Raw genomic sequence first — 144,179 nt, 5'->3', positions numbered from 1 at the left:
ACATTTGAGAGTCACCTCAGTTTGTCGGAGGAGCTCTGTTGGATCTGAAGTTCTTATAGAGACTCAATTGTAGAGAATTACTTTCTCTCCCGCCTGCCAGCTACCTCATGGATTGTCACATCCACCTACTATCTGATGCCTGAACTATAATGCTAGCCAAGCTTGCTCACTGAGGTGGAATTTTGAGGAGTTTTTCATAGCTTTTGATGTTTTTCTGAATATTTTCAATCAAGAATGTGCATTGTTTTGAGAATATTTACTTTTAATGTTCATCGTGTGTATTCTCCAAGCATGGTGCTTTGCTTCACAAGGAAGTTTTCATTTAGCGTATTCTGTGTGTTTGTGCATATTAATGTGGGGGCAGATGTGTATACAGATGTGTATCACATGTGGGCACATGCATGCCAAAGGCCAGAGGTCAACAACAGGCATCTTCCTCCACTGTTCTCCACCTTTCCGGAACCTGGAACTCACTGACCAGCTGATTGGCCAGTGAGCTTTAGGGATTGGTTCATCTCTGCACCCTTGGAGCTAGTGTTACGCATGCCAGCCTTGAGCCTTGGGTTTTGAACTCAGGTTCTTATGATTGTGTGGCAGATGCTTTACCAAGTGAGCCATCTCCCCCATCCATATAATATCCTTAAGAAATAGAATAAACTTCATAATGATTTCTTTAAAAGGAGCTATGTCAAAGAAAGAACACACACAGATATATCAGTTAAATTTCTGATCCTTTTCCTGTGAGATTATACAACCACTTCAGCAAGACTTTTTACTTAATAGAAACAGAGAGATCGCCTTTTTTCCACCCAGATTAAAAAGCCATGCACATTCTCACCCTGAATTCTATTGTAATTTAGAAAGTGGGGTTTCAAAATGTGCAAAAGAGAAGTCAAGCTGATGTCTGCAGTGCATCATGGGAGGCCCACATATGTGTTCCGTTTGGGGACCATGTGAGTGGAGTGAAAACTGAATGTTTCTCTAGTGAACTCAGTTCCCTGTGGGTTCATCATATGTAGGCCATCTCTAGGCCACTGGAGGCATCTCACTCTGACACCCTCGTGAAGACTTTGATGAAGATGTAAGTTGAGACAATGTCATGGAGACATGTTTAGTGAAGCAACACTATGCTGACACCACCCTCTGCCCTTGACCTTGCATAAGCAGACAACCAGCTAGGACACCCTCGTCTCTTTTGGGTTGTCTGTCTAAGGTCAAATGTAGGAGTAAGGAATTCCAGTAAATTCAGAGGCCACACCCACATACCTCATGCATAACCTAATAATTTCTCTCACATAATTCCCTTCTCAGTTCATTCTTGCAATGACTACTTCCTAGCTAACATGGCTAGAGTCTGACTTTAATCGTGTTTAATTTTTACCCATTCTTTCTTTCTTTACTGTGTCTAGTCACTCTGCTCAAAAAGCAAATGTATCTGGGCTCAGGGTTCATACCCAGCCCCTAGAAGAGATCAGATGTGTGACTTAATAATAATAGGATTTGGCAGTTGGTAAAGAATAAATTGTGTGGAAACATAGAGAATGGAAATTGGGGCTGTGCGTGGCATAAAAGTTTCCATGGGTGACAAATAAGCTGACTCTTGGCCCTAAGATTTAACTTTATTTTTATTTATGTGTAAGTGTGCATGCCTCTCTGTGTGTGTGTGTGTGTGTGTGTGTGCATGTGAGTGTGAGTGCCTGTGGAGCCTAGAGTATCAGATCCCCTGGGGGTGGAGTCACACATAATGTGAGCCACCTGACATGAGGGCTGGTACCAAACTTGAGCCTCCTGCGAGAGCAGCAGGCTCTCTAAATCACTGAGCAACATCTCCAGCCCGAGGCTGACCCAAGAGTAGGCGCAGAGCTGATGAACCGTCAAACAAACATCTCAGGTCCAAGAACGAGAGACACAACACATGGCTTCTAAAGCATCTTAGGACATTCAGGGCCCTGGAAGTTGTTTGGTTTGCCTGGCACAGCAGAGACGAAGGAATCGGAAGAAAGACTACTTTCACACACTCAATGGTTCTTTCCGTAAGCTGTCTGGATGACTGGAAGTGGCCGCATTCAGTGTTCGTCAACCGTTGATGAGGCTGCAATATTTGCTGCACAATGTTGAGTCTAATGAGGATTACAGAGGAATAGGAGATAGTAAAGTGTCGTGGGTGAATGGTGGTACATGCTTGTAATCCCAGTCCTTGGGAGACTGAGGCAGGCGTATAGCCACACGTTTGAGGTCAGCCTGGGCGGCACCAGTTCCAGTAGGACCTTGGATACATAGCAAAACCTTGTTTCAAAAAAAATTTTTTTAATTAAATAAAGTATAAACTAAAGTGTCATTTTTAACTTCTGCACTGTAGATTTAACCTCCTGCTATTTCAGCCAGCAATTGCCACTCCGCAGTTACAGACCGCTTCTCACGCAGCAGCCTGGCGGCTCAGGCCACAGCCTAGCGGGAATTCGGTTCCCACAGGCACTAGCTCTGTCGCTGTTGCTAAAGGTAGCTTTAACTAAATCTCTGCCATTCTATTTAAAAATAAAACTCGGATTCAAAGGTTGGGGTGAAAATATGCTAGTTCAGAGAGGCTGAGTAGCACCTCGCTAACCTTCTCTTCCGCAAGCAAGCAAGCAAGCAAGCAAACAAAAAGCCTCACTACTCCAAATCCCTCCCTACTACTTCCGGTACATCTCTACCTCTTCCAGATGCCCTCTGATTCTCTGTGATAACTTTCTGTTAACTAGTTGCGAACTCAGCCTCCCGACCCAAGGTTAATTTTATTTAATTAACGCAAACGCAAACTCGGAGTTCACAGTGTGATTGGATATCCCCCAACATTAAAGCGTGCTGAGCCCTGTGATGAAATAACGGCAGAAGCTTCAGGAAACACAAAGGGTATGCATACGCTGGAGGTTGGTGAGTAGGGGTCTTCCGAGGTGCTGCCCCGTTTTCTGAAGTGAAGGACTCTTTTTTTTTTTTTCAGCTTCTGGGCGTGGTCCTAGAAGATGCTTGCAGAGCGTAGTGTCGCCATGATCTTTATTTCTTCTTTCAGACAAATGCTCCATGTAGTCCAACTTGTATTGTGGCTCCAGAGCGTTCCCTGGGAGGCTCAGAGCCTTTGTCAGGGCTACAGTGTGGCTTTTCTCCCTGCCCACCGATGCTTCATCTATCCACTCCTGCTACTGACCACAGGGAACACTCTTAACAAATACTGCAGTTTAGGGAGTTGTTTTCTGAAGTGTCCTTAAGCAAGTGCTGGTCCATGTAACTTCGAGTTTGTGCTCAAGCCAGGGATGGCTTTTAGCAGGGAAGTAACCTGATGATGTGTGTAAGGGTACAAAATGGAAGACAGGGAGATCAATTAGGGGATTGTTATTATAATCTGACCAAGAAATGTTTCGGGCAGGTGAGGTGACTCAGTGGTTAAGGATGCTTGCTATCAAGTCTTACAGCCTGGGTTCAATCTCCAGCATCGGCATGGTGGTGGGAGGAACAAACCACCTGCCTCAAATTGTCTCTTGCCCTTCTTGTGGTGGCATGCTGATAATAAATGGGGAAAAAAAGCTGTACTCTAGGAACCTAAGAAGGTGGCTCAGCCAGTACGGTACTTGCCTAGAAGTATGAGAATTGAGAACTAGTTTGACCCCTGGATCCCACGTGAAAATGTCCTATGTACTGACACATACCTGTAATCTTAGTGCTGGGAAGGTAGAGGCAGGATGGTTCTTAAGGTTTATTGCAGCCAGACTAGCCAACTTAGGCCAGTCAAAGACCCTGGCAAAAATAAAAAATAAAATGGGAATAGCATCTTGGGCAGTGGTGGTGCATACCTTACACCTTTAATCCCAGCACTTGCGAAGCAGAGGCAGGTGGATCTCTGTGCGTTCAGGACAGCCTGGCCTACACAGCTAGTTCTAGGACAGCCAGGGAAATACAGAGAATTCTGTCTTGAAAAAAACAAAACAAAACAAAAAACCAAAAAAAAAAAAAAAAGAAAGAATAGTACTCCTGAAGAACAACCCTGAGTCTGGCTTCTGGCCTCCACAGACCCGTGGATTTATGCGTACCTACACACATGTAAACACACACACAAATAAGTGCAGGGATGTTTGGAATCTAAGTGAATAAGATGACAGGAAGTAGGGAAAGACAGATGAATTAATGAATGAATTTATAGGCAATATTGGTTAAGTGGATAGTTGGTTGGCATGGTAGAAATCATCTTAGAATGTCTCCCAAGTCTATGTTGACACAGAGAATAAATTTTGGGGTCACTAGTCAAGACAGTGAACTGGAGGAGAAGCAGGGTCATCAGTGACTAGAGTGAGTTCTCATCTGGAGTCAACTCAGTTTAGGTAATGCTTGGCAGATGGACAAACTCACACATGAATAGCAAGAAGACGATCAATGCTACAGGTGTGTGAATCATCGGTAAGCATGTGGTAGTTTATCACATTGGTGGTAATGCGATTGGTGGGTCACTGCTCTGGCCAACAAAGGCCAGATCTCCAAGCCACTAACCCAATCAATTTCCTGACTCCCCATCAGAGTGAAACAAGAAACCACCTTCAATACTATGGACAGTGTTGCTTGTAGCTTCTGTCCTAGGTACCTAATGTTAGCTCTGTTAGAAAGAAAATAAAAGACCTTATTATCCCCCATGTAGCTTTTTTTCCCGTCCACTCTACCTCTTTTTATGCCCATACCTCATCAAGATTTCCTACTTTCTTTTTAATTAGCTGAGGAACTTGGGGCTCAGAGAGACTAATTTGCCCAAAGCCCATACCTGGTGAGGGAATCCAGACTTCCTAGATTATGGCTTATGTTCTCCTTTAATAAACCATGAAACAAAGAGACCCCACAATCTTCTTAGCAAAAAATCTCAAGTGAGCATGAAGGCATGCTTATTAGGAGTGGAGGCATATTCTTGTAGGTTGAAAGGAAAAAGAAAAAAAAACCTGAAAGCACACAATCAATGAATAATCTCAAGTCATGAAGAAATGCTCACATCTCTAGTTGTGGGGGAAGTACAAATGCAAACACAGGAGCTATCATCTTACACCTGTTAGATGACTCATAGTATGACAAATGATGTCAAAGGCAACCCTGAATGCCATTGGTGGGACCGTAAACTAGTACAGCAAACACGGAAAGTAGTCTGAAAGTTACTCAAAACAGAATTTCTATATGATAGAAGCAATTTTCCTTCTGAGTATTTAGCCATGGGATTTGAAATGTGTCTGTTCGTAGCAAAGATGCATACGCAGTGTTAGTGTGAATGAATTACTGAATTAAAAATATGGGTCTATGTATACAATGAAATACTGTATGGCTGGCCTAGTTCAGTTATCATTGTTATGATGAAACATCGTGAACAAAATCAAGCTGGGGAGAAAAGGGTTTGTTTGGCTTAAACGTCCACCTCACAGTCCATCACTGAAGGCAGCCAGGACAGGAACTCAGACAGGGCAGGATCTCAGAGGCAGGAGCTGATGGACAGGCCAGGGATGAGTGCTGCTTACTGACTTGTTCCCATGGCTTGCTCATCCAGCTTTCTTACAGAACCCAAGACCTGCCCAGGGATGGCCCCACTCACAATGGGATGGCTCCCCCCCATCAATCAATCACCAAGAAAATGCCCTACAGGCTTACCCACAGCCAGATCTTTTGGAGGCATTTTCTCAACTGAGGCTCTTTCCTCTTGGATGACTCTAGCTTGTGACAAGTTGACAAAAAACCAAAAACTAACTAGCCAGTATGTCAGCTTTTGAAACAAGAGAAACTCCATCATTAACTACTACACTGATTGCCTTCTCATTTTCCTGATGAAATACCTTGCAGGAAGCAGTTGACGGAAGGAGGGGTTCATTCTGGCTTATAGTTTGAAGGATAAATTCTTTCATGGGCAAGGAAGGCCTGGCGACAGGAGCATCACAGCAATGGTCACACTGTGCCCCCAGACGGGAATCAGAGAGAGAGAGAACAGGAAGTGGGGCCAGGCTGTAACATCACAAGACCCACCCTGAATGACCCTCTTCCTCTTAGCAAGACTCCACCACCTAAAAGTTCCACAGGCTTTCAAAACAGTGCCATCATCCGGAGACCAAGTTTTCAAACATATGAACCTCTGGGGGACATTTTCCCATCAAATCACAACAGCTATAATGCAGAGGGACAGGGGAACATCAGGCTTTACTTGCGAGCTTTCTTCCCAGTCCCAGACTATGCTCTGCCTCCCATTCATTGCCCCACCTTCCCTTATTCTCAGTAAATCTCAATGACAACTTCTATAACCAAGTCTTTCATAATTGAGACTCTCCTAACACACACAGGAGCTCCTTGAACATTACAAAATACCCTACCTCTCATTTGTATCTTGTCCATTGCGACTTATAATAGCATAGACAAGCACCTAGTAATACTCTTTAAAATAATAATATTTAAAACAATAAATCTTCTTTAAAAACTTCACTTGAATAATTAAAAGAAAAATGTATCTAGATTTGGTAACGAAAAAGTTTTAATTTTTTGCTGTTGTTTATTTTTTTTTGAGACAGGATCTCACTATATAGTTCTGGCTGCCATGGAACTCACTATGTAGACCAGGCTGGTCTACAAACTCAGAGATTTGCCTGCCTCTGTCTCCCACATGCTGAGATTAAAGGCATGTGTCACCACTTTTAGGAAATTTACTTTTCAAACAGTATGAAGAAACACAGCCTTCATCCTTACATATTTTTTGATTAGGAGTGGGCGTACGAGCTGTGAAATTGTACTTTTGTCTTCATTATATTAATTGAAATGGGATTTTTTTTCTTTTTTTACCAAGCAGATTTTTTTGTAGTCTTAAGTCTGTTGTTGGAAAGATTGAAGTGAATACTTATATTATAATAATAATTTTATGAACTAAGTACGGTGGTTCATGCCTGAAATCCCCATGCTTGGGATGCTGAGGCAGGAGGATTGGCCCCAAACTTGAGCCTAGTCTGGCATACATAGTGATTTCCAGGCCAGCTTGGGCTGCAGAATGAGAACCTGTCTCAATTTTCCCCACCCCATCCCACAAAGACAACAGTAGAAACAAAACAGAAGGAAAATAGGGAAAGACAAAATGAATATAGACAAATGAAGCTGGGAAAATTTTGTAAATAAAATGCAACTTGCAAGGTAACCTGAATGTGATTGCTTGTTAGCATCGAATACTTAACTCTGGTTTTTAAAGTCCTTTTTAGAGGCTCACCCCAGTTAAACAGTGTTAAGAAGATTGAACCACTCAGTTGCTCTGGACAAAAATACCCCCACTCCCCAGATTACCGAACCCAGTGGGAAATATTTCTAATAGGCAGATACAAAGACCTCACAGGAAAATACAACAGCAACTGTCTTTACAGCCAGTGCGGTACAATTTCATGAGTTGTTGCTCAATGCACGCTACAGGCACATGGCTCTTTTCATAAGAAAGTTTACCAATTCCTGGTTGTGTGGCATCCTCAGCACCAGCAATAGTCCAGCGGGTGGTGCCAAGTGAGAACATTCTTCCTATCAATTAGTTTATTTCCACAGACCACCTAAACCATTTAGATAATTCCAACACGGCCCAATAACCTTGAGAAACGTTGAGGTCAGCATACTATTGGATAGAATGCAAGCAAAAGGGGAGGGTGGGGAGTTCATTGTCCCACCCAGTTTCTGTTGTGACCGCACCAAGTAACAAGCCTGCCCCCATTTTAGAAGCGTAACAGTGTCAATAAGTTTATTTTAAGGTTTTGCTCAGCTCTCTGTTTTCTCTCCTCATCTTTGAATCAGGCTAGTCAGTAGATTACTAAAGCAGAAGCCTCTTCTGCAGGGCATGGTAGCCCACAACTGTAATCCCAGCAACCAGAAGGATGAAGCACAAGAATCTCTGTGAGTTTGAGGCCAGCCTGGGCTACACACTGAGTTCCAGGGCAACCCAGACTACAGAGTGAACTCTTGCCTAAAGACATAAAAACAAACAACCCCTCTGCTTGCATCACATATGACTTCAATTTTCTAAAAGCAAGCCAGGTGGTCAAGTCCAACAAGCCATAGGTGGGGAGATGCTTTCTGTCTACTTGGATGGAAGGCATCGCCAAGCCTCCTGACAGATGTGTGGCTCTACAGTAGAGGGGACAAGGGACGGCAAAGTGTCCGATGGCTGTATCCACGGTTCCATTGCTCTTCTCTTTCCCTTTAATTTTCCACTTAGTCCAGCTATGTGTGGCTTAGTGAGTAACAAAGGCTACATTCTAAGAATTTCCCAATAGGCCCTTTTATCACATGTGAACCCTATGGCATGCACAAGCCTACACAGACCCTGAGGAGACAGGCATGTCACTCAAGGTAGCATCTTGATGCAATGAAGGGACTTGTGAGACAAGATATCTGAGGCTGCTGGTGGGGGAACATGCATATGGTTTAAGTGAACTTTGAATTTTTTATTTTTTTTTGAAATTAAAATACAATCACACCATTTCCTCCTTGCCCTTTTCTACCTTCAACCCCTCCCATATATTCAATGCTTTTCTGTACACACTCACATACAAGTAACATTAAGCAAACTTAAAAAATATATGTAAGTAGGAGGCACATGTTCCGAGACAACGATAAAACATTTGATACGGTAGTGAGATGAGCTAGAGAACAGTTGTTAATTATCAGGTATGATGCGCCATGCATAACTGTTTATGTTAGGCTTTTCCAGTCATCAGTGTCGTGGTTTTGCGTATACCAATGTCACCACGAACATGAGTGACGTGATGGCTATGGTACTGTGACAAGCACAATGTCATCAGCCCTAAAAATTGTTCTATCCATTCTCATCCTGCAGGACCACCGTTACAAGTTTCAGGTACTACACCAGCTGAAACACTATTAGAGCACCCATGGCTGTATTTCTAATGTGAGTGAAGTTGGAGGTGTCAGGAAACTTTATGGTCCTTGCATAATTTTTTCATTTTTATGGATGAGAACTGGGTGTGGCCCAGAGGGATGAGGGGCCTGGGCTGAGGTTACGCCTTGCACAGCTTATTGCATTGAAACAAATGATGTAACTATAATGTTCTTCCCTGCAGTCTCTTGCCAAACCTCAACTCTACGTGGAATTTGAGTTTGGTTTTGGTGGTGAGTACGGTCTGCCTCCAAAAGTCAAGGCGTGGGTCAGTTGCAGGCATAAAGTCCTTTGGTAATTCCCCATCAGGAGACTTGAAATTCTGATTTGGAAAAATATTTTTTTTTTCATAGTGACTGCTACTGAGCCGGGGGAGGGATTTCTAATGAAAATATTTATAGATCCTGAGTTATTATTTTAAAATAGGTAATAGTTTTGGAAGGAGACATTGGGTTTCTTTCCCAGATTGCTCTCCATTGTCCCCAGGTTTCACCTAACAAAGAATCAAATGTAAGGAAGGGCTGGGGGTTGCGAGGTGGACCGCGAGTGCATGATTGCCATGGACGGAAAGCAGGTCTCGAGCAGGGCCGGTTGGAGTTGATTCTGTGTTTGAAGTCACTGTAATCACCAGCGGCTGTGTGTCTGGCTTACTCCTCAAAAGCAGATCTGAGCTGGTTAGCAGGCGGGAAGCTGAGACGTGCTGGGCATGGTTTGCTTTGAGAGACGGGAACAGCTGTTCCTTTGGGGCCGACAGAGAGGCTGTCCTCACCTCTGTTCCTAGATGATGATATTGCTCACAGCTTTTCTCTATGTCACTGTTTCAATTCCCAAGGTCGGTTTGACCGGATATTATATTTTTAAGAGACACTTCGTAGCTGAGGTTATCTGTTACTCATACGCTGTGTAAACTGGAATGTCTCTTTAACATTTCATGGTTTTCCTTCGAGTTTATTTACTTCAGTAAATCAGCTCCCTCTGGCTAGAAACTTGACTCCTGGGAATGACATCATCCTGGAGGGCTGCAGGGCTATGTGACAGCCACAGGATAGTTTTTCTGAGAACCGATGATCTGGCTACACATCAGAAGCCAGATAATTAGTGACCAACCAACATGAGAAACAAAAGGCATTGATTAGATATACAGCTTTAACATAGAAAAACAGGGACTGGTGTAAACTAGGTGTTAAAATAATTATTTCCTATCCTTGTATTGCTGAGTTCTCTTTATTTTAGCCTCAAACAGATGGTCCCCAATTTCCAACTGTGATCTAGTTTTTAACAACAAAAATTCACAGGTCTCTACATACTAAAACTGTGGTAGGAGTTTACTGAGGAAATACATATGGCAAAACACATACTCATGACTCAGAAATGCTTGTAAAGCCAGACTGTACTGAACAACAAAAAAATTACAATCATTTTAAGACTGTGTATACAAACCAGTGCAACACCCCTAATTCAGGGTACAGATAAGTGTGCTTGTAGGTCCCCTTGTAATAATTTTAAAGCTTCCCAGAGATTTCAGGCCTAAGGTTGGCATCTAAATGGTTTCTTATGTCTGTTAATTTGAGGAGCTGTTCTATTTAGGGGCATTGCTAGTTTCCTCTCTCCACAGCCCTTATGTATTTCTTACTAAACAGCTCAGATAAGACATGAAATAATCAACAGAGCTCAGTTTCTTAAAAGGGAGAAGATTAAATTATTTACTTATTTATTTCTTACCTACCCATATAATTTCCTTGAGGAATGCAATATTGTTGAAAATTTTGCCTTCTGGAAAAGTTATTTAAGCTGGGGCTTGTAGGATGCTTATTTCAACAAATTCAGCTGTTTATTTTGGGGGTCAAATTAGAAAAGGCAGCATTTAATACGTGGTGGCGGGCCAATCACTGTTTTTTCTGCCTCTTCCTCTCTCCAAGCGACTGCTGTGTCTCCCAGACTCACAGCAGGTTGAGGGCAGGGCTGGAGAAGTAACCTAGGTTGAAGATTCCCCTTTACCATGTCTGTACAGAGCTCTCTGCACCTCTACCCTTTGTCAATAGTGAAACAGACCCAAGTTGCAGAAGTGTTCATGATCTTGTACTTGAGCTCTTTCTCTCATTCCCAAATGAAATTGGTTGGCTGAAGTTCAATATATAAATAAGATAGCCCCAATACACAGCTTTCACATGCAGCTAAAACTGTTCATTTTCAAAAAAATAAGATAAAACAAACATAAATCAGACAAAAAAATGTTCAACTGGCACAAATGATGCTCTAAGATAGTTTGTAAGCCACCAACACAGTTCCTGTTAGAGACCTAACTCTATATAAAGACTCAGTTCTGCACAAAAATGTCCAGGCATTTGTTCTCAGTGAGGTGTAGTCCTGCCTAAACATTGCTAATTGCCACTTACCAAGGACAGCTGGCCCTGACGGTCATGGGCACTTACAAAATCAAATTGGAAGTCAGAGTCGTGAATGGAGAGGGGTTATGGCAGGTTTTATATTGTTAAGGAATCTTGCCGCCAGGCAAGGGTGACTCAGTGCCACGCTCTGCCTCACGCTCATAATGTTTTTCTCAAAGACCTTGGCCTGAGTCAGAAATGGGGCCATGCATCAGTGTTAACCAGGAAACCTCGAGGTTCCCTTTTTGGGTTCTTAATCTTGTTTATAAAATAATTTAAAAATAGACACAGAAGGATGCCGAGGGACAGTTTTACTAGTGTTGCAGAGGACAATAACAAGATAGCCAGGCTGTAAGTTTCGGCATCTGGTGGGAAAAGAGGAAGGTTTAAGTGGAAGAGGAGAAAGTCATGCTTTCAAGAAAGCAGGCAGGTTCAACAGTGGAGGTTAGCTCTGTCGCGGAAGGAGATGGGGGCAAGGAGAGCTTCAGAGACTACGTGAGAAGACCCAGAATGTCCAAACAAACATGCTTAGGCATTTGGCCCACATCCAAAGAAAATGATAGAAAGAATAAAAAAAGAAGAATATTATATTTCCTGAGTTAGTAAAGCAGGCACTAGCTGTGAAAAGGTAGATAAGGTTAACAATGCTGCCAGGATGTTCTGTAGGCTACTGTCCTGATAGAGGGGCTTCTGGGGGGGGGTATATTATTTCATTGAAGGGATAATTAGTCCTCCCCTTGCCTGGATATGCTTTTAGGTGAACCAGATGGAAATGGAGTTCTGACTAGTTGATAGACAGGATGGGTTAAATTAAGTGGAGGAGACAGTAAGACAGTGCTTTGTGTTTAAAAATATTAGATCTCCATCAAGGGTCAGGAGTTGAACTTTTTTTTCCCACAAGGAAGCAACTTTCTCTTAATGGCCTCAACAAAGTCTTGATATCTCTTCCTTTTCATATGGTATTTTAAATCTTAAAGAGAGTCTTCCTTTTCTAGTCTTCCGAGGGAAACAAAAGGTGTGGTCCGAAGTCAACTGTGAGGGAAGTGTTCCATCCTCAGTGGTTACACCAGCACCCAGAAGGGTCAGGTCAGGAGGATGCCACCGTTCCAGAACAGACAATGTTACGTAGTAAGTTCCACCACAGCCTAGGATACAGTGTCAGTCCCCTTCACAAACAAGCATAGAGAACATCACACATTCCCTGCTGCAAGTCTCCTCCGATCAGTCAGAGCAGGTCAGAGACCCTCAGGTGGGACTGTTTGGGCTCATTAGACGTGCGCATGCGCTTTAGGAATCCTGGCCCACCTGCCTTTCACCCAGGCTTAGATAACCCACTTCTCAGATCAGAATTTTGCTACTGCTGGATATATAACTGTTTGTTCTCTCAAAAAAATAATTCTCATTCCTTCACCCCAAACAACGATGTAAACCATGACTCTCCATAGCTTCAAATAGCCAGCGAACAACTGATTAGTGCGTCTGATTGCGCATGCTCTGCACTGTCAAGTTCCTACAAACTTCAGAGCTATGCACGATCAGCCCGTTCTAGATTCGTCTTTGCTCAGGTCCTAACAGTACCCGACACCCAGAAGACAAGCTGACGAATGACTGACAGAACAAATGAAGCAAATGATTTTCTGGTAACTCATTAAACAAGGGAAGACCGAATTTCACGATTGCTTTTGAAAGCAGCCATTACCGCCTTTGTAATTCAGTTTGTCAACAGAATGAAGCCAGCATTCGGAGAGCTGTTAGAAAAACAGGAGTTTCCAAAACTAGGGCTGTTTTCAGGATGCAGGCTGCACTGTCACCAAGCAGCTGTCCTCACTTCTAACCCAGAAAGGACTCTAGGGTGCCATGGCTAGAGGCTGGCAGAGGACCATTCCTGATGAGAACCTGAGAGACCGCCCACTTGGACTCTCATCCTGACCTTCCCCGGTTTGCTCTGCAGTTCTGAGCAAGCTGCTACATCAGTGTCTAGAAAATGGATACTTCCCCGTGTGAAGATTTAAAGAATTCAGGCTAAATCTCTCAGAGACCAGCATGCTGCGGTCAATAAATACCGGCTCTCATGTGCTCATCTGGGTGTAGCGGAAAGAACCTACGTTTTTGAGTTAAGCAAAACAGGTTTTTAATTCAAGCTCAGCCCTTCATCTCTAATTTCACTGAACTTGTTTGGTCTTGTGTAAAATAAAGATAATGACGCGGCAGAGAAACTAGATGGTATTTAAGCTATTGCAGACGGTAGTCTTCTGATGTCTCCACATCTTAAATGTAGGGAAATGCCTTGATGAGTTCACTTATGAAGGGGAAGCGCTAGGTAGAGGATACAGTGTTTTGTATAATAAATAAGAGTCTTGAAGGCAGTGCCCTCCAGTGAGCCTGTCACCCTGCTACTTAGGGAGGCTAAGGCAGGAGGGAGGATCCCTGAGCCTGGGGATTTCAGAACAGCCTGGGCAAGGCAGGGACAACACCTTCACTTCAAAAACTGATTATGGGCCTAGGAGTGTGGTGGGGTGGAGTGTGTGCTTAGCATGTGTGAAGTCCTGGGTTTTATTCATCCTCAGTATGCAAGGGAAGGGGGGAGGAAGGAAGGGAGGAGGAAGAAAGGGAGGAGGAAGGAAGGGGGTGGGTTTGACCACCCTAGAGCTGGAGATGCCTAATATTAAGTTGTTTGTTACTTGGCACAAGAATAAGCTATCCTTATCTTCTCTAAAATTAAATAGGTGTTCCCCAGTGTAGCCAATGTGAACGGCACTTGGACATCTGTATGAGCAGTAGGCGCTGTGATGCATGTAAAGAGAAAGTAGACACAGGGCTGGGAAAGGGATTACTGTGCCCTTGCATGCGCTGAATCCCAGGACCCTACTAGGGACCACAGAGGAATGAAGAGATGACAGATGCATGGACGCAGTGCAAAGGACCCGAGGTCAGGTGAGTTATGTTCACTTTGATGGAGGAGAAGCCGCAGCGCCACCGGAGTTTAGCATGGTTATGATCGAAAGCTGAACAAGTAAAAAGACTTTCGTTGCTTTTATTGGAATTTTTATTGCTTCGTTTTAATTTTTACAGGTTCTTTATTTTAATTTTACAAGTAAAATTGCTTTTATTGCATATTGAGCAAGGAGATGAGGTTACTACAACAGATCAACAATGAGGCAGTGTTATTATAGACAGCTGAAGGAGGAGGGAAGTTTAGCCAATTGTATTAGGACACTCTCTGTAGGGGAGCAGTTTCCAGGCACTGAAGGTTCAGAGGGAGGAAGCTATGGTGGATATTTTCTGCACATACTGTCAATATTCACACACAGTGCCAAGGAACACTTTATCATCCCCTTGAGCCTCACTCAGGGAAGGTATTGCCACTCTCATGGGACTGGGCATTGGGATCCTTGACATGAAATATTAACAGCATACATTCACTCAGGACTTTGCTAGCTCCCGACAAGGGACACGCAGGGAATTTGGCTTGCACAGGAAAATGGGATGTAAAACAAAGGCGAGAACCGTGGAGATGTAGGTGAACCACTGATTCCTTGCCAGTGTTCAAGACGGCAATCAAGAAGTTATATTTTGCACCAGTATCAAAGGCTGAAGAACGAGAGTCGGCTGAAGAACCTGAGCACCCTGCCATTTGAGTTACAGACTTGGCAGGATTCTCATGACAATTAAAGTTAATGGATGTGAACCCCAGCACAAAGCAATCATTTGATAAATGGCAGCTATCATCATTCATCCTGTTGAGTCATGTATTATTCAAGAAATATTTATCTAGCCCAAGGAAGCTGGGAAAGGGCAGCTGGTCCACGTGGGGACAGTGGAGCATCCCACGGCCCAATCTGCCTCCTCACATCTCACCATAGGCCTATCTGTCCTTTATGCAAACATACAGAACCACACTCCTTACAGAAGAACAGTGTGGGCGTCTAGGAGTGCCTTCTCTGTATGTATTGGTAGGTGCATGTGAGAGTAAAGAGTTTTTCAGAATCATGTTCAGGCCCTGCAGACTTAAAATGTTGATTTATTCATCATATGGTAAGAGTGATAAGCAGGTGTTCTGAAAACAGTTACTTAACTAGCGAGCCGCGTTCCAGTAAGTGACCTACCAATATAGCCAGAGCACAAAATAGGTTATGGCTTTGTCTACCCAACAAGCAGTCATTGCGATTATTTTTAGACAAAAGATTTGGAGCCTGAAACACAACTCATAATTATGTTGCTATGAATCTTCAAGCAGTTGTTTTGTGGGATTAATTTAACTGTGGAAACCTTGAAGTCATCACAGTTTCTGAAAAACTCAGAGATTAAAAACTGAAAACAAGCCATTCCTTGTCACGGAGTATGCGCTCCTGAGCATGTCCAATGTCTTCCCACTGTGTAGTGTGCCTGCCTGCTTTCCCAGGCCCTATTCTAGATCTAGCTCTTGCTGTGCCCTCTGCTCTCTGGACGAAGCCACTGATGGCTTCTATTCAGGAAGCATTCCTCATGACGCCGTCCTGATGGATGACCCTTTCCACTGGCCTCTACACTCTTTCTTAGAAGCCCCACCCTCCATGTCCCTGACATTCCTGTCTATTTTGAGCAGTGTCTTGCTATTTCTAACCTAGGAATATATTGTGCAATACATTTATATCATAAAAATAATATAACAGATCAATATGGCCAAAGGTCTGGGAGAAAGGAGGAAAATATTGATCTTATTGCTTTAGTATAAAGTGTGTACTTATCATTCTGCAGTGTTTTTTCCATAGCCTTTCTTACACTCAATTTTTTCATTGAGTTAATTGTAGCAGTCATTTGATTTCATATGCTGATCTTTCCAACTAATGCTATTTCATTATCTTTACTCAAATTGCTGTAAAACCTAAAGGCTGCAAAACATTGATGATTCATCTATAGCTAAACACGTTCTGTTGCTGCTTTAGTTTTCTGTGTGAATTCCTTGCCCCTTGTTCTTGTTAGGAAGATGGAACCAACCATGGTAATATTTGGTCCTCCTGGTGGCTGTTAGCGTGAAGAAGAGCTGACCGCAATCTTCAGCCTTTGCTCTCATATGTTGAAGCTCAACCAACTGGGAGCTTTACCAGTCCTACCATGGCCCATCAAATGAGGCAGTTTTGTAATTTTCTTTAACAAAATTATTATAGACCCTAATATCATCTCATCTGTAATTCCTTTTTTTTCTGAATAAAATTCTTTAAAAATTATGTATATACGTGTGTGTCTGTGTGGTATGAAAAGGCAGTTGCTCAAGGAAGCCAGAAGAGGGTGTTGGACACTCTGGAATTGGAGTTACAAGCACTTGTGAGCCACACAATGTGGTGCTGGGAACTGAACTCAGGTCCTCTGCAAGAGCAGCAAGTGTTCTTAATTGCTTAGAAACCGCTTCTTTCCCTTACCTGTAATTCTTTTCCTTCTTTGTTCTATATTAAAAGATTTTATTTCCTGTATAACACTAATAGTCTTGCCATTAATAATGTATATTTCTATTGTCACATTTAGAATCTCATAGCGCTGGTATTACTTTTTTCCTGAATATTTTTAATAAAAACGTAAAGATCTTAAGCAATTTCTGTATCCTTGTTTCAGTTTGCTAAAGTATTTTATCTAAAACTACTTCATAATAATTCTTGATATTTATTAATAGTTTGTGTAGTAGGATTAAAATTTTGTGATTTAAAAAGGTTTAATTTTTAAAGAAAAGTTAGAATAGGCTTTGTCAGAATGTGTTTATAAAATATAGTCTAAGACATTTTTTAAATTGCTTTTCAAGGTATGAAAAAGTACTCTGGAAATAAAATAAAGATGACGCTATATGTTAATTTTACTCAATTTATCAATATTCATTTTACTTGAATATTTTGTCACCTGTAACACTCAATGTCCTTTCCTTATTATATTTATAAAAGTCAGATATAAAGGAATAAGGTGTGAGGTAAGCGACGGTTGCAGCATGACCCAGGAAAAAGGGTCCTCTGACGTGACTGGACAAGTCAAGAGCGTCGCAGGAGTCAGGGAAAGGCTGAGCTAAAGATGCATGATTAGGTAAAGGCCATACTGAAGTGAATAGAAAAGTGTTTTAAATGACTACTCACATTCACACGCTCATGTCCGCACAGAGACATGGGGAGAGAGAAAGAGAGAGAGAGAGAGAGAGAGAGAACTTGAGCTTGGTTAGGTATGGAGATCTTGGAGGAATTGGGGGGAAACCATAATCAAAATACATTTTACAAAAAAGATTAAATTAAAAAATTAAAATGACACTCAGTATAAATCCCACAAACTCCAAGTGTTAGTTTTCTGCAGCAAGAGAGTAATCTGACTTCCTGGAAACCCCACCCCTGGGGTTTCCCTATATGGCAGGCTTAGCTATGGGTGCTATGCAAACATTATAGATGATACCTCTGGCCCCTCACTTGGCAGTCTGCCAGTTCACTCAGTCACTCCCTGGAGCGTTACTGCAGGCCTGGCCTTTTGCCAGCATCGGATCTGGAATCAAGGCATCTGAACTCCATGCCGTCTCCTCTAGCTGACACCTCTTCTGGAGGGTGTGGTAGCAGTTGCCCCAGCCAAGCCATTGATAACGTTTACCTCCTGACAGTGAGTGCACTTGCAGACGAATGTCCATACACTCTGCAACCACTGTAAGAAGGCCTAGAAGCCCTGGATAAAAAGGTGCCAGCAGGGCACAGTGCTTGCTGCCGGTGTCCCATTAGCAGGTAGAAACTTAGTGGGAAGCACAGCCTCTGTCAGACACCTATGATTATAAACCGCTCATCTGCTGAATACAGCTCATTTCCTAGGAGACATTTTAAGCCATCTGCTCTAAGAGTTGGTATGTGGGAAGACGAAAAGTCTTTAAAAAAAAAAAATAATGTGATAAAGCCCCAAATCAAAACTGAGGCAAATGTAGCATTGCTCTTCTATGCTTTAATTTTCTGGAAAACAGCCTTAGGGAGTGAGGATTGCAGCAGACTTGTGAGCCAAGCAAATTCAGGGCCTTTTTAGGGCAGGCCAGGGTGGGATTAGATGTTCCAGGCTACACTGTCCTCATAAGCCTGCCATGATCTGAAACTTAGATCTCGGTTCTGGGCCAGATCAGGCTGACCTTTAGAGGTCGGCAGAGAAAGCAGTAACATCTAGACAACTGTTAGACAAATCCCCGTCTGCCTTTCCAGCCCCTCCTCCTCCTTGCCGATCAAACACGCCAGCTTCTGTCGCCTCTATAACCTGACCCTCAGTGAGTCTATAGCTGCTTCCTGACGGGATTTTAGGAGATTGTCTACCTTTGTAACATTAGGGAATTAAATGTTAAGCACCATGGCTTTGGTGCTCAGTTAAAGACAGTATCGTTCAGGTATCATTACAGCAAAAATCACCTGTCCAACTTTCTTAAGGTGCATGTGTGCTATTTATTATTTGAAAACCTTTCCTAATTATCCATACAGGATAGACCAATGCAAAGATTTTAAGAATGTACAAATTAGGGAACTATTTGATAAATTAATATATACTTTATATACAGATTTGTAATTTTTGTGTTATCATCCACAGTGTAAGCGTGAATTAGTTTTTCATGCTTTGTTCTTTGTTAATTTACTTCAACTGATTTCTGTGAACATTATGATGAGGATTATGTTTGATATCCAGGGGTTATTCTCATTTCCGTGATGCAGTTTTATATGATGAGTCAAGCCTGCTCTTGGTTTGTGACAGTCATCTATAGATCAGTTCTACTAGGTTAAAAAATACACCCTGCTAAACTGGGTAACATGGCACCTTTAATCCTAACACTCTAGAGGGTGAGATAAAAGGATTTGAATTTAAAACAAGTCCGTGCTATGTAGTAGAACTTTGTCTCAATAATCTGAAAGCCCAACTGTACATTTACGATCATCATTATTATGTGATAATTATTTTGGAGAAAATATTTATGTGTATTTGTATATATGTGGGTGTATGCATGCCAGAGGAAAATTGTTGGGAGTCAGTTCTCTCCACCACGTGGGTTCCAGGGATGAAATCAGGCCATCAGGCCTGGTGGCAAATGCCTTTACCACTAACTATCTTTTTGGTCACATAATTATTATGCTTTAAATTGTTTGTTTGGGATGTTTGAAATAAAATCCACTCCACAGTCCAGGCTAGTCTTGAATTTCCTGGATGAAGCAAAGGGCCTACCACAGCCTCCTAAGAGCTAGGGCTACAGGCATGTTCTGCCATGTTTGTCTTTAAAATGATCTTTAAAAGTTTGCTTATTTTTAAACCTAGACACTAGACTTCATGGATTGAGTTGATGTCAGGTTAAATGACTTCCCCAGCGAATACCTTGCTGATCAATAATAAGTAATTAAGACCATTACCCATAGTATAAGAGACCATAAGAACTGTAATACAAAGTGGACTGCCTTCTGGGGTATATCTTCAGTTAAACAAGTTACAGAGCTGAAAACGGTGATAGTAAGTAGCCATCTTTTATACTTGTTTCTAGTTTTAATTTTTTCTCCATTTATAGTCTCTTTAAGAATTGCCAGATGTCTTAGTTAGGTTTACTATTGCTGTGAAGGGACACCATGGCCATAGCAGCTCTTCTAAAGGGAACATTTAATTGTGGTGGCTTACAGTTTCAGAGGTCCATCATGGCAGGGAGTATGGTGGCATGCAGGCAGGCATGGTCCTGAAGAAACAGCAGGAAGTTGACTGACTGTCACACTGAGTGAAGCTTGAGAAAAAGACCTCAAAGCCCACCCCACAGTGATGCACTTCCAGCAGAAGGTGTGGCCCAGATTAAAGGTGTACCCTCCAGCCTCAAAGTCTGGATTAAAGACTTTTGTCAGCCAGCCTTCTCCAACAAGAGCACACTTCCTCCAAAAAGGCCACACCTCTTAATTGTGCCAGTCTCTATGAGTTTTGGGGGTCAAATACATTCAAACTACCACACCAGATGAATAATTATCAGTGTTTTCTTTATAATCATTATGCTTTTATCTATCTATCTATCTATCTATCTATCTATCTATCTATCTATCTATCTATCTACCTACCTACCTATCTACCTACCTACCTATCTAGGAAAATAGAATTTATTTTTCTCATAACCTGAACATTGTATCTGTACTTGCTTTTCTGAGTCTGTTATTATACTTGTAAAAATTCCAGATCCTCTAATAGCTCAGGATAAGGATCTAGTTTTTGAGTTACTCCATGCCCTCTAGGGTTTGTTCTAGTGATATCAACTCTCTTTACAATTCCAGAGATTCCCACACTCTTGCATTGTACAGAAAATGATCTGAAAATTCTTTGAAAACTTGTTAAAGTTTGTGTGTGTGTGTGTGTGTGTGTGTGTGTGCATGTATGCAAGTGTATAATGTTGTTTTAAGAGAGGGTTTCATTCTGTAACTTATCCATGGCTGGAACTCACTATGAAGCCCAGGGTTGCCTCAAACTCGTGGAAATCCTCTGGTCTCAAGATCTGAAGTATAGGGATCTCTGGGGTGGGCCAACATGCCTGGCTTTCAAACTTAACAAAATATATTAAATTAAACCCTCTTGCTATCTGGAAGTAATTTTTCTTTTATCATGAAAGCTGTCTTAATGATTTTTCTATTTGAGTAATAACATCATAACCAATTAATTACTCTTAATTAACTGATTAAAATTTGCTGGCATCAATGAGCTCAATACATTTACAAGCCTATAATACACTCTTTGGATAGCAGTAACTTTTTAAAACTGGGTTAGTGTCTGCCAGGCCCCTCTCAGTCAGAAGCAGGGAGAACCTTCTTCCCAGGGGTTCACCTCCACCCAGGTGGAGTTTGGAAGTCTCTTAATCTTGCTTTTCCCCTAATCCTGTTGGAAATTCCAGGAACTCTTTTTGCTTCCACTGTCTCCACCTGTGTTTCACTTGCTGCCTGCTGTATCTCTTGTAGCCCTTCTTGGTGTATCAGGCTATGACCAAATACCCCCAAAAGAAGCCACCTAAGCGGGCATCTTAGTATATATTTCTGTTGGCGTGATAAAACATAACAGGAACAATGTATGGAGTAAGGGATTTCTTCCGGCTCATAGTTCCGGGTTCCAAAGCCCTCATGGTGAGGAACTGAGGGCCTCAGGAGCTTGGAGCAGATGCTTGCACTATGTCTGCAGTCACGAGAAGAGGCCGTAAGTAGATGCAGGCTAGTGCTCGGCTTGCGTTTTTTGCACTCTTAAAATACAGCCCAGGATTCCACGCCTAAGGAATATGTGTCCTCCACGCGGGACAGGCCTTCCCACACCGATTGGATAATCCCCTCCAGGCATGTTCCAGGTCTATCTCACATCTCTATAACTAGATTTTGTCAAGGTAACAACACGAACAGCCACACGGAGGTAAGGCTTATCTGGCTTACAGTTCTTGCAGGGATGTAATCTATTTTGGTGGGGAAGGCACTGGAGCCTGCTGCAGCAGAGTCACAGGAAGTAGAACTTGAGCCGGCAGTGAGGCAGAGCTGTGAACACTAAGGCCCGCCCTCAGTGACCCATTTCCTTCAACAAGGTTCCACCTCCTGACTGATCTGTCACTTCCAAAACTTCACCACCAGTGAGAGACAATGTGTTCAAATACACAAGCCTATCAGAGCAAGTTTACACTCAAACCACAGTACTTGGTATATATTTTGCTCCCTTAGAAACATTTTTGTCACATTCTCTAGAAGCCGTACTTATATATTTCAAACAAAGACAAAGTTCCAATTCCTTTCAATCTTTATCTTCTTCACAGACTGTCTACATTGGGTACTCCAGGAAGCAGATGCTGAAAGGAGTGGAAAGGCTAAAGGGGTTATGGGTTACGACCTGTGGATGATGTCAGGACCAGGAAGCAGGACTGAGAAAAGAAGGCTCATATTGCATAGGATTGGAAAGGGTTTGGGCCACCCAATAGAGGGAGTGCAAAGACTTTGGAAAGAGTGGGGCCCTTCACTATGCTCCATGGTCAGTCAGGCTAGACATTTCCCCAAATTTCATAGCTTTCCTTCAGAAGCTGAGGCACGTCCTGTGGGTGGCAGGAGTGGCAGGCTGTCTTTCAATTTCTCTGCCAACACTGGGCCATCAAGGTCTTTGCTGAAGGAAATCAGAGACACACCTTCAGTGGAATTATTAAGGTATTAATTTTTCCACCTCTGAAAGGTTGGAATTCTCTGCTCTTTTGCCTTTGTTCAAGTCTTTACAGTGTGTATTCCTTTACTTTCACTTTGTCTGTTCTTTGATTGTAAAACTTCCACTCCCTAACCCCTCCAAAACCTCAGCAACCCATTACCTTGTCTCCAGCCAATATTCTTGGCTATGTTTCCTAAGTGCCCATCTTGCTAAACTCAGCTTGTCTTCTCGTCTGCCCCCTCCGCCACTATCCTCACAACAGTACCACAGACTAATGTCCCTGCTGGGGATCTTAGCACAACGGTACACAATACACAGGGATCCTATAATTAGGTCCTTCCTTCTCACATGGCACCTGAAGACTAGTTTTCTAATTTCTGTTTACATGTTAAGGAACACGGTGGGAGAGCATGGTCCCCGGAGTCACGTAGATCAGATCTAAAAGCTAACTCTTTGATTCTATTTGGCCATGTCTAGCATCTCTGGGTCTTTCCCCTAATCTCTTAAATGGGGTTTATACTAGCTCCTCACAGCATATTATTTTGAAGACTGTATAAAGTCTGTAGCTGCATTATTGAGATGTCTCAGATCACTGAAATTCATAAATAGAGATTTTCTTTTTCCTTCAGTAGATGCTGCTAACTATACTCAGGAGAGAACCCCATTTGTTACTCAGAACATTTTGACCTAATTCTATAAGGTTTTGAACATTTTGAGTTGTTAAATAATTCCCTTGTGAACTAGTGCAGGTCAGCTCAGAGGATGTGTGTGCATGTGTTATGTGTATGTGTATAGTGTGAGTATAGTGTATGTGGTGTGTGTGTATGTGTAAGTGTATATTATGTGCATATGTTATGTAATGTGTGTGTATAAAGTTTGTAATGTGTGTATGTATACATAGTGTGTGTGTGTGTAGCATGTGCATGTCCAGCATGTGTATAATGTATGCTATGTGTGTATGTTTAGTGTATGTATGTGTTTAACATGTGCATATATATGTAGTGTGTGTCCAGTGTGTGTATAATGTATGCAATGCTTGTATGTATTTGTGTATAATGTGTGTGTACATAGTGTATGTGTGTGTGTAGTATGTGTGGGAGAGAGAGGGAGAGAGAGTGTATAGTGAACGTATGATTTGTTTTCTTGACCCCCCACAATTTTATCCACTCTGTGTGTCCTCTATTATCTGAAAAAGAAGACGGGAAGAGAGGGTTGGACTCCTTAGAAACCATCAAGGCTGATGTTTCTTTTTGCTGTAAGTGATCTCTCTGCTTTTCATAAGCTCAGTAACACGAGTTGGTGACTACAAGTTCCTGAGACCAAGACACCAGGACAAACAGTTCCAGTAAACATTGATGTCCCTTGACTCTCTGTTGGCTGAAGCATGCCTCTTCTCCCCTTCAGTAGCCCGAGCCTGGTGCCAGCGTTCTGCAGCTTACCTGCTGTCTCAGTGAACACCGAAATTCAGCTTCAATGCAAAAGCTGAGGAAGAATTCATTTTCTATACTTCCTCATTCCCCAAATGAGGCAATCTGTCTCTCTTGGTGGCCGTACTATACAGTCACCTCTTCTGTCTTTCCTTCCTCTATTTTGGTAGTGCAGGTAGGCGATATCCTCATGGGGAGCTCAGGGAATCACAGCTTAGACGAAAGCTACCATTAACCGGGCCCTGGAGAGTTTGCTAAGTATTTCTCAATAGTACTTCACCATAATTCCTGAGCTAATTAGTAACCGCAAATGGGCAGGAAGAGACTGCAAGCAGTACTTTTCTCCACTTGGACACGTGTTCACAGAACAGGATCCACAGCCTACCTGGCCTAAAAGAACTCATGTTACCATTTATCTAGTGAGACGTAACAGTTCTATGCCTATGCTGTATGTGTGTATCACAAATGTGGGTCCACACATGCAGCACTCAAAATATTAAGCAATTAATCTCTACAACAAATCTTCATGGTAGTCACTGTTATAATCCCAAATTATAATATGCAGTACTCAAACATATTAAGCAATTAATCTCCGCAACAAATCTTCACAGTAGTCACTGCTACAATCCCAAATTATAATAGGTGAGGAAATTGAGGCACATATGGGTAAGCGACCCACTTGTCTTCTAGTCACTAGTGGATTGATGAAGTCTGTGTATCAGGAACCAAATTAGATTTTCAAATTCAGCTTGGAAAGTGTTCTTAACTGTTGTTATAACCGTTTAATTGTTATGAAGGATCATTTGAATCATTACAATACATACAAAATCGAATAACTTGTCATTTCTCTTATGTGGGAAAGGTTACACATTATAGTCATTGATACGCCCTTCATACACCAGGATTTTCTAGTTATACTGACTTTTAGATTGCATCCGTACATCTTTTCCTATTGGTAATCTTTCTGAGGAACTCTTTCAATTATTTTTTGTTGGGAGTTTTTCTTATATATTATTTCTCTTGTTTTGATAGACTATATAATAAATAATATATATTGTAAATAAAAAACGATATTTTCTACATGATGAGATTTTATTCTAATATTAAAAACCACATTTATCCGCTATTATAATTTTTCTTTAGTTTTCTTGTTGCTTGTGCAAGCTGATAAGTTAGAATCAGGAAAAAAAATTAAGAAAATTCAATCGACTCAACCCAGAAATCCATATCAAATTTATGACGTAACATTTATTTCTCATTTAAAAGAATTTTTATTATTTGATATGTGTGTGTGTTGGAGTGTATGTATGTGTGCCCCCTGTGTGCAGAGTCAGGAAGAAGACATTAGAACTAGAGTTATAAGTGATTATGAGCTGCCCCAGGTAAGTGTTGGGAATTGAACCCAGGTCCCCTTGAAAAACCATTAAGTGCTCTTAACTGCTGAGCCATTTGTACAAGCCCTAATAATGTCTTTATAAAATATTTTTATTAATTCTTTGAGAATTTCATATAACGTGTTTTGATTATATTTATCCCCCTCTTCCTCTAACTCCTACCAGATCCTCCCAATAATGTTTTTTTTAAATTTTTTTTAAAACCAAGAGTTTTAGTTTTGTATTTAATATATTTTCAGTATCTACCTACATCTTCTTTTCCTTCCTTCTTAGTTTCCTTCCTTTCTTCCCTCCCTCCTTCCTTCCGTCTTTCTTTTCTTTTTTTCTTTCCTAGATAGGACTTCTTTATATAATTCAGGCTAGCCTTAAACTCTTTTATGTTGTAATCCAGGAGCTCTTGATCCATTGATTTCCATCAAATACTGGGTTTACGTGTATGAACTACTATGCTTGGCCAAGATTTAATAATTTATATAAAAATAAACAATTGCATCTATCTCATTAGCATACAAACTTGTTTTCATCTTTAATAAATGGTAAAATTGAATGTGTACCAAAAAATTAAAATTAGTTTATGATATAAACAAACATTTGACTCGAGTATCTATTTTGTATACCTATACATCCAGGGTTGTGTAAAAATTTTTTGAACAATAACTGGGCAGTAGTGGTGCATTTCATTAATCCCAGCACTCAGGAGGCAGAGGCAGACAGATCTCTGAGTTCAAGGGCAGCCTCTTCTACAGAGTGAGTTCCAGGACAGACTCCAAAGCTACAGAGAAACCCTGTCTCAAAAAAACAAAAAAAAAACAACCAAAGAAACAAAAAAAACCCCACTTTGTTGCTGGGTGGTGGTGGCACAGGCATTTAATCCTAGCCCTTGGGAGGCAGAGGCAGGTGGATCTCAGTGAGTTCAAGGCCAGCCTGGTCTACAGAGTAAATTCCAGGACAGTAGGGACTGTCCCACAGAGAAACCCTACTCATAAAAATAAAAAAAAAATTTTTTTTGGACCAAAGGGGTTGGGAGTTTAAGAATTCCTGAATCAGGCACGTGGTCATGGTACATGCCTTTAATTCCTACCCTCTCTCTTTTCTTTTCCCTTTCTCCCTTCTTTTGCCTCTCTCCTCTTTCTTTCTTTCCTTCCTTCCTTCCTTTCTTTCTTAGAAAGCACAAAAGAGGCTGAAATAGGAGAATCAAGAGTTTGGGGACAACCTGATCTGCACATCCAGTTTCCAGAATTTGGGTTTTTTGTTAAACTACAAATCATGAAAAGAGGATTATGTGGATATAGAAATATATAGTATTTATAGCATTTTTATTTCGGTTGTTTTTCTTTTTTGGGGGAGGGTTCAAGACAGGGTTTCTCTTTGTACTATCCCTAGCTGTGCTGGAACTCACTTTGTAGACCAGGCTGGCCTAGAACTCACAGAGATCTTGCCTGCCTCTGTTTCCCGGAGCGCTGAAAGTGCTGGGATTAAAGGCCTATGCCACCACACATGGCTTTGATGGTCTTCTTTGTGAAACTTTTATAGTAAATATTTTTAAACCCATCCTTTTCAAGGGTTATAAATAATGTGCTACTTATTTAAATCAGAAAAAGAGCCATCTCATTACCTTTTCATATTTCTGTCACATTCTAGCATCAAAATCAATTGACTCTTGATGGACACCTCAGGATTTAAAGAACCAACTGCCAGTCTACAGGAAGGAGACCTAGATGTACAACCAGTCTGATGCCTTTCAACAAATGTGGTGAGTGATGGAATATCCTTCCAAACTTAAACCTCACAAGTTTCAAATAGTAGGTTTTTGAGAAAAATATGTAAATATTTAAATAAATATGAAGCTTTTGTTAGCAACTTCCACAATATGAAAAAGCAGCTCTGGACTCAAAGCCTAAGGCACTTGGGCTCTGGTTTACTTTATAGATATGCTAAACGTAGAGCCTGCCTCCTGCCACAGCGGTTAACCAGTATTTATTTTGTATCTACATATTGGAGAGATCGTCTTGCCAACAAGAAGAATTTAAAGTGAATGCTGCATCCCTCTGTCTTTTTTTTCAGGATGTCCGCTCCTATGTAGGGTAGGAACTAAAGTGGAGCCGAGCTCCAAGGTGTGGGAGGCAGGAACGACCTCTTTTCTAGTCCCACCGTGATCCATAGTTGGTGCCCTTGGAATGCATGGTGACAATTTAAAATCTGATCTCCATTCTGAGTCAGATAGAGAGCCCCCCCCCCCCACCCAATCTGGCCTCTTAATTTCAACTAGTGGTGATGAGTTGAGGGGACTATTCACACCTTTTATATTCGTACCCCAGAAAGCGTATATAGGAAGATAGGGCTTGGGGTCAATTTATGGCCCCTCTCTCTGCTTGTAGGAAACAGGATGCAGAAGTCGGGAGGTACCAGAACGGCCTCAGAGATGACCACCCGCGAGCTGTGGGCGAAAGGTCTCTGGCTCACCAAGCCCGCCCCGGGCCCCGCCTTCAGGCTCCGCCCCCGGGCCCTCTGGCCCCGCCCCTCCCGGCCCGGCCCGCCTGGCTAGGGTTCTTGCGGGGCGGAGAGTGCTGAGAGGAGCCGCAGCTGCAGATCCGCTCGGAGCGTCGGAGCCTGGGCGCAGCCGGGGATCGCGCCGCCGTCACCGGGGAGCCGCTCGCTTCCCTGGCCCGGGCCTCAGCGCCAGTCGGCTGGGCCATGGCAGCCGCCGCGCTCCTGGGCAGTCGCTGAGCAGCCGTTAAGCCGGCCGCCCGGGTCCGGCCCGCGCCGCCGCGGCCCAGGCTCCGCTCAAGTTTCCGCCCAGAAGCCGAGGCGACCGCGGGCCCCGAGCTCCCGGCTCGCCCGCTCGCCCGCTATGTGGGGCCGTTTCCTGGCCCCGGAGGCTGGCGGCCGGGACAGCCCCGGCGGGTCCCGCAGCTTCCCTGCGGGTAAGGAGGACGGCGGGCGGGTAGGGTGGCAGCCGCTGGGGTGCTTCGGGAGCCCTCGCCCTTGGGCCTGCGACCCCCTCAGGGTGACAACTCGACCCTTCTGGGCCGCTCGGCCGGGCTTTGTTGTCTCTCGTGTGGTGCGTGGCTGCCCCACGCGGGACGCGGGCGGGAAGGTCGCTGCGGTGTCGCCCTCAGTCGCTGGACCAGGGACGTTGCTGGGGACGTGGTCGCCGGCGGCAACTCCGGGGGTTCCGCAGCTTAGAAAGCGGGGTCGCGCGGCTGTCGGTCGCCTCCTGGGTCCCATCAGAACCCAACCACCTTTGAGCTGCAGGGTCAGGAAAACTAGGGGGTTGCAGCTTTGCGTGGGTGGAGGGGACTGTTAGAATCGGACAAGCATTTCATGCCTGCATCACCCAGAAGTTGTGTGGGAGTCATCAGATGAGACTAAATCTTCTAACCTGGAATAGGAAAAGAAGGCTTAGCTTGACCGTGACAAGTTATCTAACCATGACAGTCCTTCAGGGCACTTTAATCTTAACTGAGTTTGGATCTCTTTGAAAAGCTGAAAGGGACGTAGACTCCCCCCACCTCCAAACCCCCAAGAGAAAGGGCCACATACCTGTATGCAAAATTTCTCTTAGAAATTTAGATATTTTTGGGTACCCCTCTTTAGTAACTCTGCTCTAGAAGTGTTTGAACTTGACTTGTGTAACTTAGAGACATTTGTTTACCCTTTTCAAAGCTCTCTAGACCCATTTGGTAGGGGTCCTTTTGTGATGGTCTCTGCTTTTTAGGAGATACCAGGCAGGCATATTGCTATTGAAGTTTCAAACAATGGAATTCTATGGTAGTTGAGATACAAAACGATCTGTTGTGGTCATTCCCACGAAATTATTTTCGTTGCCACTTCATAACTATAATTTTGCTACTGTCACGAATCATAATGTAAATATTTGATATGGAGGCTGATACACGAGCTCCTGGAGGGGTCGCGGCCCACAGGTTGAGAACCACTGGTTTAGACACGTGTGACATACATACATACGTACATACATACCAGGTTTGATTTTATTCTTTTACATTTTAGACCCACACTAGTTTTAGAAGTAATGGAGATTGGGCTAGTTGTGAAATTGGTAAAAATATATGCAGGGACTTACTTTCTAAAATGTTTGCTGTTTGTCATCAAGAGAGCAGTTCAGAGGTTTCTGGATGCTTACCCAGTTGTCGGAGGTTCTGGCATCTAAGTGGCTTTAGTGATGGAGAAGATACTCATTTTCCCTGGGGGCCAGAAAGAGTGGTTTCCATTTATTCATATGTGTCAGAAACCATCTGTGGTGCCTTTGTAACCTAATCTCTAAAACCTTCCTGGTGGTAATGGCCAGTGTTGGAAGTGTACCACAGAAGCATCAACCTCCATATTCATTGTTTTCTTCTGAGAAAGCATCTTAGAATTAGAAGTTAAGTAACTGGAAGACTTTGATGCTACACTGCAGGTTTTAGACTTTATGATTTGTAGAATACAGAGAAAGGAAATACTTTAAAATTTTCCTCAGATTTAAGGGATTTGGACAGTGTGTATCCTTGTAAACAGAGTTCCTTCTTGTGTTGACAGCAATAAGCCATAAATTGCGACTTTTTTTTCAGTGAGATAATGACAACTTTCAGATTATATACTGACAGTGGATTACTTTTATAGTAGTGGTGATGTAATTATCTTCTCCTGGAGCCAATATACATAGTTAATTATTTCTGTAGATAAACAAGTGTGGTATCTCTAGCAGATGATCCCCGTGAAAGTCAGGATAACTTATGGACTGGTTCAGGTGTCATGTGGTGAAGCTTTTGCCCTAAGAATATGAAGAAAATGTGTGTCTTGTAGGTACTGGATGACAAATACACCTTGGGATTAATTTGAACATTTTTGGGGTTTATATGAAGATAACAAACAAAATTTCTCTCACACTCTCTCTCTCTCTCCTTCTGAGAGAAGCTCTCTTGTAGCCCAGGCTGGCCTTTGACATGAAATTGCAGTGAAGCCAAGACTGGCTTTGAGCTGCTGATCCTGCCAACAACTAAAGTGCTGGGGGATCACTGGCTTATGACATCTGCCAACCCAATCTTCTGATGGAGTTTATTGGCAGTCTGATGGGTTCTGAGACAGTAAATAGTTTTTTTTTTGATATTAAAAGACTGTTTGCATGGAAGAAGTGATTTCTGGGTGTTCTGAGCAACTAGGTAACTGATGAAGGGAAAGCAAAGGTAATGAAATGTCAGCTTTCCGCAGTGGAGAGGACGCTGCTGCTGCATGGGATGGAATAACACATGGAGCAGTAGGCACACTTGAGAAAACACATGCGTTTGTTTTTCCTTCAGGATTTCATTGTGTCTTTTCCTTATTCAGTTTCCCAGGTTTATGGCTAACCATGTTCTAAAAAAGCTAAAATGAAAATTTTCTTACATTTCCACACAAGATTACATACAGTCCCCCCACCACATCAATACAGCTAGAAGGCTACTTTAAAATGGGATAAGTTGTGTGTCTTTTTGCACTTGAAAGTGTTCGAAATCCCCCTTTTTCAGGATGTATACTATCAGAGTTGGTTGAAAGATGATCTATTTTCCTTAGGCTTTTGCAATCTAGAATCATGCAGTGATATTTGGAGTACTAGTTACAGTGGCTATGTTCTTTGAAATAGGTCACACATACACACACAGTTTTATTTTGTTTGAGACAGGGTCTAAATATGTAACCCAGGTTGGTGTCAAATTTACAACGATCCTCCTGCTTCAGCCTCCATGTTCTGAAATTACAGATATGGATCACTGTTGCTAGTTTTAGAAGTCATATTTTAAAACTCAATATATCCAATCCTTAAAATCTTTTGGGTAGAGGTTGGGTGGTGGTGGCACACACCTTTAATCCCAGAACTAGGGAGGCAGAGACAGGTGGATCTTGTGAATTTAAAACCAGCCTGGTCTACGAGACCTGATTCCAGAACAGGCACCAAAGCTACACAGAGAAACTCTCAAAAAACAAACAAATAAACAAAAAAACATTCGGGGTAGAATATTATCCTTTTAAAACATGCTAAAAACATTACAGTTAACACTTGCACAGTATCACTTGCTCATTGTTTTGAGCTTTAAGTTTGCGTCTTCATAGTCGGTGTATCACTTACAAGCTGCTTAGTGATGTCATAATGTAGTGGTCATATCTAGTAAGTAAACAAATGGTCTTTTCTGCCATGGTTCTGAGTTAGCTGGCCCTAAGAGCACTCTGGTAACAATGAAAGGTAACAGCTCTGCCAACTAAGCTCAACTGGACATGTTCCTTCGTAGTAGTAGTCATTGCGGGGAGGGGTGAATCAACTCACCACGCGAGTGATCGCTTTTATGAAAGGAGCTTAATTGGTAATTGGAATTTGATCACTGCTTGACTTGACTGAACTGGTATATTAATCTGAAGCCAGGAAATAAATGGTGAGTTGAGCTGATGACACTTATTGTTGTAAAGTTTTATATTTATTATGAACAGGAAGATATTAGTTACAGTTTCTCTGTCTATAAGAAATATGTGTCTTGAGAAGATAATGAAGACTAGCAGTCCCTTAGAGACTGCTTTATTGAGTTATAGCCTAATTAGTTCCCACAAACTGTTCATTAAATAAGGATGTGATCACCCAGGTAACATGTGAGCCCCAACATATTAACTGCTTTATGGATTTTAATATTTTATGCTTTAATCTTTAAAAATATTCAGAGGAGAGCAGTTTATTATGGAAGGTCACTAATTAAGAATAGAAGTACTGGATATGGTGCTGCCTGTCTATAATCTCAACACGGGAGGGGTAGAGGTAGTAGGATTGTAGCCAGATTTACATAGCGAGTTCAGACTGGCCAGGACTACATAGTGAGACCCTGTCTCAAGAAATCGAAAAACCAAAACAAAAAAAATCCATGCTCAGCCACTACCCCATACAAGAAGAATAGGAATGACTAGCATAATAGTAACAACATCAAATTGCTTTTTTTAAACTTATATTTTATTTTGCCTATTTTTATTTAATCGATGTAGTGAATTGTTGCTATCTAGTATGGTACTTTCCACCTAAGTACATGTTTTTGTTATTAAACGTTACCCATGTGCCAAACTTTGTACTAGACATGGTGCTATACTGTGTAAGTGTTAGGAAATTAGGTCGGTAAGATAAATAACCAGACTAGCTCAAGAATCACTGTTATATTTTACCACTATACTGTTGCAGAACATGAAGGTCCTTGTTATAAAGGAGCTTACATTCTCCTGTGGAGGAGATGGGCAGTAAGTAATACATAAGAAGCTAGTTCAGCTGGTATTGCTGACAAGGAAGGAAACCAGCAGAATGACTTTGGGTAGCCTGGTCAGGCAAGGCCTCTCCCAGAAGGCTGTGCTGAGACCTGAAGGTGCTTCACATGAAGAGAGGTGTGTGGGCTCCAGGATGGGGCTTGGATGGTTTCAGGACTGTCAGAACCCAAGCAGTCCTGAGTTTAGTGAGCAGAGATGAGGTGTAATGGGGAAGGCCTGATAGTAATGTAAGACTTCTTAAGGAGTGGGGTTTATTTTATTTTGTTTTTCTGGTCTTTTGAGACAATGTCTCATTATGTATCCTTGGCTGGCCTACCTGCTATGTGAACAGGCTAACCTTAGATATCTGCCTGCTTCTCCTTCCCCAGGATTCAAAGACACTCACCACCACTCTGGGCTGGATTTCATGTGAAAGGAAGTAAAGGTGAAGGATTTCATGCTTTTATTTAGCACTTGAAGCAGACGTTGTTTTGTGTACCAGGGACACATAATGAACATCTTTTGACTGAGTTTTCTGTTTGCTGACAGAGGTTTCTACCCTGCTGGGTTCCTGTAGTCATTAAGTCCCAAAGAAATTATGCAGAGGTCTACATTAATTATAAATTGATTGGCCTAGTAACTCAGGCTTCTTATTAGCTATTATAACTTATATTAGCCCAAAAGGCTTGTCTGTGTTAGCCACATGGCTTGGTACCTTTTCAGGCGAGGCAGTCACATCTTCTTTCCTCTGCAGCTGGGTCACGACTACAGACTGAAACTTCCCTTTTTCCAGAATTCTTGATGCCCCGCCTCTGCTTCCTGCCTGGTTGCCCCACCTCTACTTCCTGCCTGATTACTGGCCAATCAGTGTTTATTAAACAAGTATGAGAAACAAATCTTTGTCCCACAGCAAACATCCACTGTTGTTGTCTATGAATCACTTGTTGATTGTGTAGGGGAAGAAATTGTAAAGAGGTAGAGGCAAGAATAGCAGTAGAAAGCCAGTTTTTATACATTGCTGTTATCTGGTGAGAGATGATTTAGAATAGGGCAGTTAGGTGGGGTTGTGAGAGAAGAGAAAGGCTTAGAATATTTGTGTGAAATAAAGTTAATAGGTTTTGTAGATAGTTTGGAGGTGGCAAACATGGGGCAGAAATCAAAGGTAATTATAATGGCATGTGGTCCCCCTTTTCTGCCATGGGAACTGTTGGAGGTGGGAGGAGTATAGGGAATGTCACATGTGACATTTAGAGTTTTGGTGAGATGTTGAGTGGAAATATATAGGCCAATGTGGAGATCACTGGATCTGGGGAGACAGAAGTTTCCTGCTTGTAAATGGTATTGGTTATGGGAGCTGGATGGGTCCCATGGAAAGATTGTGGGTGCATATAGAGGAGACAGCAGAGGACTGGACTCTGGGACACCAGTTTTCCTGATCTAGTAGGGAAAGGGAGTGTCCAAAGCAATGAAACAGGAGCAACCAGGGAAGTATAGGAGTAAAACCAGAAAAATGTGGTGCTTGATCATTAAAGTCTCATACATCTAAGAGGTCATATCTGACAGTCAGAAGAAAATGGCTGAATGCTACTAATCACTGTTAGTGAGGGATTTAAAAAATACCTAAAGTGGCAGATATTGGATAATTCATTTCACTGCATAAGATTGATACATAAGTGTTCAAATAATGTTGGAGTACTTAAGGTAGAGCCCCTGCCTCTTTGGGCTTGCCTGTGCTCTCCAGTTATCAGAGGAGTATCCTGGATTTTCCTAGGACAAAAGCGTTTCTTGGGATGGATGCTTTGACTGATTGCTGTTTCTTAGATCACCTGCCTGGTGTTAATAGTGTTCTCTTCCATCAGAATAGGAGGTCCTCCCTCCCTCCCTCCCTCCCTCCCTCCCTCCCTGTCTCTTCCTTCCTCCTTCCCTCCTTTCCTTTTTCCCTCCCTCCCTCCCCTTTTTTTTCTTTGAATAAGGTTTTGCTATGTAGCTTTTGCTGGCATAGAACTTACTATATTGACTGAACTAGCCTGGAACTCAGTGATCTGCTTGCCTGCCAAGTGCTGGGTTTAAATGTGTGCACCATCACACAGACTTTGATGTTACTTTTATCACATGCTTTTTTATTAACCGTTGTCTGGACAGATACTCTCTTTTGATTTTTCCCTGTGACTTGTTATAAATTTATTAGGCAGTGCTAACATTCAAATCACTGCTTGGCCAATCACTTACGTGTATTGCTAGCTAGCCCTTACTCCTAGAATTAACCCATCTTCATTATTTTATATTTTATTATGAGGCTTGTGACCTACTGGCAAGGTTTCAACATGTCTGTCTCTTGCGGGGGCTCCATGGCTTCACTCTGACTCCACCTCAGTTTAGTTTTCCCCACCTAGCTCAGTTCTGCCCTGCTGTACGTCCAAAGCAGTTTCTTTATTCATTAATGGTAATCACAGCATACAGAGGGGAACCCCACATCAGTTGTAGGCTCTCAAATGAACTGCAGCTTTTACTTATCCTTAGAAGTGGACTATGTGTCCTGTTAAAGTTTCTACCAGTTGGATGTTTTGTAAAAGTAAAGATCACATGCCTGTCTGCCTTAAGAATCACACCTGTGGCAGCGCTGCACTGGCTCTGAAGAATCACACCTGTGGCAGCGCTGCACTGGCTCTGAAGAATCACACCTGTGGCAGCGCTGCACTGGCTCTAACGCCCTTCTAAAGTTTTCTTGTCACTGCAGAAACTCAATAGTTGAATAACATCAAAGCTTCACTGAAAGTGAATGCTTAAATTTGGGGAACTGAAAAATTATAGATATTTATGTTTTCTCCGAATTTATGTTTTGATTGATTTCTGCATTTAGATTTATTATCCGTAGTAATTATGTTACTAAGTATTAGAAAATTAAGAATTATTGAGGAATAACTTGCCTACACTTTCAGTGTAGACTACATATAATAAAGGTAGCCTTCATAGCATTTTTGTTTGAGCAGTTGTTTAGGAAAGTTGATTTTGATTTTGGTGTTTATTTTCTTCTGTAGACAGACATAACTCGCTGTCATAAGAGTGCTTTCTGTGTGCGGTGGTGCTGTGAAATGCTGTCTAAGACAGGGGCAAGCCAGTGGAGCCCCACTGCTGTGATCTCTTACATGTGGGTGGTTTCATTGGCAGCCTCTCAGGGATTTCCAGTTCCTGACAGAGCAGAGGCTATGAGAAAATGTACATGGTTCTGATTCTACATAACTGCCAAAATACCTGTTGGAATATGTGTTTTCACATAACCAGATAGTAGTGGCCTTCCTGTCCGTACACTGATACCAACTGCAGCTAGTGTCTTCATAGCAGAGTTAGTCACATCTGTATTGGTTGGTACCCTAACCTTTTGTTTGCTTCTTGTAAGGAAACTTGATGAGGACTTGTTTGAATTCATAATTTTTTTTTTGTGAAAGACAGACTATTTACTTGTTATCTGATTATTTTTAAATAGAGATATTTTAACAGTCTAGACAAACTTTAAGACTCTAATAATAGAATTGAAAATAAGGAAATTCATAATCGTATACAAAGCATCTGCTTTAGTAGTACCTTTTGTGGTCATGTTTTAAAAATTATTTGCACTATTTAGTTATAAGAAACTTTTAGCCTTTTCATATTTATATTTTATTAATTGTGGTGGTTTGAATGACAATACTCCCTTCCCATAGACTCATAAGGAGCGGCATTATTGGAGGAATAGGTGTGGCCTTGTTGGAGGAAGTATGTCACTGAGGGTGGGCTTTGAGGCTTCAGATGCTCATGCCAGGCTCAGTGTGTCTCTTCCTGTGTCTGTGGATGCAGATGTAGAACTCAGGATTCTCCTTCTCCAGTACCATGTCTGCCTGGTACCTCCATACTTCCTACCATGACAACAATGAACTAAACCTCTGAAACTGTAAGCCAGTCCCAACTAAGTGATTTCCTTTACAAGTGTTGTCATGGCCATGGCAATAAAAACCCTAAGACATTCATACAAACTTTATTTTAATCAGTTAAACAATGGATTATTATTATTATTTTTTTTGTTTTATGAGATAGGTTTTTTGTGGAGCTCACTCTGTCACAAACCTCACGATGTAGCTAAGGCTGCTCTGCTGCTCTTGAAGTCCTGATGGTCCCATCTCCGTCTTCTAAGTAGATTACAGGAGTCTGTCACCCACCGTTCTTGACTTTTAATTGGGAAAATGCATACATGTATCAGCATATTTTGACCTAATAGATTCTGCAGTAAAATTTAATCATCCTAATTAACATTCTCATATTTTGTAATGATACTGTCAAAAATCAACACTAGCATATTTTGATATATACATTATTATTAACTTATCACTGTGAAGAACAAAAATTCTCCAATGCTAACTTTCACAGTTTAAATGAAACTTTTGACTTTGATCAGTATTAACCTTTCTCTATCCTCTTACCCCTTCATATTTAGAAAGCCACATCTACTAGTTACTGATTACTTAGACATTGATCTAAATTTTACATGCAAGAAAGCCAGTTAGCTCCCAGATAATTATTTTTTAATGTACTATCTGACTAGCTAATGTGTTTATATGAACAGACCACTTACTAATTGGATGCTGCTCCTTTATCTTAACTGAGTAAAGACCCATCTTCAAAGACTATTGTGATTCCCATTTTGAAACTGATCTTGTTTCATAGTTCTTTTCTTTGACCTAGAATTTGACCTCCAGTCACAGTTCCTGTCTGTACTGATCTTTTGATCTCTTGGTGATTGGAGGAACACAGCCTCTTAATGACCCTCCCCTCTTTGCCCGTTTTTTTCTTTTTGTTTTTGTTTTTGTTTTGTTTTGTTTTTGGACAGTTTTAAAGATACTTGTTTTTTATGTATATGTATGCAGGTACAAGCATATGAGTTCATATTTTGGGGAAGGTCAGAGGCATGGGGTTCTCTGGAGTTAGAGAAGACTCTGAGCTGCCTGATACAGGTGCTGGGAAATGAACTTGGATCTTTTGCAAGAACAGCAAGTGCCCTCATAAATATTTTAAAAAATATATTTTTGCATTAATTCTCTGACTATATCATATGTGCATATGATATATTTTGATCATATTTCCTCATTTCCTTAACTCCTCCCAGATCCAGTGACTAGCTCCCCTACCACCGTTCCATACTTCCCTTCTAACTTTGTTTCTCTTCTTTTTTAAAGTAGTTCACTGAGTCCTATTTGTGCTGCTTGTTTGGCTGTGGGGTTCTTCACTGGGACAGGGTTGACCTGTGAGTATCCACACCCTAAGGAAAACTTACTTCCCCCCATATTAAGAATATTTTTCTATATCATTTAGTGCTTTTTTTGTGTGCGTGAGAGACGTCTTATGTCTTTTGACATATTTGAGACTGCTTTCTTATAATTCTTAAGAATTTTGACCATCAACTTGCTAATTTTTTTAAAGTACTTTTTCAAAACTGCTTTGACAAATACTTACTGGTTTTTAAATAGATATATAAATTCATACTAGGTCAAGGAATAGTCAAAAATATCTTGAATTTTAAAATAAACAGAACTTCCTAACAAAGTTCTTGTTTTAATCCTTCTTCTAAAGAGAAGGATATTTTTGTAGGTCTAATTGTAAGGCTTCCAAAATTCTAATTTTATTCAGTGAACATTTATTGGATATCCAGCTCACAATGACTTCATTTGTTGACATTCTGCCTGAGTGCACAACTCCCAGGCTAGTTGGGGACACTGAGATAAAAAGTTTGTTCTTCACTTTCCAGTTTGAAGTAGAAGAAAGTCATGTGTGAGTTAATACTCGCCAGTTAATGCTGTGAGAGAATTGAAGTGCAGTTTGGAATGAACAAGGCAGTAGTCATTCAACGCTAGTGGAAGAACCCGGAGGAAAGAGCAAGTAAGTCCTTTAGAAAGTTAGAAGAGAGAAGGGAAAAGCTGTTAGAATTAGAGATTAGGTCCGTCTGTGTGGGGAAGAGGTAAGGTGTCTGGCTTTTGTGCTTGATTGGGGAGCTTGATGGTGAGGAGGGCTGGAGCTGCGGCGTGTGCATGAGATTTCCAGCTGGCGAAGAATTCCCAATCAGAGTTTGGGTTTTCTTGCTGTGCCATCAGGAACCCATAGGTTGTGTCAGCAGGAGCATGACACAGACGCTCCTGGCTCTGAAGCTCATTTTGATAGATGTGGAGTGGCTGCTTTGACAGTTACTCCAGTAGGAGTGGAGCTTCTGGGATTGATTACTGCTCTCAAGCTGCGAAGTGGGATCTGTGACAGCAGTGGAGGTGCCATGCAGAAACCATGGAGCATTTGGGGTGGGGTGGTTGGCTCTATGGGTTGTTCTGGGGCCTTGTTCTTCGACCTGTGCATACCTGAATTTCTGTCACATCAACTGAAGATTTAAGGGAGCTGTCTGAAGCCTGGGACAGAGTACTTTTGTTTTTTAATTTTTAAAAAAACAATTCAGAGTTTTTAAAATGTAAGGTATTTATGCTTTTGTGGTGTAAGGATTAATACACTTTGATATTTTCTGTTTTGCTCTATTTTTTTAAAAAAATATTGTTGTCTAAATTGATTTTAAGACCCATTAATGGCTAGGAACTTATATTTTGAAAAGTACTGCTGGGTGGTGGTGGTGGTGCACGCTTTTAATCCCAGCACTCGGGAGGCAGAGGCAGGCGGACCTCTGTGAGTTCGAGGCCAGCCTGGTCTACAAGAGCTAGTTCCAGTACAGACTCTAAAACTATAAACCCTGTCTCGAAAAAAAAAATACTGTGGTGGAGGTAGAATCACGAGGATTAAGAATTCAAAGAGCTCAAGGCCATTTCTCAGCTGCATAGAAAGTTCCAACCCAGCCTGGGCTAGTGAGACATCCATCCCCCCCCCCCCTCCAAAGATTGTAATTTATTTTTATGATTTGTGCTGAATATCCAGATTTTAATGAAAACTTGTCTGCTTGCTTTATCATGTGGTGCGTTTGTTTTCTATTGCTTAGTGTTGTCATCAGTTGAGGAGTAATGTCTCTGTCACCCTAAGTGCAGTTATAGGTGTGCTTATACTTAATGGAAGACTTGGTGCAAACACAGCTGTGCTTCACACACTCAGAAAATCACACACAGCAAGAGGCTCTTCTGCTGCCCAGCGTCTTGTGTTTCCTTGGGAGAAATGCTAGTGTTTTGTCTTATCCCCAGGCCTTCCCAGGAGGTGAAACTAGTATTGGAAAATGAATCATAAAGTCTTCTATTCCAGTGTGTGGGGTCATTAGTTTTTTATATCCTTAGAGCAGTGTTTGTGAGAGAGGAGTCAGAATGCCCCAGAGAGCCTCTAGTCTCTGCCTAGCCACTGCTGCGCCCTCAGGTGTGGGTTATATCAGGTTTTGTGTGACTGCTGGGAACTGAATTAAGGCCCACATGCTATGGAGCAAGTACTTTACTGACTGAACCATCTCCTCAGTCCCTAATTTTTTCCATTTTTTGTTTCCAGGTTATTTTGTGTGTATTCATGCACAGTTTGTATTTTTAACAATTTAATGGTATATAAAATGTGTCTTGATCATGTCCCCCTTCAGCTCTCTCTCCCACTTGTCCCCAGTACTCCCCTAACACGCGCCTCTCTCCCCTTCATGTCATCTTCCATTTTGTTTCATAACCCAATGACTTCAGTTTGTGCTACTAGTCTGCAAATGGACAACCAACCAGTGGCCACATCCCAGAGAGAAATGTCTTCTCATCTCTCAGTAGCCATCAACTGCCAATAGCTCCTCAGCTCTCAACTAGGGGTGGGGTCTCATGATCCTCCCCCAACCCCCACCCATTGCCCATATATAGAATTATTGGTTGGTCTTCTGGTCTTCTGCAGGTAACTCTAGCTTCTGTGAGCTTGAGACTGCAGTGATGATGCTGTGGCTGGAAACAAGCCTTTCACCAATCCTGTATTTCTAAACACTTGAATTTCAGTAGTTTATGTTATGATCTAATCCATTTATTTCAGAAGAGTCCCATATTTTATTCCCTTTCTAGGAGAGAATATCCTAAGACATTAGTTAAGTAGCCTTTAAATGACTAAGTTATTAGTTTTATTAGTGGTAAGCATTTTAAGAAATAAGACTTTTTTTTTTTAAATAATCAAAGTTAAACTGTAGTAATTCAAAATAAAATAAAAGCGTGGAAGTCAGAGCAGTCACCGGCAGTCTTGGTATCTAGAGAAAATTCCCAGCAGTGTTTGGGTGAGTTTCTTCCTAGTCCCCTGTGTTTTCTTCATTTGATGCCACCGTCAGACTGAAGTGAGGACTGGGACCAGTGGCCTTTGCGCACAGTTTTCCTGCCTCGGGGAAGAGGCACAGAGATTGGTGACTGTGATGTGATGTGGGTTCTGAGTTCAGAGAATTCCCAGACAGGGTGAAACCTGAGGTTGTGAGTTTCCTTTGTGTCAAGTTCATCCTATTTAAATTGACGACGTAAGGACGTAAGCATTTTAGATCCTTAGTACCAGTATTTTTTTTTTTTACATTTATTTCCCTATTTATTGTGTGTGCATTTGTATGTGTGTGAGTACTCCCAAACCAGGCAAGCGTGGAAGTCAGAGGACGACCTGTGAGAGTTGGTTCTCCTTCTACCTATGGGCTCTGGGATCTGGGGACCAAACTCGGGGTCAGGGGTCCTGGCAAGCACCTTTCCTTGCTAAACTGTCTGGTCCACGGCATAGACATTATTTTAATAGTTAAAGTTCTGTTTCTTTTGTCCTTTCTTTAATTGGAAATAGTTTTTAAGGAATTGTTTTCTGTCTCTAGGTCCACTTTTCCAGATTTTAGAATTTACACATTCCTATTTACTCTTTCAAAGTGCTTTTTGTTTGTTTTTTGATACAGTTTCTTTGTATACCCCAGGCTGACCTGGAATTTACTAACTTGTCTTCCGATCCCCCTGCTAGGATTATACTATGCCCATGTCGTCGTCGTCTTCCTCTTCCTCTTCCTCCTTCTCCTCTTCCTCCTCCTTCTTCCTTCTTCTTCTTTCTTTTTCTTTTTCTTTTCCGATACTTTTTTTTTTCCCTCTGTATAACAGAGAAATAACCCTGTCTGTCCTGGAACTGCTTTTGTAGACCAGACTGACCTCTAACTCACAGAGATCCACCTGCCTCCACTGCCTGGCTTTTTTTTTTTTTTTTTAATGCACACATTAACACTATCTTTAGGATATATTGTTCTTTGTTCCAATATTTTGACTAAATTGCCTTTTGGATTTCACATTAAGTATCAGTGAGCCTGAATTTTTCAATAATTTCTCTTTAATCTGTGTATTTCTTAGATTTATACCTCCCTTTTATCCATTTTTTTTTATTTTTTGTGGGGGTGTTGAAGTTTATTTACACTCTTTACAATGACTTTTTGTTAACAGTTGATGACTTCATCCACTTCATAGTGGCCTGTTTTTGTGTTTGAATAAAAGTCAGAAGTAGAGCTTAGAAGGTTGGAAATTATGAAGGCGTTTCACTGAGCAACTAATGCAGCAGAGGCTCTTCTACACTGCACACCCCTAATATGTGATGGCTGGACCTAACATTAGAGTGGTGCACATGTAGGAGAGACTGCCTTCAAAGTTGGCCTTTCTCTCTTCTGGTGACAGGCTGCTTGTGGCTGGAGCTCAGGCAGCTGTCTTCTCACAGGGACACATAGTGATACTGTGCAGTGTATGGTGTCACTGAGCATGCTTATTTGGCAGGAGTACTGAAATTCCTTCATGATTTGTGACATTTAAAATTTATAATGGGCTTATCAGGATATAGCCCATTTAAGTCAAGGAACACCTGTATTCTTTTGTGATTGAAAGACAGAAGTTAGAGTTTCTAGAAATGAGGGTGGAATGTTTTAGACCATTTGTTTTTTTTTCTAATTTTAAATGCATTTCCTTTGGTATATGCTAGGTTCTAGGTATTGAGGTTTGCACTCATTTGCTTTGGAAGTCTGTTGAACATGTTATATTGAAGTTCAGTGAGGGAAATTGTAGTTTCTGGTCATTATTCTAATAGTTTTCCTAGTTCTCCCAATACTGCATTAGTGTTTCCCAAAGAAGTAGATTCAGTAGGTTATGATTCTAGGAACTATCATAGAAGCATACTGACAAAGACCCCAGATCTGGTGGGTTGGTAAATTGCTGAGGAAATTGTACTAGCCTTGGCCAGCAAGCTCAACGCCAGGAACCTATGATCCATTTTGAATCCAAACAGAAAAAGCCTATGTTTTAGTTCAGAGGTCATCATGGCTAAAAAACAAAAAAACAAAAAAACCCTCTAATTAAGCTTTTTATCTATTCAGGCCTTCAGTGGATTAGATAAAGTCTGCCCACCATGAGGACAGCAGAGTCATTCACTAAGTCTACCAATGTAAATGTTACCTCAGACCAAAAATACCCTTACAGAAAGGTCTGTCCAGGGCCAGTGAGGTGGCTCAACTGGGAGACGCACTCCAGCTCAGCCTGGAGACTAGTGTGACTCCCCAGGGCCCATATGGTAGGCGAAAGCCACCCTTGCAAATTGTCTTCTGTCCTCCACACTGTAGAGTGTACACACAAGTCTTTTCTAAATTGTCTTCTGTCCTCCACACTGCAGAGTGCACACACACGAGTCTTTTTCTCATGTGCACACACATGAGTCTTTCTCCCTTTTTCTAAATAAATAAATGGGATAAAATTTCTTTTTAAAGAAATGTTTGTCCAAATATATAAGCACCCTATGGCCCAGTGGCACACTCAAGATCACATACAAAATTAATCATGACTCATATTTGACATTGTTCAAGGTGTATTTGCCATATAGTTAAACTGAGATTGCTTTTCTGTGGAAAAAGAAATCTGAAAGACTTTTGTGTCTTTCTAATCCTCAAAAAAAGATCCCCTTAGTAAGTCTTTTAGGAATTACTGTTTTGTAAACATCTTGGCTTGCTGTTATGTGCTCTAGACTGGGCAAGCCTTTCTTCCAAATAGAGGAACGAGCAGACTGAATCATTTATTATGAGTCAGTTGAATTTTTGAGACTATTTTACTGTGCTGTTAAAATTTTAGCAAAAGCTAATTGTTTTCTTGCTCTAATTCTGTCATGGGTTTTTTGTTTTGGGAAAGTACATGAAAATATATTCCGCAATGAGACTGTACAATCCAGTGCGAAGTCCCACACTTTAGTATAGCTATTCTAACTGTATAGATGTTCATTGAGATATCAGATAGACTTTGGTTGGGCTAATTTTGGTGTGTGATGCTTTTTATTTGAAACTTTTTCTTGGTTTTGTTTTTTTCGAGACAGGATTTCTCTGTATAGCAGCTCTGGCTGACTTGGAACTCATTCTATAGACCAGGCTGGCCTCGAACTCACAGAGATCCTCCTGACTCTGCCTCCCAAATGCTGGAATTAAAGGCGTGCACCACTGCTGCTTGGCTGTATTTGAAACTTTTAAATGAAGTTTTAGTAAACAATTTAGCAAAAGATAATTAAAGAAACAAAAATTCTGTTAAGAGATGTTATATTAAGTGGCTCAGTTACAATAGAAACTTTTTAAAGATAATCTTCCATGACTAACCTATTCAATATCTCTTGATCATTCATAGGATTCATCTAGACACTCCCTGAAGTCAGCTCACAGCTAAGGCCTGTATGTGGAATCAGAGGTCTTGGACTGAAATATTGTAGGACAGGCTATTGACATTTGAAGATTTAGCTTTCTGGGTTGTTTTTGAGAACCTGTCTTAGTGGTCTAGGTGGACCTCCTCATTGTGTGGTTGAAGCTATCCTTGAACTCTGGGTCTCCCTCCCTGCCTGCACTTCCTGAGAGCTGGGATCACAGGTGTGCCCTAGCACATTGGGCCAGATAGGAGTTGTTTCTTTTTACTTTTTACTTATTTGACATAGGGTCTCACTAGGTATTCCTGGTTGTCCGGGAACTCCCCATGTAGATTAAACTGGCTTTGAACCCAAAGAGATCTGTAAAATCTACCTACCTCTGCCTCTTGAGTACTAGGATTCAAGTCATGTGCTGTCATGATTATGATTTTAATCAGTTAGCAATCCATCTTCAAAGTTCAGTAAGTAGAGGCAGAAACAGCTCAGTGGTCAGAAGGTACAGAATCAGCAACATTCAGTCGTCATCCTGTGATATGTAGTTTATTTGATGAATTTTCATCTTGTTGGATATTTTTATTTTGGGTAAAAAATAACCTCTTAAATACTATGTGTTTTTTTTTATAAGGTTAAAAAAATCCTACCTTTGTCTTCTCACAAATACTGCACATGTGCTAATTTTGTATTTTTTCCTTTTATAGGCTCAGATTATTCATCAGCATGGTTACCTGGTAATGAGTCATTGTGGCAGGCCACAATTGTTCCATCTAGCCATCGGAATAACCATATCAGGAGACACAGTATAACTTCTGACAGTGGGGACACTGGCATTGGCACTTCCTGTTCTGACAGTGTGGAAGGTAAGTTAATGGAGAGGAAGGTAAGATAGTGGAGAATGGTGTGAACTGAGATTATTCAGAAGATGATTCTAAAGATTATAAAGTAGTGTTTGTGTTGTTAGTACTCAGTGTTGCTACATATAAAATATTAAATTCTCTGTTTATATTACATTTTTCCCTGCAAAAAAAGATTTTTATTTTTATTTAGGTGTATTTTCAGAGCTGCAGTAAAGTTGATTGAAGACGAAACTGTTTTTCCATAGATTCCCTGTCCCCACTCATGTACACTCTACCCTATTAATGCTGTCTGACCAGAGTAGTACATTCATCATTATGGATGAGCCTGTATTGCCACTTCTTGATGTCTTAGTCACTTTCTGTTGCTGTGATAAGACACCGTGACCAAGGCAGCTTCTGAGAGAGAGAGCTAATTTTGGGCTTACAGTTCCAGAGGGTGAGTGTCTGTGAAGAGGGGAAGAGGGAGTGGGTGGTAAATGGCTGGAGCAGTAGCTGAGAGTTCACATCTTGAGCCTTAAATAGGAGCCAGAAAGTGTACTGGAAAAGGCGTGAATCTTTCGAAACCCTCATTCCACTCCCAGTGACTCTTCTCCTGTAACAAACGCGTACCTCCTAATCCTTTCCAAACATTTCTACCAAGTATGAACCAAGCATACAAACCTGTGGGGCTGTTCTCACTTTAATGTGTCGAAATCCCAGGCTGACAAGACATCTTTACTGTTAGCTTGAGAGTATTGTATTACATAGGGCACTCTTCTGAGGGGGCAGATCTTTGAGGGCATTTTCAGTACAGTTTAACTGAGGAAGGAAGACCTGGGTCCTGGACTCAACAAACAAAAGAAAATGGAAGACAGGTGAGGACTGGCATTCCTCTTTTTCTGCTTTCTCATCTGCCCAGGATACCCTCCACAACCACAGCTGTGAGCCACGTATACCATGCCTTCTCTACTGTTATGCTTAGTTTTTTTTTTTTTTTTTTTTTTTTTCCCCCCCCTGAGACAGGGTTTCTCTGTAGCTTTGGAGCCTGTCCTGGAACTAGCTCTTGTAGACCAGGATGGCCTTGAATTTACTGAGATCCCCACCTGCCTCTGCCTCCTGAGTGCTGGTGTTATGGTTAGTTTTAAATGTCTACTTGTCTCAACTTAGAATCTCCTGTAAAGACAGTCTCAGTTGAGCTAATTGTCTTTATCAGGTTGGTGTATGGATATGTTTGTGAGGGACCAATTTGGTTGTTAATTGCTGTAGGAAGGCCTAGCTCACTGTGGGTGGAACCTCCCCCAGGCTGGGCCTTCAATTGTGAAAGAGTAAAGAGAGCTATCCGGGTGTAAGCATAGCCAAGCAATCAGGCAGCCTGAGAATATCTGTTTAACTCTGCTCTTGACTGTAGATGTGATATAACCAATTGTTTCAAGCTCCTGCCTCACTGATTTCCCTCAATCATGGACTATAAGCCAAATGAGTGCTTTCTCCCCTGAAGTGTTTTCTTTTAGGCTATTTTTTTTTATGGTAACAAAAAAGAAGGTAGGACACCTGCCATTTTGGTGTGATCCTTCCCAATGCATTCTTCCTGTCTTGTTTCTTGTCAGGCATTTGATCATGGCAATGAGAACAGTAACTAAGACACACCAAATCTATAGTTTAGATTAATGTTTGCTCAGAATTGTATGCCCTTGGAACTTGGAAGAATTTATAAAAACATGTTTGTGCTGTAATGTATCATTCAGAGTAGCTTTAGGGCCTTATGAACCTCCTGCCTACTTGTCTCTTCCTATGCGTAGCTTTGTGCTGAATTTATGAGTGTAAGAGCCTTGTTATGACTAAAAGATTTTATTTTTATATCAGGAATGACTATTGGATTTTATCAAATGGTTTATCTATGTGTACATTATCATGACTTTGTTAATATGGTGGCAGATTTTACTGCCTGGTTTTCATTATGCTACCAGAGAGCATACATCACTTGACTTCCCAATACCAGAAAACACCCTGTATCATCATGTACTTTTAAAAGTATTTATTGTTGAATTCTGTTTGCTTTTACTTTGTTAAGGATATGTGTATATGTGTGGATAAATGTTTTTCTTTCTTTTTCTCTATTTTTACTATCAGTCTTAATACTGCCTTTAAAAAATGAATTGGTTAGGTATTTCTATTTTCTGAAGGACATGGAAAACATGTATTTTGAAATTATTTTCTTGAGTCTGGAGCTATAGATTACTCTTGGAAATTTTTGAATTAGTTACAAAGTTAGTAAAATTTCTCACATTAGATGAGTTGTGATAATTTTTTTAGAGGAAATTGCCCCCTGGCTTATTTTGCATGTCAAGTGTGTATGTGTTTTAGCATTCTCTTAACGATCAGTTTGATATCTGTAGGTTTTATGGTGATAGTCCCTACTCTATTTATTTTTAAGTTTTAGTTTAGTTTGCCAATTTTACTGATCATAGAAAATAACCATATCTTTATTTTTCATTTCAGTGTCGATACTTTCTGATTTTTCTTAATTCCTTTCTGTATATGTTTGGTTTATTTTGTTAGTTTCTTATGCTAGGAAGTTAGATTTTGAGACTTTAAATGTTCCCTTCCTCTCTCCTTCCTTGCTCTCTCCTCCCTTCCTCCCTCCTCCCTTCCTCCCTCTCCCCTCCCTTCCCCCCTTTCTCTCTCTCTCTTTCTCTCCAGCACCACAACAAATAGATGAGAAATCAGCCTATTCAGAGCAAGGGTTTATTTCAGCTCACTGTTTGCGAAGCTGTTGTCCATGATCAAGTGCCTGTGCCCACTGGGCTTCTAGTGGGGGTCACAATGACAGATGACATGTGTAGAGCAAACTGTTCACCTCATGCCCAGGAACTGAAAGATAATTGAGGGAGACCGGGTCTTAGAAGCCTCCTGGAGGGCAGGCATAAAGCTGTCTCTTAGGAACATCCCCTTCCCCAAATTAAAGTTTCGACCGCTTTTCAGTAGTACCAAGCTGGGCATCTTGCACACCTTTACCCATGGGACTTTGGTATGTTTGAGATGCAAAGTACATTCTTTTTCTCTGGTCTCAAAAGTTATATGTATCTCACACTGTTAAAAATATTTAGTTAAACTGTAAAAAGAATCCCCTAGATTTTAACCGTTTTTCATTGCTCAAAGGTATAAATTCAAAGCTTTCTTCTGTAACCTATTTGTGAACCCTTAGAAAAAAACAAAAAATAAAGGTTCAGCGTCTATGATATAATGATATAAGAGGCACAAAGCAAATATTTCTATATCAAAAGGAGAATAGAGGAATGGGAAGAAAGAATTGGACCAGAACAAGACTGGAAGCCAGTGTGGCAAACCTTGAATCTTAAACTTCCATGTCTGGTCTTTAGGGCAGATATTAGGGTGTGGGCTTACAAGGCTAGAGTACCTGCAGACTTACAGCTATATCCGCATGGCCACTCTTGCTCTGACTTTGCACACTGCCTGCCGCTTCTGCAGCAGACTTTCTCCATTGCTCTCATCGATTGTCCTAAGATTTCCATCCTTCTAAGCCTTAGCGATTGCTTTTAGGGATTCTGTCTATACCACACACCCCATATACTGTTCTTTACTTCAGATTCTCGTGTCTGTTTGGCTAAAAACATCTAGTTGTATGCGCGCAGTGCCCAAGTACATAGCTACGTTGACATTTTTACACTTAAGCTGCGTCATCGGTTTTAAATTTGGACACTTAAAAAGAGTCAGGACAAAATGAATCTGATTTCTTGCTGTGGATAACAGAGTTGCCTATAATCTAGATCCCAGCCTTGTCCTCATTGCTACCTGAAACCTCCAAAACATAGGCTTTGCTGACACATTGTTGCCAGCATTATGATTGGAGCCCTTTTCTATAATTGCTTATTAAACACTTTTATGACTTGAAGCTTTCTCTAACCTGATTATTTTCCTGTGAGCTGAGCATGGTGGCACACACCTATAATCTCAGCACTCAGAGGTTGAAGCAGGAAAATTGCCATGAATTTGAGGTCAGCCTGGGCTATGCTAAGATCTTGTTTAAAAAAAAAAATCCAAGCAAATAAATAGATAAATGGAAACTGTTAACGTAGGATAGTGCCGTAGCCTTTCTAAGGTGTGGAACATGCAGCAGAGACAGAGGTAAGTACCTGCAGAGGAAAGCCACCTGTCTTTATGGGTGACGGTTTCTGCTACTGTAACAAATACTGAAACTAATAGCTTCACCCCAAGACCTCTTGGGCTCATCGTTTTAATTAAAGCAGCACAGCATGGGAGGAGTGTGCAGAGCAGAGCTGGTCACCTCATTGCTGTGAAGTCTGGGAGTGGGTCGGAGGAGGAGGAGGGAGGGGAAGAGGAGCTGGAAAGGCAGGGCAAAGAGGACTCCATAGAGGACTCCATGTCCCCAGTAACACTTAAGTTTACAGAACCTCTCAATACTGTCCTCGGGGGATCAAGGCTCTAAAATATGAGAGTTGGACACTGGTGAGACTCCAAATGCTGATAGAGGCATTTGCCACTAAGCCCAACCTTAGTTCAGGCCTTGGAACACATATGGGGAAGAGAACCGACACCCGTAAGTTGTCCATTGACCTCTACACACTGAGGCATATACCCTTCCCTTAGACAAACAGCTAAAACTGTGATACTTGTGGGGACATTTAAGATCTCCCTCTCAGAAACTGCTTTACCTGTGTTCCACAGAGTTTGAAGTTTGTATTTTGATCTTTATTCAGCTGAGTGTATGTGCATGTGTAATAGTTTAAATTTTTATTATTTTACATGTGTGTTTTGACGGCACAAATGTAAGTGTATCACATGCCCTTGAATTCAGAAGAGGGTGCCAGATCCCCTGCGACTGGAGTTAGAATGCTTATGAGCTGACATGTAATGGCTGCGAACTGAACCGTGGGTCAGCTGCAAGACCAACGTGCTCAGTATGTTTCATACTTTGTGACTTCCTCTGTGCCATAGGATTATGTAGAGCGTGTTGATTTATTTGCCTACTTTTTGCTACCTGACTTAATTAGATATTGTTCTTGCCATAGAAAGGAATGGGATACTGGTCCCTTACTTTCAATTGGATGCTCTCTTTTGATACTCAAAGGAGAGAGGGGAGCACTTTCTTTCTGCTGGTTGGATAGGTGTGGAATAAAATCTAGGTTTTCATGGGTAAGTTCACTGACCCTAGTGTGGATTGCTTCTTACCATCTGGAGGTGATGGATGTCCAGAGTCTCTATGAGGGTAGTTCTCCTCTGCCATTGTGTGTGTCCGTTCCCGCGTGTGTGTCCGTCCCCGCGTGTGTGTGCACTCAAGGGGCATTCATCCACACACGGATGGGGATGAGGCTCCTGTCTCCGTGTATGGCCTTCTTTGATGTCACTGTTGTAAGGCTCTTGGATGCTTTAATTACAACTTGGAAAGATTGGAAACTTAGGTTTCTCACTTGGCATTAGTTGGTAAGGGCACGGGTTAGACTACACTGTTTTCTGTGCTGTTGGTTAGTGAAAAGGGAGTTATCACGTAGACTGTCTCCTTGGTGTATTCTTCTTTGTTCTTGGGCTGATAGGAATGAGCTTTTATGCTTTTTTTTTTTTTTTTTTTTTTTTTTTTTTTGGACAGTTCCTCTTTGTCATTTTAGAATTCTGGCTTTGCTGTTCCTAAGTCTTAGAGCTGTGAGAAAAAAAAAGAAAAATTAAAGAATGACCTATTTCCTTGTCCCCTGTTTCCAAGGTTCCTGGATGTTCTACCTTCTTTTGCTAAGCTTTCTTGTCTTGTGTTTGTTTTATGTGTAATATTCAGTGCTTTTAGTTGTATCTAGACAGCAGTATTGGGAAAGTATTTTTTCTCTCCTTTCGCTTTTTCTGGTAAATCATGTTTAAATATTACTAGCTCTCATAACTTGACTATCTGTCCATAGGATATTGATTTCATTGTCAGTTTGCATAAAAATATTTCTAACTTTAAACTTTGTAATACTTCTAAAGTTAGAAAATGAAAGATATACAGAGTAAAATTTTAAAATAAAATTGATTATATCGATAACACTTAAAGAGCTCCTACAAATATAGGTAATGCCTACAGGTTGGCATTGATATATAAAATTTTATATATTTAATACTTTAACACAGGTAAAAATATAAGAAATCTATTTAATGAATTGAAGATGATCAATAGCATTGAAAAGGTGATCAGATTTAGTCATAGTGAAATGAATGTCAGATAAGATGTTGATTCTCACCAATGAAACTGCCCCTCCTTTCTCTAAAATGCACAGTGATACCAGATCTGAGCAAAGTTGAAAACTGTTAGTCTTTAGAGAGGAAGGTTGGCAGTGATGACATCTGTATTGCTGTTGCTGTATTCTAGGCACAATAGTCATTGTTCTTCCCATCTTTCAGACAAAGAAAATGAGATGCAAAGCGGTTAGGTAACTTACCCAAAAATAAGTGAGGCTGGGGATGTAGTAGTAAAGTACTTAGGGATTATATACATGGCCCTGAATTTGATCTTCAACACTAGGAAGCCAACCAAACTACCAACGAGAAAATCAAAAACAAAACAACCCACTAGAAAACAAATCGTAGGTAATATGTCCATATTCTCACTCAGCATAGGCTTGTGTAGGTGGAACCGTATACTATTTGCAAGAGTAGTTACTGTAAGTCGGGCAGTGGTGGGTGCACGCCTTTAATCCCAGCACTTGGGTGGCAGAGACAGGTGGATCTCTGTGAGTTCAAGGCCAACTTGGTCTACAAGCTAGTTCCAGGACAGCTAGGGCTGTTACACAGAGAAATCCTGTCTCAAAAAAAAAGAATAGTTACTATAACACTGAAAAGTATGAAAAAAAACTTTAGGAGTCTATACAAAAAGGAAAATGGTTAAGTATTTCTCTAAATACCCAGTTTCACTAATTATGTGTGTATGAACACACATATTCCTATGTATTTCTATACTTTACAGGAAGAAATTCAAGCAAGTTTTCAGGTGAAGATGACACATTAAGACACTTCTTTATTGCCCTGTGAAACTCTGCTAAAGCTTAGGTAAAAGAACAAAAAGCTATATGAAGATAATAACAAGAAAAGTTACATTAAAATTACAGGAACTATCAGATTAATAACTTCAGCAATTGTTAGCATCTGGGCGTGGTGGCCCATACCTTTAATGCCAGTACTTGGGAGGAAGAGGCTGGCAGACATCTGTGAGTTCGGGGCTATCCAGGGCTACATAGTGATTCCTTGTCCCCCCTCCCCCATTGTTAAAATTGTTAGCAGGCCCCAAGTAGCTAGACCCAAATTAGCATCACAAGAATTTAGATGACCCTAAGGGTCTGCAGGAGGGCATGAGTGTGTTGTTGCAGATTTGCTCGGCTTCTGTAGTGAACTCCTCATCTAGAGTCTGTTCACCTTTATCTCCTTGAAGATTTTGAGACAGTCTGAAACCAGGATGTTGGAAAACCCTTTCCTCTGAAGGCCTTAGGCAAAAGGCATGGCTTTTTCTGGCAACCCATTGCACCCTTTCCTGATATTTGTCTCCTTTTCATGTCCCCTTTGTCTTCAGAAAATTGTTTCTTTCTTTGCCTTATAAGGAAAATGATGTTTGAAAATACCAGTCAATGGTGTTTGCTCCTGCCTAATTCTATGTGACTGTTATCTTAATTTTGATTCTATCTGCAAGGTAATTTTCAAATGAACTCATATCATATTTACTGGTGTGTGTGTGTTAGAAAGAGAGAGAGAGAGAGAGAGAGAGAGAGAGAGAGAGATTTTAGTTTATTACTTAAGTATGATATGACACATTAACAGACACAGTTCTGTCTTTAATACTGCATACTGTTTGTGAGGTTAAATGGAAAGGCATAGAAAGTGCTGGAGAGTAGCCTGAACTAAACCGAATTTAAAAATGAATCTGGGGAGCTGTGCTCAAAGCTTTGAACAATGTTTTTGGTTATTTCCATGAACAAACTTTAAAAGTTATTAATAAACATAATAATGTGGCAAAGATAACGGATGGGGAATTTAAAAGTTGCAGACTGTATGCTCTGTTTTCTTAGGGTTGTTTTAAAGTTTTGCTTGAAGAAGCTTATTCTCTTCCTTGACCTTAGAGTTACTGTATAATTCCTTCTCAAATACTTACCTGATCTGGGGAAAAATTCTGTAGCTTTTGAAGTTTTGACTTAAAAGCTCAATAATTCTATAGTGAATCACTTAAGCTCAAAAGATTATTACATTAATGAGGAAACTCTAGAGCTCCCCACTGGGAGCCTTTTCTCAGTTTACCCAAGAAGACTTTAAAAATATCTCCTGTGTATCTGTCCTAGGACCTGTGGAGACTCGGTGCTGTCCTCTTTATGACAGTGACCAGCATCCTTCACTGAGAAGATTGTAGTTTCATAATTCCCCAAAGCTCTTGGATTTGTCTTCCTATTATATAATAATTTTTCTAAAGCTTTTTAAAGTTTTTTATTTTTGTTCTGTGAATTAATTTGAAGCAAATTTGTATTAGTAGTAGCAAATCATATTTTTTCTCATCAAATAATCACATGGAACAAAAGCTCCTGTGATCTTTGAGGAACAGACAAATGGAATATTCTACAAAATATTTTAATAAGCTGTCTTCAGGCCTTTTGTTGATGTTATATCCATATAATACTATACCATGTTTTATAATTCAGACAGAAAACCTATACATTTTTGCAGTATAGCATAATTCATATAAACTGTGAAATACTAAGGCAAAATTCAGCCATCTTACTTTCGAGCAGTTTAGTATTGTGCCTAGAGTTTTCCAGGTGGTGGATCTGACATTGCCCACTTCTCCCTCCAAAGCCTTCCTTAATGCTGACATGCTTATTAGAAAGGGACCTTGGCAGGTGATGGGTCATAACTTGTGGCCTCATGTCAGGCAAGTGCAAATACACCTTGCGGGCAAAACTTGAGTGATGAATTAATTGAAGGAAGGGGAAAGAATTAGGACAGAGAGAGAGAGAGAGAGAGAGAGAGAGAGAGAGAGAGAGCGAGAGAGAGCGAGCGCGAGCGCGAGAGAGCAGGGGGAGCTGGGGGGGGGAGGGGAAGACCTTGCCTTTTCAGGAGAACAGCAGGAAAAGAGTGAGGATGGGGCAGAGCTTGTCTCTTAAAGGGACCTTTTGCACCTGTGTACAGACTATGTAGTGATTTAGCCTGGGCTGGCCAGGGTACTGACTGAGTGCATCCTGCCAGGTGACAGGGGCCAGCATAATGCCTGACTCCTAACAAGTGAGCTTGGAAGCATCAGAGCTGCAGTCACATCTAGGTGATGGGTGTTTTCATGAATTGAGCAGTAGAGTGCTTGTGGTATTTCTGAGGAGCCTTTCTACCAGGGCTGGTCATATTCTACTGGTGTAGAGTAGCTTATTCCAGGTAACTTTTTTGTATGCTAAGTTTTGAGAATTTCTCGTAAGAAACTTCTAGGAGTAACTTCTGTCCTTAAGATCATATTCTGGAAACACTATCTGTTGATTATATTCAAATTTATACTAGTAAATACACCTGTGAACCCAGCACTTGAGAGATAAAGGTAGGAGGATCAGAAGTTTAAGATCATTCTTGTTTACATAGCTACATCAGTGCTATCCTGGGCTCCATGAGACACTGTCTTAAACAGACAAAAGACATTAAAAAAAGTCATCTGATGAAGTGACTTTTATCACCAATTATTGATCTTTTATGCAATTGAAAAATCCCTGGCAACTGAAGGCAAATAGGAAAGTAGCACATTCTTAGCCCCCAGACAGCAGCCAAGCCTGGTGATTATTGATAAATTTTGAATCCCCAGTTATTGAATATCTGCTGCCACTGATGTAATAAGCCAATCAAACCCTCTTAGGAGGGTGGGAGAGATATTACGTGACAAGTATGGCTACCAGGTCTTAAGTAGCCTATAGGTATGATCTTTAGCAGCCCCAAGAAGGGGCTAACTTTTGGCAGACTTTCTCAGGGGCAGAGTTTGAAGAGGGCTACTCCAGGATAGGGGCTGTTGCTTGGCATGCTGAGGGTAGGGTTTGGGAGAAGTGAGACCTGAGTGTGGAATGGGACCTCAAACAAGAGATTAATATGAGTATGTTTACAAAAAACTTTCATCCTTTCATACACTTAATAATTTAAGTATATATAGACAGTCATGTTTGACAAATAGCAGGTGACTGTAATATTTCACTGTCACCAAAGCAGGTCATCCAGACCAAAAATAGAGGAGCATTGTAGTTGTATGAATACCAGATACAGTAGGATACAATGAAGGCAGTGCTAAGTGGGAAATTTGTAGCTCTGAGTGCCTGCACTCCAAAATCAGAGAGCTCAAAAAAGTAACTTAAAGATGTAGCTTAAAGCCTTGGAAATACAAAACCAAAAGCAGAATAGGGAAAGAAGTATAGAAATTAATGAGATAGACTAAAAATATTAAAAAGAATCTATTAATTGACCAGCTCCTAGCGAAATTAACCACAAGAATACAAAGCCTATATGCAAACCTCCCATAACATGGTAAATCGCTAAAACTTGAAGCATTACCACTAAGATTAGGGCAAGACAGGAGTGCTCACTCTACTCACTCTTTCTCAGTGTCGTGCTTGGGCAACAAGACAAGCAAAGGAAATTAAAGGGGTACAGACAGGAAAGGACCATATATGTCTCTATACATACAAAAGCTTAAAATTCAGGAAAAGTAGAGCTGAGAACCCACCCAGTGAACTAGCAAGATACAAAATTAACATACCCAATGAATACCCTTTCTGTTTATCAGTGATAAACATATCAAGAAATCAGGAAAACAGTCTTATTCACAGTAGCCTTAGAACCATCTAATCAATCAATCCCCAAATCTTGGAGTAAACCTACCCAAGGAAGTGGAGACCTCTCCATCAGATGAATGGAGAGTGAAAATGTGCACATACATGACAGGATTTTATGCAACTGTAGAGAAAGGTAAATGGTGCAATTTGCAGGAAAATGGGTGGAGCTGAAAAGTATATTAGATGAAGTAACGAAAGTAATAAAGAGAAATAGTGCATATTCTGTCATATATATCTCAGCTACTAATTCACATACATGTGTACATCTGTCGGTCTGTCTGTCTGTAATTACATGAGAGTGTGTAGCATCCAGGAAGGTGACATTTACGAGGCAAGGAAAAGATGGGTGTGATATTAAGGGGATGGTAGTGGATAGTAGAATACATGCCATATGAAAATGGAAGGGAAAATGAATACTGGGGAAGGGGAAAGGTGTAATCAGAAGAACATGAAGATGGGGGAAGAAGAGGAGGTGATGATGTTAGGTCAACTACTGGGTTTATGCACAAGCAGAAAAAAAACCTGACAACAGATAATGGTACCCATGAAAACCATAAGCTCTTCAATAAGTCTTATTACTGGGGTGGGCTCAAATGGTTGATCTAGAAGGCTACTTAGGTCCCCAGAAAGATTATTTACTCGCTGTTGTTAACTTCTCCATGCTGACGAAACTGTTCCTAAAGAGACTTTGTGTGCTTTGCTCTGAGGATGTGGAGAAAGGAGCTGGAACGGGGGGCTGGAAGCCCCTTCCACTTAGCTCACTGCTGCTAGAGGGAGCTAGGCAGACTGTGGGGGAAAGGTGTCATCAAAGGCCCCTTTGTTACAGACCTCCAAGTGATATATTGTAGTTGGCTTTTATTACTTTTTGGGGGCCTGCCACCCAACTCCCAAATGAATACATGGAGACTTATTCTTTCTTATGAATTCCCAAAAATTAGCTTGACTCATTTCTAGCCTGCTTTTCTGAGTTAAATTATCCCATTTCTCTTTAACTTCACTTTGCCTCTGGGTTTTTACTTTTCTTTATTCTATAGAATATATCTTTCTCTCTTTCTTACTCTGTGGCTGGCTGTGTGGCAGGGTGACTGGCCCAGGCGTCCTCTCCTCTTTTTCCTTTTCTCACCTCTTCTTTTTCTCCTGAGCTTAGATTTCTCCTCCTATTTATTTGCTCTGCCTGGCAGGCCTGTCTATCCTCACCTGCCTAGTTATTGACTATTCAGTGCTTTTTTTTTTTTTTTTTTTTTTTTGCCAGTCAGGTGTTTTAGGCAGTCAAGGTAACACAGCTTTAGAGGTGCAACATCAAAGAATACAACACATCTTTGCATCATTACACAAATAGTTTATAGCATAAATGAATGTAGCACACCTTAAACTAATATTCCACAATACTACACTACTAGCTGGCCAGGCAAAATGTGCCCATGGATCCAATAGTGGCAAGTAAGTAATGGGGGAACCACAGATTAGACCTTTCCCATTCCACATTTACTACCACCAACTTGGTCAAATGCCTTTGGCTAGGGAGCGTCATAGGCCCTAGAGAGGACGTTACTGCTATTTTCCTGCCAAGTGGACATGAGGTGTTCATCAAATTTCTAAGTGTTGTGTTTGTACCTACAGGAAAGTACTACTGTCAGCTTTGGTCAGAGAAGTTTCCCTTTGTTTGCAGTGGGTAGCAATAACTGCAGAGACATAGACCTGGTCAAATTGCTGTGAATCAGGATCTGCTGAATGCTCAGCCAATAATGGAAGTTCTAAATCACCCTCTTCAAGGCTCAGGGAATATTGTAGGAGATGGGTGGAAAGAATGTAAGAGCCAGAGAAAGGAGTGGAATGAATTGGAACACTCCTCGGAATGACATTCCCATTGTACTCTTGATCTCATAGCAATTGCAATTCCTAGTACAAGACCTGAGCAAGAATGGGCCTGCCAACATTGTGTCATGTGGGGATAGGATAGGGCAAAGACGAAGGACCCATGGACATCCCATGCCCTGTCCCTATAGGCAGATAATGGTAGCTAAGGGACGAGGTCTCATGAGACCCCACTACTTTCTGAGGATCTGTGGCCAGTTAGTGGTCCATTGGGGAGGGAGAAGCATTTTCTTCAATGGGTAGCACTGGTGAGGAGTGTGTGCTCTGTAAATTCTCTCTCTCCCGGGACCCTGTAGCAACCCTAAGGAGACTGTGCTTATGAAGAGTAAACAAATACAGGCACAGCAGTAGAATGTAGATGGAAGTTTCTGTCCCGCCTGGTGCCACAGCTGTTCAGTCCCAAAGAAACACACAGAGGCTTATATTAATTATAAACTGATTGGCCTATTAGCTTAGGCTTTTTATTAACTAGATCTTACAACTTAAATTAACGCATAATTCTTATCTGTGTTTAGCCACGTGGCTTGGTACCTTTTATCAGTGCAGCATTTTCATCTTGCTTCCTCTGCATCTGAGTGGCGATTGCAGACTGAGCCTTTCCTCTTCCCAGAATTCTAGTCTGGTCACCTCGCCTATATTTTCTGCCTGGCTACTGGCCAATCAGCACTTTATTAAACCAATATAAGTAACAAATCTTTCCAGGGTACAAGACCATTATCCCACAGCGGTAGAAGATGACTATGGGGGGAATCCCTGGGAGCAGATGGGGAACAGAGGAGAGAAATGGATGGAGGGATGGTGTTTAAAAATATGTTGATTTATTTCTGATAACCTTAGAGGGATAACAGTTCTAGCAATTGCCTCATCTTGAGGAAACTGAGAAATAAATACCGGGAAGCCACATTCAGATTTTTACTTTGACATCTTGCATTTTACGTTATATCTTGTGTTTTTAACCTGTTAGTTGAAACTGACTTGGCAATCTTTTCTCATTCCAGATCACTCAACGTCAAGTGGCACACTATCTTTTAAACCTAGTCGATCATTGGTTACTCTTCCCACTGCCCATGTGATGCCATCTAACTCCAGTGCTTCAATTTCCAAACACAGGGAATCTCTAGCATCAGATGGCTCTAAATGGAGTACAAGCCTCATGCACACATTGGGAGACCACAGAAGACAGGAGCAGGACTCTTCACTAGACATGAAGGACTTCAGGCCACTACGGAAATGGTCATCTTTGTCCAAACTTACTGTCCCGGATAGCTGCAACCAGAGTGGCATTGTATACACAGACGAGTTGAGGAATGAGCTGCAAAAGACAGGGAAGGGCAAGACTTTCCCATCCCACGTAAGGACCTTTGGGCCTAGTTGCTTACATGACAGTATGGAGATGCTTAAGCTGGAAGACAAGGAAATAAGTAAAACGCGGTCATCAACTCTGGATTGCAAGTATAAATTTGAGAGCTACAACAAAGAGGACATCAGAACCTCCTCCTCTGCTCTCAGGAGACAGACCTTAGACATGACTTACAGTGCCTTACCTGAGAGCAAGCCCATTGTGACAGGTTCAGAGGCTTTTGAGTCTCCAAAGTATTTAATGCTTGGCCAGCAGGCAGTAGGTGGAGTTCCCATTCAACCTTCTGTGAGGACTCAGATGTGGCTTACAGAACAGTTACGGACAAATCCATTGGAAGGCAGAACTACAGAGGATTCTTACAGCTTAGCTCCTTGGCAACAGCCACCAATAGAAGAGCTTCATCAAGGAAGTGAAACACCAATGCAGGTAAGGCTAAAAACCTAGTGTTTGCTTCCCTCCAGTGGATCTTTTGTTTACTGCAGTAAGTATATGACTGCCTACACCACACGTTCCTTTCTCCATCTCTCACAAGTTAATAAACATAAGTGCTATAAGTTTTATATACTGTGTTGATAAGAAAAACAAATTTACTTGAGATAAATTAACATAAGAACATTGTTCTTAAGTTGGCCTTGATTTTCTCATTTGTTAAGTATGCATAAAATAAAATGCTTTTTGTCTAAAGAAATGTGAAACAAAAACAGAAGCTGACATGATATAGCAGAAAACTGATTTGGAAAAATAAGTCTTCGGTTTTTTTCTGATTATATCATATTTAGGACCTGAATTTTTTCTTTTTCTTTATAAGTTATTTTTCTTTAACTTGCATACAAAATGTTGATTTTATTATGGGGTTTTCATACATTGTTTTTCTTGATTCTGTGCTTCCCTGGCCCTTGGCCCAGTACCCTCCTATTGGTTGCCTGCCTCTTCCCACGAGACCCTTTTTGCTCTCATGTCTCGTATATTTTACTACCCTCTATTTTATTCTTTCTCCATCTTAGCCCTTTGTAGTTTCATAGCGCCCTCACAGCTATAAAACTGAGACCGAGGTTACAATATGAGAGAAAGCATGTGGTATTTGGCTTTCTGGATCTGGGGTACTTTGCTTAATGTAGTAATTTCAAGTTTCATTTATTTTTTGCAGATGTCATGGTTTCAATTTTCTTTATGGCCAAGTAAAATTGCATTGTCTATATATGTACCACATCTTCTTACCCATTCATGTATTGAAGGACTTGTAGGCTGAGCTCATTTCTAGCTGCTATGCTGTCAGTAAACAGAACTCAGTGCCTTGTGACCTGACAATTTATTTGGGCCTTAATTTCTTCTATAAAATGAGAAGGTGGAACCCAGTTATTTGTACCATTTTTGGTAATGGTTTCTTTGTATTTAAGTTTGTAAGTCAGCTGCAATTGTTAAAGGAATTGACCATCAAGATGTGTTGAATCAGTTTAAAGGAAACACTTTATGATAATACAGCATATAGAGAAACATTATGTATTAATCCCTTTTGAGTCTGTGGAATAACAGGCTAATGAGTAAATTTCTTGATTTGGAAAAAAGTGTTGATATGATGCACATGTTGTACATATGAGAAAAAAACTCAGTTTTGAATCTTCCTAGAACACAGTAGAGGGAGAGAGAGCACAACTAATGGGAAGCATTCCTGTATGCTTTAGAGCAGTGGTTCTCAACTCCTGGGACATGACTCCTTTGGGGGTTTGAACAACCCTTTCACAGGGGTAGCATAAGACCATCAGAAAACACGTATTTACATTATGATTCATGGCAGTAGCAAAATTACTTGCTATTTCATTGAGGTAGCAATGAAAATAATTTTAATGACTGGGGGTTACCACAATATGAGAAACTATATTATAGGGTCACAGCATTAGGAAGGTTGAGAACCACTGTGCTAAACCATCCAGAGACAGTAGGTAGTGTAATTCTGAAGAATTCTCCTTTGTGGTGAAGAAACACCATCTTCCTTCATTTGGTTTAGGATATAGAACTCTGTGCACTCTGTGCACCACTAGTCTTGACTCCTTCCTCTGTGTTTCATACCCCACCCGTAATACTCCAGACTGATTCTGTAGGATTGTGAGAAGGTCTTGACTGTGGTCAGGGGAGAATACATAATTTACAAGTGCCCCCTGCATTCCTTGTTTTCAAGTGGGATGTGGAGAATGTGGCCGTCTACACGCAGTGACCATTAGATTCTCTTATGCTCACAGTGGATCTGCTCCATGGTGGCTAAGTAGTGAATTCGGTTTCTTACGTTACATTTTTCATGTTCCCTGGTCTACAGTTGTTTAAAAAGGAAGATGAAATTTTGTTTCTATATGAGCCATAAAGTGGTTTATTAGTCACGGTATTGACAACTAATATTTTTAACATATTAGTGGAGGCTTTCCTGTTGCTTAAATGAAGATTTTGATTAAATAACATAAAACTTTTTTCTTCAAAGTGAATTGTAAATATATTCTGGCTTCTAGCTTGGAAGGATTTTATTATGTTCTTTGAGATTTTTCTTATTTTCTCTATTTTTACATGCTGTTATGTTTTTGACTTTTTGACTGAGAGAAGCAACATACTGAGAGATGTGATTATGTCACAGTGCAGTGCTATCACATCTTGTGACACAACAGGTAGCAAGCATCTAATATTGGTATGGGTTTTAAAAATTGATTTTTCTTATTATATCTTTATGTGCATATAATTTAGCATGTAATTTCAAGACATTAAAATGGGTATTAGCATATAACCAAATCTTTTTTGTCTGTTTGACCATATTCTCACACCTTGTCAAAAAGACTCAAAAATAAGGCTAAACAATATCTGGTAGAAAATTCATTATTTTATGGAGGCCTCCCCCATCTTATGTTTGTGTTAGAAAATCTTGATTTTTTACGTTATTTGGGAAAAGTACGTCTCTCAGACCTTTACAACACAAAACTGTTTATAACTAGACCGTTTGATAGCCAGTAGTGTATAATTGATTTTAAATATCACCTAGGTCAAATATTCATTTGAGTATAGGTGGTTCTGATTACATTTTACAGATAAACTTTTTACCACTAAAAATGGAAAAGGCAATATTAGATGTTAAAAAATTAGTTCGTTTTTAGTATCCTGTAAAATTGTGAGAAGTATTTGAATGGTCATTATCTTCAAAGTTTTATTCCTTACAACTTACTGTATGTATGATGATTAAACAGAATAATCTCCCAGTTATAGAACGGGTTTTTTGTTCCTCATTTTAATGAGCTACAGTTTGTTTGTTTGACCTCCAACAAACCTCTATCTCCAAAATATTTACACTTTGATTCGTAACAGTAGCAAACGTACAGTTATGAAGTAGCAACAAAAATAATTTTAGGGTTGGGGATGACCACAATATGAGGAACTATATTTAAGGGTCACAGCATTAGGAAGGTTGAGAATCCTGGTTTAGATGATTATGTCATTCATGCTTGTTTGTGTGTGTGTGTGTGTGTGTGTGTGTGTGTGTGTGTGTGTGTGTGATGGGAATCTCCAGCCCTCGCTGAAGAGAACTCTGTTAACATGAACTCCTTTTGACAACTTTTTAACTTCTGAACCCAAACATCTCCTTTTCTACCACACATTCAATTTGAATCAGCATCCTGCTAGAAACCAAAATGAATATTGATGCTCTATCTGTAGTATCAATACAAAGACTGAGTATCCCTACAGTCTTTGTGGAAAGTGTGTCTTAATTACCTTTTCTCTTCCTTAGTAATTGCTGTATTGGTAGCACATTTTGAATTGGGATTAAAATTAGGAGATTACAAAGTAGAGGTCTAAATAGTTTTATATTTTGCCAATTATTACGTTTTGGTGACTGTTTTCCAACATAGTTTTCTGCTCCTATTCTTTTAGCAGTTATTGAAAGAAAGATATTTAAAAATTTAAAAAGGGATATTGAAAACATATTCAATAAGATTTATAGTGTTGCTAGCTCTACTAAACTTAGTAAATCAAATGCTAATTCTCTGGGCAATAGAGGAGGACAGCTAAATCTTATTACAGATTATACAGAATAAAAGTTCACATTTAAGTATAATGGGGGAATTAGTGTTTGGAGAGAGAGGGTTCAGACTTTAAAATATTATAATGCTTGAAATAATACTTTTCTTGTTATTGGAAATCTGATTGGAATAGGAGAAATCCTGTAAAACCAAGGGTATCTTTATCAGTGTCAAATTCAGGTGAGATTCTACTTTATTAGTAATTATCACAGCCACATAGTAAGATATTCGTTCTTGTTGATCACAAACCCTGAAGAGAACAGATTTGTGGTTAACTTAATTGTAAATTCCACAGTCCTTGAGAAAAATTTATCATAAGGAATTTTATTTATATGAGAATTTGATTTTTTCTTATTTGATTCTCATAAGCTTAAAATATTAGTGTATAGATAAATGACAAGATCTTTATTTTAAGGTATTTATTCTGACAGAGTAATTATCAAGACTTCTGATAATAATATAATAATAACAGTAGTCATACATGTGAGGACCCAGTGAACTACTTTGAACACTTCATTTAAATTATTGTTTTTCTATTTTGTGAAGACCTGAAGAATACTTAGTTCCTGTATTAAAAAAAAGTGTTGGCAATGCAGTATAAATTTCATTTATCCCCAAGATTGAGCTATAAAGTGAGCTGCTTAGCAGTAAAGCTAGTGCTGGATGCAGAAAGTGAACTTTCGGCAGTGCTGTTTCTAAATGAAAACTCATACTTCATTGTCAGAAATAATCAGGAGAGAAATTTATGAGCCATTTTGAGGAAATTGGCAGCTTCATTATGCACACTTAGTCATTGTAAAGTTTGTTTACAAGATCCAGATGAATACATTGGCTAAGGGTTAGTTTTACCCCTCATCTTGACCTTCACAAAGACATTCTAGGCAGGGAGCAGGCTGTGTTTCCCCCCCATGAGGAGGTGCTAGGTTTGAAGCTGAGCTGGCATGTCACAGATCCGGAGGTGGCAGCCGCACTTCATAGAAGCATCACAATGATGCAGATCAGCAGGAGACAGATCAAGATGAGACAGAAATTGATAAAAAGATTCTGGAGATTTTGCCGTGCTTGCTGAGGCATTTCAATAGTTGAGGCTCTCCTGATAGCAGAGCGAGTGAGGTATTGGACTTTTTCCATGATGCTGGAAGGCAATAGCAGGAAGACTGAGCGTCTGAGTGGTCAAGAGAAAGATAATAAGCCGGTAGCAGGCAGGCAAATGTGAGCTGTCTTCTTTTAGGAGGCCTGGAATGTAAAAATAGTAAATGGATTAGGTTCATACCTAAACCCATTCTCTGGATAGAGTTGTGCAGTTTTGCATAAATTCATCTTCCTTGTCTCTGTGCTTTATAACATTAACTGTCTCCAGTCTTCATGATCTCTCTGCTTCTATATCTTGTATGTTGCTGCAGTCATCATTTTTCTTGTTTGAGCTATAGGAACTGTAGTTTTTGGCAGGTATTACTAGGTTTATGGAATATTGTTGCTTCTCTGTAAATACAATTGATGTGAATATTTATTATTATAAGTGTTTCAGGACTAATCTCATAAAACAGCATATAGTAAATTATATCTTAATTTTAGTCCAAAATAAAATAGTTCACTGAGAAAGAAGTTAAATATGAAATTGAAAACAGATGCAGCTGCTTGCCTCTCCTTTATGATTTATACTGTTAAAGAATCATGCAATGTATTTTGATCATATTCACATCCTCCTCCTGACTCCTCTTCCCAGATCCAACCCCTTGTAGAATGTTTTCAACTCTTGAACACAATGTTGCTGAGTTCTAAAGACTGCCAAGCTTGGAATGCACAGTATGATTATTGTACTAAACTACCATGGACAGTTCTAGCTTTCAGCTAGTCTTGCTTACCTGGAGTGGGTTTTTGTCTGGCCATCTTTCAAAGTTCCTAAACCATTGCAGAATATGTGGGGCCTAAAGCTTTGACAATTAATAAACACAACAAAATGAAGCTTATTAATAGGAAATTAGATACAGATTTAAAGTAAACTAAGTGAACTGTCTGAAGATATCAGCTACTTAAACTTTGACATTATTTTCTTTCATTAAACTATTATTTATTTATTGTTTAGAGATAGGGTGTTGCTATGCAATCCTAATTGGCCCAGAATTTACTACATAGCCAGTCTGACCTCGAACTGGAGGCCACCATTCTGCTTCTTTCTGTCTTTGCATACTAAGTGAAGGAATAACAGTACTGTACTACTATGCTGGGCTGATATTTTGGATTTTTTAATCAGAACATTTTTGATCTTGCAATAGCTTACTGTCTGTAGACAATTGTGTCTATTTTGTTGCTGCATCATTTGTAGCAGGATGTTAGTACAGATTCTAGCTGGCAGGTTCTAGCAGCCTAGGTTCCTCCCTAGGCTCTGTGCACTGCTTGAACTCACCTCAGCCTGTGGACCCCATACTTGAGACTAGTACTTAGGAGAGGAGAAAAGAGATTGGGAAAGGGGAAGATTTGCATCAGGCAGAGAATTTAGTGCTTATGTTGTAAAGAAACTGTGTGGTATATGCCAGTCAGATGCTGTAGTTCTCAGATCTTCAACTTGGCTCTGTTAGGATTTGAATTGTGTAATAGACTGGATTTTCATTTGGTTTCTCTCTTTCATGTGTATGCCTGTGATAAGGAGCCATGCAGAGTCAATTTATATCAAAATCTGTTGTCAAGAGTTAGTAACAGCTTATGTTTGTCTGGCATGTGTTCCCGACTGTCTAGCACAGGTGACCGAATTATCTATAGAATTTCACATGGAAAAGATGGGATCTCAAGCCTAGCATATTTAATTATTTTTATTTGAATTCTCCAGATAAAATGCTACAGGAATAAAGCAACTTTTTAAAGAAAATACATCCTTCAAGTAGTACATGCTTCTGTTAGTTTATTATAGGTCTCGGGAATTTGTAGTGTTGGAGAATCTGTATATTTTACAAGTTCTTTTATAGGAAGATGTATAATGAACTATAATTTTGAGAAAAATAAAAATTGGTATTGATAATTACTATATTTTTGTGATGTTTCAGTAGTTATTAAAAGATGTGGTTCATACCTATAATTCTAGCATGTGTGAGGCCACGCAGGATTGTAAATTTGAGAGCAGCCTAGGTACAAAGTAAAACTGTCACAACACACACATGTGCACATGCATGTACACACACACACACAGACACACACACACACACACACGAGAAAGGAGTGAGCCTTCCAGAAGTTCATCAAAAAGCATGTACAGGAGCCGTTATCTATTCTGCCTGACACTTGGTGATTCAGTCACATGCTGTGCCCCTTGCTATAAACACTGTACTCTTTTTTATGATTGTGCCTTTTGTACATGTTCTGCTTCTACCTGGAAGGCCACATTTACCCCTTTTACCTTTCGATTCTCAGCTACGCAAAACGGATACTTCAAGCCCAGTTTAAACACTACTTCTGAATAAGACCTTTCCAGCCAGTAGGTAGAATCATCTGCTTTGCCAAGTTTCCATAGTATTTTGTGTCGCTAAATCAGGATATTTATCTGGCTATGCTATAATTTCTGTAAATGTGTCATTGTCCCCAACTAGAGCTTCTAGTATATGAGTGAAAGAAGCATATGTTCATCTGTATAAAATTAGCATGATATCATTAAATCCATAAAGTTGAATATGAGTTTTATGACTAAAATTTTTAGAAAGTAGTTTAAAAATGCAGTGCTGTAATTGTCATATAATGAATTTGAGTCATAGAATTTGCTATTAAACTCATCATCACTAATATTTAAGTCTCTTCTATTTATAGATGAAGAAAATATGGCTTAGAGGAGGTATTTCCTAAGTTGATAGTTTCTTGTTTAATTTGACATTAAACTGAATTAGGCTTTGTACAAGTGGGTATTTGGTGTTTGTGAGATACAAAGAGATGTACTGTCAACTACTAAAAACATTCAGGGGCTAGAGCGGTAGCTCAGTGGTGAGCACTAGCTGCCCTTCCACGGGGTGTGGTTTGCTCCCCAGCACTCAGGTTAGGTCGCTCTCAACCACCTATAATGTGGGCATGAAACATCCTCTCCTGGCTTCTGCAGGTACCTTCACACATGTGGCAGAAGTTCACATAGACACACATGTACACACAAATAAAAATAAATCTATAATGAAATAAAACATGATTGATACTCTTAGAGCATCATCTTACACCACTTTTTATTGAAGGTTTTGTTCAATAAATGAGAGAATTGTCTATAAAGAACACATAGTGACCAGATCAAAAACTAAATGTTTCTTGGCAAGCTTGAAAACTTGTCATAATTATAAAGTGATTTGTAGCAAGTTTATAGTCTTGGCTAAAATCGAAATGAGGAAATGTCCATGATATGCATGTAAGTTCTTTGCTCAGTTTATTTTATAGTGCTTTGATAGGGTAATGATTAAGCTACATTCCTCCATGATGGGGCTTCCTCTTATATGTTGAGAATAGGAACGCTGAGAGTTAAGAACACTACAGACCTAATTTTGGATCTCTGTGTATCTCACTACAGATGTTGCAGTTTGTAACACAGGGGTCAGGTGTCTTTTCTGTTCCTCATGATCACTGCTCTGTAAGTTTGGAGATTCCATAGTCTCTTTTCAACTTTTCTATAGCAACACTTTAATAAACTAATACTTTATGGGCAATATAGAAAAAGAGTTCATTAATTGATGTTTTTAGAGCATCTTTTCGGATACTCAGAAATAGATTATGTTAGGATGTAAAATTAGCCTTCCATATTCTTTTTTAAAAGGCCATATATGTTTATTGGGTGTTTACTAGGGACAAGGAGCCTATTCACTTACAGACTTATTTAAAATTTAATCATCCTGCTTTTAGTACCAGAGTACTGAAAATAAGAAAGATGTGTGCTTGGTTGTGGGAACATCCAGATCATATCTTTGAGCCGTATGGAAGAAGCAGAAAAGTGCCCGGTGTTTTGTTGTGTGTATATGGGACCTGTTCTGATTTTTGGACAGATTGAATGTGATCACCAGTTCTTTTCTTAGTGGGAGCTAGTATGACATTCTTGCTTTCTCTAAAGAAGTTAAAATTGGAACTTAATAAATTATGTTCTAAAGAGTATTATTTTTCACTAGAAGGAGCAAAGGAAAACTGCAGGCAACCATGATCCTTTGTCATATTGCCAGTAGAGGTGGTGCATGCTTTAATTCCAGCGCTCCAGAGGGAAGAGGCAGAGGTCAGTGAGTGTGAGGCCAACCTGGCCAACCAGGGCTAGATTGTGAGACACTATCTCAAAAAAAAAAAAAAAAGTCATATGCTTTGTTAAGAACCTATTGGGTAGAAGTCATACATATCATATCTTATAGGAGTCTTTAACTTCAATGGTATGCTAGGTGTATTCTTGTGAGAAGGAAACCTCAATAGATTTGGAAATCATTTGGTGGCCTGTCTTACAACTTACAGGCAATTGACACATTCACAGCTTTGTATATGATGTTTAGTAACCCCCACTGTAAACACTTTGATGGCCTTGTAGAACTTGCAGAATTGTAGGGTTTCTGCCAACGTCACATCCTTGATAATCCTCAAGGTTTGTTTTGGGCTTTTGCTGTCTTCTTGTTTTTATCTACTTGTTTATTATGCATTTAAGAAACTACAGTCTGACAGACACATTTAGTATTTTTCTCATTTGATTAATTTAGGTGATTAGAATTCTGTATAGATTGAGTTTGAGTAAGCAGAGTTCATTATTGTTAAGATTATTTGGAGATGTATGTATGTATCTCTCCTCTCTCTCTCTCTCTCTCTCTCTCTCTCTCTCTCTCTCTCTGTGTGTGTGTGTGTGTGTGTGTGTGTGTGTGTGTGTGTGTGTATTTCCCCTTCAGGTACTTATTACCATCTCACTGATAAGCCAGAAGTGACTTGTTAAACTAAATTAGGGCAGTATTATCATTAGATTTATAATCAACCCGTTAGTTTATGAAAGTTGACTGTAGTAAAAGTTTAAGATTGCCAAATTGCAAACTGCTAAATTCTGTTGGAAGTTCCTTTGTGGCAGCAGCACTCCAGCTTTGTTGAGCAGACTGAAATGTCAGTGAATCTTTCAGCTGCTTCTGCCTGGTTGTGCTAACAATTGGTCATAATAAAATGGCCTTTGATTTCTAAATTGGCCCAATAAAGAAATACCCACCCTGTTGGCCAGTCAGTGATGGCGCACACCTTTAATCCCAGCACTTGGGAAGCAGAGGTAGGCAGATCTCTGTGAGTTTAAGGCCAGCTTGGTCTACAAGAGCTAGTTTTGGGACAGCTAGGGCTGTTACACAGAGAAACCCCGTCTCCAAAAACAAAACAAAACAAAACAAACAAACAAAAAGAGAAATACCCTGTTTAAATTTGACTTGACGTGGAGTCATTGAACAACAGGATGGAGATCTTCCCTCTGAAATTGCTCTTGTCTATGACTGTTTTGTCTGTAGGTTTATTTTTGTTGATGTTAAAAATACATGTATTTATCTATTAATATAGTCCTATTTTTGGGCTGTATAGTCCACACTGCTCTTACTTAAACTTAGTGTCACACTGTTTAGTCTTGAATTCTACAGTCCTGCCTCAATTGGAATTTACAAGTGTGTGCCACCACGCAAGTGTTTTTAACCTTATATTGAGGATTCAGATTCTGTAATTTTTTTAAAAATTTTTTTAAAAGAGAGTGTAGGGAGAAAGCCTTAGGCAAGTATTAAGAAAAATTGAATGTCACTTAGCAAATTCAGCCGCTCAACTCTTTCTGAAAGCCCTGGAGAAGTACACGCTGTAAAGCACTAGAGGTCCTCAGTTAGCTGTGGCTCTACTGAGGGAGGGAGTCGCAGCTACACTCAGGTTCTCTTCTCTTCTCTTCTCTTCTCTTCTCTTCTCTTCTCTTCTCTTCTCTTCTCTTCTCTTCTCTTCTCTTCTCTTCTCTTCTCTTTTTATTGATTTTATTGAGCTCTACATTTTCCCCTGCTCCTCCCTGCCTCTCCACTCCCCTTCAGCACTCTCCCATGGTCTCCATGCTCCCAATTTACTCAGGAGACCTGTCTTTTACTACTTCCCATGTAGATTAGATCCATGTTTGTTTCTCTTAGGGTCCTCATTGTTGTCTATGTTCTCTGAGATTGTGATTTGTAGGCTGGGTTTTCTTTGTTTTATGTTTAAAAACACTTATGAGTGCATATGATAATTGTCTTTCTGGATCTGGGTTACCTCACTCAAAATGATGTTCAAGTTTTATTTTCATGTGTTTATTTGGTAATGCATGCTTCAGAATTGTGTCAGGTATGGATCTTGTTGCACCATTCTGGAAATGTCTGAAGAGACTATGTTTCATCAGTTCATGCTGCTGTAGTTTAGAAGGGTTATGTTCTTGATTCCCAAATCTGAAGTTTCATTTTTGTTGGTATGATCAATGTGCAGATTCAAACATTAGATAAAAATTATTTTCTTAATGTAGATAACAAAGCAAGATTCTTTTCCTCAGGAACTTTAAGCATTGACCTTAAGTAGTTTCTAAGTGGTAGAGTGAATGAGTGAGAAATGATATTGGTGAAATATAGGGCTAGAATATGGGACTGGAATAAAATCTTGAAATTTTTGTGCAAAGTTATCGGGAAAAATAATCTGATATTTAGGTAACAAGCCTAAATGGATTGGAGACATTTTTTTTTTCTCCCAACGGAGCAAGCTAAATAATTGAAGATTTTAATTTGATTGATTGTGGCATGTTAATGTCTGTGATTATTTTCAGCTTTTCTGACTAGAACTTATTGCTTGATTACTAAAGACACTGGTAATTTTTTATGCCTGGCTTTGAAAATGATACCTAGAATAATATACAGAGTAGTAAAGACTAAATGGAGTGCCTTTGAAGGTGATAGAAGCTTGCATCAGCTACATTCGTCCTTATAAAGTACCATTTGCATTCCTCACTTTCTTTACTGTACCTGCTTAGTCAGCATGAAGATTTGTTTTAACCGTGTTTACATGTAGCTCTGTGAACCTGACCAGCTCACCATTTTTGAATGTTTTTTTAAATGTGATGAAGAGATACAGGGCCAAACACAGAAATAATTAAGATCAGAGAGAGTATTTGTGTGTAAGTGCACTTACGAAATGTTTATTTAGAATAAGAAAGTTTATACTATCAATTTATAGAGGGGTGATCTATACTTTAATCATTTTCAATGTTTTAACATATAATTTAAATTATATAATCACTTTAATTTATAATTTGTTTAATGCATTCTATACATTAAGATTTCAATCACTTTGAATTTTTAATACAAATAATGTTTTAATAAATTGATGAGCTTAAGAAACATTTGTTAATATATGATCCAGATGCAATGATTTTCCTTTATGTTTACCAAAGTACTGTTTAAATAATTTTGATATGTTTTAGGAAATGGTGTTGATGCAACTCCCCTTGGAAAAGCAAATTTCCTTTCCCCATATTTAAAAGTTTATCTTTTATAATTTGTATATCTTTCATATTTATTCCATTTGATTTTTATCTGACTTCTTTAGTGCTTGGCTTTAAAGAATATAACTTTATAAACAAAATACTCTGTGTCACCGTAAAGCTATATAGAAATGCATGATTCAAACATATCTGGTGTTATAGCTTTATACTTTGAAAATTTTTATCATAATCATTAATTATACCATCCTCTTTTGCTGCTAAAGATACTTTAATAACAATGTTTTTTTCTAGAAGTTGTCTACTTTTGGAACAAAAAGTGATGTACGAAAATTCTGTTGGTAAAAAGCTCATTATCTACTTTCTCTTCCCACTGAAAAACTTTTGTACACATCATTGAACTTTGAGAATGTTATTTGATATTCTCTAAAGTAAAAATGCAGGGGGCAGGAAGACATCTCAGTGGATAAAGGCAAGAAAGACATTTACTGCCAAACTTTATGCTACAAGTTTGATTTTTGGAACCTATATGGTGGAAGAGGAGAAATGACTCCTACAAATTATCCGATGACCACCACACACATGCCATGGTTGCTCTTTCCCCCATCTCTTTCTCACACATGCACACACATATACATGATAAATAAAAATGTAAAAAAATGCAGAAATGTGCAAATCAAAACTTGACACCAAGTGTTATTTGTATACTATTAAAGGAAAAGTATTTTTTATGAGTACTGAAGTATTGCAAGGCAGTTTAAGGCTCCTAGCATTAGAGACTCATACTGGAAATGTTTCTGCATGTTAAGAGTGCTGCCTAGGAGACTCCAAAGTTGTGTTTGCCATAAGCAACAGTTACAGGAATTGATAAAGTTTTATTTTGGTACCTAAGTTTGTTATGGGTATAAATAGTGGAATAAAAATTGGTATAATTTTCTAATAGATTTAAGGGTGAGAAAGCATTTTATTTATTAAGTTGAGATTTGTAACAAATGATAATAATAAATTTTCTGTGGCATCTCCATTCCTGGGCGTTTTGTTTTTTCTTGTGTTACTTCTAAATTTATAACAGGAAATTTAGAAACACTGGAGAATGAAAACTTTACAAAAGTATATTCTGTTGTGAGATGAATATACATTTATCAAATTTCCCCTTTTTAAAGTGTTGAATTATTTTTCTGTCGCTTTAAAAAATCTTATTTGTGACAAATGTTCTTTATAGTATCAGACTTAAAGCAAGCTGTTCTTTTTGTGAAAGTGGCAGGTCTAGAAGTGTTTAGAAGTTGACTGGACTCTCATTTTAGAAAGTAACATTTTCCAAGAGCATTAAAAAAGGAGTTCTATTATCTATTCTTAAAATCTCTGATTGTGTCACCTTAAGAACCATACTGATAACATCAGAGTAAGTATGCTAGCAGTGTGCATGTCCCACAGTTATAAGTTATAAATAAACGGTGTCCCACGACTGTCAATGGCCCTGTCCTGCACTGTCTCAACAGAGCAACATACAACAAATAAAACCATTTCTATAGCATGAAAATTAATTTACCTCTACCATCATGTATGCCAGTATAGTTGAGAGGGTTTTCGATTGTAAGAAGCTCACATTTGAAAAACCAAAATGACTAATAACCAAAGTTTAAAGAAGAATATAACCTCTTTTAAAGTTGCCTAATTTTTACTGGGTTTAAGCATTTTGTCATTCATAGCCGGTTCTTTTATTATCTAACTTTGAATTGGAATTTGGAAGATAAGATTCTTTTAAAGTTTACTAAGTTTGATTACAGAAAGTAAGAATTTCCAAAATCAGTTATATCCTCTCTTACCTTGGCTTCTGTGATCATCACAATGCCGAGTATTAAGTGTGTGAAGTCTATGAGAGGTTAGCTGTGAGGTTTCTGTTCCTAGGTTTATGGGAACAGCTGCAGTAGGTGGAGGAGGAAAAGTATTCTAGGGAGGTCTTATGATGTCACATAGGAATTCTAACGTTACGATTGGTTAACTATGTTCTTATCATAACCTAACCTTAGACCTTATCTTACTTTAGCTTTGGAAAGGTCATTAACACTATACTTCACTTTTAGTTTTTAATTTTAGAATGTGTGTAGCAGTTAACAAAATAAAATAGGTAAGCTTGAAGATACAATTTTACAGTAGATAGCTTTCCTTAAGGAGGTCTGCATCCTCTGGCTTAGAGATAATCCTATACTGCTGGTGCTGCAGAAGAACTAAATCATTGCAATGGGATGCAAGTAGCACCAGAGCAGTGGACTTAGCAGCAGTGGTCATGGAACTGTGGTGCTTTAGGCTGCAGCTTCCAGGGCAGTGAACATCTTTAGGCGAGGTTTGATGCCTTTTCCTGTCCTATTTTATACGTGTGCTTCATATCTGTCTAGGTATAGGGGAGAGAATGTGTATGAGGAAACTAGGTTAATAATGTTTTTGGATTTTGTAAAAGAAACTATTTTCTTATAGGTGAGGAGGGGCAAATGTATTTAATTTATTGTATTTTCTTCAGTTAGGCACTTAATATTTTCATGAATGATTACATGTTTCAAAAGGTATGTATTGTCCCCAGAAAGATAGTAAAATAGAAGTTTAAGTACTTATGGGTTTTTTTTTGTATAGCTACATTATATTACCACAAAAACAATAGATTTTTTTATAAGCTGTTATAGTACCAAGGGTAGCTTTTTAGAAAGAAATAACTGTAGGTTCCTGTCAGTTGTATGATAATGAGGCGTTATTGACCAGGTTCTCAAGTGTTGAAATTTAAGTGTTGGAGCATTTCTGAAAGTTGTTTTTAACAATGTAGCATTTTCTTGTGTGAACCGTAAGTAACCTTTAGAAGTAGAATGACACTCCTGCAGTACTGTCTTTGGATAGGACTGAGTTCTTTTGCAGAGCGGAGCGTTGTCTTTTTCTTCATACGCTTTATTGCTTTTACATTGCATGTGCATAAATCAGCACACTTGCACATTCTGAATTTTAGATTTGTTTAGTTTTGGAGAACCTATTTGTAATTTTTAAAGTGCTTGTAGCAGCCTACACTCAGCCTCCTCTCCTGTGGGTAGCAGAAATGTGTGACTGCAGCTGCTCGTGTGTCCTTAAATGGAGATGATCTTGGCTTCTTGCAAAGAGATATGAAATTCTTCTCTTGAACACATCTCTTGTTATTTAAAAGGTTAGTTAAAACCAATGAAAAATATTTTAATCAAAGACCTTCTATAAATATTATTTAGGCAAGTATTTACTACATAAGAGTAAAGTACAGACTGTGCAAGAACTCCCGATCAGTGTTTGACACTTTCCTCGATGCTTTACAACTGCTTTCTTTTTGATCTTGTGTGATAAAATACCATGCTATCAGTTGTGAATACTGCTAGTGATGTGAGACCTGAGAGGTCTCAGTGGCCTATAGTAACTTATCAAAGATAAAACAGCTGGTAGAGAGCAGATGAGAACTGAGATGAAGATGAGTTAAATCACAGTTCCTGATGAAATGAGCATATTCTAGGACAAAGTCATAATTTGGACTTAGCTTTCATACAATAGTATGTATTAAAAAATAAGTTCTTAAGAATTATTATGAATTATTCAAGACTATTTTTGCAAAGTCTGCTTTGTCTGTCAGATTCATGCATTTGTTTGAGCATGAAGCTTATGGAAAACAGAATTGGTAATACTTGGTTGGAGAAAGTAAGGAATTGCCACAGACTAAATACGTCCTGTTTTTTTTTTATTTTTTTGCATGTTTGCAAGTTTATTTAAAAATCATGTATGGCAGGCACAAATCTTAGGAGGGTAATATGGGTTCTGACAATTGAAAACTGGAATCCAAGTTCTACTGTCAATGTGTATGAGAGTGAGGACCATTCAGGGTTGCCCTTTTGGGAGTTAGCTGTGCTGTTCATACTAATTCCTTTGGAATTTTAGGAATTATTTATGTTTTAACAAGTTCTGTTAGCAGGTTGTTTAGTAGAAACATTGGTCAGTTATTGAGTGTTGCTCAAAAATTCTGGAACTGAGTCCGGAAAAACTCTTAAAAGTGTTTGTGAGTCTTCCTTTGGAATCTCATTATCATTAGAATCCACTTTTGGACACATGACTTTTCAGAAATTTGTGGAATGGTATTGTGACTAAGGGTTTAGCAACAAGAAGTGTACACAGTGATTATCAGCGATTCTGTGACAAGGTATCCGTTTCATGTTAGTACTCAAGTTCTTTTTGCCTTCAGAGAATGGAGCTGTAATATATGGCCATGAAGAGATGCAGCTCAAGTCCTTGAATATGTTATAGAAAACAGTTGTTGTTTTTACTAAACTCTAAATTAAATTTCTTGTTTATTCATTTTTTTTCAGAAGGCAGACATTAAGAAAATGTAAAGGACAAAGCTCTTGAGAATGGGAAGAGCAAAGAGAGGAAAGCCCTGTTTGTTTATTTTGGACTGTAGACCACAAAACTACTGAAATGCTGGCAGTGCATTTGGCTCTTGCTGTAGAAATGTCAGATACTTTCTTTAAGGTTGAGTTTCAGAGTCTGTGGATTCTATATCCATGGATCCAGCCAACAGCAAATAGAAAGTAATTCAAACTTGTATTCTGAGTGTACACAGACTTGCTCTTTCATTATTCCATAAATAATAATTTGATAAGTACTTACATACAATTTCTACTAAATTTAACATAAGCCACTTAGAGATGATTTACAGTATACATGGGATATGTGTGTTGATATGTGCTGTTTTATAAGAACCTGGGCACTTGCAGATTTTAGTATTCAAATTAGGATCTGGAACTAAGCCCTAAAGGTAGGAAGGGAAACCTATTATGGTAACTTGAGATTATTTTGAAATATTGTATTTGTCACTGTTTTGAAATTGAAGGTACATATGTACCTGCATCCTGGAGCTTGGGAGGTAGAAGCAGGAGGTCATCAGCAACTATGTAGTGAGCTGGAGGCTAGCCCGGGTTATGGGAAACCCTGTTGAAAAAGTCTAAAAAATAATTAATTAAGAAATGTAATACACTGACAAAGAGCCTATATTACTGTGTCACAAAATTTTCTTTAACAAACAATAATTTGATTGTAATTTTCCTTTTCTAATCCCAAGCGTTCTACCTTTTAAATGAACAGTTTTCAGTTTCTAGAGTTATGACAGAGATAGTACAGTGTTTCTATACACTTTACATCATTTCCCACATTAGCATTCACCATTAGTATCTATGATTATCTCAACAATTGTGCAGATGCTACCATTTATTTTTAATAATGTTGTTACTTAATTTTTCTTAATGTCTCTCTCTTTAAAACTACATTTAGTAATCACATCTCTTTTCTGCTCACTTGGTTTTAACAATTTCCTCAAATTTGCTTTTTAAATGATCCTGGTAGTTCTTAAGAATAATGGATATTTTATAGCATCTCCCTGAGTCTTGATGGTCTGGTGTTTCTCTCATGCTTAGGTTGGTTAATACCTTCCTGATATTAAGCTCAAAGAGGTAAGATCAATTTCATTATATTCTTCATCAAGGGTCCTTTAAGCTGACATAATGATCACGGTTGTTAACCTTGATCACCTAGCAGAAGTGTAGTGTTTTTCAGGCTCTTCCCTGTGAAGTTACCCCTTTTCCACTTCCTGAACTGTTCTTTGGAAATGTAACTTTCTTTGGAAGAGAAACAGGCTTCTTTACTTCCCTCATCACTAGGTTCATGAGTGAAGCTGTTAACACAAAAGGCAGTGTAGCAAGAGAAAAGCACATACTTTTAAGTATTGTATGTCATGGAATCTTTATAGGAAAATAGCCCAAAGAAACTGGTAAACTTGCTTTTTTATGTTAGGTTCAATGGAAAAGTAGGCAGTTAATGGGAAGATAACAGGTGTGATCTAGTAATAAAGTAAGGAGAATTTAGCAAGGCTTGACTGTTTAGATCCTTCTCTGGGCCTCTTGATCCTGCAGGTATGCACTGTCATGCCAGGCACACTATGTAATTTCTCTAGGCAGATTATTTATAGTAATAGTAAAGTAGTGATAAATGTAATATTCCATGGCATCTGAGCGAGTGTAATAGTGGTCCCTTTCCTTTGGGCGTAGGAGAACCACCTCTCCACTGAGGAGCATATGATCTGTTTTAGTGAGGTAAGGATGGGAAGACTCAGGGTGATTTTCTGAGACTGCACGATTTTCTTCAGGGTTGAGGCAAGAGGAAGGTGAAAGTGGCTTTTCTGCGGGTGCTTTTTCTCATGTGCCAGGGTGCCAGGATGCCTTGACCCTATCCAAAGTCATTCACACCAACTATATGTTATGTTGTACTGCTGAGGTATGGAGTACCTACAAAGATATTTAGAATTCTACATAGTTTATTTTATCCATATAAAAACACGCTGAGAACAGAGCATTAGGATTCAGCACTTTATCAGAAAGGTTCCTGGGACATGAAATACAGAATTCCTGTGATGGGAAGTTTCTGTGCTTGGGATAGCCCTTTTGCGTTTTTCAGCAGGCTGAAAACAAATATTTCAGCTTGGTCTTTCAAGCCCTATCTGCTTTGTCTTGTCTGTTATCACATTCCTCTGTCTTATGCTCTGACTCTGGTCAGCTTCCTGTGACCCTGTGGACAGGTTACTGTTCTATTCTAAGCCAGGGTACTTTACACAAGAATGTTCCGTCAGAGTGCTTCCTTAGTTATCTTTCTGTGAAGCTTTCCCTGACCTTTGCTAAGCCATTTTACATTCCCCTGTTCATTTCTATCTGCTCTATGTTAATCTGCTAGACAGATTGCAGGCTCTTTGAGAGCCTATTCAGTAACTCATTTTATTTGATGTTTATTCTTTTTTTCTTTACTTATTTTGGGGATAAGGCCTTTTTATATATCCCAGGCTAGCTTCAAACTCAAATTCTCTTCCCTCAGCCTCCCAAGTTCTGGTATTGCAGGTGTACGTAGCTGTACCTAGCTGCCTCCTATTCTTTATAGGTCAGTTTTCTATGGAGTTCGGACCTGTGCTGATTCTTAAATACATAATGAAGAGTTGAGCACAGTGATATAGTAAGCATTGGAAAAGATTATCAGGTGATTTTGAATTACCCTGTAGAACCATTAGGAGCAATTCTTAAATCCTCTTCAATGCTCTTTCAGGGAGAAAGTATATAAGTGATTAACATACAGTGGATAGTAGAGTAATCAAGACAATGTATTTTGTCATTGTTTTAAAAGGAAAGCATGTCTGGAGGGCAAATGTGAAAAAAGACCATACTAAGTAAGTCTGTGCTTCCTGATTTGTATTTTATTTTTGAATTAAGATTTTATTTTGTTTCTTCAATAGATTTGCAACATTTCTTGGTGCTTTATAAACTCTCAACATTGACTCGCACACACATATTTTATTCAGCTTTTAAATTTAGCTTTATTTGAATGTGAATTTTATTTTTGTGAATTTTAAAAGGCATGCCTGTGAAATACCCTAGAACAAAAGCATGGCTTTTGCCTGTTTGTAATTCCAGCACTTAGAAGGCCCAGGAGGAGAATCTTGAGTTTGAGGACAACTTGGCCTTCAAAAGGAAACTGTCTCAAAAGCCTTCAGGTAAACAGATTGGTGTTCTTCCACAAAACCCCAAAGCTCTAGTGCTAACAGTAACTTATATGTGGCCTTTCTATCTTTCTTTGTTTCCCCAACCTCCTCACGCAGAGAAATGCTTACTCAGAATTTTGGTTTATTGGTTTTATTTTCCTCAGTTGCCCAGAGTTCTTTGTGTAGGGTTGAAAAGCCTCATGGGCTTTTCCCTGGCCAGTTTGACATACTTGTTGATGCCACCCTACTTCAGATTATATTTGAGCAGTGATGTTAGTGAGACATCATAACTATAGCTTCTCTGTTACCAGGAGACACAGTCTCACAGCAAATTTCCTGATCCTCTGTCTTCACACCTTTTCCCCCCTCTGTTCTGCAATGTTCCCTGAGCCACAGATGTGGGAGTGTTTTGTAGATGTGTCTGTTAGGACAGGTTCCACAACTCTGCATGTTGATTGGTTCTGCTTTTCTGTAGTGGTTACCATCTCTTGCAAAGAGAAGATTCATTGATGAAGTAAATTATCTGTAAGGACAAATGTTTATAGATTGTTGTTTGGAATAATAAATTGGGTTTAGTAAATTGGTAGTTGTAGATTGTCCCCTAATAACCATGCTTTCACTAGTACTAAGTAGAATTGAGACACAGGAACTATATTATTTAAATGACTGTTTGGCCTATAAGCTCTAGCTTCTTATTAGCTAGCTCTTATATCTTTGGTTAACCCATTTCTATTAATCTGTGTATTGCCACGTGGCTTTGGTTTACCGGGCAAAGTTCCAGAGTCTGTCTGCTCCCGCGGCTACATGGCATCTCCCTTGACTCTGCCTATTCTTTCCGTATATATCTCTTCCAGCCTGACTATATTCTGTTAAGCCATTGGTCGAAAGCAGCAGCTTTATTCATTAACCAATAAAAGCAACACTATACAGAAGGACTTCCCACACCAGTCATCGTGGTGGATTTTTTCTTTGAAATATCCTTCTCCATCTCTTTTAATTTTGGTTTGAAGTCTGTTTTGTTAGATATTACGATAGATACACAAGCTTGCTTCTTAAATCCTATTGATTGGAAAATCTTTTTCCACCCCTTTACTCTGAGGTGATGTCTGTCTTTAAGATTGAGGTATATTTCTTGTATACAGCAGAAGGATGAATCCTGTTTTCTATCCATTCTGTTAGTCTGTGCTTTTTCATTGGTGAATTGAGGTCATTGATATTCAGAGATATTAATGACTTGTGATTATTAATTCCTGTTATTTTGTTGTTGGTGGTGGTGCTGGTGGTGTTAGTAGTGTGTGTGTGTGTGTGTGTGTGTGTGTGTGTGTGTGTGTGTGTGTGTGTGTGTTTGTGTGAGTGAGTCTGTATCTGTTTCTCTTCTTTGGATTTTGCCTGTGATTTTTTTTTTTTTGGGTGTTGCTAACTTCCTTGGGTTGGAGTTTTCTTTCTAGTATCTTTTGTAGGTCTGGAAATGGATGGATATTGAGTGATTTAACATTGTCATGAAATATCTTGTTTTCTCTATTTATGGTGATTGAAAGTTTTGCTGGGTATAGTAGTCTGGGCTGGTGCCCATGATCTTTTAGAATCTGCAATAAGTCTGTCCAGGCCCTTCTGGCTTTTTAGAGCCTCCATTGAAAAATCAGGTGTAATTCTGAGAAGTCTACTTCTATATGTTACTTGACCTTTTTCCTTTGCAGCTCTTAGTATTTTTTTTTTGTTTATTCTGTAGGTTTAGTATTTTGATCATTGTGTGGTGAGGTTGTTGGTTTTTTTTTTCTGGCCCAATGTATTGCTGTTCTGTAAGCTGCTTGTACCTTTATGGGTATATTTTTCTTTAGTTTGGGAAATTTTTCTTCTATGGTTTTGTTGAATATATTTTCTGTGCCTTTAAGGAGCTGTGATTCTTCTCTTTTTTCTATTTGTTTTATTCTTAGGTTTGGTCTTTTCATAGTGTCCCAGATATCCTGGATTCTTTCTGTTAGGAATTTTATAGATTTTACGTTTTCTGTGATTGATAAATCTATTTCCTCTATAGTGTCTTCAACACCTGATATTCTGTTTTCCATCTCTTGTATTCTGTTGGTGATGTTTTTATCTATAGTACCTGTTCACTTACCCAGGATTTCCATCTCCAGAATTCCCTCAGTTTGTGTTTTCTTTTTTGCTTTTATTTCCATTTTCAGGCCTTGAACAGTTTACCTTCACCCCCAATTTTCTTGACATTCTTTAAGAGATTTATTGATTTACTCCAATTTTCTTTGGTTGTCTTTTCCATTTCTTTGTTATTTTTTATTTCCTCTTTAAGAAACCCTATCATCTTCATACAGTTATTTTTAAGTGCTTCACCTGCATTGCAGTGTTCAGGTCTTGCTGTCCTGGGATAGCTGGTTTCTGTTACTGATGGTGTTCTTTTTTTTTTTTTTGACTTTTTAAAATTGTTTTTTTTTATTGAGCTATATATTTTTCTACACTCTCCTCCCTTTCTCCCCCTTCCCTTTCTCCCTTTCTACCCTCTCCCATGATCACTGATTGTGTTTTTAAACTAGCATTTAGGCATCTGGATTTGGGTTGATTATTGGTCTAGGTGTTGATTCCTGTATTCCTCTTTGTTGGGTGGGTGTTTTGTTCCTTGTCTTCTGTTTCTTCTCTAGTCTTCTGGCCTTAGTGGCCAAGATGGCCAAGAGTTCTGTTGACTAGTGAATCTTCATGTCCAGTAGGGTGTCTCCACTGGGGTTTTGGGGCCTTAGGTCCCTTGATTCGATCTGGCCTGTGGTAAAGGCGAAATCTTCTTGCGTCTCTAGATCTGACCTGGTCTCCAGTAAAGCCAGAGCCTTCATCGGGGTTACTTAGGACTAGCCTGGCCTCCCATAGAGCTGCTGGGGGATGTTCTGTCAACTGGTGTGGACTATGTCTAGGCCTATGGAGTCTGATGGATTTCTGGAGAAGGGCTGGCCACAGGGAGGATGATGAGGTGGGAGGGTTGGGTGGTGGTGTGGGTCTTAGGGGAGCAGAACCCGGGAGGATGACAGCAGTCCAGTTGCAAGGCAGAACAGGCTATTCACCCGCTTTTCAACTGGTGAGGTCTGCAGCAGAGCAGTAGGATTCCTCTGGAATTGGTGGCAGTGCCCAGTTGTGGTGCTGGTTCTGAGATGGTGGGGGTGGACCACAGGACAGGAGGGTCTCACTGGTTTTGCCTAGTATGGTCTATGCCTCAGTAGCAGAAGTCCCCTGGGGTTGGGGGCAGTGCCCAGAAGCAGCAGGGCCAGGGCAGAACTGGGATAGCTTTGTCCTGGGGAAAGGTCACTGGGGACAGAATCCAGGGAGGTGTACAGTTCCACTGACAGGCAGGTCACTCACCAGTTCTGGTTTGTGTGGCATGGGACTGTTTGGCAGATGTCTTCTGGGTAGCTGGAGGACCCAGCAGTGGGGCCAGGGACTAACTGGGACACATGAGCTTGGGAAATGGTCACAGTTGGGGGTGCAGAATTCATGGAGGGGTGCAGTTCTGCTTGTAGGCGGGTCACTCATGTGTTCTGGCTGGTGTGGTCTCTGCCTCAATCTCTAATTCATTCTTATTGTCAAACTCCTGATTGCTAGTCCAAGGCAAGGCACATGCAGAATGGAGAAAAAAACCCCATAATATCTCTGCTTTCATATTTCTTAAATTTTAAAAAAAGTATTCAAATTATGCATGTTCATTGATTAATTTCTTAGTTTGAAGTGTTTTTGTGTTTTTTTCTTGGTATAGTTGGACATTATATGTGCTTATATATTAATCATGTTTTTTTTAATTTCAATAATTTTAGTTTGGAAACCTTTGGGAGCATTAAGTGTATTGTAATTGATCGAATTAGTCTATCAGTAGATATTAACCATTTTTTCCCCTCAGAAACAATAAACCGAATAGAAATAAACATATCAGTATATCTCTTGGCTTTGTAAACTTTTCATACCGTAATGTTAGTTTATATGTTGATGGTCAGGCTTTTACATGAATTTGACTTATATTTGAAATTTAGGTTAATATCCCAAAGTTTAGTCTAATAGCTTTGAAGAAGCTTCTTTGTTTGAGAAAAGCTAAGAATTTAACTTTTGCAGGGCAGTAAATATAAGATTGCAATAAGCTGAGACTGTAGTCTGGAATGGTCTCAGTATACAGAACAGGCTGACCTTAGACTTGTCAGCCCCCTACCTCTGCCTCTCTGTTGCTGGGATTACAGGTGCAGGCCCTCAAGGTTGATCTGGAAAAATGGTTCAGTGGCACTTTCAAGATATAGAAGAAAACATTACATATCTCTAAGTGTGATAATAGAAAACAACCAACATATGAACAGTAAGGAAAGCTAGATAATTGATGTGTAGCACAAAAGAGCTCTCTCCCCTTTTAAGATAACCATCATTAATAGTGTTTAATAATTCTCTGCTGTGCTTTAATGCAGGCATTGTTTTTGTCATAGAACACTTTAATTATTTTAGCTTTTCTTTCATTTCTTAATAGTAAAATATGGTGAAAACACACTGGCAATCTGAGTTTTAATAGAAAATATGTTGCTATTTCTGTTACAGCTCAGATTTAGTAAAAACTGTCTTTATTATCTGGTACATTGGTACTCATAATGTTAAACACCATGTAAAATAGGCCCATATTATATTAAATGCCTTATCTCAGTAACTTCTATACTCTCACCCTTTTGAGTGAGGGGCTAGCATGGGTAGGTCTTGTATCCTAGGCCAGCCTCAAACTCGCTGTGTGGTGGAAGGTCACCTGCACTGCCTCTGTCTCTCAAGTGCTAGGTTCACAGGTGTGTGGAGCCACATCTTACATCTATTTCCACTTATAGTTAACTTTATTGTGAATTATAAATATACTTTTAGTGATTTTGTCCAATTTGACTAAGTAGTAGATGTCTAATTTTCTAATAAAAATAAATTAATTGAATTCCTCTGTTAATGTTGAATGTAAGAACAATAAAGGTTTCAGGGGGAATTCATGATTAACTTTATTTGAAGTGTAAATCTTTATTAGTTTTTTAAGGGAAGTGATTTTTCAATTTGAGTATGTGTATGCATTATGTGTGTGCAGGTGCATATGTGTGGCTGTGCATGTGGAGGCCAAAACTTCCTCTCTCAATCACTTCCTTTAATTTTTGAGATAGTGTCTTTTACTGAATCTGGAGCTCAGAGGTTCAGGCAAACGACTGGCCAGCAAGCTCTAGGGAGCCTCCTGTCTCTATCTCCCTAGTTCTAGGACTGTAGGCATGCACCACTATGTCTGTCATTAAAAAATGTATTTTCTATGTAATTATGTGGATGCCTCTGTGTTTGGATATGTGCACATAAACACAAGAGCACAGGTGCCTAAGGAGACCACAGAAGGTGTTGGATCCCCATGGAGTTGGAGTTAAAGATCTCCAAGCCAGACCTGGGTACTGGAATCTGAGTTGTGTCCTTAGGAACAACAACAAGTGTTGTTAATCCATCTCTCCATCATCTGTGCCTGGCTTTTAATGTAGATGCTAAAGATCTGAAGTTAGAACCCATGATGCACAGCAGGTGCTTTGCTCACTGAACCATTTCCTTAGCCCTTACTCGTCACCTGTTGACACACCATTCAATCATTTTATAACTATAGTGACACCACGTTTCATGTATCAGTCTTTTCTTGGTTGGCATTTTAAAAATAAAATATATGATAAGCTAACACAGATGTAACCTAGATTGAGTTTTAAGAGGAAGCAATGTTTCTTCCTTTAAATGAAAGTTAATGGTAATTTAGTTTTAGAGAATGGTAGAGATAAAAACTTCTAAGGTTTTATTTTCATGTACACATACTTTTAAGGTATAAGTGCGTATATGTGTGTATTCTCTTTATTGTTTTCTTTTACTCTTTATATAATTCAATACATTTGAATTTTTATTTCAGTAAAGTGTATTTGAATGACAGGAGAGCATTATAGAGTTAGTAAAAGTAAATAGAAGAAATAACAGTTCCTGAGCCAACTGTGAAGCCAGTAATTTTGGCACTTGGGAGTTAATGGCAGGAAGATCAGGAATTCGAGGTCATCCTTGGCTATATATAGTAAGTTCCAGGCCGGTCTGGACTATGAGACCCCGTTTCAGAGAACCAGCCAGATCATTTATCTTACTACTGTTCAAAAAAGAAAGTCTTAAAAGAACAGTTCCATAGTACAAACATAGTTCCATATGTAATTCAGAGATTTGAGGGCTTGGGATCACTTGATTGGAAAAGATGACCAATGACACTATTGAAAATGTGTTTTTGCCTTGGTTTTGTTGAAAGATGTGGCAACGTACTGCACAGATAACACAGGCATAGTTTCTACCGAATTCATAGTTCTTTTATTAATATTTTATCAGTAAATAAAAATCTGTTAAATTCTATGCTGCTTGTAGCTAATTTTCATTTTATTTGTTGAGATTTCTGAGATTCTTTTGGCTGAGGTATCATTCTTTTACCAAAAGGCTTTTATAAAGTCCTACTTTAGATAGACTATTCTTGGAAGCAGAGGGAGATTTGCTGTGCTATTTGACATGTTGTGAGTGATGCCTGAGCTCTGGGAGAAAGGTCCATGAAGGAGAGCGATAACACCCTGAAGAACTGCAGAGGTGGCCCTGCAGCTAGAGCAGCGGCACTGCAGTATCTAGGGTCACTGTTTGTCCAGCCAGAGAGCACCAGCTATTTTCAGACACACTAGAGGAAACTTTTAGTAGATCATGTTTGGCCACTAAGTGACATATTTTGGCAACTTTTTATAGCATCTGGGTTTCATCTCAGTAGCATGTTTGCTATTGTAGATATAAGCTATTCTTACTCAATTAGGAGAGTGGAATTTGCCGTTCTAATGAGGAGGGGTGTGTGTGTGTGTGTGTCTGTGTTTATCCTGAGTCTATAAATGTATAGAGTAACATATTTGAGTCTAGTTAGGGCTTATATACAGAGAACTTACAATTTTTCTTTGTCTATTGAATTAGTGTTTTCTTCTCTAATTAGCAAAGAATAATGGATTTTTTTGCATATTTGGGTAAATCATCTAAATGAATTATTTTCTTTCCCTAAATTTGACAGCTATACAATGTGTTCATAATAATGTTTGTTTGTTAAAAAAAAATCCTTTGATTCTTTTTTTTAAATTCAGAAGCATCACTTTGGTGTTCCTTTCTCAGGCTAGCTGACACAGTTACAAGCCCTTAGGATTACCTTTATATTTCATGTTCCTTTTCAATTAAATTTTATTACTTATGAGAAACACTTTACATATTTGTAAGTTTCTTATATTCTTGATTACTTAAATTGTCTATAATTAACAGAAGAAAACTATACTATTGAAATTCTCAGAGAAACAGCAGAACATCAGTTTTTCTCTATTTTATCAATATGTAAATTTTGATAAATATTTTTCTACCTAACAATAACTAAGTTTGTAAAACTACATTTTGCTTTCGGGTATCATGGCTAGTTATGATTTTATTTAACATAAATTCTTATTGTTTTTCCAACTTCTTGAGGCAAATATATTATTGATAGGATATAGAGGAGGGGATGTTTTCAATTATAGAAACTGAATTATCGTCTAATAGAAAACATCCTGGCTCTCCTAGATTATTGGCAGCTCTGAAAGGTCAGCTTAACTTTGAGTTGTTAGTAAAGTTTGTTCTTGCATTTTAATGGGTAGTTATTTATTTCACTTGAACTTTGATCTCATGTTATTTGAAGGTGAAGTCTAGAACTGAAATTATAGCAGAAAAGGACAGCCAGGACTATCTACGCCAGCATCTATAGAGCACACTGGCAGCCCTAAGTGTTGCTCTAACAGAGGAGTCTCTATTTTCTTGGCCTCATGCCTTTGAGTTTTACCCCATAACAAGCTTTCATCCATATTCATTTTTGTCTATTGTTTTTCTGGTTTAAACTTCAGTGATTTCTGGTTTGGGACTTATTTTCTTCTACATGCTTGCCTCGAGTGTCGTTTAAGTTCATTTTAATTGATGCCCCAACAAGACCTAGAGTTACTTAGGAGAAAATGTTCTGGGCAGACTTGTAAGGTATTATCTAGATTAGGCTGAGATTGGAAGACCCATCTTAACAGCGATTGGAACTATTTGATGGGATGGGATTCTGGACTGAATTAACAGGAGACAGCTGAGTACCAGCACTCATCTTTGCTCTCTGCTTCCTGATTTTGAATGTAATGGTTCAGATACTCCAAGTTCCTGCTGCCATGGGTTTTGTTTGTTTGTTTGTTTGTTTGTTTTTGCTATAGTGAACTATGGTTTTGAATTGTGAGCCAAAGTAAAATGTTCCTTCTTTAAAACAATCCTGTATAAAAAAAGAACTGCTGGAAGAATAACTTGTCCCTGATCTCGAGCTCCAGTACAGAGCTATAGTTATAAAAACAGCATAGTGTTGACATCAAAACAGACAGATCAATGGAATTGAACTGACCCTGACATTACTCCACACACCTATGGACATTCGATTTTTTGACAAAGAAGCCAAAATTATACAGTGGAGAAAAGAAAGCATCTTCAACAAATGGTGCTGGCATACCTGGGTATCAGCATGTAAAAGAAAGCAAATAGATTATATCTGTTGCCCTGCACAAAACTCAAGTCCAAGTGGATCAAAGACATAAATCCAGTTATACACTGATAGAAGAGAAAATAGGAAGTAGTCTTGAATGACTTGGCACAGGAGACAACTTCCTGAATAGAACACCAGTAGCACAAACACTGAGATCAACAATAAATGGAATTTATTTTCAGAATGGGAAAAGATCTTACCAACTCCATATCTGACAGAGGGCTGGTCTCCAAAATATATAAAGAACTCAAGAAACTCGACATCAAAACAACAGATAATCCAAATTTAAAATGGGGTACAGATCTAAACAGAGAATTCTCAACAGAAAAATCTCAAATGGCCAAAAGACACTTTAAAAAATTATTTAATTATTATGTATACAACATTCCTTTCATGTATGCTTGCATGCCAGAAGAGGGCACCAGATCTCATCATAGATGGCTGTGAGCCACTATGTGGTTGCTGGGAATTGAACTCAGGACCTCTGGAAGAACAGTCAGTGTGCTCTTAACCTCTGAACCACCTCTCCAGCCCAACTTTTTGAAAATTATATACAAATTACTTCTTATTTTACTATTACTTATTTTACAATTATACTCGAGTTACTCCTTACTTGTTTTTCTTTTTTTTCATTTGCCTATTGTATACTTTTTTTATTTATTAATTAAAAATTTCCACCTCTTCCCCGCCTCCCCTTTCCTTCCCCCTCCCCAGCTCCCCCTCCCTCTCTAGTCTTAAGAGCAATCAGGGTTCCCTGCCCCATGGGAAGTCCAAGGTCCTCCCCCATCCATACAGGTCTTTAAAGGTGAACATTCAAACAAACCAGGGTCCCACAAAGTTAGTCCATGCAGTAGAACTAAATCCCAATGCCATTGTCCTTGGCTTCTCAGTCAGCCCTCATTGCCAGCCACGTTCAGAGTGTCCATTTTGATCACATGCTCCATCAGTCCCAGTCCAGCTGGTCTTGGTGAGCTCCCATTAGATCAGTCCCACTGTCTCAGTGGGTGGACGCACCCCTTGTGATCCTGACTTCCTTGCTCACGTTCTCCCTCCTTCTGCTCCTCTTTTGGACCTAGGGAGCTATGTCCAGTGCTCCAGTGTGGGACTCTGTCTCTATCTGCATCCATCGCCAGATGAAAGTTCTATGGTGATATGCAAGATATTCATCAGTGTGGCTATGGGACAAGGTCAGTTCAGGCACCCTCTCCTCTGCTGCCCAAGGAACAATCTGGGGATCTCTCCTTGGACCTGGGACCCTTTCTAGAATCAAGTCTCTTACAAACCCTAAAATGGCTCCCTTAGTTGAGATATTTACTTCCCTGCTCCCATATCCATCCTTCCTCCATCCCACCCATCCCATTCCCCCGAACTATCCTGAATTCTCCCCTTCGACCTTTTCTCTACCCAACTCCCCTTACATACACCCCCCAACTCCCTCCACCCCCGTGCCCCCAAGTTTGCCTGGCAATCTTGTCTACTTCCAATATCCAGGAGGATAATTACATGATTTTCTTCAGGTTCACTTTCTTATTTAGCTTCTCTAGGATCACGAATTATAGGGGAAGGAACTTGATCCTGCCTCAACTTGACATGCCATGCTTTGTTGATTCCCATGGGAGGCCTTCCCCTTTCTGAGTGGAGGATGAGTGGATGGCGGGGGTACAGGAGGTGGGGGGGGGAACTGAAGGAGAGGAAGGAGGGAGGGAAAACTGTGGTATGTAAAATAATGCAAGAATTTACTAAAAAAGTTATGAAAACAAAATCTCTTTAAGGCCATAATATAGATCTGTGAAGAAGAAACAATTGGAATTAAGTGTGTTCTATTCCCCTCAGGTTCTTTAACCCTTGCTTTAGAACATTGAAAAGATAATATACATGCTTATTCTTCTTTCAATTTAATGGAAAATTATTGTATTTTGTTTCTTTTGGATTTCCTTTAACTTTTTGAAGACCAGATCCTGAACTATTGTGAATTATGTTGAAAGAAACTCAAAGCAATTTCACAAAAATCAGGAACAAGACAAAGCTGTCCACTCCATATCTATTCAGTATAGTACTCGAGGTTCATGCTAGAGCAATAAGACAACAAAAAAGGAGATCAAGGGGATACAAATTGGAAAGGAAGAAGTCAAACTTTCACTATTTGCAGATATAATAGTATACACAAGTGACACCAAAAATTCTACAAAGGAACTTGTACAGCTGGTAAATATTTTCAGTAATGTGGGTACTCAAAAAAAAAAAAAATCAGTAGCCCTCCTATACACAAATGATAACTAGTCTAAGAATAAAATCAGAGAAACAACACTCTTTAGCCACAAACAATATAAAATATCTTGGGGTAGTTTTAACTAAGCAATTGAAAGATATATATGTATCAAGAATTTTAAATCTTATAATTGAGAAAGGGATCAGAAAATGGAAAGATAGCTCATGGTCTTGAATTGGTAGGTTCAACGTAGTAAAAATAGCAGTCTTACCAAAAGTAATCTACAGACTCAATGCAATCCCAATAAAATCCCAACAAAATTTTTCACAGATCTCAGAAGAACAATACTCAGTGTGGAAAAACAAAAATCCCAGGATAGCTAAAATGAGCCTATACAATGAAGGAACTTCTGTAGGTGTCACCATCCCTGACTTCAAGTTCTGCTATAGAGCTATAGTAATAAAAACAGTTTGGTATTGGCATAGAAACACATGTGGATCAATGGGATTGAATCTAAGACCCTGGCATAAATCCACACACCTTTGAATACTTCATTTTTGACAAAGTAGCCAACGTTATACAATGGAAAAAGGAAAGCATCTTCAACAAATGATGCTGGCATAACTGGATGGCAGCATATAGAAAAATGCAAATAGATCCATAAAACTCAAGTCCAGGTGGATCAAAGAGCTCAACATATATCCAGTTACACTGGAGCTGATAGAAGTGGGAAGAAGCCTTGAACCCATTTTCACAGGAGACCACTTCCTCAATGTAACCCCAGTAGCACAGACACTGAGACTGACAGTAAGTGGGACCTCGTGAAACTGAAAAGCTTCCATAAGGCAAAGGACACTGTCAATAAGACAAAACAACAGCTTATAGAATGGGAAAACATCCTCCCGAACCCCATATCTGGCAGAAGACTGATCTCCAAAATATCTAAACTCAAGAAATTAGACATCAAAATACCAAATAATCCCATTAAAAATGGGGTACAGATTTAAATAGAATTCTCAACAGAAGAATCTCAAATGGCTGAGATATACTTAAAGAATTGCCCATGATCCTTAGCTATCAAGGAAAGGCAAATCAAAATGACTGAGATTCCATCTTATACCTGTCAGAATGGCTAAGATCAAAAATGCCAATGACAGCCTGTGTTGAAAAGGATATAGTGTAAGGGGAACGCTCCTCCACTGCTGGTGGGAGTGCTAACTTGTACAGCTACTTTGGAAATCAGTATGGTGGTTTCTCAGAACACTGGGAATCAATCTACCTCAAGACCCAGCATTACCTCTTGGGCATACACTCACCAATGGGTACTAAATCATAACATGAGAACACTTGCTCAACTATGGCAGCTTTATTTGTAATATCCAGAACTTGTAAACAACTTAGATGTCCCTTAGAGGAAGAATGGATAAACAAAACGTGGTACATTACACAGTGAAGTGTATTACTCAGCTGTTAAAAATTATAATGACATCAGGAAATTTGAAGGCAAATGGATGGAACTAGAAAAAATCCTGAATGAGGTAGCCCAGAACAAGAGAGACAAACATAGTATGTACTTGTCATAAGTGGATATTAGCTGTAAAGTAAAGGATAACCATGCTAGGTAACCGGAGAGGCTAGGTAACAAGGAGGGTCTAAAGAGGAAGCATAGATTTCCCTGGGAAAGGGGAAATAGAAGAGATCTAGATAAATTGTGGACAGGTGGGAATGGGAGCATGAGGGATGGGATTGAAGGTGGGACAGAGGGAGGAAGTAATTAAAGAGATATCTTGATGGGGGTGTAGAAACCTGTGCAAGAGAAACTCCTAGGGATCTATGAGGATGACCCCAGCTAAGACTCCTAGCAATAGTGAATACATAGCCTGAAGTAGCCATCTCCTGTAATCAGATAGGTGACTACCCCAGTTGTCATCACAAAACCTTCACCCAGTAACTGATGGAAACAGACCCATAGATCCATAGCCAAGCACTGGACTGAGCTCCAGGAATCCTTTTGAAGAGAGGGAACAAGGAGTGTATAAGCCAAGGACAGGGTGGGGGTGGGGGTCGAGGTCATCATAAGGGAATCCACAGAGACAACTAACAGGAGCTCACAAACACTGGACTGACAGCTAAGGAGCTCGTATGGGACCAGCCTAGGACCCTACATATATGTGACATTTGTGTAGCTTGGTCTACTTGTGGGACTCCTAGCAGTGGGAGCGAGGCCTGTTCCCTAATGCTTTGGCAGGCATTTGGGAACCTACTATTCCTCATACTAGGTTGCCTTACCAAGCAACATAGGGAGGTACATAGGGAGGAGCTTAATCCTACCTCAAGTTGATAGATGTGCCATGCTTTGTCCATACCCCTTGGAGTACTGCCACTTTCTGAACAGAAACAAAGGAATGGATTTGGGGGAGGGGGAGTGCTTTTCTTTAAGTTGGGATGTTTGCTGTGTTATTGTTTCTTGTGTGTGTCTTTGTTTTTTATCTGTGTTAATATTTAGAAAGGAAGAATCCTGCTAATTTTGGTTATTGTTTGTTTAATGTTAACTTCTTAATTACAAGGAAAGGCACAACTTTTTGTCCCTTTTGCTCATTTTAATTTTTGTTCATTTTGTTTCTGAGGGATTTAGATCAAGGATTGCAAATGATAATAAAACTCTATGTTTGGCTTTATTTACGTATGTTCAACAAAATACTTAGCAGGTGCTTTAATTAATCCATTCTGCCAATGGCTCAAAGTGTGTCAAGTCAAATATTGTTGTTAGATATCATTCTCTTGCAGATCCCTTGTTCCTTCTGTTATTTTCTTGTTGCCAACAAGCATTAAAACAAAGCACAGCAGAGGCTTTTCCTGAAGGATAGTTTTAGCTGTGGGGAAAAATGCAGCCAACACTATATAAAGAGTAGTGTCATGGCTCTGTGAGGAGACAGTTATCTGTTATGTAGCTTCTTTTCTCATAAAGGAGGCAGAGGGTATAAAGCCTGAAACACAGTTCTCAGAGTGTGTGCTGCAAGCCATTAGTTGGCACATAGGCTGAGGCAGTGTGTGAAGAGCGGGTGTTCTTTGTTGGGTTGCCTGGGTCTCAGCTGTAGTTCTGTCTGCTGACTGTAGTCTGCTACATAGTGTTTGGAGGGCTGATTTGTGTAGGAAGCAGCCAGTCAAAACAAGGATGCCATTCATAGATGGAATAGAACCCTTAAGGATCCTTTGTATGCTGGGACATAGCTTCTTATTTCTGCACTGTGGGGGTGTTCTCAACAGGGGATTAGACAGTGGAAAGGGCAAATGAACTGAAGTGGGTGGAACTAAGTCACCAATCACAAGAAAAAACTCGAGTGCTTCAATAACAGGTATACATAAATTTGTGACTGGGTTTATAGTACCAGACATAAATTCCATCCTGTATATTAGACCTTAGATTCAATCAGATTACCCCCAACAGACTTGCCACTGTTGCACCAATGGCTGTGTTTTGCCTTGCTGGATGTTAGTGTAATACACAATTCTATTACCTTCAGCAGCCAGTTGAGTACCTTCTAGCTATGGAAGCTGGTCAGCAGGTAGGAAGCTTACGACTGAGTTCCAGGTTGATTCTCTATGTCCTGCAAACATAGCACATGGTGCCTTCAGCAATAGGGTTTTACCATTTGGTGGGCAGACAGCATTAGTGGCTAAACCTTCCCATTCCTAGTACTCCCCTTCCATTTCATATCACCTTTAAAGCCTCTTTCTTGTTTGTTTCTTTGTTTGTTTGTCGTTTTTTTGAGACAAGATTTCTCTCTCGCTGCCCTGGTTGTCCTGGAACTCACTTTGTAGAAAAGTCTGTCCTTGAATTCACAGAGATCCGCCTTGCCTCTGCTGAGCTACCACGCCCAGCTAAAGCCTCTTTTTATTACTCTTTCAAGAACTGCTTTCTAGTTTTCTGGCATTGCCATATTGGTTTTTATTGTTGTTGCTATATGCTAAATATCTGAAAATTTTCTTAAAGTCTAAGTATATTATAGCCCTATTTGTAACTACAATGGGGACAAATGGCCATCTAAATCGTCTGCATAATAGTTACTTGTGAGTAATGTTTATATCTTGAAAAATATTTGTGATTATGAAATTAAATGATAAGATCATGATAATTTACAGTTTGGATACTCTGGTCTTGTGTTTTGTTTTTATCTCTTTCCTGTGGTAACCCTCCTGGTAGTGTTTGTCCGAGCCATAGAACGTTTCCCTTATTGTACTGCTTCCTGAGGTAATAACTGACCTGTTCTCCGTAAACTTCTACTTAGATAAGATAATGAATGTAAGATCTTATATGTAGTGTGACAAATAGACCTTTTGAAACTTTTATTGTCAATTCTTCATTAGATTTACATACTTACTTTGTAAAGTGCTTGAAATTCTTTAATATACAGTATTTGTAAATGTGTTTTTTATGGAAAAGCCAGTTTTATTGCATTTTACTACATAACTGAATATCTTTAAGGTCCAATATCTGTACTTTTGGCTTCTATGTCTATTTAATTTGGCATTAAAACACTCCACAAGTGAGAGAGTTTCCATGGCACTGTGTGTCAGAGAAGACTACAGTGGTGCTCAGAGCCTAGACATCAGTGCTGCAGCAGGGCAGGGACCTATCTATAAAGGAGGAGAAGTAGCCATTTGGGCCACAGCCATCTTGTTCTTCAAGCTACACAATTTTTCCTTTGGTTTCACAAGGATATGGGTTGAAGTGCCCGCTTGTGTGTCAATGACTGCAAAAGTTTTGTCAGTGATACTAAAGGCTTGGTTTCTCTGAAAATAGTGGTCTTTTGGTAGTCATGGCAAGTGACTTTCTAAAGTAACTGTCTGAAGAAGGGCAAAGGGTTGGAAGCAGACCTTTGGGTTGGCCAGTCCTTTAAATTGCTCTTTCCTGGTCCATAAGTAGTCCATGAACAGGTCCAGTCATCCCTGTAAAAATGTTTCCCCTCATTCAACAGGAAAAGAAGATGCCAAATGCCAAACAGCACAGAGTAACTGTCCAGGTAATCCTAGACCAGGAAGTCATCTATTAGTTCAGCTGCTTTCAGAAATTCCAGTGCTTTGTTCAGTGAAAAACTCCTCACTTCTATAACCATTAGCACCAATGCATCCTCTAGGGGCATTTAGCAATATATTTTGATGGATTCATAAAGCATGATTGCAGTGTAAGAGGAATGTTTCACATTAGACTGTTCTACAGGAATATACAATGAAGAATCGTTATTTTTGATATGCTGGTTTTTTGTCCATAGGGAAAGTAATACAGTTTGAAGGTGTGTCTCTATCATACAGTCTCTGAAACACTCTGTAGACGTGCTAGCATAGCTGCTCTCTCTGAGTGTTCCTGATGCTGCCAAGATCTAGCTGAAAGTAGTGGCATTGCTCATGGTTATCATCCTTCCTTTTATGAATTATTAGCTACCCCCTCCCATAATTCATGAGCTCTTTTTGGTCTGTCTTCACCTTCCTTTAAGTAGTCCTCTTCAGGAGATTGAGAAGTTGGCAGGAATGGTTTAGATAGTTTACTGCTTTTAGCTACTAGAGGTCTTCTATACTGTTCCAAATAATACCTGATGAAGGAAGACATCTTAAGTTAGTCCATCATTGGGCGTCAGGACAGGAACTCAAGGTTGGAAACTGGAGGCAGAACCATGGAGGAACGGATTGCTGGCTCCCTCTCTGACTTGCTGGTTTGCTCTGTATATGTCCTTTTACATAGTCTTTTTTGGGGTAGGGGGTAGAGGGGAAGGGAGGGAGGAGAGAGACCTGTTTTTCTTTTTTTAAATGGAAACCATTGGGGAAATGCTGGATGATCTGTAAGTGTTCCCTTTAGATAGCATGCTAAACTTGTACACTTTTTGTTCAGGTTTTGCCTGGATCATCCCGTCAGAGTTACTCACCTTCTGGCTTTCAGGATTTCAGTAAATGGGAATCAGTGTTGAAAATAAAAGAAGGACTTCTAAGGCAGAAGGAAATCGTAATTGATAGGTGAGTCTGCTTTTTAATTACTATATTAGACTGTAAAATTGTAGATTAGGGAAACAATTACAATTGCATCCACTACTTAGAATTTGAAATTACAAATTTATGTCTCATATCTGCACTCTCCAGTTCCACAGCATGCAAGAGCTATTTTAACAGAGGGCTGGGGTGTGTGTGGTCTCTGACATGCTCTGTTTGCCTTAGTGAGACTCATTGTTTGGAAGATCATCTTTACCTTTCTCCACATGCTGCATCCAGCTGTCAGAGCTGCAAGGTGATATCTTCATATTTGCCTTGGGATACTGCCAGATTTGGACAGCCACACTGAAGTTATGAGTTCTTTTGTCTATTATATATTAGATTTGAGACCACATTATATGAAAAGGATATATTTTTAAATTTATATAGTCTAAAGTAGAATCATGGAAAGATCTCTTTTATAACATTTAAAAGTTGTAATATTTTAGTACCAGAATTATCCAGAATGATTTTTATAAGACTTAATAGAAACTTCTGAACAATAAATCATAAGATTGTTGTGTTATCTTTAAAATATATATATATATATATATCATTTATATATATAGATATATATATCATCTCTATATATATATCATTTATATATGTTTTGGGGATTGTCAAGGGTGTTCATCTTAAAAATACTTTAGAAATTGTTTAAGGAGGATATTTTTTTCATAGCCAGTCTTAATTGTTGCTTATTTTCATGTGCAAAAGTAGCATAAACAAAGGAAGTAAAAAGATAGTTAAAAAGAGCTGGGAAAAATGGAGTGAAATAGAAAAGGAAGTTTAACATCATGAACTGCCCATTTTCTTAGCAAGGAGGGAGGAGAGGCAGTAGCTACTTCCAAAAGTAGTGTATTTTCCCCTTGTGAAGTTGAGCTAGAGATTCAGCCTTCCAGGTAGTCTACTGAGGGCTGGAACTACAGCTCAGTCCAGTAGTAGAATGCTTGGCTCATAAGCCCAAGTCCCTGGATTTAGTACCCAATACCATAAAGAGGGAAAAGAATGCTAGTATTTCCTAAATGGTCAAAATTTAAGGGAACTGGAAACAGCTCCGTTGGTAGAGTACTTGCCTGGAATACATAGTACCTTAGGAGTTTCTAAAACCAGGAATAATTAGAACAAATGTATCCCTTTGACTTAGAAAGTAGAGGCAAGAGGATAGGAAAAGCATGAGTTCAAGGCTATCTGTGGCTACATATTGAGTTGGAGGACAGCCTGAGCTACATGTGGGAAAGGAGAGGAGAGGAGGGAAGAGGAGAGAGAGAGAGAGAGAGAGAGAGAGGGAGAGAGAGAGAGAGAGAGGAGAAGGAATGAATGGAGTTGAAAATAGCAAACTTCTCAGAAGAGATACCCAAACCAACACACAAATAACAACACAGACAACACAGAATCTACCAGAAACATGGGTGGGAGTTGGGTGGCAAAGCAACATGACTCCTTTAAAGGATCATAATTCTTTAACTATTGAGCTCAAATATATTGAAGTGAGTGAAAGGCCAGATGAAGATTTCAGAAGTTTCCTGGTGAGAATGATGAAGATTAAGAAAGCAAATATAAACAGAGGACATGGAATCCTTGGAAAGTAAGCAACACAGAGGAAGAAGTCATCAAAATGGAGAGAAATGAGAAGTGTGGATGAAAATTCAGTACGGTGGAGAAAAATTGAACTTGGAATTTAAAGTTCTGAAAAAAAGTGTTGAAATGAAAAACTCAATCAAATAAAAAACCAGCATTAATAGACTTGACAAGGCAGAAGAAAGGTCATCAAAATTGGAAGATGAAATTTTACTATGTTAAAGTTAAAACCCTAGTTAGAAAAGGGGAGATGATATGGGATGTCCTTCTGTATATGTGTTGCTTTTATTGGTTGATGGATAAAGCTGTTTTGGCCAGTGGCTTAGCAGAGTAAAGCTAGGCAGGAAGTCCAAACAGAGATACAGAAAGAGAGTAGGTGGAGCAGTCACCAAGAAGATAGATGCCACTAAGATGAAAGAAGAGGCAGGGGAGAGGCAAGAAAGATAGAGGAGTGAAGTATTTTTTCTTTCTTTTAAATTATTGTTTATTTTTAATCTTCTTAAGCTTTCTTTTGGGGGGCACTTCAAGAGTGAGGGGCAGGTACAGGGGAACTGGGGATGAGCAGGCTTGGGGTACATATGTGAATTTCCCAAAGAATCAATAAACAAAAAAAGTATCAACATATTAGTCTTACAAGGTAAAAAGACCTGAAGACAGATGGTAATGGTGGCCACACAGCAGTGTGCATATGCTTAAGGCCACTGGATTGTACCCTTGAGAAAGTTAAAATGATAACTTTTATGAGATGTATATTTTACCTCATTTTAAAATTTTTATATAAAATAAGTTTATATAAATGTTTATTCCCCCCAAAAGAAATGGTAAAATTGTATTTTTTCATATAGAAGAGTAAAATTAGATCCTTCATCCTGTAAAACTAGCAATTCAAGAATAATGGAATACATGTGATAAGAAAGCTTGAGGAAGGAAGGTAAGGAACCAGGCATAGGGCTCAGACGACCTGGGGGAGGGACGCTGGGACAGGAACAAATGCCATGCTTACCAAAGAGGAAAACAGGAATAGGAAAAGTCATATTGATGGTAACTTAGGATAAGTATCTGACTTTGAGATGGACACTGTAGTGAAGGAGTGGGGTTACTTTGCATCACAGTTATCAGTTAAATTTGAACATCAAAGTTTACTTTTGTTGTAGTTGTTTATATTCATGTTATCCTTATAGAATCCATTACAGATTACTTATATTGTTCCCATTGCAACTGGTCAGTTCTATAGGCCAATTATAACATTGGTGAGCTAGGATTAGATTCCATAGGATCAAAGACTTGAACCCCAGCAATCTTTTCTTTGCTTCAGATGCCAGCCACAGGTGAGACCTCAGGCCACACATGTCTCTGGCAATTATCACAACTATGTTAACAGAAAAAAATAATCTAACGTAGCTTGGAATTTAGTGCAGGAAAAGAATTAGAATATGTAAAAATTTAGTTGGTGAGAAAGTTTTTAAAAAGAAACAATGTTTATCTGTTAGTTTTTGCAACAGTATCTGTACTTTATTAAATTTTCACTGAAAAATGGTTTCCATTTTGGAATTTTGAACATGTAGTTCAGGAATTGATACATAGACTTCCATTTGTTTACACACATATATTATACATATTATCATTCTGTTGTGAGTAACTTATTCTAGTCTTGCTTTTTCTTTTGTATGTGTATGCACTTTCATGTGTGTATGTATGCATGTGTGTGTAGGTACCTGTGTATAGGTAGTGTGCTTAAATGTGTTTGTATGTGTGTGTAGGCCTGAAGTTGATCTTAGGTGTCTTCCTAGACCCTTCTCCATTTTATTTAGAGGCAGGATGGCTAACTGAACCAAGGACTACCCAATTTCAGCTTGTTGCACAAGTTCTGATTGGTCTTAATAATAAAAATCCAAAGCTAGATATTAGGGTAAATGCTGAAAGATCAGAGAGCCACAGCCAACTCTTACCTCATCCGAAAAAGGGCCAAGCTCCTGTCTCTTCCCACCTTATATTACTGTCTCTGCCTAGTCATATCACTTCCTGTCTGTGTACAGACCTCCAGACTTCTATGGTTAATTAGTAGCTAGCTCTGCCCTCTGAACTTTAGGAAAGCTTTATTTGTTAGAGCACAAACGTCACACTAGCTAGTCTAGCTTGCCAGCTTTCCCTGGGAACCCTGTCTCTGCATCCTAAATGCTACAGGCAGCTTCCATGCCTGCCTGACATATACATGGTTCTTGAAATTTGAACTCTGTTCTTCATGTTTAGGTGGAAAGCATGTATTGAGCCATCTCCCTAGCCCTGTGGTTCTCTTTTTTTCACATAGAAAAAATGTTTAATTATCTAATTTCCCCCAGTGGTTGAGATGAGACAAAATTTTTACACACCTTTTAAAAAGTAGTAGAATACTAAAATTTCTCTGCATTATTTTCTAGGAAAGTATATTCTGCATAATGTAACTTCAATTTATGTTTTACAGGCAGAAGCAACAAATTAACCACTTACATGAAAGGATAAGAGATAATGAACTACGGGCACAGCATGCCATGCTGGGGCATTATGTAAATTATGAAGAATCTTACATGAGCAGTTTGCAGGTAAGACTAGAGAACTCTTGGTAGTTTGTATTATTAATAAATCTGTACTTACAATGTACTGTATTTATAACATCAGAGCACCTTAAATCAATGTTTTGTGTAGTATGAGAGGGCCTGCTTTTGGTCTCAGCCACCCTGCTAGCTTATACCCCAGAAATAGCCACACAGACTGTATTAATTAAATTACTGCCTGGCTCATTATTTCTAGCCTCTTATTGGCTAACTCTCACATATTAGTTTAACCCATCTCCATTAATGTGTATTGCCACTTGACTGTGGCTTAGCGGCATGAGTCTAACCAGCATCTGTCTCGGGCAGGAGAACCATGGCGTCTGCCACACTGCCCTTCTTCCCAGAATTCTGTTCTGTCATCCCCACCTATCCGAGTTCTACCGTATCAACTAGGCCAAGGCAGTTTCTTTAATAACCAATGAAAGCAACACAAATACAGAAGGACCTCCTACACCAGTTTTGAAATAACAGTGAATTTGCATAGTTCATGTTTGTTTGTAAAAGGTGCTCAACTACTTTCTTCCTTTGTCCTTTTCACGTCCTGTCCCACATGCACACAGAATAAGCTGTCATCAGTCCCTGGGGTATCGCTCCACAGTTGATGCGTACTGTAGACAGATACAATGCATTTTAGTTCTTTATGTTTACAAAATCATTAAAAATATGTACATTATTTTATACCTGGTATTATTATTTATATAATATAGAATTATGCAAAATATACTAATTACTTCTATATCATTTTACCTAAACTTTTGTTTTGTGGCTGTATGATTTTCTATTTTATAGAAATTATAATTTATTCAACCATCTCTTACTCATTAAAATTAAAATTTGCCATTTTGGTATATTACAAATGATGTTGCAAAGAGTAACCTTTTATAAATATAGTTTTGTTCCCACAAACATATGTACAAGATAAAATGATGGAACCAAGAATAAATACACACAGCTACAGCCACCCAACTTTTGACAAGGCTAACAAAACATAGGTTGGAGAAAAGAGACTCTTCAACAAAATGGTGCTAAAAAACTTGGATTTTACTTACACCAAACTGCACTGAGTATGTGCCTCTCGATTTAAATATAAATGAATTAAAATATGGATTCAAGACCTTAATGTCACACCTGAAACTCTGAAACTTAGAGATGGGACTGGTGAAAGGCTCAACAAGAAAGGTTGCTTACTGTCATGCTTTAACCTGAGTTTGATTCTCCACACAAGATGAGAAAACCTGCTCCTACAACTTGGCCTCTGACCACACATACTCACAGTGGCACACATATACACACACTAGCAAATAAATGCTAAAAGATAAAAGCACCCAAAGATATAAGCACAGGCAAGGGCTTTTGAAAAGGATGCCAACAGCTCAGGAAACAATTGTAAAAACTTACAAATAAAATATGAAATAGAATTTTCAGCAGCAAAGAGACAGTCTTCAGAATGGGAAAAAGTCTTTGGCAACTAGACATAGAACAATGAATTTGAATTTACACATAGAGTTTAAAAGGAACTAAAAAAATGTCAAAATAAAATAAAAAAACAAAATTACACCAAATTCGCCAATCAATAAATGAGCAAATGAACAGTTTTCAAAAGAAAATACAATGATTAATAAATACTTGAAGAAATGATCAAAACCTTAGTTGTGGGGAAATGCATACAATGAAATTCTATCTCACTCCAATCAGAATGGCTAATACTTTTTTAAAAGCCATCAAGACTGGGACACAAGACCTATTAAGCACAGTGGTGGAGATGCAAACAGGTGCCGCCACAATGAAAACATTTTGGAGGTTCTCCAAAAAAGTAAAAACAGTACTGACATATGATCCAGCACTACCACCCCAGCAGGAAGGAAACTAAGCATACCAGACACACTTTATGCCCATGGTTATGGCTGCACTACTTGGCAAGAGTCAAAATATGAGACTAAGCTAAATATCAATCAACAGATGAACAAGGAAATGCATGTATACAAGATGGAGTTTTATTCAGCTCGAAAGAAAATGAAACTGTTATTTGTAGGAAAATGGATAAAACGAGAACATCATGCTAGGAAAAGTTTAAGCCATATGCAGAATCTCCATTTAAACATACACACATGAATATATGTAACAGAAACTTCATTTCTCAGAACTTTATTACAGAGATAGATCTATGTGGCAATATCAAGGTAATTTTATTACTATGGATCTGTAGTATAATTTGAGCTTAGCTTTCATGGGTCTTTTGACATTACCCTTGCTATTTAGGATTGTTTTTCCTATTCAGGATATTCAGTGCTTTCTACACCGTTTCCTTTTTCCTTAGTTTTGTGAAGAATGATAGGATTTTGTTTATTTTTTGTTTTTTCTAGACAGGGTTTCACTGTGTGGCTCTGTCTGTTCTGGAACTCACTCTGTAGACCAGGCTGGCCTCAGATTTACAGAGATCCACCTGCCTCTGCCTCCTGTGTGCTGGGATTAAAGATTTGTACCACCACTGCCCAGCAAGAATTTTTTTCTCTTAAATTAAGGATTGTTAAATGTGTCTTAGTTAGGGTTTCGATTGCCATGAAGAGACACTATGACCAAGGCAACTCTCATAAAGAAAACATTTAGTTAGGGTGGCTTGCTTACAATTTCAGAGGTTCAGTCTATTAACCATCATTACGGGGAGCATGACAACTTTCAGGCAGATGTAGTACTTGGGTCGTTGCTGAAAGTCCTGCATCTTGCAGGCAACTGGAAGTCGACTGAGATACTGGGCAGTGTTCTGAGCATAGCAGACCTCAAAGCATGCTCCCACAGTGACACATTTCTCCAACAAAGCCATACCCTTTCCAAGAATGCCACACCTAAAAGTGCCACTCAGTATGTGATTATGAGGGCCAGTTATACTCAGACTACCACATCTAGTGTCTTCAGTTTCTTATGTGTTGTAACAGATTTTTTTGTTTGGTTGTTTGGTTGGTTTTTGAGACTGTAGTGCAGATATACCATTGGGAATCAGCTCCACATGATCTTGGTAAAGGACTATGACTTGGAAATAAAATTGTGAATAAGCCTAGTCTGTATAATCCCGTGGGGATACAGATGTAGTATTGCTGATGTCTTAAACCTTATAGGGCCATTGTTGTCAATTATTTCTCTCCCTTTTAAGGTTTTTTTTCTTGAAACTCACTTGCATATTTTTCTATATATACTTTATAATGGACCTATTTATTTCCCAAAGAAAAATATTTTTTCTTGGGATTAAAAAGAGAGAAATGAACATTTCCTTGAGATAGTGCTTCTGTTTGTGGTATTATTTTTGTTATTTTCTGTTAAGGTCTTTATTCCAAACTCATTTGAAGTGAATTTTTTTTCTTTCATTGTACCCTCAAATGGGTTTTTTTTGTAAAATTTAAATTAGACATTGAAATCAGGAAATACTAAAAACCAAGTAGGTATAAGACTTAATCAAGTTAGGAGCATTTAAAGTAGTGCTCTAGCTAACTTTAAAAAAAACTTTGATAACACGTATATCATAATATTTTATTACTGCATACTCTACTTTGATTTCAATTACAAAACAGCAGTTCCATGTGGGCTAGTGCTAAGATTGATAGTGTAGTTATGTGAAAATAGTATTCTTGTGTTAAATAGCTAGCATAATTTGTTTTGAAAACAGTATTTTTGGTAGAACCATTCAATATTTCCTTTTAACTTTATTCTTAATAAATGTTACTCTTGGGTTATATATACAATTATTGTATTACCAAAAGCATGTTTTTAAGAAAAGGTCTGAACTGTGTTTGAGGCCAGTAGATGGCTCCCTGAGTCAGTGTATCAGTGATTCCTTTTGTGAGTCTTGCCTGGACTGTGAGATCTAGAGTCATGCCGGCACAGGTGGTTGAGATTCTCTTCCACCTTTCTTTCCGTTGTTATTTTTTGGAAATTGTATAGTGTGTGTGAGGTCCGTTTTGTGGTTAGGTTAGGGAATGAAGGTTTCTGTTTTAGAATGCTCTAATTGCGTATTCAGCTTCTTTAATCATGTATTAAAAATCGCCAGGTTTCATTTGTATGTGAGTTTTGGCAGGTATTGTTCCATTTCATCGAGTTTATAAAGTTTCCTGAGATTGGAGGAATTCTCTTATGGTTCTTCTTTTGTGTCTGTCATTAGCAATGTTGGCGCTCTTTCCCATTCTTATCTTAGCCTACCTAAAGAATTTCTGATTTTTATTGCTGTTAATAAATGCTCAACTTTTGTTTTGTTGAATTTTCTGTATCATATTTTTAATTTTATTGATTTTTTGCTGTATTTTTTGTTTGCTTTGGGTTTAATTTTCCCTACTTTTTCTAGTTTACTAGAATTGGAGACATAGATTAATTTTAGATCCTTATATAAAATATATTCAGAGGTGTAGATAGCCTCAAAGCACCAATTTATTTAGATCTCACAAATTTTCAGTTATTTTGAGTTGCTTCTAAATTTTTCTTTAGAGTTCTTCTTTAAGCCAAATACTATTTAGCAGTGCTTTGTTTTGGGATGTCCCAGGTTTTGTGTGTGTGTGTTTGAATTCTAGTTTACTTTACCTGTGGTCTAGAGGCAGGTGTCTGATGAGTTTTCAGCTTTTAAGATATGATTTATGAACTAGAATGCAGTTTTCCTGGTGACTGAAAGGAAATTGAGAAGTGTGTGTTGCAGTTGGGGAATCAATGGTCCAGATGTCAGTTCATCTGGCTCCTTGATGGATGGTGAGAGCAAGTGTGTCCTCACTGATACTCTGCCTTTTGTGGCATGGCATTCCTAATCAGCTGTCGAAAGTTTTCAGTGACTGTAGTTGATATACATATTTCTTCTTGTAGGTCTATAACCCCACTTCAAATATTTTGATATTCTTTTATGCTGTTAAAGACTATTTTGTATTATTAATAAGGGTTTCTCATAGAAGACACATAGGGATCTTGTTTTTTGATCCACTCTGATAATCTCTGTCTTTACATTGGTGTACTTTAACCAGGGATTTTCATAGTGACCATGGGTATAGTTGATTTGATAGCTATCACATGTGTAATTCTTGTTCTGTGTTATCATGTTTTGATGTAACACAGTTTTTCTCTTTTGTCATTTTAATTAACATTTTATATGAATATTTTCTTTTTATTTCAATAACATTTCTTAAAATGTTTGCCCTAGAATGTGCATATACATTTGCAATTAATCTTAAGACTAGTGCTCTGATATGCCTAGGTTGGTGTCAAGTTGACAAAAACCAACCACCACAGCAGAATTTACCTATTTTTAAAGAAATGTCTCAAAGTCACTACCCAACTAAAGCCCTTTTATTTATTTTCCCAGTGATATCTTCATTTTCCTTTTCCCCACACTTTCTTTATCCATTTTTCCATTGAGGGGCTTCTAGGTTGTTTCCAAGTTCTGGCTATTACAAATAATGCTGCTATGAACATAGTTGAACAAATGCTTTTGTAGTATGTTTGGGCATCTTTTGGGTATAGTCCCAAGAGTGGTATTGCTGGATCCTGAAGTAGGTTTACTCCCGGTTTTCTGAGAAACCGCCACACTGATTTCCAAAGTGGTTGCACAAGTTTGCATTCCCACAGTAATGGATGAGTGTTCCTCTTTCTCCACATCCTCTCCAGCATAGGTTATCATTGATGTTTTTGATTTTAGCCATTTTGACAGGTGTAAGATGGTATCTCAAAGTTGTTTTGATTTGTATTTCCCTGATAGCTAAGGAAGTTGAACATGTCCTTAAGTATCTTTTGGCCATTTGAAATTCTTCTGTTGAGAATTTTCTGTTCAGTTCAGTGCCCCATTTTTAATTGGGTTATTTAGAATTTTAATGTCTAGTTTTTTGAGTTCTTTATATATGTTGGAGATCAGACCTTTGTCTGATGAGGGGTTGGCGAAGATCTCCCATTCAGTAGGTTGCCTTTTTGTCTTAATGACATTGTCCTTTGCTTTAAAGAAGCTTTTCAGTTTCAGGAGGTCCCATTTATTCATTGTTGCTCTTATTGTCTGTGCTACTGGGGTTATATGTAGGAAGTGGTCTTCTTTGCCCATGTATTGTAGGCTACTTCCCATTTTCTCTTCTATCAGGTTCAGTGTGGTCGGATTTATATTGAGGTATTTAATCCATTTGGACTTGAGTTTTGTGCATGGTGATAGATATGGATCTATTTTCATTCTTCCACAGGTTGACAACCAGTTATGCCAGCTTCCCTTTGTTAAAGATGCTTTCTTTCTTCCATTGTTTAATTTTAGCTTCTTTGTCAAATATCAGGTGTTCATAGATTTGTGGATTAATATCTGGGTCTTCAATTCTATTCCATTGGTCAACATCTCTGTTTTTATGCCAATACCAAGCTGTTTTAATTACTGTAGCTCTGTAATAGAGTTTTATGTCAGGGATGGTAATGCCTCCAGAAGTTCCTTTATTGTATAGGATTGTTTTGGCTGTCCTGTTTTTATTTTTTCCATATAAAGTTGATTGTTGTTCTCTCACAGTCTGTGAAGAATTTTGTTGGGATTTTCATGGGGATTGCATTGAATCTATAGATTGCTTTTGGTATAATTGCCATTTTTACTACGTTGATCCTACCAATCTAAGAGCATGGGGGATCATTCCATTTTCTGGAATCCTCTTCAATTTCTTTCTTCAAAGCCTTTAAGTTTCTATTTTTTAGATGAGTAAATCAAGACTTAGTGATACTGATTTTCTTTAATCATGGTCTGTATATAGGAGGCAGAAGCTAGGCTTTAGTTTGAGGACAGTCTGATTCTAGAGCTTATAGGTATTGCACTGTAGCCCCATCCCATTTTGTTTTTATTTGTTAAGGACAGGTAAATTTCTGAAGACTTATCCGCCGTTATTTTTTTCCCAATAGCCACAATATGAGAACAGTTCGGTCCAGACTCCTTTTTCGGAGCAGTCATTGTCCCATCCCCAGCAAGAGGAACTTGAGCAAAAGCTAGCATCTACTGAGAAAGAAGTGTCACAGCTCAATGAGTTTCTTAAACAAAGAATAAACCAATTTAGTGAAGAGAAGAAGAAATTGGAGGAAAAGGTGAGTATCGTGTGTAAGATTGTGGTGGATCAACAGCTTTCTTCAACAAACAATGATTGTTTGTAATTTGCCCTGTTCCAAGTGCTCTATCAGGTTATACATTTATATTATAGTAATTAGTGCTATATGTACCAACTTTCAAAAATCTTATGCTATTGTCAAAGATTTAAGGATCTTCTTGAGGCATAAAAGTCTTTATTATACTTTTCTAATAGTGAAACTACTTAAAGCCAGATGCCTTCACCACTGCCTCTTCATTCTCCTTATTCTCATTCCTTGTTTCTTGGTCTCATTGATCGTAAATTATTGGAATATGAAGTGAAGCCTATTGCCAAAAACTCATCTTAAGCTATTAAGTTGAAACCCCTTACCCTGAATAAGTAGATTTCATGTCATACATATGTGGTTTTGTGTATCTCTAAAAGACCTGTTATCCACAAATGAGAGAAAATACTAAGTATTTATTGTTCTGAGTCTAGATTTACTTAATGTGATAATCTTCATTTACATCTATTTTCCTTCAAAGGACATAATCCCATTCTTTATGGCTGAATTAAACTTCATTTTACACACACACACACACACAAGTGTGTGAGAGAGAGAGACAGGTGTGTGTGTGTATGGGTGTGTGTGTGTGTGTGTGTGTGTGTGTGTGTGTGTGAGAGAGAGAGAGAGAGAGAGAGAGAGAGGTATGTATGTATGTATGTATGTATGTATGTGTCTTCATCCATCTGCGGATCGACATCTCGGATGGTCCTGTATGTTATCTGTTGGGTATAATGCTGTAATAAACATGGATGTGCAGGTTTTTCTGTGGGGTGTTGACTTAGAGTTGTTCAGGTATTGCTCAGGAGCAGTTTAGGCTGGATGATACTGTAATTCCATTTTTAGTCTTATGAGTAACTACCATTCTGATTTCCATAGTGGCTGGACTAATCTAAATTTTCTCCACTTCCCCCACATCCTCATCACTGGTCCTGTAATTTGTTTTCTTTATGGGAGCCTTTCTGAGCAGGGCGAGATCTAATCTCATTATAGTTTTAATTTGCATTTTCCTTATGTGTTAAGGGTGTTGAACCTTTTGTTTTCACATATTATCCATTTGTACTTCATCTTTTGACAATAGCCAGTTCATTCATTTCATTAGCCTGTTTATTGACTGGTTGTTTGTCTTTTAATTGACCTTTGTTGTGAAGGACTTTTGTGAGTGTGAGATGTGCAAGCTGAAGTTAGAAGAGTCAAATGAATGTACAAAAATCTGAAGTTAAACCTGTACAGATTGGGTTTTTCTGCAGTTCTCTACTCTTGTTCTACAGTAGATATTAACTTCACATGATACCTTAGCCCTAGAGTGACCTCAGTAGTGAGGCATCTTTATATTAGAGTTTTAAGAAAGAAAATGTGATACAAATTCATTTATGGTATGATATAAAAATATTCTTGTTTGAAGTACATAAATTGACTCACTTAGCCTGTTATCTGTTTTAAATATTTGGTAAGTTCTTCTGGCTTTGTAAGTTGTTAGTAATAAATTAACTGACTTATCTGCTTTTCTTAGCTCATGTAAAATATTTTGATATAGCTTTGGAAAATTAGAAATTAGAATCTCTCCTCTAGAGATGAATATTTGCTTTGATGATTTAAAAAATACTTGTAGCTTCATTTCTGTGTCTTTGTTTCTGTGTCTAATAACCTTTTAAGATAGTTATAATTTATTAGTTTTAACATAATTTAAACTCAATACAGTTTTAGCATGAGCATAACATTATTTATGTGATAAAGATATAAATAGCAGTATCCAAATTTGTACGTGTATAGGTAGTAAAAATTTGATCATTAATGCCACCTGACCCAGTACAGTTTTAAAAATGCCATCACTTGTAAAAGTAAACAAATATCTTCCAGATTATTTCAGAGCTATAAAAGTTTCAAGGGAAAAAAAATCTTAGAATAAGATAAAGCAGATCTTAACTCAGCTGATGATGTCTTCTGTAATCTGATACTCTTTGATAAATTTAGTGATACTCAGGAATGGAACATTGATTTTGTAATTTTTAGTAACTCAAAACAATAAATAAGTGAGGATTCATAATGTTTTCCTTTAGCTGAAAACCAGAGATAGATACATCAACAGCCTGAAAAAGAAATGCCAGAAGGAAGCTGAGCAAAACAAAGAAAAGCAGAGAAGAATTGAGACCTTGGAAAAGTACCTGGCAGATCTTCCAACTCTAGATGATGTACAGAGTCAGAGTCTACAGGTAACGTGGTCAAACACACACCTTTGAAATGCTTGCAAAATGTTTTAGAAACTAACTACTTAGAAATTACATACTCAATTACTGCTCCTGAGATAAGTAGATTCTAAAACTGTTCAAAGAGTAAGTAGATCTCTCTTCTGTTGTTAATATGTGATTACCTTTGTAATAAAACTATATGGCAACTGTCTTACTTATAAATTTTTTTATTTATTGCATGTATGTGTAATGTGTGTGTGTGGAGGTGAGAGGACAGATTCATGAAGTGGGTTATGTTTCTGCCTTTATGTAGGTCCCAGGCTTTAAACTCAGTTGTCAGGCTTGCACTGCAAAACACCCTTATCTGCTAAATCATCTCTTTGAACCCTACCATTCTAGTTTTAAAAGGTGGTATATTCTTTTTTTTAATTAATTAATTTATTTATTAAAAATGTCCACCTCCTCCTCGCCTCCCTTTTCCCTCCTCACCTCCCCCTACCTCTCTAGTCTTAAGAGCAGTAGGGTTCCCTGCCCCGTGGGAATTCCAAGGTCCTCCCCCCTCCATCCAGGTCTATAAAGGTGAGCATCCAAACAAACCAGGCTCCCACAAAGTCAGTCCATGCAGTAGAATCAAAACCCAGTGCCTTTGTCCTTGACTTCTTAGTCAGCCTTCATTGCCAGCCACTTTCAGAGTGTCCAGTTTGATCACATGCTCCATCACTCCCAGTCCAGCTGGCCTTGGTGAGCTCCCATTAGGTCAGTCCCACTGTCTCAGTGGGTGGACGCACCCCTTGTGATCCTGACTCCCTTGCTCATGTTCTCCCTCCTTCTGCTCCTCATTTGGATGTTGGGAGCTAAGTCCAGTGCTCCAATGTGGGTCTCTGTCTCTACCTCCATCCATCGCCAGATGAAGGTTCTATGGTGATATGCAAGATATTCATCAGTGTGGCTATGGGACAAGGTCAGTTCAGGCACCCTCTCCTCTGCTGCCCAAGGAACAATCTGGGGACCTCTCCTTGGACCTGGGAACCCCTCTAGAATCCAGTCTCTTGCAAACCCTAAAATGGCTCCCTTAATTAAGATATTTACTTCCCTGCTCCCATATCTACCCTTCCTCCATCCCACCCATCCCATTCCCCCAAGCTTTCCTGAATCCTCCCCTTCTCCCTTCTCTCTACCCATCTCCCCTAACATTCCGCCCCACCCCACCCCCCAGTGCACCCAAGTTTTGCCTGGCAATCTTGTCTACCTCCAGTATCCAGGAGGATATTCTTAGCCTAGCCATTAACTTTACCTCATAGCTCCACATTCACTCCATATTTTGGAGTTTTGTCCATTGTTCTGTGGTTTTCAAGGCTCATGATACTTCAAGACTTGTTGAATATCTTTATAGATGTTTATTTTTTTCAGTTCTTAATCTTGCTGTAATTTTTAATATTCCTTGATCTATATCCTCTCTTCTCTCCTTGGACTTCTATTTTCCGTTCTTAATTCCTGAGTCTCTTTACCAGGTCAGGTGAAATCTTCTTAAAACATGAATTCACTTCAGTTATCTCAGTCCTTCCAAGCCATGGGTTCTCAGCCTTGGCACGAAGACCATTTGGGGAGCAGTTGTTCTTTGCTGTCTGTCTTGTGAGTTGCAGGAGAAGCGGCTCTTGTAAGAGTCCTTCTGGCCTCTGCCTCCTTGAAGATCACAGTGCTACTTCTCGCTTTCAGCACAAACAATGGGCATTTGTCAGTTTCTCGTGGAAGTAAAAATACCTTTAGCTGAGAATTGTTTACATAATTTTAGGATGCATATAGACATAACATTAGTTTATAAATTATAAATGTAAGGGAGATTAAATACAGGGAGGCACTAAAGGACCACAGGAGATTACAAGAGCAGGAGGAGGCAGGAGTAAAGAATTAAAACACATGGGATCATAATAATGTTACTCAGTTTTCTGCTTCATAATCCGTTCTCCCAGTTCTTTCAAATAAAGGAAGAAGCAGTGTGAAGTTCTTTAGATAAAATATTGAATGACTATAAGTAATAAGTCTATTTAACTCTGAGAAGAGTAGTAATTTAATGGCAGTATATTTAGTTTTGCATGCAATTCAAACTGTAAATATTTTTCCTTAGCTGCAAGTTCTTGAAGAAAAAAACAAAAATTTGCAAGAGACTTTGATAGACACAGAGAAGAAGCTTGAGGAGATTACGAAGCAATGCCAAGAGAAAGAGATGCAGCTCCTGTGCCAGAAGAAGAAGGAAAAGGAGCTGGTGACTTCTGTGCAGAGGTAGGGACCTGCTATGACATCATGTGCAGAGGTAGGGACCTGCTATGACATCATGTGCAGAGGTAGGGACCTGCTATGGCATCATGTGCAGAGGTAGGGGACCTGCTATGGCATCATGCTCTTCAGCTTGCCAATACCATCATAAAGTGTGTTCTACGTAAACGGTACAACTGAATCTGCAGCAGCAATAGAGCATACTTCTTACCTGAGTATCTGCCTTAGAAAGGCACTGTATGAGTCCATCAAAACTACTGGATTCAGTTGTAATTCCATATTTTGAAGCATTATACCAGCATCTTGCCAAAATTTTTTATGTGAAAATAGCCAAAGAATGAACAAAGAAAGTCAGTTCAACAACTAAAGCGTGAAAATATCATTGCAAACTCTTTGGTTGAAGGTTTTATCAAAACAAGCAAAAATTCTAAGCAGCAGAAAATAACCTGTAGGTCAGATAGTGGTGGAGCACACCTTTAATTCCAGCATTCAGGAGGCAGAGGCAAGTGGATCTCTGTGAGTTCGAGGCCAGCCTGGTCTACAAGAGCTAGTTCCAGGACAGGCCCCAAAGCGACAGAGAAACCCTGTCTCAAAAAGCCAAAAAAAAAAGGGGGGGGGAGGAAAAAAGAAAATAACCTGGCAAATATCCTTCCTAGAGAGTGCACCAAAGGTGACTGATGGGCTGTTTTCATCTCACTGTGAGTGGCAGATTTTCATGTGCTTTCCAAAGCCACCTGCATATCTCGCCTCATTTCACACTTTGAAATCTGAATCTCCAGTGATCAGCATTTGTTGGTCTGCTCAGCTTGTGCTCAGACTTGGGAATTTTTATTATAAACCTAGAAAACTAATGCATGCATAAGTTCATATTATTTTTATAACCTTTAAATCTTGTTATTAATCATGAATAGTTTGAAGTATCTGAAACAGTCAAATAATAAAACAGCAAAAATCTGAGTGCGGGAAATCCAGTCTTAATGAGTATATTAGTTAGAAGCTCAGTGTATTCATGTTAATACTGCTTTACTCTCTAGTTTTTAAACATGAAATTTACTCAGTTTACTGTTTTCTCTGAGGTTTCAGTATAGCGAATGCTCTGATTTCTGTTTTTTTTAAACACAAAAATGTTCTTTTTTTAAGGTTTGTTTGTTTATTTATTTATTTATTTATTTATTTATTATATATACAGTGTTCTGTCTACATGTTTGCCTGCAGGCCAAAAGAAGGCACTAGATTCCATTATAGATGGTTGTGATCCACCATGTAGTTGCTGGGAATTGAACTTGGGACCTTTGGAAGGACAGCCAGTGCTCTTAACTGCTGAGCATTTTCTCCAGCCCTGTTTTCTGTTCTTGACATCACTTCCCAAGACTGTCACAATTTTGAGTTTACATTTTTTCCTAGTATTTTTCTTTCTCTCACTTTAATTATTTTATTTTTTTTAAAACGATCTTTTTTGTTTTACATGCCAAACCTAGTTTCCTTTCCCTCCCCTCCTTCCACTCCTCTTACCTCACCCTCCTCAGAGAGGGTGAGACCTCCCATGAGAGTCAACAAAGTCTGTCACATCATTTGAGGCAGGACCAACCCCCCTCTCCCCCATCTAGGCTGAGCAGGGTATCCCTCCATAGGGAATGGGTTCCAAAAAGTCAGTTCATGCTCTAGGGATAAATACAGTTCCACAGCCAGTACGTAGACACAAACTGCCCAAGCCACACTACTGTCATCCACATTCAAAGGGCCTAGTTTGGTCCTATGCAGGTTCCCCAGCTGTCAATCTGAAAACCGTGAGCTCCCACTAGCTCAGGTCAGCTGTTTCTATAGGATTCCCCATGGTGGTCTTGACCCCTTTGCTCATATTATCATTCCTCCTTCTTTACTACTGGACTCGAGGAACTCAGCCCAGTGCTTAGCTGTGGCTCTCTGCATCTGCTTCCATCAGTTATAGGATGAAGGTTCTTAGGGATCGGGAAGGTTGAGTTGGGGGGATATCAGAGAAGGAGAGCAAGAAAAGAGACATCTTGATAGAGGGAGTCCTTATGGGGCTAATGAGAAACGTGGCACTGGGGAAAATTCCCAGGAAAATCCACGAGAATGACTCCAGCTAAGAATCTAAGCAATAATGGAGAGGGTGCCTGAATGGCCCTTCCCCTCAGATTGATGATTACCTTAATTGTCATCATTTTAATATTTTTTTGTTTTTTGTTTTTTTGAGACAGGGATTCTTTTTATGAATCCGTAATTTACACCAACTTTGTAGTCTTTAAAAAACTTCCTGATTTTCACTAATATAAACATTTAATCTTTGTTGACAAAAATAAAAATAGTGCGTGAGTTCTGTCTTGTAGACCACTGTGGTTGAAGAAACAAAACTGTGGCGGTTGGAGGCTTCATAGCAGTTCTGGAAGATTACTGAGTGCCGTTTTGTCCCCATTTTCTTTTGCAGATTGGTGTCATTTTCTGTGTTCTCTTTTGTTAGGTTTTGTAGAACACTAAGCCACAAATGCTTGATTTGCAAAGATTAGTGTAATGTATTCCAGAAAACATTTTCCACTTTAAATTTTATCTTGAGGCTGACAGAGATAATATCTTAGAAGATTCCTTTTGCTTTTGGTAAAAGTTTATTTTTAGTTCTTCAGTATTTGTATTGACAGTGACATCACTTAATGTTGAGGGGTAGGAATTTTATTTACGTTTACTTGGCTCTAGGATATTTCTTGTATTTTGAAAGAACTTCATATATATGTGTGACAACAAATTATAATTATTACATTTTGTTTAATGTTTCTAACCTTTTGTTTAATTTTTAGGAAATTCATAAACTCAAAAAGCTTTTCATTAGAAATGAAAATGTAAAATACATAATTCATAAGTTAGTTCCACTTTTCAAAAGTTTTCTTACTTTTGGAAATGGCCTTGCTATGTAATCCACACATGTATGCATGAAAGAAAATTTGGTGGTGGGTAGCAACATTGTACAGTGCTCCTTATTGTTGGCTCTTTACATTTTAAAGATCTGTGTGTTCATCTGGGTCTATGTCTGTGTGGCAGCTAGGGGTCAACTTCTGGTATCATTCCTCCGGAGCTGTCCACCTTGGTGTTTGAGGCAGTATTTCTCAGTGGTCGGAGACTTCCTAAGTAAACTAGACTGGCTGTCAGTGAGGTTCAGGGTTCTGTCTGTTTCCACCTCCCCAGTGCTGGTTTACAAACTGTTCTGCCATACTTGCTTTACTAACATGGGCTTCAGGGATAGAAGTCAGGTCTTTGGGCTTGTACAGACTGAGTTACCTCCCAAAATGGAAACTTGTTTAATTTTTAAAGTGCATTTTATCCTCTTGTACTGTCATTAAGTACATGGAACATAGTGCCAACACCAAGATGGCAAAATATAATGCACTTGTAGTTTGAAAAAGTAAATACTCTTACAACAATTAACAATGTCTTACAAAGCAGTGCATCATATCAGTACCACATAAATGATTATTAATGTCATTAATTATAAATATACCTGCAGTCCTTATTCAGTCACCTAGTGTTACCAGTTCTTTTCCCACAACCTAAGTAGTGTCATTTTTCTTATTGAAGAAGACAACTTCAGATTGTTATCATACTTTAAAAAAGAAAAAGCAAAATCAGGGTTATAAGAGAATTTTTTTCAGTCTTCTGCAGTTTGTTTATTTTGAGACAAGGTCTTACCATATGCAGCCTTGGCTGACCTGGGACTCACTACTTAGCCCAGGGTGGCCCAGAACTCACAACAGTTTTTCTATCCCAGCTTTCCGAGTACTAGGTTTCTAACTACACACTACCGTGCCTGGAAGATGTTGCAACTTTTGAGACTAATTCTTTTTTTTCCTCTCCAGTTGTTATTGTTTGGTTTTGGTTTTTATTGTTAATGACATGGTCTGCTTGTACCAATTGCTAATCTTCTGTTCTGATGGCTAACATCTTGTTTCCCTGTATCTTTTATTTTTTTTTTTTACTGAGAAAGTTTTTTTCCACATAGTACATTTTGATCATTTTTTTGTTTTCCACAGTTTCTGGTTTCCTTCCAGATTCTCCACCTCCCTACACACACGCACACACACACACACACACACACACACACACACACACACACACAGAGAGAGAGAGAGAGAGAGAGAGAGAGAGAGAGAGATCAAAATAAACAAGCTGCAGTCCAGTAACAACAAAAAAAAAATGCCCAAGCAAAACAAAATGAGATGAGCCTAAAAGAATATCATTGAGTTTATTTTGTTTTGGCAGCTGTTCCTAGGCGTGGGGTCTGTCCTTATGTGGGGTTGACTGGGTTGGAAGAAACTGACATATTGTTAATATGTCAGAAGAACTTCCTTCGTCATAGGCAGCATGGCAAACCTAAGCTGGTGGCATGAGAAATCACATTCTTATGTTGTTGGGAGACCACTTGTTTGTTCCTGACTGCTTAGCCCCGGTATAATCACACAGAATCTTTATTATTTAAAACACTGCTTAGCCCATTAGGTCTAGCTTCTTATTGGCTAGCTTTTACATATTCATTTAAGCCATTTCTAGTACGCTGTGTATTGCCGTGAGGCTGTGGCTTGCCCAGTAAAGTTCTGACATTTGTGTCTCTGGTGGAGCTACATGGCTTCTCCCTGACTCCACCTTTCTTTCTCTCAGTATTCAGCTTAGATTTCCCTGCCTGCCTAAGTTCTGCCCTATCAACAGGCCAAGGCAGTTTCTTTATTCACTAGTGGTATTCACAGCATACAGAGGGGAATTCCACATCACCTCCCCTTCTCTGTTTAAATAAAAAGGAAGGTTTTAACTTAAACACAGAAAAATTACATATAACAAAACAGGTATCAAGCAAGAAGTACAGTTATAATATTTATATCTACTTTATCTTTTATCATAACTAAGGAAAACTGTAACTATAACTTCTTCAACTCCATCAAAGACTTTAGAAGGATAGAATATTACCTAAGTAAACAGGAATTACATTGTAAGCAACTTCCAAAACTCTAGAATTGACAGAAACATCTTGCTACCTGTACAGTCACCCAAAGTTCTTCTGTACCATTGAGACATCCATCTTCAGTCTAAAGTATCTGGCATAATTTTCCATGAAGCAGGAAATTTCAAAGACAGTTCTGCCTGTATTGGCAGTTTGTCAGTCACTTTCTTCTGTGTCCTGCAGAATGTCTGGCAGACTCTTTTATGAAGCAGGAAACCTGAAGGGATTGTCTTACTTTTAGGCAAGGTCAACAGTCATTTCTCTGTGAGTACTGCATGTCTAGTTCATCATGCAGTCAAGGCAAGAGCAGTTTCTTCCCCAGATGGCTAGCAAACTCCATAAGGAGCCTCTTCGATGCCCATCTTCCTCTTGACATAGATTGGTGCTGTCAGGAGCAGATGTGTCTCACTGTCATGAAAAGTTCTAAATTCTTAAAACACTTTAAATGCCATAATCTGTAGTCTTTGAAAGATTTGAAGAATCCCTATCTATCTGAAATACATCTCTGTACATCTAGAAAATCTAACATGATTACAAGCTTGACTATTATAGATGATTATCTATTAACCTATATATCTTAATTATATATTACATTTTTAAATAAGCTGGATAAAGACAATACCCTAATCAAGATCAGAAACACACACACACACACACATATATATACATATACATAGTATAGCAAAATTGACCTTAAATTTGTATTAATAAACCAAGATCCATATCAATGCAAGTCTCTATAGCATATCTCTCGTTAAATAAACATTTATAAACATTTATAAACAATATTTGACAATATGTGTGTAGTTCTGTCCATACTGCTTCCTGCTGATTGGCGGCACTGTTAATCAGGTCTTTCATGGTTTATTCTGTGTGCTAGGTTCATCTCAGTCAGCAGTTGGGTGAAGTAATTTTTTAGGGGTGTTCACAGCCATCTTTCAGGTGGTCTTGGTTCACCAAACCATATTAGTCTAAAATCAATCCCTATGTCCTCATCCTCTGTGGAAACAAAAGAAGAACCTTTTTTCCAAAGCAGCATATCCTTAGACCCAAATTTTGAAATCAAGATGCTTTTAAAGTATATATGTTGGTTTAGCTTAGCAGACTTTACAATGAAATGTCTCTCTGTACTTAGCTCCTTCACAGTCAAGAAATTTAAAGAAGACACAATAATATACATAATCCAGACTCTCTGTGTGTTCATCATCTTTACATGGCTTATTTATTTTTATTTATAACTGTCTATATTCTTTTTATTCTCTCTTCCAAGCCTACATACATTTATCCAACACTATGACCCATTTAGAGGTCTTTTATGTCTAAATGTATTTTATTGTGTATCTATAATTCTTCACTGTCCAGGAGCACTTCTTAAAATGCTAAACACTTCTTAAAAACTTAAGCTGCAGCATTACTAGGGCAAATAAATGGCAGAGCTGCTCACCACCTCAAGAACCATGCACAACGCCCCATCTCTAGGCACACAGCCAGTCCATGTTGCCACCAAGCAAGCCATAGCACGTTGCTCACAAACCCCATTTAAATGCTTGGTCTTCTGAAAGAGCCAGAGGTCATGCTGTTAGCATGGCCCAGAAAACCAGTATTTCAAAACAGTACAGCTATTTTTCTGCTATCCCTGAATCAAGAAAACCTCTCTTAAAGGAGCTATGACATACTGCCTACAAAGAGCAAGGAGCTGTATTTAACTCTATATTTTTGTGTCTAGAATTCCTTTCCAAATTCTCTCAGATTTTAAGTGGATTTTAGTTAACCACATTGGCACCAATTTGTTGTTGGGAGGCCACTTGTTTGTTCCTGGCTGCTCCAAAATAACCACACAGAACTATGTTATTTAAAACACTGCTTGGCCCCATTAGGTCAAGCTTCTTATTGGCTAACTCTTACATATTAATTTAACCGATTTCTAGTAATCTGTGTATTGCCATGAGGCTGTGGCTTACCGGTTAAAGTTCCAGTGTCTGTGTCTTCGGTGGGGCTACATGGCTTCTACCTGACTCCGCCTTTCTCTCTCTTAGCATTCAGTTTAGTTTTCCATGCCTACCTAAGTTCTGCCCTAAACAGGTAGTTTCTTTATTCACCAATGGTATTCACAGGATACAAAGGGGAATCCCACATCATTCTTCCACATCCTTATTAATTCTGTTGATTTGGCAACAATAATCCCTATAACCAAACTTTCGCTATACTCAGAGAAAAGGCACAGACACATATCTGCATTCTTAATCTCTCTACCCTTCTCATCTTGGTCAAGTAATATTCTACGAACTAATACTCATCTTGGGAAGAAGAAAAGAACGGTTAGATTACAGAGTTCAGCTTCATGAGATGACTTCAGTGGGACCTAGGGATGCCACACTGTAAGCATCCCCAACTCTAGATTTGCCATTTCTAAAATGATGGCCAGCCTCTGTCTAGTAATGATCTATTCTTAGTTTTGTAAAATACATAGCTATTTGTATATTTTCTGTGAATCTTCATTGTTTGTTTAAAAAATATTTTTCATGAAATTGTTTTCTTCTAAACAACAGCTTACAACAGAAAGTAGAAAAATGCCTTGAAGATGGAATACGCCTTCCCATGTTGGATGCAAAACAACTCCAAAGTGAAAATGACAATCTCAGAGAGCAGAATGCGACTGCCAGTAAGGTTAGTAGACAGTGAGAGCAGAGGTCACATCTGTTCTGTGGAGTATGTGTATCGTAGAGTTTTCATGTGATTTATAATTTTAGTGATATTTAATAGCTTATAAAATATTTAGTTTGCTTTGATTTAAAAAGAAGATAGCATTTTAATATATTATAAATTATTTAAACTTAAATAAAAGTCAAAACAAAAGGAGATATTTAATTATTAAAAGTCTGTCTCAAAGTTATTTTTATAAATAAAAAATTTCATTAAGAATTACAGGAAAATATTTGCAGTTTTAATTATGGGTAGTCCAAGTCATCCTTGTGATTTGAAGGATATTTAACTATGAATGATCTGTAAAATAAAGATATTACAAACAAACTTTTCTTTTTTGAATTTTCTCGAAGTATTGATGCTCATTTAAAGTAATGAAAAAGATTCAGAGTAATTTTTTTTTGCTATGTTTTAGATAATAGAGAGCCAGCAGGATGAAATCAACAGAATGATTTTAGAAATTCAGGTAAGGAATGTTCTTCACATATTTTAGTGTACCTGTATGCTAATTTATTCTTATTGCCTCTATTACCTAAAAGTATTAAAGTATATGAATATCTATATGAAAATATAATACTAATGGTACCTGAGAAAAGTTATAAATTATTTAATATTAATCTGAGTAGAATCCATATTGTACATGTGTACAGTTGTGAAAGACCAAAATTTACTAATAAAATAAAATTCTGTTTGGTGAGGGGTACCCCAGGGGTAGTGAGACTGTTTCCTCCTCTTTGCTGCTTCTATAATTGGCCATTGTCTCTCTCAGATGCTGAGAATGCATTTGATTGGGGTCACCAGAGATCAATCATAAGAGAGAATGGAATGCTATTAGTCTAAGTATTTAGTTTTCATATACTAGTTCCATCTGTAAACATGCTCCCAGCCCAACTCTGCCCATTTTTTGTTCTTTTCCTCCATTATATTTTCTTCAGAAGTCTGTAATGTTTTCTCCAGTATCCCCTTGGTCCTACTTAATGCTGACATCTCTGATAGCACTCTTTTTCTCTTGTTTTGTTTGCTGACATTGCTTCCCCTACTGCTATTATACTATAGTGCCTATACTAGTCAAGTGATGCTCACCAATTACAGAAATAAAGTAGGGCTGTTATTTGTGGAATACTTCTATTATGTATCCGTTAAACAATCAATTCTAAGTATGACATCCTCACAATTTGTTTTTATAGTTTCTTACCTCCCTCCATTTCCTGAACATGCCTACCATGTTTGTAAATGTGCACACAATACATCAGGAAATTTGAGTAAAAGCTGTAGTCCACTAATTGCCTGTGTCCTTCCAAGAATGCCCATCTGCAAAACGTGCTTAGAGCATTATTTAATATAGCATGGAAACAAGTTATGTCCCCAGCCTTTACCTCGAACTGACAGTGCTCCTTTTAGTTTCCCTTTTCCTCCTAATGACACTGTTGCTCTTTCTGTATCACCAAATGGTGAGATGTTACAAATTCATGTCTTTACATTTTACTGAGTTTCTTGAGAATGATGCTCTGGTGGTTCAGCTTGGGAGTTAGGACTTATCAAAATTCTGGACACATATGCACACTTTAAAAGTATGGAAACCAACCAATCTTTAATTTCCTTTATTCATTTTCTCTGTACTTATGGAGCCCTTATCTATATGGTGGACACAGTTCTTAAATTTCATGAATGAGCAAACCAAGTCTTGAGGCAGTCTGATGGTTTAGGTTGGGAGAATTGGAAATTAAACATCAAGTCCTATTTTGATTTTTGTTATAAAAGTGCTGATTAAAGGCATAAGTAGGACAGAGGGCAGTGACAGAGAGGACTCCACATGAAAGTGTGACCACGGAAATTTTGTAAAGGAGGTGATATTTGAGCAGAGGCATTAGTGAAGATAAGTAGGGAAAACATAGCACCTGCTAGGGAAAGAAAGCAGCAGATGCCTTGAGTTGTCAAGTGTGCCCAGTACCAGCAGGGAGGCTGCTCAGTGGGGCTGGGGCATTGAAGCAGTGAGATGAGGTGAAGGTGATGGAGGGAAGTAGCCTGGACAAGATGATCCAGTGTTTAGATTTTATTCTATGTATGACAGAAAGCCATTGGACAGATTTTATTGAGGGATTTTTTTAGAATCATCCATTCTAATTCTAACAATGCTTGCTTGGAGGTTCTAGCGGAGAACACAGTTACTTATCTACCTTAAGGGAGACAAAGATTCTGTATGAAAAAGGTCATCCTTTTGATAGAATATGGATCAGTAAGGAAGGGAGGGCACCCACTCCCAGATTGACTTATAAGTCAATGAACTCTGGTAGTCATTGCATAACAATTAACACAGCCACAGCACCCTCATTGTCCCTACTGTCAATCAGAATTAATTGTATTCTTCTGTTTCCCATGTTAAATGAATTATCTATGATTTAAATAATGTTCAAGAATTTCTTGATGTGTAAATTCAAAAAGGTTAAGACCTGTATGTTTCTTCAGACAAAGCTTCTGTTGTTCTACAAGTTAGAACCACAAAACTGTTAGGTGCTTCCAAAAAGTGGGTCTAACGAAGTTTTGTTAAATTTACAACAATTAATGCATGAATTTTTAAAAAGATTTATTTTTTAAAGTTGTTTGTATGTAGGCTTGTGCACATGAATGCAAAGGCCTTTAAATGCTAGAAGGTGTCATGTCCCCTGTAGCTGATGTGAGCCACCTGAAATGGGTGCTGAGAACTGAACTTGAGTTTCCTGCAAAAGTGATCTTCACTCTTAACTTGTCACCAGCCCCCAACACAGGAATTTTTCCATGAAGCTTGAGCCATGATACCTGACAGTTTGTGTGTATCACATACATTTCTTTATATTATGGTCATTCAGTATTTATTTGTATAAATTAAAATGCGCATAATTTGCTCCTCAATTTTATTGCAGTCTTTAGTCACATGTAAATATGATTGCATATAAGTTAAGTATGTAGAAGAATGTGATTCATATCATTTTGTCTTTTACCTTGAATACTTTTTGCCTTTTTCTTAAATTTTTTATTTAATATACCAACCACAGTTTTCTCTCCCTCAGTTTCCCCTCCCACCTCTCCTCCTGTTCCCTCCCCCCACTTTGTGCACTTACACACCCACTCCTCAGAAAGGGTAAGGCCTCTCATGAGTCAACTAAGCATAGCATATCAAGTTGAGCCAGATATCTCTGTCAAGATATCTCTCTCATTGCTCTCCCTCTCCATCCCTCACCCACCATTGTTCTCTCTCTGTGTCCCTCCCCCAACTTCTTTCTTTAAGCAACTTAGAAAATTGGAGTCAAATTAATAATTTATTCCCAAATACATTGGTCCAGGCAGTAATTCGTTAAGTTCTGTTATGTTTTGAAGTGATAACTTATTTTTTTTCTTTTTTGCCTTTAGCATCTCATTTATAAATTGTGATTGTCTAAATAGGCCTAGTATGTAGTTTACTCACAAAAGTATCTAATATAGTAGGTCATCCTAGCCACACTTAACTGATTTGTATTAGAGTGGGAAGGTAGAGTTGGAAACAATTATGGCTCCTCGCTTTTCTGAAATTCATCTCTTTGGTTGTATTAATTTTGTCCCTGTACAGTTGTAAAGGCTGGATTTATAAACATTTGGTGGTTTGTGATGACACTTCATAAAAGATGTGTGCTTTGTTTTTTAAAAAAAATCAATCCATAAACTATTTTTTTCTCTGGCATCAGAAATTTAAAAGACCATTTTGAGTTGAAGAAACATTCTTTTGTTATTTTGCAAGTAGCTAATAAGTGTATTTGATGGGTGAAGTATCACAGTAATAATCTAACAGAGCAATGCCCTTGACTGCTAATTCTTCAATGCTGTCTAGTTTCTCCTCTGCTGTTTTCAAAGACAGCCTTCCCATAGGTTATATCTATACTTTTCTTCATGTAACTAAAATGCAAATAAAATGCTATGTAAAAGAAAAGCAGAGCATCACAAATGATTAATATAAATCTTAAAATTTAGCTATCACTGTAGTAATAATTGTAAAACTGAATTCACTATAATTTTAATGTTCTTCTTTTTCTAATAGTTGCAACACATTTAGGCTTTATAGTGGAGAGAAACAACTTTGTGTTACTAAAATTGGATTTTGTACCACTGCTTTTTCCCATAAAACATTTAAATGACCAGAGGTAAACAGTAAAATCTTGGGCTGTATGCACATCTCCCTTATTAATACAAGATGAAATAAGACATTGTTTTATAATGAAATGCTATTTATTGAGACAAGATCTTGCCTTGTAACATTGGTCGACCTGTAACTTATCATATAGACCAAACTGGCCTCCAAGTTACAGAGATGTACCTGTCTCTGCCTCCCAAGTGCTGGGATTAATGGTGGGTGCCACCAGGCCTTACATGAAGATATTATTTAAATACATATGTCATCTGCCATTTTACATCCATAAAATGTAACATCCATAACATAAAGTTTTAAAAAAATTACCTGGTATAAGTTACTGGAATGCGTAGTTCAGTTTTAGAAGGAGAACAGAATTCATCTTGGACTAGAACTAATACTGCAATTGTTGTTAAATATGGAAAAGCAAAGCTTCATATAAAAGCAGATATTAAATTTGAAACTGAGTCCTATATGAAACTGAGTCCTGTATAGCTTTTTATACAGTTTGGCTAAACTGTCAAGATGATATTGTTGACTGGGATGAATACCTTGTTGATTAATTGATTATGTAAAAATGTTGCTTTTCTTTACATCCATGAGACCAGGAAAGATAAACTGGCTTCTCCGTGGGCTTTTCCATTTATGAACAAAATAACATTTGCATACCACATTCTTCTATCATTTCTGTAAATTTTATGGTTACAGTGTGAGTGTGATCGAGTTCTTCATTGGGTATTACCTTCCTTCCTGCTTTGTTAAAGCATTTCACTATCATAAGCTTATTTCTAGTTGACTGTCATCTTTGCATTTTGAATTTGTAATCTTGACAAAGGAAGTATGGACTTTAAAATTTTCAACTCTCTTTACTGGTTTAACATTAAAATGTCTCCATAATGGAAGCATGAATGTCATTAACTGGTCTTTCTAAATTGACACCTGTCAATGAGTAATTATTATAACCACAAAAGATAAAATTACATTCAGAGGTCATTTCAACTGCCTACTCTTACAGGCATAACTAGAACTTCCATTCTTAAAACTCTTGACAGTCTGTCCTATTTACAACATGACGAGAAGATATTTATACAGTCTCAGAAGATTTGTTCTAATGTTTACCAACAACTTATAAAGTTCAGTTAGTAGACTTTTCTCAGTAGAAATACTAGAGAAATGGATTTTATGCCAGTAGGGTTCTTTATAGGTGGAATATGACTTCTTTAACCTAATAATTGAATTGCATTAATGCTTCCCATTGTTATATAGTACTTACCTTCTACCTTTTGTTAGATTAATTTCTTGATAGGAAATTCTTCCTAATGCTTAGTTTTTAAAAGATACATATGAAATTGCTTCATGTCTTATGACAAATTAAAAATGCCGTATCAAACTTAATAGTTGAAAAACCTACCAACCCAATATAGTGCCTTCTATCAAAGAAAGGTTAGCATGCTGTCATATGCTCTTTCTCCAGGTATCTTTAATTTAGAAGACTTGTATTATTATACATATTGTGCATTTGCTTTAAGCACTTTAAAATTTTTGCATAATTAAGATATGTCAAAAACTATAAAAGGTGAATTCAACTTTTGAAGAACCATCTTTTTGTGTCTTGGTTAGGGAGGAAACTACTGATGTAAATTATGAAGAATTCTCTTGAGCTTATTTGTGCTGAGTGATCAGTCACCAAATTTGTCTGGATAATTAGGTTATTTGGGATGCTTTTGGTGTCCTATCTTTATGAGCTGTATGAATTCCTATCTGAGGGTTAAATTTGAGCCTGGATTGGACAGACTATGGGCATCTCTTGACTGTAGCCTTGTGTCTAGTCCTGGATCCTCTGTCAGGGACAATCCTCAGTGCTCTCTGCTCTTGAGTGGGAAGTGCAGGGAAGACTGGGTGGGAGGTGAATAAAAACGTTTAATGTTTAGATACCAAGTGATGCTGCTGAAAGATCTTGTTTATGAACCAAAATACAAATCACAAGGCAGAAGAAAGAGAATGCGGGCAGCTTTTTCTTTATATTGTATGAAGTTTTAATAACAATTTTGAGTCATAACTGTCACAACATATTTTTCATGCCTTTGTATGTTACAATATTTTTAGTATATCCAGTAGATGCTCAGACTCAGGTCACAGCCTTAGAGCACTTTATCCCCTTCAGAAGAAGCCCTGTGTCTTCTCATTTTTTCTCTTAAGCTCTCCTCCCCTCTCTAGCTCTGAGCAATCACTGAGACATTTCTGGCCACTCAGATTTACCTGTTCCATAACTTCATGTGTCTGTGGCTTTTACTGACATGAACCAATTGTAAGCTCCACGAGTTGCTGCTGATGCTTCGCTTTCAGCTGTTCATGGTAGCACACACAGCTTTACAGATCATCCCTTCTGGTTCCTTCACAGGACAGCTTCATAGCTAGTGAGGATTGACTGGGGGACTATGCCTCCCAGTCACCTGCCTCAGGCCTGTAGCATCAGTGAATCTGACAGTAACCTAACAGTTGCCCTTTGCCACAGCTGCCAGTATTAAAATATTTTTTATGTGTGTGTGTGTGTATTGCTTGTATTCCAGTGTCCATGAAAGCCAGAAGAAGGTATCAGAGCTAGAGTTACTGGTAGCTGTGATATTCCTTGTGTGGGTGCTGGGAACCAAGCTTAGATCCTCTGGTAGAAGAGAAAGCACTCTTAACTAATGAACCATTTTCCAGTACTTCCATTATTTTTGAAAGGGCCTTTTAGACATATTCTTACAAAGGAAGCCATTTCTTTGTGGACACATTTGTAATTTCGTAGTATGGTCTATTTGCCCTGAGTGAAAAATCTCTGACATTTGGGGTTATTCAAACACTTGTGTGTGTGCGTAAAAATTACAGTGTGCATGTGGAGGTCAGAAGACAATTTTGGGGAGTTCTTATCTTTGCCTTGCTTGAGGCAAGGCCTCTACTTATTGATTTGTTTATATTTGTTTATTCATTCTGCTGCTTCACTTTTGGAATTTACCCTTCAGTAAAAAAGAGTAGGGACAGCATCTCTCAGAATCCTTGACTTGCTGCTTCTAGCATGCAACCCTGTTCCACAAACTGAGGCAATAATTACTAGGACCACCATGTTCTTGATAACACCACACAAGGTAAAGTCTTCATTCTTTGTGGGAAGATGGTGGAAGAAAGAAGCCCCACCTCTTGGCTACTGTGCCTTGAAACTTATCCACAGCTACAGGTAGCTGAGACAGAATATCAGACATTGATGGGTCCTGTCTCCTGTGGGAAGATAGCTCTCCACCTGGGAGCCAGAGGATTCTAGCAGTCTGGAGCAGAATTTCCATCTTTCTGAGCAGTGAGAGTCTAACGATGGGGAGGGTTGTGCTTCATGCATCATGCAGTCTATTGCTGCTCTTTCTGAGTTCTAGAGGTCTTCCTGAATGAATGTCTTTGTGCTATATGGCCATTTGCAGTAACTTTTAAATGTCTTCTTTTGTATTATTCACCAACTTCACTAGGTAGCAGGTTTGCAGAGCACCTCATGGAGAATGTAGAGCTCCTTGTCAGGTGGTTTTTAAAAATCACATGATTGCAAAATGATAGCTAACTTACAGAATTAGAACTATCATATCTTCAAGTCTTATAAACAAGCTAAAAATGGCTTATGGTGTTTGCATATTACTTCTTTTAGTTTTTACGATTTTTTTATTTTTATGAGAGAGAGAGAGAGAGAACCCCACATTTCTTACTTCTTAGATAGATGTAAGGAGATAGAAATGAAGGGGCCAAGTTCAAAACCTGGATTTCGAAGATTTGATCATCAAATTAGGAAATTCTTTTGGTAATATATAACAATTACTGAGATATTTAAATGTGCTCTCCCTCACATCACAACTATGTTTTTCTTAAAGAAAAGTCTTTACTGTGAATACAGGAAGCTTCTTACAACAACATGGATATGTAGACTGGGCCTCACTGAAGTGTGAGTACTGGTCCACAAAATTCAGGGGTTTTGGAAACCTGTTTCTCTTTAAACTAGCATACAAGTAATGATATCACTACAGACTTTCCCTACAGACTCCTGTTTTTGTTGAATCTTCTCTCTGTCCCTTCTCCCCCATTCCAAAGCATGGATTTGATTCCCCTCACTTAAGATATACCCCCTCCTGTGTTTTTTCCTTGTCTTATTACCTGTATCCATCCATACTCATGTGGATTCTCACAAAAATTAAAATTTAAGGCCCAAATATGTGATGAAGCATGTAGTGTTTTTTGCTAACTCTGGCTTCCAATGCTTAGTATAGTTCCATTTCCATCTATTTTCCTGCAGATGTCACAATTTCATTTTTCTTTATGGCCAAATAAAGATCCAAAGTGTTTATGTACCACCTTTTCCTATATCTGTTCATCTGTTGATGGACATTTAGACAGCAATGAACATGGATGTGCAAGTATTTCTCTGATAGAATTCAGTTTTATGGTATGCATCCAATAAACCCCCTGGTTTTTAGTCTGCAACTCAGAATTCTCCCTTCCATATTTGCGTCCCTAGGTTCTGGTCCCACATCACCACACTATTGGGCATACTTGACATAACACATTAAAAACAAAACCACTGAAACCTTTTGAAAAAAATCCACCACAAACCCTGCCATACCTCCCAGTCCTGAATTATTAAACTTAACCTTAATTCTCAGCACATGTTTCTCAGGAAATTCCATGACCTTTAAAATATATCCCTCTCCACCCTCCTACTGTTGCCAGCATTGTCCAAGCTATTTTTGTTTCTGTTGTGAAGCTGCTCTTCCTGCCTCTGCCCTTGTGTTCACATAGTCTGTTCTCTTGTTAAGTGACACAGGGGGACAGAAGTCAGACCAGACACTTCTGCTCAGAACTCTTCAGTAGTTTCTTTTATTCAAAATAATAATCCAAGTTCGAACATTAAGTTAAGAAGCCTGTATGTCCACACTGGTGTTGCCGTGCTTGATGACTGTAGTCTCTCTGGCTTTGCTGCCTCACTTTCATTTAATCCAACAGAAGGCAATGTCTGCCCCAGAATTTCTCACTGACTGAAACTCTCGGTATCTGGTGGACACAGTCCCTTAATCACCGCAAATCTTGGTGTCAGTGTCAGCTTTTCCATGTATTTTGTACCCTGTTTTGAGATTTCAATGTCATTTTTCCTACCATTCTCTTTTCCATTTTCTACAAGAGTAAACAAACTAATATACAATATTATACAGCTATAATTTATTTTGTCTTTTTCTTGCTAGTAAAAATTCCACAAAATCCAACAGCTTTGACTGTGTTCACTAATATATCATGTAGTACAATGGACAGTTTGCTCATAAATAATTACATGAGGTAGTATTGTTTTGATAACTCTTGTGGGATGTGTGTGTATGTGTGTGTGCACGCACACTCACTCATGTATGTACACAATACTAGTGTGCTTTTCTTTTCAAATGACTCCTTTTAAGTTGGGTTTACAGATTGGGTAGAGTCCGTTGGCAATAACATGGCTTTCCTTCGTTTGAGTTGTGTATTTCTAGATTCAACAGTACATTCAATTAAAACTACTTTCAGCTTCAGAAATGCTCATAGTAAATGCCAGGAGGTTTTGAATTTAGCAGAGTCTTAAGACTGTTAAGTCTGGAACTTAAGGAAGATTTTTGACATTTAAAACCTAATTCAATCCTTTATGAATTCTTAATGTGGCTAATGGAGCACAAACAGATTAGTATTCTGCATTTCAAAACAGCCAAATATTTATTTCAGAAAATATGGATCATTTATTTATACATGATAGGAAACCACTATTTGTAGCAATTATACTTTAAAATATTTCAAAAATGCCTTGTGAAATAACATTTATTATTCCTTCTTGATAGAATAAAATAGCGAGATGTCTATCAAATTTTCTAGGTTTTCCTGCATAGGAAAATAATTATTAATTTGGAATTTTGGATTCTTACATCAAAATAAATACACTGTGCATTTGCATTTATAAACACTAGTAAGCACTAGAAGAGCTATTAGGAGCATTAGGTGAAAGACCAGAACTACTTAAACAACCCTTGTTCTGTTCAGGTGTGGGTGATTGAAAGGAAATAAGAATGATGTTTACTACTTGAACTGTGCTTGACTATGGAAATCTAGTGTGACAGTCATATTTTTCTTTCTCTATTGAGACAATAGCATTACTTCTCTCCAAACCTTATGGCTACATGTCTTCATACAATTTAAAATAGATTAACTCTGTTGTAGATGAGGTGCTGTTGTCAGGCAGCTTCAGCATTGCAGCCAGAGTTATCCTTGGAAGCAGACAGGAATGCATCGGTGAACCCAGCCTCCATGGTGCTTCCCAATACCCAGCCAGTATGTCACATGAGTCAGATGTTATTTCAGTTTTCCTTCTTGTGACTCTATTGCCAAATACTTCCAACTTCTCCTGATAGAAAGGTTGTCTGTAGCCGGGTGGTTGGTGGTACACGGTTTTATTCCCAACATTTGGGAAGCAGAGGCAAGCAAATCTCTGTGAATTCTAGGACAGCCTAGTCTACTAATTCCAGGACAAGCTCCAAAGCTACAGAGGGAAATCCTGTCTCAAAAAGAAAGAAAGGAAGGAAGGAAGGTTTGCCTGTTTTGTAACTGTCTTAATTTAATGCTATATGGAAACACATTAATCACTAGCTAATTGCCTTTCGTAGTCAACATGGCTCTGAGTTGATCAAATTGTAAAACACACTTTTAATGGATTGCATTGTAAAAATAACCTCTTTGGATTTAGTTTTTATTGTTAAAATTTGAGCTTTAAGTGTTTTCTCTGTAATTTTTGTTGTTGTTGTTGTTTGTTTTTTTGAGACAGGGTTTCCCTGTGTAGCTTTGAAGCCTGTCCTGGAACTTGCTCTGTAGACTAGGCTGGCCTAAAAAAGATTAGCCTGCTAATTAACTCTGCCCCCAGAGTGCTGCTATTAAAGGCATATGCCACCATAATTCTATAATTCTAATAAAGCTAGTTTTCTCTATAATTCTAATAAAGCCATGTGTCTTAAGAGAATTTCAATTGAATTCTGGAATATAGATAAATAATATTGTCATGCCAGGAAGCATAAATCTCCAGTAGGTAATAAATCCCCATATGTCATTCAATCAAATGAAGTTAGAAAACAATTGTAGTACCAGAAGTATGTTTAGGGAGCTTTCCTTTTGTGTTGTATTGCCAAATGCATTTTGAGGGAGTGTGAAACAAGCTTGTATAAGAAAATATACTTGTGGGCTGGAGAGATGGCTCAGAGGTTAAGAGCATTGCCTGCTCTTCCAAAGGTCCTGAGTTCAATTCCCAGCAACCACATGGTGGCTCACAACCATCTGCAATGGGGTCTGTTGCCCTCTTCTGGCCTGCACGCATATACACAGACAGAATATTGTATACATAATAAATAAATAAATAAATATTTAAAAAAAGAAAATATACTTGTTCAAAGGGTTGAGCCATTTTTATCTAGCTCTTAAGCCATTAAATAGTCTTCCAGCATTTTATCAAATGGCATTTAAAAACATTAAGTTAAATATCTACCCCTTACAGTCTTATGTCTGCCTCTGTGACCCCCCTCCTTCCATCAGATGAGGTGATAGGGTGGTACCCATTCATAACGGATGTGGGCTATTCAGGTGGTCATTATATGAAAGCTTGTTTAGTTAAGAATAAATGCAGATTTGTGGAAAAATGATTTCTCTTCCCTGGCTATAAGTTTATTGATTTCATGGTCTAACCACATGGGGAAAGTTGGTAGAAACACATAGGAACCCTAGTAAACCGTTATTTATGACAAGTCTACTGTAGTGTGCAGTACGAACCAAGGAGTCAGCTAGGATGACTCGGGTATTCCTAAGGCATTTTCTGTGCTGCTTTGTCACACTCAGGCCTTTTTTTTTCATGATACTATCTACTACATGATATGCAATTGTATAATGGAGTAAGGAGATTAATTTTCAAAGTTTCCTCTGGCCTGAGTCTGGGCTCATGTTCATTGATCAGGACAGTATAAACAGAAAGGGGAGCTTAGCTACAAGTAGTTTTTTGAAACTGTCTTATTCTACTATTTTATATTTAAGAAAAATGTAACCAAGTATTGCTTTGTTGCCAGTACATTCCTAATACCAGTTAATGAAATGTAGAAACCTGAATTGACATGTTTACACAGGTTAAAAACCTCTTTGGTATTGTTTCCCTGTTCTCTCGATCTAATGTGAGCTGTTTTAGAGACCACAGCTTCATCATAGAAGGGGCTAGGGAGGCCACAAGATCTTAAATATTTGGGGTATCAGATTGACATGTGTTAACATGTTTGATTTATAGTTTTGTTGTTGTTATTTTAGTCTATGCAAGGGGATCTTTCTAAAGAGAAGCGGACTGCACAGAGCATGGGAGAAGAGCTCGGAAGAAAAGAAGGAAGCTTCCAGAGATTAACAGAAGCATTGCTCGAAGTGAGTACAGCTCCCACCGCCTGGAAGGGCGGTTCTCCATCTCTTTACAGTCAGTGCTGGCTTTCTACATATAGAACATGTCCAAGTGGGAGGCTTGGCTTGATGTGTTAAGTAAAATCATTAGGTTTTATAAGAAAATTATAACAAAAGGCAAGCCTTTATTTTTCTTATGTCTTCTCCCATGCATTAGAATTCAATTTTCATGACTTAACTCGATATATTCGAGTTACACATGCACTAAGTCCCAAAGTGCAAAAAGAACGCACAGATTGAACATTAGCAAAGTCCTCAAGGGGTCGGCAGTGCTGCCGCAGATCACACTGTCCTGAGTATGAGCTGAAGTACTTGACCCCTGCTTAAGGACATGTTGCATAAGGTACATGTGTTAGCCAAAGCTCTCGAATGAATCTCCTAAAGTGGAGGATGTTTTCTTACATAGAGCTTCCACAATATGACTTTCATGCCCAGTGAAAATAATGATTTCTTGATGTTGATAATAATCTGTTTTCACATTTCCCCGCTTCACCAAGTATTTGTTTATGGTGTGGAAGACATTCCATCAGGGGCCACCCATACATTTTATTGTGGTGTCTTATAAATCCAAGGTGCTTTTCTTTTGTTTTACTGTCTTTTTGAAGAAATTAGAAGCTCATTCATCTCATAGACTTATAGATTGTCACACCTTTTAGATTTGTCCAGCTCCTTCCTTAATGATACCATTTGTTCTTTACCCTGTGTTTCTATAAACTACTTATTAGAGCTAAAGGCTACATGGAGTTCATGCCAGTTGTTCCTGCTGTGAATATTTTGTATTGCTGACATATTGCACAGTGTTTGATTATCCTTAAGTAGCATCCAAATACTAATCTCTCTAGGTTAAGGTGGTGACAGCCTAGCTTTTTTTAAATTAAAGGTATAGCCACTACAAAGAGCAGGTGATCCGTGGGGCTGGTAGAACATGCAGCTGGCCAACATGTTTCCTAGCATCTACCAAAGTTCATGATTTAAAATTAAGTTTTCACATGTAGTTCATTCCTTTTCTCTTTATTAGCTACCATTTATATATAAAAGCAACCTCTTCATTGTCACCCAGTCTATTTGGTTATTCTTAAATGCAGTTCCATTTGGAAATCCTATTAAGCTTAGTTTTCTTAAGTGGGGAGTGGGAGATAATTTTGGAGATGAGGATAGCATCTTCTGAGTGTAGTAAGTCATGAATCCATGCTGATACTCACAGTTCTGCTCACACAGTTCTGAGATGCTGGTGTTTCTTTCCCATTCATGTCATATTTATATTTCTTTGTGTTTTCAATCATAAAATTTAATTCCTATAAGTATCAAAACATAAATACTTTTTCTTAATATTAAAATAAATAGTTCCAGTTTTCTCCAGGGGAGTCTCATTGGGAATATTAACCACATTTCAAATAACGAACCAACATGAAACAAACTCAGTAGTATTGTTGTAGACTTTTTGTTTCATTTGGATTGTTTGAGCACTTTCTCTTATTGGTCTCTTGCTTGTATATTTTGCTTTCTGTTTTATGGGAGGCCTTTTTGTTGTTTTTTTTGGGGGGGATTTGTTGTATGTGTTTCTTGTTTTATGTTTCTTTGCCTTTGTTTTTTAAAAAGAGAAAAAAGGGTATCAAGTTGGGTAGGTGGGAAGGGAATGAGGGAGGATCTAGGAGGAGTTTAGGTTGATGATCAGAATATGTTTTGTGGAAAAAGTTTTTCTTTTTTTAAAACAAGAAGAAAGAAAAGAAATAGTTCCAGTATAGTTAAGTCACTTCTGCTCCTTGACAACATCATGGAATGAGGTTTAAGATGTCCTTGCTCTTTCATTCAAATGGGTTACATTGTGGGAAATGCATACATCTGCTTTTTAGTAAAAGAATGTTGAGAACCCCAGGCTGCTGGGGTGTGATCTTTCCTTTTGATTACTGTGGGTGTCAGATGGCACAGAATACTCAGACCTGTAAGTATAGATCATTTGGTTCTACTGAATGTATGCAATTGAATTCAGTTAAAGTAAATACACTATGATGTTTGATAATAGACTTGTTATAGACTTCATGAAAAATGTTAAGCTGTATGACTTTGAATACCTTTTCTCTGTTCTAACAACTGGCTTTTTTTTTCTTTATCCACTACAGAACCAAAGACAAACAAGAGAGACATACTCTTTACTTGATCAGAGCCAGGAATCAGAGCAGTCTGAGCTGCAGACCCTCCGTTCTAAGTGGCCTCTCTTTGATCTGACTGTGATTGACCAGCTGTTCAAGGAAATGTCTTATTGTTTGTTTGACTTGAAAGCATTGTGTAGCATTCTTAATCAGCGAGCTCAGGGCAAGGAGCCTAACCTGTCGTTATTACTGGGAATCAGATGTAAGTGGCTGATGTTTTTATTCTGATTGCTTTTTCTGTGTTAGCTTTGTACTCACCTTTTCTTTGGCTTTATTAAGTCACCAACTCAGCTGGTGGTTTTAGGTTTACCTCTCACCAGTTCAGTACTAAAACTGATGTAAACTTGTGGAAACCAGCAAGGGCATAGTTGCAGAATACCTGGAGATGTTTCCTACACTGGGTCTGGGTGTGGCCTGCAGTGCTTCTTAGCAGTGACTTCCCATTTACTCTTCTAAAGGTCAGAAGTCTTTCTTCATGCTGCTCTTCTACAGCATTTACAGGGATGAGCAGCCAGCTGTGTGCCAGCTGCCGGCATATTTGTAAGACAATACTCACTGCTTTTGTAAGTGTCCTATGTCCTGTGACTGAATGTGAGGGCCAATCGTTTCAAGGGAGCCAGATTCTCTCCAACAGATGTGCTGCCTTTGGCACATGTGACTTTTATGCTTTCTTTGTGATATCTTTTCTACTCTGTCTCAGTTCTTTCCCCTTCTGCCTGGAATTGTGGAAGAGCTGCCACAGTAATAAGCTAGTGCGAGCCTTCCTTTGGGGGTTCTTTTTGTAGGAATGCCCATCTCTTTGTGTAGTTCTCAGGAATAGAATATTATCTTATTGATAACTTTTTAATAGAGAAGAAATCGATAAGTAAAAAGCTTAAAAACAGGGTAAAGCTACATAAAAAAGTTTGTGGTGGAACACGTTCTGTGGAATGCTTGCCTCAGTATGGTTTGTGTGTGATGAGAATATTTCTATTTTCTCCAAAAAATATTCTACTATATTACCTCATAATAGGTACTTTGGCTTAAAACAAATACTCTTAAAGAATGTCACTTACTAAATGAAACATATATTTGTATTAAGCAAGGTCAGCAGAATTTTACCTTCACTTTATAGAGGTATGTTGACATGCTTAAATGTAGGCATGTGAAAAACACTGGGCAGTATTAGTCAGCAGATATCAGACACCTTCAGTGGTGTGAATACTAAGTTGTGTCCCGTCAGTGCAGATCATTAAACAACCCCCTCTCTCACATTAATTGAATTATTAGATCGATTCAGTAAGTACTGTGATTGAGATGTGTTCAAAGAACAGTTATAACACAAAGAATTGAAGTGACTGATATACATGGGAAGGGCTGGAAAGGCTTTGTGGATCTTAGAGAAGATGCCAGATGATCACTGACACTGGTTAGAATGGATCTCTTGGAGGAAGAAACAGAAGTTTACATATCACAGACTTCAGAGATGTAAAATTGGTTTCCCCTCAGTTATTTTCTAATCTATATTTTAGTGTAGCATTTCTTAGCCTTTGCATTAATAGAGTTATGCTAATATGAATGCAGTGAAGGTTCGTGACTCCACCACCTTCAACACCACTAATCCCCGTGGTGGCTTTTTTCAGACTTTCAGGTCCAAACTCCGAGTCCTTACCTTACACGTGGCACTGTGAAATTCTGTCCGGCCAGCTACTCTGAATTGCCATGTCATGCGGCCTTCAGTTGTTGATTGGCAGACCTATCCTAATTTTCTTAAAATTATCTGCCTCCTTGGTTTTCATGACATCATTCCCAAGTTCTGCTTCCAGTTTTATGACTGCTTAGCCTCAGAATTCTCTAGACTTCTCTGCAACTTTCTTACTGGGTTTCAGCTGGGCACACCGTTAGCCTCAGCATTTGGGAGGCAGAGGTAGGTGAATCTCTGTTAGTTCAAGGCCAACCTGCTCTACAGAGTGTTACAGAATAGGCAGAACTGCATAATGGGTCCCTGTCTCAAAAAAAAATCATATTGGAGTACACAAGAGTTATTAGTCAGTGGGTATTTTCATTTGTTTTTCCTTTTAATCCCTATTCTCTCTGAATACTTATATCTTTTTCTGTTACTGCAATACTTTCCCCCATACAGATACTGATCTCTCACCTTGTCTAGAAGGCATCTTTGGTCTCCTGATTGTAGTCAACTCTTTCTCTCTATATATATTCATACAGGCTCTTTCCTAGGCATTAGAGACTCAGCATGACTCAAGTAGGGCCCCACTGTCCCAACTAGCCCTGCTCCTCAGAGTACTTAGTACTGCCATACGCCACCTGATCCCAGTCTCTGACCCTCACTGTTGGCAGTTGAGCTCTACTGAGCTAGTATTTACCCCTACCATTATGTCAGGCTCACATAACCCTGAACTGGACCATTACCCATCTTATTCATCCTCCTTTCCCTACCCACTTTTCATATTGTTTTCAAGGTTTTGTCTAAACCATAAATTGTTTTTCCTAATATCCTCCCTGTGTTAGAATAGGTTCTACTTATCTCTGTAGCTTATTTCTTGTGCCTCTTCTCACATGTAGTTTGTCTTCTACTGTTTAATGGCTAGACACTACTAGTCTTGTTTCTCAGATTCTATCAGACTGCTGTGTTTTGTGCTTTGATAACCCACCAATAAGCAAGTCCCAGCCATTACTCCAATTAGGTCTATGTATGTTTTGTCTGTGCTGCTGTCTCTTTTGGGGAGTGGTAAGTCATCTACAATGTACTCTACGCCCAAGGAATCATTTGGAAAGCATTGACAGTTATTTATGGAATCATTTGGAAGGCATTGAGAATAAGTCATTGACTTCATTCAGTATCATACCTTAATCATGGCAAATGTTCATTAGTGTTTAAAAAAAAAAAAAACAGTTATTTGGCTGCTGTGCCGGAGGTTGAGAGAGTTTATTTCACATTTTTTTTGATTTATTATTGGGACATGCTTAAAAGGAAAAACTAGAGTAGATAATTAAGAACTAGCTGCTAGACCCTCACCGTCATTATTCAGACTTTGGGTCATTCTCTGTACACTTGTTTCAGTTGTTTGAGATTATATGATCCTAATACTCTGGCTATATCTTTCAAACTAATGTCTGCATGCCAGTAAAACTCCCTTTTGTAATCATAAAATTTAAGACATTTTGTATGTGCAAATAATTTTCAGATTTTGTCATTGGGAAAGAATTAAGTATGCTAGTGGAGCTTGAAAAGAGATGTGTGAACTCGCTCTTTGTCGCCATGCTAATATTGCTGCATTTGTATATGCTATGTGAATTTAATACATTTTAACTAGCAGTGGTTTTTTAAGACCACGCAGGTAGGGTCTTTTTAATCTCAAATAATGTATAATTTGAACCCAAGCTTCGCTGGTATTCATTGTACAGCTTCATGTTTCCATGAGAATCTTGAACTGTCTATTTAGAAACCTAAGACTTTCTCTCCATGCTTTCTTTACACAGCAATGAACTGTTCACCTGAAGAGACTGAAAATGACCACAGCCCAGAAGCGCTCACTAAAAAGCTCTCAGATGTGTGCCAGTTACGGAGGGACATTGATGAATTAAGGACTACAATATCAGACCGCTATGCTCAGGACATGGGAGACAACTGCGTTACCCAGTGATCAAGTGTTGGGCCACAGCAACAATGATCCATTGTGAAATGCTGCTGTGTTAGACTCCTTTGGTTTCTTTAGGACTATAAGGGAAAGGTGAAGCTCCCTGTAGTGTACTTCAGCTTTGTTGTTTCTGTTGTTGTTAGGTTTGCTTTTCTGAGGAAGTTTGAAGGAGCTGATCAAATCAGGCAAGCAATCATGTTACTATTTGAAAAATGAGATAATGTCTGAAAGAAAAGGAACAAAACAACCTGAATTTTCAAACTACTGATTGTAGGACCAAGCTGTGAACAGTGCTCTTCAGATAAAGGCATAGGGTTTCCGTACTCCTGTCATTTGTGTACATACATGTGAGTGCTCATTCATTCTCTTGCTTGATCACTCTGTCTCTGTCTATCTCTGTGTGCTTGCCATGCGTGTGCATTTGCACATGCATGGACTCTGTTAACACAATAATGGGATTTCAAGGGTCAAAGCAAGACTTTGAAAGGCACGCACTGTCGATTCTTCATTTTGGATTTTTCTAGGCAGACTGACCTGATCCAGTTCTAGGGCAGTGTTCTAATACAGAAGGCTAGCAAGCAAAATCATTAGTACTTTAAAAAGTGGCTGTATTGAGATGGTGCGATTGCACAGTTGGGCTGATTTTGGCACTGAGGGCCGCTGTTCTGTCCAGAGTGGTCGTAGACTGTCTCAGCAGGGTGACACTGCCGTGAGGATTTTTCCATGGGCTTCGTTTGAAAAGTAAATATACAAAGAGTCATTGCAATTCATTTCAGCATGCCCTTTACTATTTGTAATCTTTATTTATGATATATATGTAAAGAGAGCCATGTAAAATTAATAGGAGCCCTCTGAGGCCTTCAGTGACTAGTATAGAAAAGATGATGATAAAGTAACTCTGGCAGGGCTGATTTTTATCCATACTTCGGCACTCACATTTAAGCAGTGTCGGGCCTGCTTTAAACTACTTTAAGAGAAAGCCAACTCATTATTCATATGTGAATTAACAGTAACATAAAACAAAGCCTAAGTCTCAGTGATATTTTAATTATTAGATTTGTTGCATTACAAACAACTTGTCATGGAGTGTGATATTGCTTAGGTTAGTTCCTCTGGAGCACAGGGTACTACTATGTAATGCAACTCATTTGAGCAGATACAGTCATTTAAACTTCAAATAATATTGTCTGTGTATCATTTTATTTTAGAAAGATTATGTATTTTATTGCCAGCTGGGAACTCATTACAATCTTTTTAATACAGGCAAAGCATTGCCTTTTCTAGGTGTGTTTTCCCTTCCTTCCTTTCCTTCCTTCTTCCCTCCCTCATCCTTCCCTCTCTCCTTAATGCAACCCAATTTTCTTCAGGCAGGACTACATAGGTGGGGGAGTAAAGGATGTGGAGCCAGCAGGAGTACTGTTGACTGACATAAGCCGTTTTCTTGCTAAGCTTTTTCTGGTAGAAAAGATTTTTCTTACTCTCATCAATGAGAACTTAGTAGGACAGGCCTTTAAGGAGATTGCTCAGGAAGATGATTAGTTCAGAACTGAACTGTCCATTTCATTTGGTAGTTATAGTTCAGTAGTTCATTATACTACATCATAATGACATATTTCCCTTCTATTTAGTGCTAAATCCACTCTACTCCTCTTGGGATCTGACTACTAATAAATCAGTGTGTTGAAGCGAGTATGCATCCTAGCTCTCTAACCCAGAGAGAATTCTCTCTAAGAATTTAGTTCTTTAAAAATATGTTCGTTGGGTTTGGGGGGTAATGTTTTGATGATAATCAAGAAGTTGTTCACTGCAAAAATGTTTACTGTGCAAAAAGTAACATATGTATAGATGGTCCCAAGCTGTAAAGTCAGATAATAGCATCTACATGGGTCAACCATGTAACAGATTTACTTTTGCTTTGAATAGAGTCCTCCCTTTTCTTTCGTGATGTCAGAAATACAGCCACCTAAAACCATAGCCCTTTAGAGCAACTATTGCCGATGTGTGTTAGCATCTTCTTAGAGTACCTAAGTCCTAGGTTCTTAGTTTCATGCTTTGAGGTTTTATACTTACTGCTTTTTAAAACAAATTTACGGTCACATACACATAGAGAGAAACATGCACAATTACCTTTCGTCTGACCACTTGCAGTAAATAATTTTTGTTTTGGCTAGTTTTCTAAAACTAATTTAATTCACATGTCTTAGAATAAAAATTTTAATTAAGAAATTACCAAACTCTTATTGATACATTTTAATTTCTAAACTGTATACTACCATTAAAAAGACATTCAGATGTGATAGATTTTGATTCATATTTTGATATAATGGACTACAAAGTGCTAATCTTTTACTAGAGTCTAGAATTAGTGAAGGACTGTGATAATAAAGAATCAGCTTTGGAGGGAATTTTGAGGAAGACGGAGATAGTTGTGTTCTAGTTGGTCAGCATTTCATTTTCCAGAAACATCTCCTTCCTTGAGACATACCCATGTTAGAATAATAATAATATCACATCCCATTGAAAACAGAAAATATCATTAGGTCAAGTGAGATGGCAAACAGCAATTCTATAGTGTTTGTCCACATTTTGAAGGAGGATGTACATGGAAGTTACTATAATAACATAAGCCTACAATAAGAAGGAACTTAATTCTAAAGTGAATCTATCTGTAAATTTTCATATGCAGTGGTCTTTTTTCATTTATGCCTTTGTGTATAAAGTCTCCTAAGAAGTGTTACACAGTATTTTATTTTTAGTATATTCAAGGTGAAGCCATTTGAACCACAGCCGTATAGAACAGAGGTAGACTAACAGTTGCTGCAGGAAAGTCACTGGTTAACTAGGCCAGTAAAACTAGCACTGTTCTCGCGTGTGATGTCAGAAAAACAGACTTAAATTTAGTGCATTTCCAGTGGTGTCTGGTTGTAAGATTGTGAGTCTTGACAGGATACATATACAAGAATTTTATTCTTAAGAGCATGGTCCCTTTTAATACTTGGAATGGATTCACTATTTAAAGTTAGCATTATTATATCTTACTGATGGTTGTGGGGTTTTAATTTTGTGAAACTGAATTTAACTTTCAGTAGCTTGTTAGAAAAATATCAAGAGCTAGAAAATGTTGCTAAAATGAATATTGGACAGTTTAACTTAGAACCTTGTGAGAAAATATTGTTCTTGTTTCAGACTCATTAGGAATCTCGGGCAAGTTGTAAAGGAACCGTTTCATTGGAGAATGCTCTTCAAATATCAGCAGAATTAAGCAACAGGCTATTTTGCACAGTACTGTTCAATGTTAGTACACATCTGGTTTGGATTGCTGGAGTTCTTGTCTATATTTCTGTCACTGGATATATGATATAGTGATAGGATGTTCTCTGAATGGCCACACAGAGCAAGCAGATGACATTTGGAATCACCAGTAGCTCTTGCTTCCCTTTTATTTCCATTTCTGACAGTTCTTTAGAGTGCTTATGAACGAAGAGAAACTGTCTCCTGTTTGGTAGAAAGAGTAAAATTTCAATTTCATCCCCAAAACACACTGGTGGTAATTGCTATATGAATGCATCATACATTTAATCATGAAAGGAAATGATTGAGATTCTTCTTATTTAAATGAAATATTCAATATAATAGAATGTACTTTGAAATCAATAAGTCATTGGCAACACTGTTGCAGCTGCATACAGAGAGAACCTTTTGTGCCTTTTTGCCTGCAGTGTTTATTTCTCTTACATGAGCTATGAGAATGTTGATTATTGCACCTTGTTCTTTGGTAAATAGACTTAAGAATTTTTCCAAAAAGAGCCATTTCTTCTTAGATGATAGTTACCTTAGTAAACTTGAGAGGATGTATCATATTTGGATGTGTTTGAAGCCCAGCCTTTTCTGTATAGAGAGCAGGAAACTCCTTTAAAATGTACTCATTTGTATGTATGTGTGTGTATTTATATATTATATATGTAGTTATTTAAATACTTAAGCATGAAATTGACATAATGTTGGCGTGGTGACCAGAAGTAGTAAGGTGCTAGATGGTCACATTAAAAGCACAGCACAGCAGAGTGTGCAATCAGTCACTGACTGGTGGGTTTGGAAACTAGGTTCAGATTTTGAACCACCAGAATACCTCATGTGTAAATACATTGTTCATGATTTAACTGAAATACAGTTATTGTAAAAAAAAAAAATGTGAAGCCACTGGCTGGCTTATGCCTTCTGACTTTGTTTTTCCTCCTTTTTGGAAAGGAGTTGTTTTTGGTTTTGTTTTTTAAATAGGGTTTACAGCTAGAAATTTGAATGCCAAAGTTCTATTTATTAAACTAAGAGAAAAAGTTTTCAATGTTCATGGCTAGTATTTTTCCACTGGACTATTGTTTGTTGATGTTGGAATTTGTATTTACAGAGAAATAAATTTTTTACAAAAATATTTGTCTTTGTGGCACCTAATGTTGGTATAAGAATGTATTTGAAATTTCAGGCTCTCTAACCCAAGGTCTCAATGACCTGACTTTTAAGTAAATGCTTTCTATAAATATATAGAAGAATCTTTGATCAGAACACAAGACTTGGGTTTTCTAGGTCTCTCTTTCATTAGCTAAAAATCATTTCCTCAACATCTTTCTGGGAAGGTAGGAAGAATTCCCACAACAGGTGTAATAAGTGCAAAGTCAAGACTGCATACATCTCAGCTGATACGCTGTGCTCCTTCAGGTACTGCATACACCTCACTCAGCTGATAGTGCTGTGCTCTGTTGAATGAGGTGGCTGCTTGTTTATCCCAGCCACCCAGAACCAAAATAATCACTTATTAATTAAAACACTGCTTGGCCCATTAGCTCTAGCTTCTTATTGGCTAACTCCCATATCTTAATTTAACCTATTTTTATTAATCTGTATATCACAATGAGGTCAAAGCCTACCAGCAAAATTTCAGCATATCTACCTCAGACTGTGGATCTATGGCATCTGTCTGACTCTGCCTTCTTTCTTCAAGCATCCAGTTCCACCTTTCCCACCTACATAAGTTCTGCCCTATCTACAGGCCAAGGCAGTTTCTTTATTCATTAATGGTAATTACAGCATGTAGAGGGGACTCCCACATTACCTCCCCTTTTCTTTTTAAATAAAAAAGAAGGCTTTAACATAGTAAAATTACATATAACAAAGCAGGTATCAAGCAAGAATTACAGTTACAATATATCTATACCATATCTAAGCAAAACTATAACTATTCAACTCCATTAAAAATTCCAGAAGGATATAATATTACCTAAGTTCAGTAAGTTCATTTAAAGAAACTTCCAAAACTCTAGAGCTGACAGAGACTTCTCCCTGCTTGGACAGTCATCCAAAGTTCTTCTGTACTGTTGGGGCATCCAATTTTCAGACCACAGGCCCATAGTATCCAGCATACATTTCCACAAAGCAGGAAATTTCAAAGACAGTTCTGCCTATATTGGCAGTTTGTCAGTCGCTTTCTTCTGTATCCTGCATTATATCTAGCAGACTCTTTCATGAAGCAGGAACCCTGAAGCACTGTCTCACCTTTAGGCAAGTTCAGCAGTCATTTTTCTGCGGGTCCTGCATGTCCAGTTAAGCAGCCCAGGCAAGAGCAGTTTCTTGCTCAAATGGCTAACCAACTCCATAAGGAGCCTCTTCAGTGCCCATCTTCCACTTGAAGTAGCTTGGTGCTGCCAGGAACAGCTGTGTCTCACTGTCATGAAAAGTTCTAAATGCCATATTCTAAAGATCTCTGAAAGATGTGAAGAATACCTAACAGATATATATATATATATAACATATATATATACACTATTATCGATGACTATTAACCTATATTTCTTAATTATACATTGTATTTTTAAATGAACAAACAATACCTTAATCAAGGGCAGAAATGTACGTATACAGTATAACAAAATTTACTTTAAATTTGTATCAATAAAGCAAGATTCATACCAATATAAATCTTTATAGTATATCCACTTTAAATGTAAAAACATTAATAAACAATATTTGGGAATATGGGCGTAGTTCTGTCCATAGTGCTTCTTGCTGTTTGGGGCACTATTAATCAGGTTTTTCATGGTGTATCCTGTGTACTAGGTTCATCTTAGCAGTTGGGTGAAGTAATTTTTTGAGGGTGTTCACAGCAACCTTTCAGGGGGTCTTGTTCCATCATACCACACCAGTCTGGAAGCAGTCCACAAGTTCTCATCCTCAGTAGAAACAAGAGAAAAACCTTTTTCCAAAGCAGCACACCCAAATTTGGAAGTCATCATACCTTTATAATATACATGCTGGTTTAGCTTAGTAGCCCATACAATGAAATGTCTCTCTGTACTTAGCTCCTTCATACTCAAAAAATTCAAAAATAACACAATAATATACATAATCCGGA

General features: G+C 38.8%; 2 protein-coding genes and 2 long non-coding RNA genes across 9 annotated transcripts; 2 read left to right on the top strand and 2 right to left on the bottom strand.

The window, feature by feature from the left end:
• Positions 1 to 14,016: 14,016 nt before the first annotated feature.
• On the top strand, positions 14,017 to 16,451 carry LOC125394563 (uncharacterized). Its single transcript, XR_007230265.3, has 2 exons — positions 14,017 to 14,226; positions 16,255 to 16,451. It is a non-coding gene; the product is annotated as an uncharacterized LOC125394563 (long non-coding RNA).
• An 11,430-nt stretch (positions 16,452 to 27,881) lies between these two features.
• Cep85l (centrosomal protein 85L) lies at positions 27,882 to 142,205 on the top strand. Of its 5 annotated transcripts, none has more exons than XM_087911044.1 (15): positions 31,433 to 31,656; positions 37,708 to 37,775; positions 38,277 to 38,407; positions 44,812 to 44,970; positions 58,767 to 59,442; positions 95,774 to 95,895; positions 99,950 to 100,067; positions 106,959 to 107,138; positions 109,244 to 109,396; positions 111,498 to 111,652; positions 119,195 to 119,312; positions 119,764 to 119,814; positions 131,848 to 131,955; positions 134,109 to 134,340; positions 137,619 to 142,205. In XM_087911044.1, the coding sequence occupies exons 5-15, from the start codon at positions 58,810 to 58,812 to the stop codon at positions 137,780 to 137,782; spliced, it is 2,034 nt and encodes a 677-aa protein (XP_087767170.1). In that variant the 5' UTR covers positions 31,433 to 31,656; positions 37,708 to 37,775; positions 38,277 to 38,407; positions 44,812 to 44,970; positions 58,767 to 58,809; the 3' UTR covers positions 137,783 to 142,205. The 5 variants fall into 5 exon arrangements, with proteins under 5 accessions (XP_048280956.2, XP_087767170.1, XP_087767161.1 ...); XM_087911035.1 differs by having other exon boundaries at positions 58,655 to 59,442; XM_087911037.1 differs by lacking the exon at positions 31,433 to 31,656 and adding an exon at positions 36,412 to 36,428 and having other exon boundaries at positions 58,655 to 59,442.
• LOC125394285 (uncharacterized) lies at positions 47,678 to 59,290 on the bottom strand. The gene is made up of 2 exons (XR_015739023.1): positions 59,201 to 59,290; positions 47,678 to 47,817 (listed from the first exon to the last, which is right to left on the bottom strand). It is a non-coding gene; the product is annotated as an uncharacterized LOC125394285 (long non-coding RNA).
• On the bottom strand, positions 63,786 to 73,491 carry Pln (phospholamban). 2 transcript variants are annotated; one of them, XM_085690090.1, is made up of 3 exons: positions 73,332 to 73,459; positions 64,934 to 65,002; positions 63,786 to 64,304 (listed from the first exon to the last, which is right to left on the bottom strand). In XM_085690090.1, the coding sequence occupies exon 3, from the start codon at positions 64,197 to 64,199 to the stop codon at positions 64,041 to 64,043; it is 159 nt and encodes a 52-aa protein (XP_085546216.1). In that variant the 5' UTR covers positions 64,200 to 64,304; positions 64,934 to 65,002; positions 73,332 to 73,459; the 3' UTR covers positions 63,786 to 64,040. The 2 variants fall into 2 exon arrangements, with proteins under 2 accessions (XP_085546216.1, XP_048280964.1); XM_048425007.2 differs by lacking the exon at positions 64,934 to 65,002 and having other exon boundaries at positions 73,332 to 73,491.
• Positions 142,206 to 144,179: the final 1,974 nt, after the last annotated feature.

The sequence above is a fragment of the Myodes glareolus genome, chromosome 1, assembly GCF_982192425.1.
Source record: "Myodes glareolus chromosome 1, mMyoGla1.1, whole genome shotgun sequence".
In the NCBI taxonomy this organism is placed as follows: Eukaryota; Metazoa; Chordata; class Mammalia; order Rodentia; family Cricetidae; genus Myodes; species Myodes glareolus.
The sequence above is the reverse complement of the archived record's forward strand: the minus strand, read 5'-3'. Positions and strand labels throughout refer to the sequence as shown.

Bases quoted from the DNA above. Each gene is read 5' to 3' on its own strand.
- Cep85l (XM_048424999.3), top strand. From the start codon at position 28,101: ATGTGGGGCCGTTTCCTGGCCCCGGAGGCTGGCGGCCGGGACAGCCCC. The intron at 28,174-44,811 runs GTAAGGAGGACG...TTCCTTTTATAG, and splicing joins GTCCCGCAGCTTCCCTGCGG to GCTCAGATTATTCATCAGCA. The intron at 119,815-131,847 runs GTAAGGAATGTT...TTGTTATTTTAG, and splicing joins GAATGATTTTAGAAATTCAG to TCTATGCAAGGGGATCTTTC.
- Pln (XM_048425007.2), bottom strand. From the start codon at position 64,199: ATGGAAAAAGTCCAATACCTCACTCGCTCTGCTATCAGGAGAGCCTCA.